General features: G+C 38.9%; 11 protein-coding genes across 19 annotated transcripts in view; 6 read left to right on the plus strand and 5 right to left on the minus strand.

The window, feature by feature from the left end:
* Positions 1-5038: 5038 nt before the first annotated feature.
* On the minus strand, positions 5039-11502 carry taf1a (TATA box binding protein (TBP)-associated factor, RNA polymerase I, A). 2 transcript variants are annotated; one of them, XM_042502973.2, is made up of 12 exons: positions 11341-11502; positions 10521-10607; positions 10223-10418; positions 9772-9935; positions 9387-9500; positions 8543-8741; positions 8218-8339; positions 7836-7994; positions 7581-7647; positions 7261-7384; positions 6431-6585; positions 5039-5978 (listed from the first exon to the last, which is right to left on the minus strand). In XM_042502973.2, the coding sequence occupies exons 3-12, from the start codon at positions 10347-10349 to the stop codon at positions 5938-5940; spliced, it is 1272 nt and encodes a 423-aa protein (XP_042358907.2). In that variant the 5' UTR covers positions 10350-10418; positions 10521-10607; positions 11341-11502; the 3' UTR covers positions 5039-5937. The 2 variants fall into 2 exon arrangements, with proteins under 2 accessions (XP_042358907.2, XP_042358906.2); XM_042502972.2 differs by lacking the exon at positions 10521-10607.
* A 1513-nt stretch (positions 11503-13015) lies between these two features.
* Positions 13016-34612, plus strand: mia3 (MIA SH3 domain ER export factor 3). 4 transcript variants are annotated; one of them, XM_042503935.2, is made up of 28 exons: positions 13016-13331; positions 15333-15466; positions 15569-15655; positions 15805-17881; positions 19138-19452; positions 20027-20157; positions 23640-23771; positions 24174-24195; positions 24292-24380; positions 24544-24621; positions 24799-24909; positions 24992-25063; positions 25156-25260; positions 25399-25521; positions 25617-25704; positions 26373-26437; positions 26553-26643; positions 26751-26889; positions 27045-27207; positions 27297-27332; positions 27459-27526; positions 28445-28530; positions 28799-28912; positions 30723-30785; positions 30869-30915; positions 31026-31094; positions 32129-32543; positions 33840-34612. In XM_042503935.2, the coding sequence occupies exons 1-28, from the start codon at positions 13211-13213 to the stop codon at positions 34085-34087; spliced, it is 5289 nt and encodes a 1762-aa protein (XP_042359869.2). In that variant the 5' UTR covers positions 13016-13210; the 3' UTR covers positions 34088-34612. The 4 variants fall into 4 exon arrangements, with proteins under 4 accessions (XP_042359869.2, XP_087946006.1, XP_087946007.1 ...); XM_088089880.1 differs by lacking the exon at positions 28799-28912 and having other exon boundaries at positions 13052-13331; XM_088089879.1 differs by lacking the exon at positions 31026-31094 and having other exon boundaries at positions 13057-13331.
* A 1057-nt stretch (positions 34613-35669) lies between these two features.
* aida (axin interactor, dorsalization associated) lies at positions 35670-43968 on the minus strand. 2 transcript variants are annotated; one of them, XM_042503851.2, is made up of 11 exons: positions 43664-43968; positions 42930-42996; positions 42784-42837; positions 41979-42033; positions 41835-41898; positions 41288-41391; positions 41110-41118; positions 40086-40208; positions 39820-39942; positions 39101-39218; positions 35670-39017 (listed from the first exon to the last, which is right to left on the minus strand). In XM_042503851.2, the coding sequence occupies exons 1-11, from the start codon at positions 43768-43770 to the stop codon at positions 38918-38920; spliced, it is 924 nt and encodes a 307-aa protein (XP_042359785.1). In that variant the 5' UTR covers positions 43771-43968; the 3' UTR covers positions 35670-38917. The 2 variants fall into 2 exon arrangements, with proteins under 2 accessions (XP_042359785.1, XP_042359786.1); XM_042503852.2 differs by lacking the exon at positions 41110-41118 and having other exon boundaries at positions 43664-43967.
* Positions 43969-45622: 1654 nt separating this feature from the next.
* Positions 45623-53065, plus strand: rnf8 (ring finger protein 8, E3 ubiquitin protein ligase). Of its 4 annotated transcripts, none has more exons than XM_042503426.2 (9): positions 45623-45870; positions 46092-46220; positions 46854-47302; positions 48091-48298; positions 49145-49207; positions 49371-49460; positions 49556-49663; positions 49884-50088; positions 52675-53065. In XM_042503426.2, exons 1-9 carry the CDS (start codon positions 45751-45753, stop codon positions 52872-52874), a joined length of 1572 nt encoding a protein of 523 aa, XP_042359360.1. In that variant the 5' UTR covers positions 45623-45750; the 3' UTR covers positions 52875-53065. The 4 variants fall into 4 exon arrangements, with proteins under 4 accessions (XP_042359360.1, XP_042359361.1, XP_042359362.1 ...); XM_042503427.2 differs by having other exon boundaries at positions 52678-53065; XM_042503428.2 differs by having other exon boundaries at positions 49884-50095; positions 52675-52816.
* A 136-nt stretch (positions 53066-53201) lies between these two features.
* Positions 53202-64360, plus strand: drc5 (dynein regulatory complex subunit 5). Its single transcript, XM_088089174.1, has 6 exons — positions 53202-54382; positions 56473-58798; positions 59830-60014; positions 60119-60687; positions 61657-62106; positions 63853-64360. Exons 3-6 carry the CDS (start codon positions 59858-59860, stop codon positions 64021-64023), a joined length of 1347 nt encoding a protein of 448 aa, XP_087945300.1. The 5' UTR covers positions 53202-54382; positions 56473-58798; positions 59830-59857; the 3' UTR covers positions 64024-64360.
* A 3633-nt stretch (positions 64361-67993) lies between these two features.
* tmem151ba (transmembrane protein 151Ba) lies at positions 67994-77559 on the minus strand. The gene is made up of 2 exons (XM_042503614.2): positions 77420-77559; positions 67994-71966 (listed from the first exon to the last, which is right to left on the minus strand). The coding sequence occupies exons 1-2, from the start codon at positions 77501-77503 to the stop codon at positions 70524-70526; spliced, it is 1527 nt and encodes a 508-aa protein (XP_042359548.1). The 5' UTR covers positions 77504-77559; the 3' UTR covers positions 67994-70523.
* A 4029-nt stretch (positions 77560-81588) lies between these two features.
* On the plus strand, positions 81589-93547 carry nfkbie (nuclear factor of kappa light polypeptide gene enhancer in B-cells inhibitor, epsilon). The gene is made up of 6 exons (XM_042503644.2): positions 81589-82308; positions 86127-86229; positions 88810-89020; positions 89760-89848; positions 91207-91455; positions 92616-93547. Exons 1-6 carry the CDS (start codon positions 81989-81991, stop codon positions 92682-92684), a joined length of 1041 nt encoding a protein of 346 aa, XP_042359578.1. The 5' UTR covers positions 81589-81988; the 3' UTR covers positions 92685-93547.
* Positions 93548-97134: 3587 nt separating this feature from the next.
* On the plus strand, positions 97135-105615 carry slc35b2 (solute carrier family 35 member B2). The gene is made up of 4 exons (XM_042503750.2): positions 97135-97456; positions 100683-100870; positions 101008-101168; positions 102105-105615. The coding sequence occupies exons 1-4, from the start codon at positions 97437-97439 to the stop codon at positions 103035-103037; spliced, it is 1302 nt and encodes a 433-aa protein (XP_042359684.1). The 5' UTR covers positions 97135-97436; the 3' UTR covers positions 103038-105615.
* Positions 105616-113213: 7598 nt separating this feature from the next.
* On the minus strand, positions 113214-120389 carry hsp90ab1 (heat shock protein 90, alpha (cytosolic), class B member 1). The gene is made up of 12 exons (XM_042502876.2): positions 120232-120389; positions 118990-119133; positions 118440-118646; positions 117914-118073; positions 117487-117620; positions 117093-117401; positions 116817-116982; positions 116511-116701; positions 115817-115964; positions 115076-115344; positions 114187-114520; positions 113214-113778 (listed from the first exon to the last, which is right to left on the minus strand). Exons 2-12 carry the CDS (start codon positions 119131-119133, stop codon positions 113660-113662), a joined length of 2181 nt encoding a protein of 726 aa, XP_042358810.1. The 5' UTR covers positions 120232-120389; the 3' UTR covers positions 113214-113659.
* Positions 120390-122684: 2295 nt separating this feature from the next.
* Positions 122685-135246, plus strand: rbm25b (RNA binding motif protein 25b). The gene is made up of 17 exons (XM_042502875.2): positions 122685-122841; positions 123385-123485; positions 123763-123974; positions 124540-124597; positions 124777-124937; positions 125121-125306; positions 125405-125488; positions 128075-128346; positions 128658-128775; positions 129105-129194; positions 129759-129832; positions 130230-130380; positions 130624-131035; positions 132614-132909; positions 133251-133349; positions 133444-133491; positions 134485-135246. The coding sequence occupies exons 2-17, from the start codon at positions 123407-123409 to the stop codon at positions 134575-134577; spliced, it is 2433 nt and encodes an 810-aa protein (XP_042358809.1). The 5' UTR covers positions 122685-122841; positions 123385-123406; the 3' UTR covers positions 134578-135246.
* A 3365-nt stretch (positions 135247-138611) lies between these two features.
* Positions 138612-142033, minus strand: part of eif2s1b (eukaryotic translation initiation factor 2, subunit 1 alpha b) — a 52195-nt gene continuing 48773 nt past the window's right edge. Inside the window, exon 8 of the mRNA XM_042502879.2 lies at positions 138612-139122. Coding sequence (XP_042358813.1) covers positions 138997-139122 — 126 coding nt within the window. The 3' untranslated portion in view covers positions 138612-138996. The remainder of the gene's footprint in view (positions 139123-142033) is intronic.

A 142033-nucleotide genomic window follows, 5' to 3' on the forward strand; every position in this document is an offset into this window, starting at 1 on the left:
ACGTTTCTCCTAATAAAAATGTTGTGAGCCATAGTAGCTAGTTTGCTCATGTCGACCACCGTACATCTGACCCATTCTTGAATTCAAGAGAAAAAAAAAGACTAACGCAGCTTTAATATTTAACAAACTGCAGAGTTTCTGCTGCCTGTTTGATAATCTGGGAGCCAGGACAGCAAAAAAAACTCACCACAAATCTTGAACTCAAGCTAGAATGCCACTTGCCTTTGTTAAAATATTCCCTTCTAGGTGCAATATTTCAGTCTGAGTCAAACCGCCCAATAAACTGTCAAGCAAACCAACAAAAACTGGTATCATCTGTAGATTGTGTCACTGCTGTCTTGCTTGTCTTAATAATTGATGCCTGCCTGGAATTCTGTTGTGTTTCTTTCTTCAGACTTCAGATCATTTAAGTTTTTTTTTCTTTTTTCTACTTGTGCTCCAGTTGGCTGGCCTCCATAGAGCTTGAAGGAAAGTCACAACATTCGGATTGCCACTTATCACACTCAGGCACGCAAGAAATTAAACCTCCATAGCCTCAGGTGAATGCTCTGTTGGTCAGGGCACTTTGCATTTCAGAGTCATTACATTGCTCTTCTGCACTGCTTGTCTTCAGCTCAGAGGGGACTGGGTGGGGGGCGGGGGGGTTGTGTTTGTCCGTGCAATTGTGTGCATGAGCAATATTTCAGGTCCTGAGTAATTATCAGTGATTGTAAAGTCCCCAGTGAGGATATGAGATCAGACGTAAATATACGTAGCAAGATAAGCTGTTTACTCTGAGGCCAAGATTTTATTCCTCCCTGGATAAGTAGAGCAATCTTAGAAGTCAAGAGGATCAGTTTGTGTTCAGCCGCCTGATCTATCCTCCTCACAGTCGGTGCACAGCGAGGAAGGCTCCTGGTCTTGGCACATACACAGAGCTGAGCGCCGTCTCCCCAGAAATCAGCTCACAGTCTTTATTCTTCTAATACATTATTGAAAGCTATTTTTGCAGCTGCACTCCAAGAACAAAGGTATTGCAGTTGTCACTTTCAACTTTACAGACAGAATGGGGAGGATATTTTGGGAATCTTTTTTTATGCCTTTTTCCTCTCCTTCAAGTTCCCCAAGACTTGACTCCCCTCAGGCAATTTTTGTCTTAGCATCTGTCAGTATGCTGTTCAAAAGGGCCATCATAGGTTTGGAATACACCCATCACACACTTGCCATTTTGCGCCAAAGCTAATGTAATTATGCTATAATTTAAAGCTGACGTCATTCATGAATCTGATTTCCCTTTAAGTTTTTAGTTTGATCTGCGGTTGTATTTTTGTGGCTCTGCGCCGGTGATGTTTTCGAGTTTTCTGTCTGTCCGTCCATCCCATTCTCATGAACACAATATCTCAAGAAGGCCCTGGCACAAATGTCCACTTTGAATCAATGATGAACTAATAGGAATTTGGCGGTCAAAGGTCACTTTCACAAGTCACTATGACCTTGCATCTGTTTCATCTCCTGAGTACAATATCTTTATTGTACCTTTAGGGAATTTCTTCATTTTGGCACAAACATCCACTTTGAATCAAGGATGAATTGATAAGGTTTTGGTGGTCATAGGTCACGGTCCTGTGACCTTGTGTCTGTCTCCTTCTCATGAATGTGATATTTTAAGAAGGCCCTGAGTAAATTTCTTCAATTTAGCACAAACATCTTGGACTTAACAATGAACTGACTCGAAATTGGTGGTCATAGGTCAAAGGTCAAGGTCAGTGTGACTTGATTGTAAACTGTCAATGCACCTTGGCTGGTCTGCAGAGACATACAACCACAAGGCGGTAATTCTACTTTTGAAGTTGACTCAGACTTCATGTTCTGCTGTTGTATCTCCTTCCTGCTTGTAGCATGCAGCACTGGCGAACACATCAGTATGTTAAGTCCAAATTGCATGGCTGAATTATCACGCTCTCTCCCTCTTTTCCCTCCACTCTCAAACCACACCAGACTTCAAATGTCTTGCAGAGTTACTGAGATGTTACACTGTCACTGTGCAAGTCTGGATTTTAGGTTACAAATCCTCAGAGCCCAGCGGACCAGCCAAGCGAGACCCTGAGTCACCAACTGTGGTGTGTTTGTGTGTGTGTGTGTGTGTGTGTGTGTGTGTGTGTGTGTGCCTGTGTGTGTATGCTGGGAGAGGAAGGAGCGAGACTGTAAGAGAACAGAAAACTCAATTAATGTCAGCCTCGCACAACAAAGCAACATCCAGGGCCTCTCTATGCCAGGCATAAAATTAAAACATCTCTCCCGACACGATTTGTGTGTTTTCGGCGGCGGCAAATAGATGCAGTCTGCAACCTGCGCAGATGATTAATTACACAACAATTATTATGCCTGTCAGTTCACAGTGGGGTGACGCCGAAGACGTCAGTAAATTTCTCCCCGAGCTAGAGGAGAGAATAAGGGGCCTGGTAGAGTCGTCAAATGAGCCCACAGAGAAAAGTTTTCTTTTTTTACCTGATAGATTTTACAGTACAGTATGTCCAAACAACCTTGGGGTGCATTCCCAGATGAACATAAATCATTACTGCCTTTTCCTCTCAGACTGACCAAGCTGGTAGAACCAGTGGAGCTGCTTAGTGGCCAGTAGCACCAGTGGATGTTCTCAGCGGCTTGTGAATAACACTCTCTCCACCTGCTATTATTCTCCCCCTCTGTTTACCCTAAAAACAGGTGTGTTCTAAGTGTTGAGGTAAAAATAAAGGTATCATCAAATATAAATGAAATAAAGCACCTTGACTTTGCAATATAAAATTACAGAGAGTGAGGATTTTCCATATCCCTCTTTACAACTAGTGTCTTAACCAAGTGCATATGGACATTGCAGACTTGTTAGTAGCCAGGACCGCCTGTCCCAGACTCCTGCTGCTGCCTCAAAATGAAACAATAAGCCAGTGGCTGCAACATCTTGATGATTCCTAATTCAGTGATTATGTCTACCTCTGGGGTTTAAGTGTTCCCCAGTTTCCTGGGAGAAATTAAAATCCTAAAAAAAAAAACAGGTCTATTTTGATAGATTTGGTGAGAAAAGACGGCAAGAATCAAATATTTCAAACTTAACCTTTAGTTGGTTAGAGGAGTGACACCCAACCAGTGGTACTTGCACCCGAGGCCATACTTCTGCAGTTATCAGAGGTTTGTGGAAATATTGTGGTGTAGCTCAACTACTTTGTAAAGAGTTAAATAAAAGTTTGGTTAGAATATAAAATATATAGAGAGAGTCAACTGTAGCTTGAACACATTGTGTTGCAATTGCGAGTGCAAGCCCAGTCGCAGGAAGAAAATGTTCACATTGTACATTTCTGCGAACCACAAATATGTTACATTTGCACATTTCAAATGTGCTATATGAACATTTCTAAAGTGACATAGTATATGAACTGACTGCTGTTTTTACAAATTCTTTTTGGGCATCAAATGTGGATGTTTTGTAGCGGCTAGTCACATAACCCCTTATAAACCAAAGCATTTTTGAAATGTAAAGTTTGAACGTATCCTCGGCATAATTATGTACAAATGTAACCTTTCTGTGATTTACAGAAATGTGCAATGTTGTTGGCGTGAAAAGTAGTTGGTAAGCAAGCGGAGAAGACAAAAATAGAAGATAAGATAGTTCAATGTAATGTGGTATGTAAATGCTCAAAAAATAGCCCCAAAATAATCAATGAATAGTTCAAATAGTTAGCTAACTAAAAGTAATGGATACATGGCTAAAATTTTAGCAGTAGACTAATTAATTTACTGTTGGGTTAGTTAGCTAACCAAAATTAGCTTAGATTTTAGCTTCTGCCACTGGTAATACAAATGCAAACTTAACCAAAAACTAAACGAAACGCCAACAGTTTAACTGTATCAAAAAATACCGTAAAAATATTACAGAATATTTTTAAAATGTATGAGTAATTTTAAATAATATCCAGTTAGAAAAAGCAAAAAATCTTATCACAAAAAAATCCAGTTAATTATAAATGTATTAAACATATTTGGAACCTGATCTGTGGTCTTATCGAGGTACTTGAGTTCATCTGATAGGGGTGTGGTGTCGAGGGCAACTACACCCATTTTTAAAATTACTACATTATTTTTAAGGTCGAAGACAGTCAACAGTACTAGTAAAGCGAAACAATTCCCAAATCCCAAAACTATTATAACTAAATTTGTGATGCCATCTAGTAAAAAGTCTGGAGCTGCTCCGTTGACAATGAATTGGAAAATATGTTCTAGATGACACAGAGCATTCAGGGGAACGTTTTTAAGAACTGAGAAAACTACAGTAGAATGAAGATCATTTGGATAAGTACAAAAGAAAGAAAACAAACATCCTGTAGGTCCCATTCATTGTCTATGGAGCAGCTCCAGACTTCATACTGGGCGACATCACAAGTTTGAGATTTCTGTCTTTAAGAGAGTCGATCATGTTCACACATACTGACTGAACTGTATCATGAAAATAATATATTAGTATTTTTATTTTAGGTGGGGCTCCCATTCAAAAAAAAAAATGGGAACCACTGGGTTCGGGTTCAATCAGGACAGTAAGGACGGTAGAGTCTCCATGTTGAATCTCAGGACAAAAAGAATTAGCTCTAAACTGTCAAAGTGCCCTTGAGGAAGAAACTAAACCCCCAACAGAGCCTTTCCAGGACAGAGAGAACAGCACAATGACTGCATCAACCGTGAGCATCTGTGCAGGTGATTAAAAAATTCAACCCCCCTAAAAAATGCTTTAAAAAGGTCACAACCAGGACACAATCCAAAGCAGTGACCAGCTCCTAACTCCATGCTCTTCACTGCTCCCCCAGTTTTGAATTTTCAAACGACATGTGCTATGTATTCCCAGATCCCTTCTGCAGCTGCTCCTGTGGTCGGGCAAGTGCTTTGGGCTTTGGTTTATGTAATGACTGCAAAGCAACACACACACACACACACACACACAGTACGGCTCACTGAGTTGCTGCTTGGCCAACATTGTGGCAAGCCGAAACAGAATCATTACAAACACTTTCACTTATTAAATTGGCCTGCTGCTGGATGCAAGACTTTATTTCATGGTGCGGTCTGAAGGAGAGCGAGCGCAGCGTTTGAAGGCCCAGATCCTGTCGTTAGAGACATACAAACAAGTTTACAGAAATAGATCTAAATATATAAGCCTCTTTGTGAAGCGCTTCATATACTGCGAGTGAAAAAATACCACATACACAAGCTGACCACAAGTCAATTATGATCATTTACTAAAAGCACCTTTTACATTCAAGCGATAAGGACTCATACTGATGCTTTTTAACTACCTACCAATTATCTAAATTACTTAAATTTATGCACATCATGCTCAGTGTCGATTATTCTGACACAATAGACTTGATGGCGAGACTATCCCTTGAGGTTGCGTGCGTTTTACACACACACACACTTGTGACCTAAAAGGCCCTCCATAAAGCGGCCAAAGGTCACTTGAGGTCAGAATGAGACTGCTTTCATTAACATGTTTACAGAAACCACAAACCAACATGAACACTGACATTCAGAGCTACACTCCGTTTCTGCCAAAATTAGGTGGCCATAGCCTCCAGACACTCGCTGCACAAAAACAGAACAAGAGCTCCACTTAGTGGACCAAATAGCTTGTGCTTTGATAAAAATAATAAAAACAAAAATGTCAAGGCACAAGTCAATTCAAGGAACAAGGTTTAAATAAGAAAATATGGAAGTATGTGTGTGTGTCAGGAAACCTTCAGTTATAAATATTTTATCACACAAAAGAGAAGAAATGTTGTCATAGTGAAGACTTGCTCTTCATCACGATGCCTTTGTTGGAGTCTTTCAGTTGGAGTCTCAGCTTTGTTCTTGATTGTGAACCACAAAGACGCAGTTTTATTTTCTCTTCGAGTTCTTCTCTGTAGTTCACTCTCAACTGGTTATCTGTCCGTCTGTGTACCTCAGCATTAAGTCTGAAAGAAGGAAGAGACATAAAAATCTCTTGTGTATGTACAAATGTAATTTAGATCTCAGCTGTTTCAGACTGGCTGTGTGCTCACAATGATGCCAGACCAAGAAAACCTTACATGTGGTGGTATTATCACCTGTGCACATCTTGCTTGTCCTTTTCCTCTTTAACAAGTCAACATTTTCACAACTATGGTGTTAATGTTTTCTCTTGAGGGAAGACTACAACACCGACTTCTTCAGACATAACCGAACGCTCTATAACTGTGATCACTCTTAACTCTGAAAAACAAATTTGTCATTCTTGGCCAATGTTGTGTCTGAAACGTTTTGCCTCTTTAATTACGGCTAGCATTCAGGATTGACATAACATTTACAGTAACGACAGTTGACGAAACCTTTAGAAGTGTTGATTTTTGAAATTTTTTTTGTTTTTTGGTCGAGTAGACCAACTTACCCGGGCAAAGGATTTTTGACAGCGATGCCTTCACTTGCATGAGCTCTGGGTTTTCCTCTGAGTCTCTGCTGGCGTGGAAGCTTGTGAAATGCAGCGCAGGCCACCAGTCTTTTCTGGAAGCCATTTTTCCAGAGACAACATCCTTCCAGTCTTCTCTGTGTGAACACATCGATATACAGAACAACAGGCTTCAGCAACAACTAGTGATGTATAAAAAAACATAGAATTACCGCCTTGTATTCATTTGCCTCCATGAAGCAGTCAAGCTGCAGCTTACATGTCCAGACTCATAAGTAGCCATAACTGTAGATGATGCTTCAAATATGGACGCTGCCACAAAGAAGCTACATATTCCAAAACACAGATGCTTCACACACATCTTTACCCGGCAGCACAGAATATCTACACAATCAGTTTCAAGGTGGACACCAAAGATTAGTGTCCCCACTTCGAAACCAAACATTATGACATCACAGTGATGCTCACCTTCTACCTTTTAGATATACAAAAACATCATCTTTTCATACATTTATTCTATTACACATTTTTGTGAAATTTTTTTATAATTATGATTTCTTGAGATCTAGTCCAAAACATGTTTTGTGAGGTCACAGTGACCTTTTACCATAAAATTCTTATCAGTTTATTGTTGATTTCAAGTGGCTGTTTTGAAGAAATTTGAAATTTGAAGGAAATTCCCAAAGGCGTCATTTTATCGAAAAATTGGATGAACCCAAAAACATAAAGCATCTGGCCATATCTGTTGCTGATGTGGAGACTTTCAAACTGCACTCTTTGAACAAAGAAACTTCCAAACATTTTATACGTACTGTAACTGCAGTTTTTGAATAATGTCCCTTAAACGCTCCCACACGTCCAGATTGCTCCTCCAGCAGGCAAAGTCCAGCATTTCCAAAATGACTCCTAAAGCTTTCTGGATGTCACTTTTTTTCTCTGGGAAAACAAGTCAATAATGAATTTTGAGAAACAGAGAAAATGATATCCACTTATAACAAAAGACAGGCATTTTATACATATGGTATATAAATATTGGTCAAAAAGAACTAAGATGACACTTCTCTCAAAATTTGATTCACTTGAATTTTGTGCATCATTAATTATCTGGTAAGACTTTGAAATCTGCTTTTACCTGACTGAAGCAGGAGAGAACTGTAGTCCAACATCAACTCATGGCTTGGGACTAATACATAAAGGATCTGTGACATGAGGAAGTTAAGTAATTACAATGCATTAGACAAAATGTGTTGTCATATCACTAACTGTCAATCTAACCAATACTAGTTTAGCAAAATAATAGTTATTTGTCCAGAATTTCTCTATTTCACAATTCTCTTTATATCAGTAAAATCAGTATAGATGGGGTGCTTTTAATATACAGTTATACCTTTAATACTTTCATCAGTTTCCTCTCTGGAATATCATGCCGCTTCATGTACTGGTACAGATAGACGTGTGCGTTGGGATTGGGTGGAAAGGTGCTGTCATATGCATAATCATTCAGGACTTTCAAAGCCTCATCATGATCCTCATAGACCTCCAGCATCTGCCAAAATAAAACCAGTTACACGAGAAGTGGGGACATCTCACTTTAATATGGCCTAAAATTGAAAAATTGCAAACCTGACGGGAATGAGACAAAAAGCTTATTTCTTTCATCAAAAGCATTAAACAGACCGATGATTGTTGCTGATTAATCTTGTTTAATGTTATATCAAATATATACATATTTCCTTAATTAATGAGGGCAGTTGGGAATGAGTTCTTACCTCAACGTAACTCAGTATGAAGGGATCCCAGACACCAGGATGTTTTAAAATCTCCTTTAGATTCACTGAGGCCTGTCTGAAGTAGCTGTGCATTTCCTGGTTGTCACCGATGTCAGCATACCCTGAAACAGACATCACAAAAAAGACATTTTTTAAACATTAAATCACAATATAGGGCATCTCTGTAGCTCCTTTTTCACAGAGTAGTTACTGAATCTGACCTGTAGGTGGCGGTGTAAAATCACACAAGAGCTTGAAGCCTGTATGCGTAACTGAGATGACTGAATAATAGATGCTTTCGATGTTAAGCTGTGTATCACCTTACCAGTGTTAGAGTGTGTAAACTTTTTGTCACACCAGATGATATAATCCAGTAGACTCCTGTAGGCTTGGATCAGTTTCGTCCTCTGAAACTGAGCTACTGACTCCTTCCCGTGCCTCCAACTTTCAGCAACAGACAGCTGACGCTTTGCATCGTCAATGTGACCGTGAAGCAGCAGGTGGAAGGCATGTTCCAGAGAGATCTGGAGACACAAAGAAACAGCTCTCAAATGAATGAATGAATGTTTGACAAACAAACAAAACAAAAGAACAGTGTCCGAAAAAGACTAGGTAGAAGTAAAACTTAAATATCCCCACCCGTTTCCCATTTATTCTTTTCATTCACATATTATTTCAACAGATTCGCAGATTAATGTACAACAAGTGTACAAACAACCATCCCCAATTTACTTACCACCGAGTTTAATAAATAAATAACTATTCCAGGTTTATTTACAACCCAAATATCCCCCAATATTACAAAATAAACAGAAACACCCCTAACACAACCTTTCCTCATCCACATACCTGCCAAAAATATAGTTTTTGTGTAGTTTTTAAAACTGATTTATGTTCGTGTTTTGATTCAACCCCTAACCGAACCAATTCCACAAATCCACCCCGTACACTGAAATACACAGACTTTTTTTAGTTGTACAAACACATTGTTTTTTAAAATTAAATTATAACCCCTTCCCTGTTACAAAACATTTTTTGAATGTTGCCGGAAGTGCATATGATTATAACATGATTATTGCAGTATTAAATCTGACCAGATCTATGAATTCTAATGTCTCCCAGTAATGTTTAAAAAAAAAAGCTTTGCACTGTGCAGTCAGCTAACATACCAGCAGGTAATTTCGAACTCCTAAGTGTTTCATCCGTTCATAGATGTTGTTGTAGTCTTCCAGCTTTGAGTTGGGGTGATGATGAAGGATCTCTGTGCTGATTCTCCAAAAAAGCTACAGTGAAAATTGTAAAAGAAAAGAACAAAAGAAATCGTGCATAGTGTTTTATTATATTGTTGAGTATATAATCTATTAAAATGTTTTCAAACTACACATTGGATGACTGCAATAAACTACATTTTTATAAACAGGGCTATTAAGGAAACTTGAGAGGAAGGTCAAAGTGTTGTCTGTTTATGATGTGCTAGTAGCCTAATTTATGTCCTCAGCTGGGCAGTGCGTGCGTGACACAAAAACATACAAATGCAGACATGCCCAAACCTACCTCCTTACACGAATATCTTCTGCCTTCAATTAGGTCTTGTATGGTTTGTGAGTAACATGCCATATACTCTGCTGCCTCCTGCCATCTGTGGTGCAGCACAGCTTCTCTCATCTGCTCCAGACAGACTCTGGTACCCCAATTGAAACCTGTTTCATAATTTGTCTCTAAAGATGAAAAAACAAAGTTACTATTTGATGACATTAATGCATTTGTAGTAAACGTCGGCTAGAACAGGTTCTATTACACTGTTTTTTTTTGTTGGTTTTTTTTTTAGGCTGATACCAATATTGATATGTGAGGGTGTAAAAATGTGATATTGATACCTTACATAATCAAAATTACAAAAAAACAATAAAAAAGATTCAATAAGGATTTGTTTACTAGATAATTGTTTTGGGCATTTCTGTAATGGAGTTTTTTGTTGTACTGTGTATGGTGGTGTAGAATTCACCTGCACTGATTAAATTAACCAGAGGGAGCTTAGGTTTTTTCCCTGATTTTGAGCAGTTGTCGTCTGAAGAATCGCTATGATCTTCTAAAACACCAAGAGGCACAAGCTCTCTTTCTGTTGCATCCATAATCAGCAACAGCACTTTGACTCAGCTGGTGTTTATCTCTTTCTCTGATGCTCAGCGATTGACTTCCACCTGCAGGGAGAAAAATATTTGGGTTCAGCAGCAGTATTCAACATTATTGACCACTGATTAATGTTATAATTATTTTCTCAATTCACCAAATAATTGTCTGACCTATAAAACAGCGAAAATTCCAAGTTGATGTGTTGAAATTGCTTTTTGGTCCAACCAACAATCTAAATCCCAAATATATTCGGTTTGCTAGAATGTAAGACAAGGGACATGCATTAGCATTTTTTGCATGATGACTTGAACAGTTACATGAGGTGGAAAGTGAGTCCTATTTTCTTTTATACTGTGCTGACTATGATGACTTAGGCAAAAGCCAGGAAAATAAGGCAAGATAGTTTAATTATGACTTATTTTGACATTCACTGCTACACTGTGAATGTCTGTCTGGGTGATCCATGAGCTCTGTGTTACACGATGATGATCTGATCATATTGGATGCTTTTGTCGCTTTGCTCTATTTTTCATTTTCTTTCTCAATTCCATCTGAAAATATGTACATTGGACTCTCTGGTCATGGCTTGTTTAAAGTTATGGTATGTTGTAAGCCCATGTGAACTGGGAATAACTGTTTGCATGACACATTAATAAAAAAAAACTAATTCATTCATATAGTTATTAAAAAAAATAGTAGTACGTTAATTTCCTGTCGATCAACTAATCAGTTAATCGACTTATCTCAGCTCTGGCGCTAACTGCTATGTAATGAAGGTGATACAGTAGACAGGTAGTAATTACATATGGACACACTAATACATCAGTTTTATGATCTTTAAATACTGAAGTTAACTTCACTACAAAGGTGTATGAGAATGTGTTACTGTAATTTGATGCTAACTGATTAGCTACTTAGTGAGCGGTAACATTACAAAAATGCTCCTTTAGATAAACAACGTGCCGAGGCTAAATTAGCAGCTGAGCTAACCTGCATCGGTGAGATAACGTTCAAACCCAGCGTGCGGTACTTCACGTCCTCAGGCTTTAAATCTCTGTTGTTGCTGAAATTTTGCACAATGCTGGTTATTATTGACGAGGATGACTTCCACATGTAAACTCCTCCACTGTGCTTTCCGTACAGGCTCTGAGGAAGTGGAGAGAAAAGCTGCGCGCTTATTGGCTGCTGTCGCCGGAAAAGGCGGGACCAAGAGCGTCTTCATTTCTGGTTATTTCCTCTGCCAGCCTAACCTGAAGTGAACTGATGCTTCAGCAAAAACCCTAAATTTGGGTTTTTGTCGACAATCATTTATGCTTTCGTGTTGTGTGATACCTGTTTTTGTTCAGTGTTTTGTTCCATACTGATATTTGAAACAGCCAAGATTTAATTTGGCGAATTATGTTTTTATATTTGTATTATTTATTTGTTGTCTTATTTATTTTAATTCTTTGATTTTTTTTCTGTTTATCTATCTATCTATCTATCTATCTGTCTGTCTGTCTGTCTGTCTGTCTGTCTGCCTGTCTATCTATCTATTGTCAACTTCTTTTTTGGGGGGGCACTTTAAGAAATTATAAATTATATAAATTAATTATATTTAAAAAAGTAAATTAAAAAAAAGTTAAAATACAAATCAAAACATCTAAAATAGAAATACATTATTATTTATTTATTTATTTATTTTATTTATTTATTTATTTATTAATTATAGGTACATATGTCTATTGTGTTGAAACAAAATGTTGGGCAAAAAGATATTGTTTCACTATCTTTTGGATTGCCAGCATGTATCGATTTTCTTTTCCATATTAAACCAATGTTTTCCTATGCTTTTCTGTTTTTACGACAAGCCCATCTACCACTTGTAGTAACAGCCTTTTCTTTCTTTTATTCTGTTTTCTGGCTATAGAGCTAAACTGTATTTGTTTTTTCTGCATGAATACTTTTACTTTTGTTACTTAAATAGCCTACATGTTTTACTGATTGCACTCACATGCTTTTACTTAAGTAATATTTTCAGTGCAGGACTTTTGCTAGCAACAGAGTATATTTTGCAGTGTGGTAGTAGTGCCCTGAACTCCACCACGGATTCACCCTTTGAAACCTGTGCAAAAGCTTGGTTTCTTTCAAAAACATGGGTAGAAGGCAATGAGCAATTTCAGAAGAAATGACCCCTAAATGAGCTAGAAATGACTAAAAAAAAAGAAAGAAAAGTAAGTAAAAAAAAAATTACCTGAAAATTAGCACAAAATGGGGAAAGTAGAAAACAAACACAAGGAAATTACTTGTTTAAAAAAAAGTGCCTAAAAATAAGAATAATTCTGCAACATACTCCAAAATATATAACTATAAAAAATGTTTGCTCTACGTTTTCCCCTGCTTCTTAAAATATAACAATCTTCTCTATACACTAATTTCTTGCAATTTGGAGAACATTTCTTGATAAGTTGGTTACTGTCTTTATTCCTCGTGGGTTTAGAAATTTAAACACATGTGAAAGGTGTCTGAACGCATCACAAAAAAGTGACGTTAAGCCAGGTTTCAAATGGTTAAATGGCATTTTAATGCACCATGTCCCATGTTTTTAATCTCTAAAATCCTTGTGTATTATTTAGGTGTCCTTGCTGGTGTGCTGGATGATTCCAAAAGATGAGGCCGATTTCCTGTGCAGTTTCTCTTCTCACCACTGCATCTGGAGCTTGTTTCCCACAGTCACATGAAGCAGCCAGCTCCAAACCTTATATCCTGTGTAAACCTATCCGTGCCTACACCCTGCCGGATCTGATCTGCTGACGTGTCGGCTCCTTCAGCTCCAGCAGCAGCAGCAGCAGAGTCGATCCAGTCAACAAAAACTGCCAGCATGGCAGCAAAACACTTCTACCGACAGGGCTTTTTATTACTTTTATTTAATTTTATTTCAACTGCAGCCTTGGAAAAAAGGTTCTCTGACTTTAAAAGATGCGCCGACGAAGAGTGCAGCAGTAAGTTGTTGTTAACTACTAGCTCATCAGGACTTCAAGGATGCAATCTTCCCTCATCCCGACACTGCAGCTAGCAGCCATAAACTGCGCCTTATCTCTAGACCTGTTGTCAGTCGATATTATTGACCTGGATAACCTCCTGTAGTAGTTCAGATGCTGTGTGACCGCATAGTGATCATTGAAATCAGGGCATGCTAATGTTAACGTGACTTATTATCTCGGGGATGTTATTCTTTCAGCCATAGCCCGTAGTGTTGGCTGGTTGCCTGGCAGCTCCGGCCTGCCTGCCTTAGCTGGTGGCTAATGTTAGCAGCTAATTAGCCACCGGCCGGCTTTGGGCAAAATCTTTCCTAATGTCGGTAACGTTAAACAAACAAGGAATAATATAAGCTAGCAAAGTACAGTAAGCTCTCTTATTGAACCAAACTGGTTGTTACTTCTCTTCTTGTAGCCAATATTACTTAACACAGATTAACGGTGGCAGTTACACTGCGCAGCATAGCAAGCAAACTGATATTAGCATTTACGTGAACAATACTGTTAGCCCGGATTGTTCTAACACTCAGTTTGTATTTCTAACTTGACTTAAAGCTTATACTGAATTTAAAGCATCATATGTCACGCCTGGGGTTATTGGTGCAGTTGTTGTTATTGTAAATGTTTCACTAAAAATAAAACCAAAGTGTTAACCACAACAATAAAGGTTTGTGTAGGTGATTAGAAACGATATAATTAGGGCTGAGAAACATCAGATGCCCCACGATACCACATGATCACGATACATAGGTGACTATATAATTTTATTGCAATCTTTACAATTCTAAACGTGCGATATACTGAGTATTGCGAAGATTATATATTGCGATTTATCACCTTTTTGCAGTTGCAAATCATGCCTGCAAAGTTTCATCGTCTGTTTTATTTAATAAGATAAAGTTTTCAGTCCATTCATTTCACTTCAGTCAATTTTATTGCAGCAACATGTGCCTAGTGGACTGAAAACAAAATCGATTGCATTGTTTGAGTAAGAGACCAACATTTGATTTGCATTTGCAAAATTAATTATTTATATAATAAAAAAATACTTATCCTTCCTGTAGATACAATATTGCCACACAAAATATCGCAATACTATGCTGTACCAATTCCACCCCCTACCCCTAAATTTATGGGTGACATGTTATCAATAGAAGCTAGTTATAATTCAGGAAACAGTAAAAATTGGACACATAAACATGTTTAAAAAAAACCCAGATAGTTTGCTTGTTTGTCATGGCCTTTATTTAGTCACACCAGTGTCAGTCTTGTTTTGTGTTGCATGTTTAACAAAAGGGTAATTATTGCAGGACTTGGTTGACAGAAAATAACCTGGCAATAACTTATAACTTCAGCTTTAGGTTACATTAGCATCTAAATAAACATTGCTGTTAGCCCAGATTGTCTTTACATTTCAGTTTAATATTTAACTAAATGAATGTGAAGCAACATATGTCTAGCCTGAGGGGACTGTTACAGCTGTTGTTATAAACAGTGTTCAACTGAAATAACACCAAAGTGTTAACCACAACAAAAAGCTTGGTGTAGTAGGTAACAAGAAACAATTAATTATCATGACAGAGGAGCTAGTTTTGAGCCACAAAACAGTAACGATTGGACACATTAACACCTGAAGCTTTAAATCATGATATTTTGTTTTTAACAGTGGTATGTCAGGGTAATAATACAGATAGTTTGCTTATTTCCTGTGTCCTTTAGTTTAATCCGTTTCAGTCTCATTTGTTGCATGTTTTACAGAAAGGACAATATTATAGAACTGGGTTGACAGAAAAAATCAGTTAGTTCAGTATTTATATTGATGTATATTTCTTTTCTGCCTGGGTTCATTTTGAAAAATAATGCTGCCACTTTTGCATTCTTGAAAGAAGCATAATGTGAAAAATCAGATGCTAATACATTTATCTTTTTGAAATAATTCTAATGCTTCACATTTTCTTTTCACAGTGCTTCTGGTTCGGGGAAAAGCTATGAAAGATTTCTCGGGACCAGACTGCCGTTTCCTGACAGTCAAGAAATCAGAAACTGTCTATGTATACTACAAGCTGTCAGGCAGAAGGAACGACATTTGGGCTGGAAGTGTACGTATACTCTGGTTAATATTTAATTAGCACTTGATAACATCTGGCTTATGCTGTGTAGCTGTAACCCTTAACATGTTCTCTTCTTGTATTTGTCAATAGGTTGGAAGTAGCTTTGGCTATTTCCCAAATGAGATTCTTGCAGTTAATCACCATTATACTGACAAAGAACTTGAAGTTGCAGCAGAGGTATGAAAACGTGTTGCTGAGTGACTGAAATAATTAAACAGCTCAAAATGCTGCCTAGAATACCATTGAGTTTTCATACTACCAACATAACACGACTCATGAATTCCCATGCACATTTTGTGTAATTTAAATTTTTTTCTTATTTTCAGGAAACGGATTTTGTCTGTTTTGACACTGGCTTTGATAAGTTTGACAATTATGACATAGACTCACTAATAGGCTCTTTCTTGGAGGGGACTGATGGTGAAACTAAGAAAACACCTGACCTAACCCAAGCAGCTGAGGATGCACAGAAAGAAACACAGCCATCAGCAGAGGCATCTGACAGCGAAAAACAAACTGAGCTTCATGATGTCTCTGAGGATCTTGATGACATCCCAGATGATGAAAATGCCTCTTTACCTGAATCTGATGTGGCAACTGAATCACCTTCTAAAGAAGTAGTAGAACCTGATACAACAGCTACACCTGATGATACCAAAAGAGCTGTAGAGGACACACAAGTTGAGCAAAAGTCTGTTCTTGAAAACATTGTGTCAGAAACCAAAGATACACCCACAGAACCTGAAGTGGAATCAGTGCCCAAAGATGATATTGTTCTAGAAAATGAACCAGTTTCAGTTTCTGAAGCCTTGCAAATCCCTGAGTTAAAAACCACTTTTGGAACAACTTTTGATGCTGTTACCACCGACGATGAAATCACAAAGAATGTTACCCCATATGAGGAGGAGGAGGAGGAAAGTGAATATGTGGAAAACCATCCCGAGGATGACATTGACGTGAAAGCAGAAACTCTATTGCTGTCTGTCTCTGAAGAACCCATAACCACTCCAGAGTCTGAAAGCTTCCTCAAAGAGCATGAAAGTCCTCCAACACATGATGACAAACCAGAGGCCGAAGAGGAGAAGACCGTGTGGACATCATTGGGAGATGCTGTTTTTTCAGTTGTCACCGGTGGAGAGAGGACAGCAGATGTTTTCAGTTCAGAAGAAGACGACGATGATGAGGTAGAAGAAGCTGCTTCAAAAACCCCTCAGAGTTTTGAGGAACAAAATGAAGACGTAGAAGAACCACTATCAGAAGAATCACCAAAAGAGCCAGAAAACATAGAGCCAGTGTCATTTGATCGTGAAAATGAAGATGAGGGTGATGGAGAAGTGATCGGACCTGAGGGCGCTTTGGAGGAAACTTTAAAACCAACAGATGAGCCGATACACCATCAAACAAAAGAAAGTACAATAACTGTGGATACAGTATCACACGATGGATCGGCCATTCCTGAGGCTCAAAACTCGGATATGAAAACAACAATAGAAGCCATTGAGCAGAAAGAGGAACAGAAGGAAGCGTCCAAAGATGCAGAGGTTAATAATGATACTGATCCCAATATTGCCATGGAGCATAGTGAGGATTTAGATAATGAACTGGAAGAAAATAAAACAGTGATGGATCAAGAATTAACCAGCACCAAAACTGAAATCCATCAGGACACGTCCACTGAGGTGATGCAATCAAAGGATTTGGATTCAAAAGACGATGAAAAGACAGTAGATGACCACCTACCTGAGCACATACATGACCATTCACTGACAGATTCAGAGAGTAATAACAGTCAACCAGAAGTATCTGTGGAGGAACCGGAGGTTCATGAGGAGTGGAAAGACGAAGAACAGAAAGACGAGGAAAAAGAAGAATTACTTGAAGATGAAAACGCACTTTCTTTCTCACAATCTGATCACGCAGACTCTAAAGAACCCTCTCCTGAAACCACTCCGCCCACTTTGTCGACTCCGGAGCCCAAATACAGCGACAGCGTGTTGAGACTGACTCTGCTTCGCGACCACTTCACTGAAGACAACATGATGAAGATCCAAAAGCTTTTGGGTCTCAAGAATCTCTTCAAAGTGGAGGCCATGTTCTCCGACCTGGACACAGAATTGCAGGCGACCCGTCTCTCGCACACAGGTAGCACACACGACATTGAAAGTGCTCTCGAGGGCATCCTGGAAGCCTCTGAGAACACCATCCTGGATGAGATTGAGAAGATGCTGGATGGCCGGGACACAAAAGACAGCTATGACCAACAACAGGACACAAGCAATGTGGATGAGGAGACTGAAATACTGGATGACTTCCAGGAGCTGGCATTCAGCCTGCGACAGAAGTATTCAACAGCCAGCGACAGCACGCCTTTGGCTTCTGACAGCGCACCAGATACTGACCAAGGTGCGTTTGTTTTTTATTTGAGTATCTAGCATAGATAAAGGTTGTGAGATTCACTCCCCTGTGATTGGGAGATTGGTTTTACCAGTGCTCAGTCTGTTTTTACCTCTGATACAGGCCTCTCACGCGCAGGTTCAGTGTATTGCATGAGCTTATGCTCTGCGGATGAACTGAATGCAGAATTTGATACTGTGCAGCTCTCAATGTCCTTTCAGGCATCATTCAGACGAGTATCTTGTTTCCAGATAAACCCAGATTGTGTCTTCATGAAGTTAAAAGAGATTACAGTTCACTCCTGATATCAGAATGTGTCTTAAATTACCATTTATGAGACAGTTTCAGTTCACACTGCACACAACTTGCCCTACTGCTAAAAAGAAAAGATGCATATTCATGCTTGGCCATGCAGCTAGAGAAGATAACCGATACCTCACCATATTTAACTTTGGAAACGTTTTCTACTTGTTTGGTAAAAACAGTTCCTCTGTACTGAGCCTGCATCCTTTTCCAGGCTATATTACAGCCTAACAGTACACTGAAAGATGTTTCTGAAAACATTTGAGATGAGAAATAGGCAATGAGTTACAGAATCTTGATTCATGTTTGATTAGCACTGCCCGCTTTGACAGTGTGACGGCAGGTTATGAGCTGTGACAGCTGCGTTGGACTCCTCTTTTCCAACAGCCGCGGTAGATTTTATAAATGCTTCTAGAAGCACTACAATTAGAAGGGGGGACATGATTTTTTTTCTAATATATATGTTATCATGGACATATTATCTGTCTCATATACTACTTTGTGTGTATATTGTGACATATTACAGGAAATATGACAAAAAGTTACTCTCATAAAAGTTACCAACGATGGCTTCAAGGTATTTTGATACATGACTGCTTTGTCTTTGTAATCGTCAAGATGAAAATGTTTCTTTTTTTTAACAGATCTCATGTAGTGTAGAGCCTAAATACAGATCTAAAATAGTCTCACTCCAGTTGTTAATTGTGTTGGCCGCAACTCTCCAAAACTACATTTCACTGTTTCTCTTCCATTGATAAGAGTCTCACTGACCTCCCACTAAATAAACACCTCGTTCTTAGCCATAGACCACAGCTGCTGTCATAAACTCAAATAGGTTTGAGTAGTTAGCAAGTGCAAACAAAGAACATTTCCTTTAAAGACTACAATCTTTTTCTCTTTATATAGACCTGAAAATGTCCCCGATTAATCCCTAATGACCCTTTTTATTGTTTTTGTTGTAGATGAACATGAATTAAATGCTGATGATGCAAAAGAAGACAAAGTTGACACCGTCCCTGAGGCTGAGAGTGATGACAACCTCACAGTAACAGATCAGGAGGAACCTCCTGCACAGACTAAAGAGGAGCAGATGGTTTTGGACGAGGTGCACGGAGGAGCGGACATCAGTGTGGAGGAGGATGGCGGACATTTTAATAAAAACAAAGACAATCAGCCGAGCTTCAGTGCATCAAACGAGATACAGAAGGTCCCTCAAACAACACTGGAAAATCCCCTAGACATGGGCCTCGGTGTCGAGGTCGAGCACTCTTCCTCAGGTTAGTAATTTGAACATGATCTCGTTTTTTTAAATTAAGTTACATTTTTTATTTCTTTAAAATTTTATTTCTCTACCATGCGAGTTTCCTAAACTTGGAAATAAAAGTTGCTCACTTGGCCTCCACTGTGCACATGGATTTGTTTAGACATTAACATATTTTTTTTTTTACCATTTTTGCCAAGCACTCACCTTAAATTTTACAGTTTTATTCAAAAAATATCTGCTCTAGTTGTGGCCTGAATCATAAAATAAAATTGTTTTTATCACTTAAACTGGTGAAACCATTTTTATAACTTTGTACCCAGGTCATCATGAAATATAGCATAATTAGTACAATTAATTAGGTAAAAAAAAAAAGTTTGTTCTTGGGGTGAGTAAATCAAACCACTGCACTGGAATTGTAGATAGATTATCATAGATTAGTTTTAGTTGGTTCTTGATTAACCTGGTTTTGGGAGAATTGTTGGCACATGATACTTTTAACTATTTGAATGCATATGATGACAGACTGTAGGGGGGATTTTTTATTCTTTGTTTCTAACCTGACTAATAGGTGAATTTTGTTTCACCAGGATCCTTTGACTCCATTGAGTCAGTGTCTGATATTCCTGATGAAGAAGTCGGATTATTGTCAACTGGGATTGTTTACATGGGCTGCATCCTATCAATGATGAAGAGTAAAATTGCTGGGTGGACTATTGAGGTAAGTCTAAGAATTATAAGATAATGTGTAAACTAGTTTTGAATTCATTTTTTTAAAAACTGACTCTCTCTTTACTCTGTCACTTCAACCATCTCCTAAACTACCACGACCCCTTACTAGATAACACCATTAATTTGGTGGAAAAAGAGGTTGAGGGTTTTCTTATAATGTTTGTGAATACGGCCAGCATAGTATCACAATACTATGATGTACCAATAACCCCCCCCTAGATTTATAGGCAACGTGTTATCAAGAGAAGCTAGTTATAATTCAGGAAACAGTAAAAATTGGACACATAAACATGTTAAAAAAGTACAGATAGTTTGCTTGTTTGTCATGGCCTTAATTTAGTCACACCAGTGTCAGTCTTATTTTGTGTTGCATGTTTAACAAAAAGGTAATTATTGCAGGACTTGGTTGACAGAAAATAACCTGGCAATAACTGATAACTTCAGCTTTAGGTTACATTAGCATCTAAATAAACATTGCTGTTAGCCCAGATTGTCTTTACATTTCAGTTTAATTTTTAACTAAATGAATGTGAAGCAACATATGTCTAGCCTGAGGGGACTGTTACAGCTGTTGTTGTTATAAACAATGTTCAACTGAAATAACACCAAAGTGTTAACCACAACAAAAAAGCTTGGTGTAGTAGGTAATAAGAAACAATTAATTATCATGACAGAGGAGCTAGTTTTGAGCCACAAAACAGTAATGATTGGACACATTAACACCTGAAGCTTTAAACCATGATATTTTGTTAAAAGTATCATGTGCCAACAATTCTCCCTGAAATACACCCAAAAAAATAATCTTGACATGACTCAATATACCCCTTAAAAGTTTGCACACACTCAAAATGACACAGACATGCCTCTGCAATACTGGATGTCACACATTACTGTCCTATCGCTGTTAAAGCAGCCTTTTTGCTTGCGTGATCATCCTGCACTCACACATTATTAGCACGCAGATCAATTTTAAGTGACAGCGCTTGCAGGGTGAACAGTGGGCCCTCTGTATCAGGGGAAGCCTCAAATGTCCGATTGTCCCTGAACGTCCCACGGCCCTCCTCTCTGTCTTGTTGACGTCGCGGTGCAGGCTGAAGTTCAACACAGCCGGTGCTGAGCTGGCTACTAGCACAACCACCGGGCCTGATTCCGGCATAAAAAGGCAGATTATCATCACAGAAGAGAGTGCTGAAATGGACTCTGTGCTGTCAAATTAATTCAGGCTCTTACTCGCTTTTTGTACTTTGATATTGATCCATATTTGAAGCTCCAGCTCAGCTAACGTCTCCTGCCTGTCGGGGGATTTTTGATGGTGAATGAGATACGACGACTCATCTTTTATTACCGTTAGCCAACTGTTGTTGCCAAGTCCAGCTCATTACCTGTTTTGACCGTCAAACTAACGCAGTCAGTGATTGTAACGACGTATTTTGTTATTTTTTAGACACGTTTACGGCTAACATTGGCCTAACTTTACGGGATAATTTGATTATAGCTAACGTGCTAGCAAGCTAATACCTGTCAAACTAGCATACTTGCGCTAGTTCCGTTTTTGTTTCAAAGGCCAGCATGGAGAGTGACACATTACCCAAACCTGTTATGGAACCGGATCATGTTAACATGTTTTTTCTGAAGGAGATGCAACATGTAAGTGAACATTTGAGTGAAGTCTGTCTCTTATGTCAAAGTGTTTATTATGCTATCATGGCCTGCTGACGTGTTTATGGGCATATGGCTGATGTACATCGCTTTAAATGTTATATACTCCTGAATTTACTCACCAAACTTGATGCAATTGCCTCTTCAATATTGAAAGAAGATCTTTAAGTTACACACTGGCCTTTCATATCTTCTTTTCTGCCTCGATTAGAGTTGATATGCCCTGAAACGTTTGGTTGCAGCACTGCCTTTGTGCATAATAAAAAAGTAGGCTTCAAAATCCAGTGGCTAAACAGAGCATGTTAATCTGTCCATACAATACCATATGTTAATTTGTAAGCCCAGCATTTCATTACAGCCATAGAGTGTGTACTTGTTTCTGTCTGAGGGGCCACATGCTCAGTTCAAAGGTTTCTTTGTTACTTTGTTAGAGTAATATGCAGCGTTCCTCTTGGTATGACTTGACAGGAATGAAAACTAAAACCATGGTCCACTTTGGTAACTGTAACAGCTCATAAATACGCCAGCTTTTTGGCTGCACCTAACCTTGAGGATGATTTATTTAGTCGTAAAACAAACCACACCTGGTTTGTAGTATATTGTCTTTGAGTGAATTTTTGGATTTTTGGAGTAGCTGTTGACTTAATTAATTTCCTGCCCTGATGAAAACACTGTAACTGCAACCTTTTCTAATACTCTGAATTAGGGATGCACAATAATATTGGCATGTCAGTCTGAAATAAACATGCGGGAAGATATGACAGGCAGCAAGATGACTATTTAATTATGTGACTTTAATTAGTTGATATAGGTCAAATTTGCTGTGTTTTTTGCTATTTTCAGGATTATCTCAGGGCGATCAAAGACTGCTAAAGTGGGATAAATTTTACAGCTTTGCTAAAAATGTGTCACTTAATAAATATTGCATGTTTTATTTGTAAAGAAGGTTAGTGTAGTTTTATTATTTTTGCATAGTTAATGTGTAAATGTTGAAATGCATTGCATTTTAGGTCTGCATCTGCCACCCGTCATGATAAGAGTAGGCATATGTTAATTCCACTACAGGAGACATTTGATGCTCTCTGCAGTTTGGTGAAAAACACGTGCATAAATCAGTATCAGCAACAGCAGTGAGAAAAATTGTTAGAAAATATCAGCATATTGCATATCATGCATCCCTTCTTTTAATATTAATAGTGCAATATGTGAGCACACCTCGTTGGGTCAAAATGCACTTTCCACACATGATTATAGCTGTGTGCTATGCTGATAGTGTTACTTGCAGGAAACTTGTGAAAGAGCTGATCAGTTTTGCAACCTTTTGCCTGTTTTCCTCTTGTGCTGTGTGCTGATAAACAGAGGTCAACAATCTAGGTTGTGGCATTCGGACACCGCTTGGTTTTAATATTATTGTATGGAAATACGCTGATATCTTGATAAGATTTTCAGTGGTGTGAAGAGAGTAACGATCACTCCTGCGCTGTGGTGCCCATCAAAGTTTGGTTAATGAATTAACAGTATCTCAGTCTAGGAGTGTGTGTAAATACTGCTCTGAGATTTAACTACTGTAGGCTTGTCGGAGTGTCATGCTGTGCTTTGAGAAATATTTACTCGCCTTCCATCTATTTTTAGTCTTGTCATAATAATATTCACCCTTAAAACACAGCAAGAAGGGTAACACAAGTTTATTCCCCCCCTCATTAATTGAGACATAGGCCTCCTGTCTTCAAGAATTATGTTGAACCAGCTTTATTTCATTATTCCTGATCATGTCCCAGATCATTCCTCAATGTTGTGCTTGTGTGCCATCAGGTGATTTCATTACTGCCAGAAGAGTGGAAGCCAGGGGAAACCTTGTATGGCTGTCCCTGGCAAGCTGTTGTCATTACTGCTTTGGTTGGAGTAGTGACCTTCACCCTCTTCTTCTGGAGGACTGTATTGGCAGTAAGTGTTGTAATATTGCTTCTTTCATCTCTGCTCAAATTATGTGTTATGTTTTGCCAACAACGAGAAAAATGTTGTAATTGCAAGCTTAGATTTAATTAGGTTATGACTCTGAAAATGCACACTGCATCCAAATGTCTTGAAATGTCATTTTGAAAATATACTAAGCGGGATTGTGGGTAACTGTTTGTAAATAAGGAAATCATTTTGTCTAAAAAGAATTTGTTGGAAAATCCTGCAATTTTGGTCAACAAATTTTCCTTGTATGGATCAGTATTTAAACACTATTCCTGACATGATAAAGCATTACTACATGTAATGTTGATCGTGCTGTGACATTTATTTAGAACTGCCATCAGACATTAAACTGATCTTTACTTACTGCTTTTCTAAAATTTTTAGGTAAAGAAGAGAGAATATCTTGGTAAGTGTTTACTTTTTTTTTTTAATGTCCCGTTACATTACAATATGCAGAAGTGTAAAATCAAACTAATTGTTTACTTTTTGCTTCTGGACACAGTGGATGAAAAAAAGCTAACAGGGCAAATTCTGGCGCTGAAAAAAGAGAAAAATGATGCTCTTGCCAAAATGTCTGAACTCCAGAAACAGGTGAGGCACAAATCAAATGTGATCAAATATCTCTGAACTACTTTTATTACATATGTATATATATATATGTGTGTGTGTGTGTGTGTCTGTGTCTGTGTCTGTGTGTCTGTGTGTGTTTTTCTTCTTGGAACTTTCTCAATTATTTTTTCTTCTTTTTCTGAAGACTGAACAGCTGAAAGAACATCAAAAACAGTCAAAGGAAACAGTTAGTTGTACAATGAAAAAGATGCAAGCCCTGGAGGTAAGCATCAAGAGATCAAGGATACTTTCTGTTTTGTTGATTTGCTCATACTAGTCAAGTGTTGGGGAATGCGAACCTGTTGAACCTGTAAATGGCTCGTGGAAGTTGTATGTCATTAAATAGGCTTCTTATTTTGTAAGGATTGTCAGTGAATTTTATTTCATCACCATTTTGCAGAGTAAAGTTTTGGAGGCAGAAACACGGAATGAACACATGGCAGAGGAAAAGAACAAATATGCAAAACTTCTAGAAGAAGAGAGGGCTAACTCTCTGCAAAATGGCACAAGGGTAACTGTTTAATATTTTTTCCTTCCTGTAATGTCTTTAACTGTCATCTTAGATTCATGATGCTTAACGGTTTCTTTACCAGATTGAAAAATTGGAGAAGTCCAAAGAGAAGCTACAGCTCAGCAGGAAAAAGATTCAGGAAGCTCTTGCTAAGGTACAAGTCCTCACGTAATCTTCTGCATATTGCAAGATCAAATGAAACTTGTGGTCACAGCTTCTCTCATCAATTGCGTGTATTTGTAACAGACTTCTGTTCTCCTGGACGAGGCCAAGATTCGTGAAGATGCCCGAAATGTTCAGCACAAATGTCTTGAGAAAGATCATGCGGCACTAAAAGAAGAAAATAAAACGGTAAGACAATATGTAGACTTTTTGTATATATATACACACATATATTTAATCTGATTTTGTATCGGAGTTAATTGAAATTGGATCATTTTAGATACCTTTTTATCTGAGGTACATTCCTGACCTTGTCAATTTTTACAGCTTAAAGCTACCATTAAGAACTGGGAGGACAAACATAAAGAGCTGAATGAGCAGATTAAAGTCTATCAAAAGTCTCAGAAAGAGCTGGAGGACTCGGTGGTGCTTAAAGACCACAACGTGGAGGTCAGGATCTTTCTTTTTTCGTTCTTGGATATCAGCTGTAAATAATTGTCCTTAACTTGCATCACCTTACACATTACAAAAATGTCTTTGGACAGGTGCTGTCTGAACTTTTGGCAGACCTCGACGCCTGTGATTTACAAAAAGGTGACACCAAAGTTTTGGCCAATGGTGAAGTAGCACCTGGTAAGTCCAGCTCTGTTACTAATGTAATAAAATCAACAATGCACTTGAGTCAGTAGTTTTTAAAATGACAGTTCAACCCAAAATCAGAAACTCTTATTTTTTCCTCTTACCTCTGGGGCTGTTTATAAATCTAGATTGCTTTGGTGTGAGTTGCCAACTGTTGGAGATATCGGCTGTAGAGGTTTCTGCCTTCTTTCCAATATTATGGAACTAGATGGCACCGAACTACACGTGCCAATCGAATCATCGCACAGGAAGAAACATCTACAGGTGGATTAGAGGCTCGTGCTTGTGGCGGCATCAGATATAAATATTAAAGGCATCCTCATCAGCTGAGCTCTAACGTTAGCTCACTCAGTGGTGCAACATGAGCTAGCAGTAGATGCACGCTTCCTTGTGCACGCTGATACAGTTGGTGGGTGTTGTTTGGCAGAAAGAAAATAGTTCTTACATGAAATGTGGTTATATTAGAGAGGGCAGACATCTCATCAACATTCGACAGCACACACTAAAACAATCTAGACTGATAAATGGCACTGCAGGTAAGAGGAAAAAAATATTTTTTAACTTTAGGGGAAACTGTCTCTTTAAAGTGCCACCATATATTTGTTGTCAGTCAACTTATATATTACGTTGAGCATCATACTAAGTGGTTTCTGGCCTTTCAGTATCTTTTTCAGATAAGAAAACAGCCATAAAGAACAGGATCAGACAGATGATGGATGTCTCTCGGGTAAGATGATGAGATAAAAAGCATAGTTACACTTGGAAGAAATTCGTTAATACTAAAAAATTACAGGTGTTAATCTTCATCTACACTAATTTGTTTCTACATGATCTGTTTTCAGGTCCAAACCACTCTCACTGTGGTGGAAGAAGAGCGCGACCGCTTCATGAGCAAATTACTGAATGAAGAAAAGACTAGAAAATCACTGGAAGGCATGTTGGTCATGTATTTTGGGAAAATTGCATAAACATGCCTCTTTAAATGTATAATTTCTTCCATGCTAAATGCTCACTAAACATGTTATTGTGCGTTGCAACAGAACAACACCGGGAGCTCGAGCACGCAATTGCAACCCTAAAAAGCGAGAAGAGCCATGTGGAAAACCAGTTCAAGATCCTCCAGCAGAAAAATGAAATCATGGTTGAAATGTATCAGCAGAAGGAAAACGCTTTGCAGCAGTAAGTGAAGCTGCAACAGTCAGTCATCACTTTATTAGTTATGCTGTTTAGCATAATCCTGTCAAACATTTCATGAATAAAAGTGCTACTTTGAAATGTAAAGGAAGTGTAGGAACCCTGTGTTGCCGTTATTTGAAGTTTCTGTGGCCTCACAGGAGATTAACGAAGGAAGAGTTGGAGCGACGCAGCAAAGAGAGTCAGCTGTCTGAGGTGGGAGGAAAAGCTGTGGAGGCTGAGGAGCAGGTTAAAGTCTTACGGCAACGCATTAATGAAATGGAGGAGCAGATGAAGAAGACTGAGGAAGTCTACAAAGAGCAGGTAGTGATTAACTTTTAAATGAGCAAGTGCAGAGAGAAACATCAACTGAAACCTGAACCTTGACTGAATGTGTTTGTTCTTTTTTTCAGATAAAAGAACAGGAAAACAAAACTCACTCTAACTGGGTATGTTGCATGAATTATTCACATATGCAAATATGCTATAAAAGGACATTTAAGCCTGTTCAAGAGTGATAATAAGCTGAGGCATTAGATCCTAGTTGCACGCTTAATTCACCGTTATGTTTTCAGGTAAATGCTCGTAATGCAGAGCGAGCTCTGAATCAAGAGAAGCTTGAATCATCAAAGCTCCGTGAAAAGTGAGTAATTTCATTATTGTTGTTGTTTCACAATTCACCTGAATTATAGTTTTAATTTCCTGTGGTCGGAGCAGAAATCATTGGTTGATTTATCAACAGAAAATGACAAAATTCACTGGTCTAAGCTCTTCAAATGTGAGGATTTTCTCAGTGTTTCTCTGTTTAATGTCTTTGTAAATTTAATATAATTTGGTTCTGGACAAAAGAAGCAACACTGAACATTGGGCTCTGGAAAGTTTTTCAAACGAGGTAGAAACTCCAGCAGGGTTTTTCACATATTCATTTATTGGTGGTGGCTACCTCGATTAAATCTGCCATAAATAGATTTTCTATGTCTTGGAGCCAAACCGTTCATTTACAGTGTCAAAGAGTACTCTGGGCACAGATGGAGCAGTAAACCTTAAGGTGCATTGAAAGTGAAACTTAACCATTCATTCTGCCTGGTCTTAAAGTTTGCATTCACTCGCAGCAGCTGCTCCTTTCATCTATCAATCTAATCTGATCAGCTCTGAACAGATCGACAGATCAGTTATCGACCAGCAGGTCACATACTGCTGCTGAAGGGAAAAAAAAAGTCATGAGAGCTCCACCAGCGCTGCATTCATGGACCCGCAAAAACGGCCAGATATAGAGAGGGGACACAGAGTGATACAAAAGGACACTCTAATTTAAAAGCCAAAATAAGAAAGTTTGCTGTTGTTGTCTTAGTGTAAAATAAATTGTTCTGAATACTAGAAGTGCTGTGTTGACCTCTTGATTTTTTTTCTCGTCTGTGCACCTTTGAAGTCAGAAACCCTCACCCTGCTTCTGAAATTTTTTCACAGTTTTTATTATGAATCAATAATAAAAACAATATTTAATCTACCTGTTTTTTATTTTCCTCTAACCAATGGCTTTCGTTTGTGTTTTACTCAACAGACTGGCTGTACTCACCTCCCAGCTCAATGAGCGCCGTGCTCCTCTCTTCAGACCGAATTCTGGACAGCCTGCAGGCCCTCGCCAAGGTAAACAGGCCACACAGCCTCTCCTGCTGTTTTCTTTTCATTTGGAAACTTTTGATCCTGCAGAGCTTTGAGAGGAGGATGCTGTTTTCTAATTAAATCTTGCATGTCTTTTTTTCTTGTACTTTGTGCTAAATGAGAAACAGGTTGTTGTGTATTTGTACTCGACTTTCTCAGAGAGCCTGGAATGAGGACCTCGTCTTTGTCTGTGTTGTTGTGTTTTGTCAGCTGTTTCTCTTCCTTTGGTAAATGGATGGTTTGATCATAACAGGTGACTCATACGGGCCCTCTCCTGTGAGTGGGGGTGCACCGTCCCCTCCAATAATGATAGAGGGTCCCAGGCGCCCTCCGTCTGCCCCAGTTGGGCGAAGAATTGACCCGTATGGTGAGTCCCAGTGGATTACTTCTCCCTCTTTAATCCTCGCCACAGTTGGACCTCATCCCTCTGCTACAACCTTTTGTCCTTAAATCTTTCTCCTTTTACACCTGACTTCATTTTTCTTTTCAGATCTTTCACCTTCTTTAGTTCCTCTGTATTACATCCTGCAAATTTCCTGGTATCTCTGTCTTCACCTCCTTTTTTTCTGTTTCTTTTAGTTGAATCATTAAGAAATTTCTGTTCATGGAGTATTTTATGTGTTGCTGTTGAAATGTGCTTCATCTTTGGTTCTTTAAAGGCCCTGAAAACATATTTTCTCAGTCAGCTTCTTAGTATAAACAACAGCGTCCTAAACCTAAACAGACCTGATGAAGCAGATTAACCGTAACTGTAATAAACTCTTAATGTATAGGGTTGAGTTCCAAACTTGGTACTTTTAAGGCTACCGACTAAATTACGTCAGCACTATACAGTACAGATTCTGGTTAAATCCATCGATGCCAAATTTTAGTACCTGAGAGCTCACCTGGGCGAGAATGCCGGGTTTAGACAAGAGGCAGAAGTGCTTTGAAGCTTCCCAAATCCGAGAAGCCAGCCAGATATCTGCATGGCCGACAGCAAAGCTCCTCGGAGTTGCCAGGCTCAACTTCAGACGGGGCAGAAGCGCCCTGAAGCCAGGAAGCTGCGGCCACAGAGCTCCACTGTGGCTGGGTCGGCTTCCCAGCGAGCCAAAATTATCAGTGCAGCACCAGTCAGCTGAAATAGTTTCACTATTGGTATTTTCTTTAACATTTCAGTAATAATCGAGTTTCACTGCTAGACTCGCAGATATATAGACACACACACACACGCATACACACACACACACAAGTTAACAGACAGACAGAGACACAAGATTGATTTCTTTATTTGGAACATGTAAAAAAACAACAAAAACAGCAGTTAAAAACATGAATAACATTAAAAAAAAACAACACAATAAATGCGATCCGCAATTGCCTCAATTCATTTGTGCAAAAAGTAGTAGGAAAAACTATAAACTAATTTCTCTTCTACCTCTTTAATTTATAGTTAAATTATTATCAAAAACTACACCTTATATTTAAATATTTACAATTCTGATCATAATATATACTACTTTATTCACACCTGTATACAGAGGTCCTCATGTATACACATAATGTAACCCTATAGTATATACATACACACACATACACATACATAAACATGACTTCATTCACCAGTTCACTGCAAATATTAACCAACTATTTTATCTCCTTTTAGTACATCTGCTATACAATAAACTATTCATATATAAAACACAAGATAAGCTCAGTGTGGTTTGGAGATGAAGCAGAACTGGTTTTTCGTTCTACTACATCACCCCTGCAGCTTGTTCAGAAACTACATTTTTATTGTTTTAACAGAAAATGAAGTACATAAAAAAAATGCCTATACTGTATTCAAGGTAACTGAACCGGTAGCGGTTCAAATGTGAATGATACCTAACCCTATTTATTAATAATACAAGATGTTTTTTGTTTTTTTGGTATTTCAAAAATTTTACTTTTGATTGTTACTGATAATTCTACTTGAAACCAAGTTTTTCAGGGGCTTTAAAGTCATCCAGAAGGCTTCTGACCTCTGACTGTTTGTCCTCAGGGAGTAGAGACGACCAATCTTTGCCCTCATAATAATTTGTTTCCTCCTCGTGTGTTTCTTACATCTGTCTCCCTGTGTCTTACGTGTATCTTCCCTGGAAAAACAGTCAGTCACAAGGGATTTTATTCTTCATCATCTCCTCTTCTCCCCTCAGGTCCGCGGCCTCCATCAGACCCACATGGTCGTTACGCTGACAACAAACACATCTCTGGGATGGGTACGTCCTCTGCAGTCTCTTTCAAGGAGTTCACTTTTAGCTTTTAACCGTCTTCCAACACTTTGATGTTTTTTCCCTTTCAGACATGATGGGCCCCCGCAGCTCTTCACCTGCCAACATGGATGGATCCGTAAGTCTTTTTCAAGTCGAATCTTTTTACACCTTTCCTTCCCTCCTTCCATGTGAAGGCCCAGAGCGCCTACCTACATGTCTGTTGTGTCTGTTCTTGCTCTAAAACAGACACAAGCAGTAGATCCACAAATAAAAGCAGAGACTCAGGCCGAGGCCTCCACAGACAGTCCAGAGCCTGTGAGTATGGAGGCAGTCCAGCACAGGTGTGGAGGCGTATGTAAGCACGCTGACCCCTCTGCCCTAAAGCTGGATTTGGGAAGAGATTTGAGGCATTTTCCTTCACTGGGGCTGACTTAACGTTTTGGGCTGATTGTGTGGTTTCACCTGTTCTCACGGCACTGAGAGGAGCAGAGATTCTCTGCATCGAGTTGAAAATGTGTCTCGGAAAATATTTGGGTTTGTGCAAGTTGTCGTGAATGTGTGTCTGAGGTTGAGTATAAGTGACAGTGGTTTGATTTTTTTCATCCAAATAATCACGGTGTGTGGTTACTGGTCATGGTTTGAGCTGCGGCTAAAAGCACTTTTTGTAAATTGTGTGGTTTGTGGATCTTCTCACTGCATGACTAAAAAGGCTGGATTGCACCAACAAGGATTAACTTTAAGCTCTGAATAATCATGGTTGAGTTTAAATTCTGTTGCACCAAAATCAAGACGGATAGAATTCAAACCTCTTTTTAAATCTCAGTTTAGTTTTTACTGTAAACCTAGTTTAAACTTAACTCTGTTGCGCCAAAACTTTGATCTCCAATTTAAACTGATCAAGGGTTAACTTTAAACCAACAGTTGATGAGGTTTACATTTATTGTGACAGATAAGCAACCATTTAACACTTCGTAGGTGCTGACAGCTTGCTGGTTATTTATGTATTAATTTAAGTTTTTCTGTATGATTTTAATTTCAATATGACGCCTCTCCCTGTTGATTAAGCTCAGTTTAAATTCAGTTCAGATTACTTTGGCTTTGCTTAACTCAAATAAATGTTTAATGGTGCAGCAGAGCTCTGCTTTTTAAACCTGGATTCTCTCATTTTAAACCCAGTTTTACTGAACTCTGATTAGAGATGATCTTAGATTAAATTAATGCTTGTTGGTGCAGCCCGGTCTAAAATTTTAATTTTTTTCGATACTCGGTTACAGGAAAAAATAAAAATCTAGGTACTGCATTTCAACGCAGCACGCTACTTTTTTCCATTAATAATCTGTCTTTTTCAGGGACCCGGATCCTTCCTAGCATCTCCAATCAGGGACTCTCCAGGTCCCATGGTCCAAGGACCTCCCCCAGGCCCAGGACCCCATGACCAGCTCCCCCCTCCAGGACTCCACGGCCGCCTGCCACCTCCTGGGCCTTATAGACCTCCTCGACCCGGCCTCTACCACCTCCCACCAGGTCCTCACGGTCCTCCTCCTCCAAATGTACCACCTCATCATGGACCTCCCCTACCAGCCAACGGACACCCAGGTATGCCCCTGCCTGGACCAGCGGGAGGAGAGTTCGGATCTCGACCTGCCAACGGACATGCATTCCTCCCCAGGCCAGGCCCTGGACCTGTCGATCCTCGGGGCCCGCCACCGCCACACTTCCGTCCCCCACCGCCTCATCACTTCGGTCCGATGCCTCTGCCGCCTGGTACGTTTGGCTCTTATGTTCAACACATCATCAGTTTGTGTTGTCAAGTGTTGTCGGTGTAAACCAGGTCTAGACCCCTAAATGTATTGAACCTTTAGGTTATGAGGGTTCAGCAGTATACCGTACAAGTTTTCAGTGGGAGTAAAGATTTTAATGCCTCATCCTTCCGTAATATTAGTTTCGTGCTACATTAAGCAGATATCTTAGAAATCAGGGAGTGTTTTACTTTACTTGCTGTGTGAATTCTACCTGCGTAGAAGCTCTTGCGAGTGCAAGGCTGTGGCTACTTCCTGAAAGCAAGAAGCAATACGGTACTTCTTTTTCTTCTGTTTGAGGTCTGGCACCTGGTCGCTACCTTTTTATGAAGCCCTGACCTCACCTGAGTGCTGCCAGGGAGCACGCCTGTTAACGTCCCCAAAAAAATAAGAAAAACCAGGCAGAGGGCAGTCTCTCTGCAGAAAAGTGCACCGCCACACGCTTCTAGTGGGTCACAATTGATGAGTGAGCGAGATTACTTCTGTATGAGTCTACATCATACATACATCATCTTTTAGGAATATGCTGCAATTTCTATTTAAAAATGCTAAACAAAGAATGCCTACAAGCATGAAAGAGCAGCGGCACCTGGAAGACGGCAACAAGGGCAGCTGCCGCGACAGCTCCGCCTCGACTTGTCTGAAAGGAAAGCATTTTTTTATCCAAGGCCAGTGTTTTGGTAATTCTTTGCAGTGGGAGTGTAGCAAACTCACACTACACTACAAACACCAGCAGCATGACGAGGCACTGACCAATCTGTTCTGCGGTGAGTGTTGCACATGTAGCATGGGTTTTTTGGCTGCCAAGAGTTGAAAAATGTGCAACTTTTGGTAAAACGCTGCGATCGTCACTGTCTGTTTACACAGCCGTCCCATCACACACATAGCCGACCACAAAGAACAACCGTTAACGTATTACATGTATAAGTGCTGATCAGTAACAGTTATAGAGGAGAAATACGTTAAAATAGACCGCTACTTTGCATTCCAGGTGGAGAATCAGGGATTTATAGTACAATTTTAAGTTAATGTAATGTTTTTAATAAATCAGTGTGTTTTTTAAGTAGATGGCAGGTTTTGTTTTGTTTTTATTGCTGTGTTATCGAGTTCGAGGTTTTGGTACGGACTACTAAATTTCAGGTCTTGTGATGTGTCTGCTGCAGATGCTGAAAATAAATTTGAGAGAGTACTTCGGGATGTTTTTACGTCAGTCTCACCCTCTGTTATCATTACTATGTTCCCTCTCAATTGTTCCGTTTAGGTGTCCGTGGACCCATGGGACCACGTCCACCCGTCCCTCCTGACATGCGATACCCAGGACCGCGTGACCACCCCAGCCCACCAATGAACCTGCCTCCAGGCGTCCCTCCCCATCCTGCACATGGTGATGCGTATGGTCACGCTCCACCCGATGCCCTCCACAACTCACACAGCGGCCCCCGACAGGACCTGCACGTGAAGCAGGAGGCCCCTCAGGACTCAGCGAGGCCAGCGATGGTCAAGCCTTAAAGACGCCACCAGCTGTGGCAGAGGACTTGAATTTAACCCCGAACCCATCACATTAACAACCCCAATCCTGTCTAAACGTAGGTCATGTTTTTTTTCATAATTCAGTTTTAAAATAAAACAATGTTTATTTAAAAAGAAAAACATGGTCCTTAAATTAAAGCATCAATAATTATGTGTCTGAAATCAATATGAGTTGAGAGTTGCCACTTTTCTAAACCGCTTATTGTGCAATAATGATTCATTATACACCAGAGGATTTTCATTTTTGTTGCTTTTTAAAAAAAAAAAATCATATATATATATATAGCAGTGATTTTAAGGGGCAATTTTTTTAAATGTCATTTCCTGTGGAAATTATTTTAAAAAAGAAGAAAAAGGAGGGAGTTTAGCATTTCAGGAATACCATAATTTCCCAAAGCTGTTGCTTTAGAGCCGACTGTAAAGCAAATGTGTAATTTGATGGCCAGATGTATAACTTATTTTACTATGTTGGTAGAACTTTTATTAATAAAGAATGTAAAAGCTGTCGGTCTAATGTTACGGTTTACTCACAGTGGACACATTCCCCACATATTTTCATAGATAAAATTCAAAACTTTTCCATGACGCTTCAAGGACCCATGTTAAATAAAAATGTTACTGCCTAGTTGCCCCGCATTTTTCAAACATATCAGAACCAAACTCTATTCAGCATTATTTCCACTAGCTGGCATACCTGAAAGAAGAAACATAACGCAGGGAGAAAATTAATGATCGTATATGATGGGAAACAAAACTTTGTCAAACTACGTCGCATTGTAGAGCTACATTACGCCGATGGCTTCAGAAAACAAATTTGTCAGAGTTCCCACAGATCGTTAAAAAGTTTTAAAAGGCATTCAATTCATTCATCTATAAATATCACCTGAAAACACTTTTTTCAGGTTGTCCATGATACTGGGATCCCTGTAATCTTGTCTGCATGTGTCTTAGGGTGTTTGCATTTATTCTGACAAAATAAGGCATACATCTGTGCTGCTGCAGCTCACACAGAAACATTTAGTTCTGTTCATGTTCATTAACAGTCAGCTGACTCGTTAACTCATTCAAATCTGCATGTACTATGTTTAGCTTAGTGTTTGGAGTGACACTGGTAGATCCTATTGATGATTCAAGATGTTTGTCCATCTATTTTACTTTTTAACCCTTATAAACCTGAGCAAATTGGCTCTATCTTTCAAAACCATGGGGAGAAAGAATGAGCAAGAAAGACAAAATGACCCCAAAATTAGCAATAAATTAAATAGTAAACAAAAAAAATTAAAATTAAAAGGACAATAAAATGACTAATTACCTGAAAATTACCTGCTCATTCGTGGAACATTTCTAACCAGGCCGCTCATTGCCTTTCTTTCCAAGTTTTTGAAAGAAATTACATCAATTTGCTTCAGTTTTAAAGGTCTAAATGCTTGTGAATCATCTGAAATGAGCACAAAAAAGTGATGTTCCAGGTTTCAAAGAGTCAACTAACTTGCAGAGCATGAAAAACAGAAGTCATAGACCGTTCTCTATCATATGCTTTGGATGAAATGATCCACCAAAGTGCTCCATTTGTAGTTTATTAGAAATGAAAAGCATTGTAAATGTTTGATACAATCCCCCTTCAGTCTGTCAACAAAACTAAAACACTCCAGAGTCCTACCACATCATAGCGCTTCATACATACACACAGTTAACTGTATATTCAGCAGTTAGTGTATCTTACAGTTAATTTACAGTCCTGAATATTGTGACGTTACAAAAATAAAATCTGAAATCAAACATTAAAATGTCAATGTTTTAGTGAAGACGAACATCTGCAAAGTCAGAATGGAAACACAAAAGTTACATACAACTTTATTAAAAAAAAAAAAATTATTAACGGGTGATGTGAAATTTCAAAATAAAAGTAGTGGGTTTAAGAGAAAGGCGATTCTTAAAAAGTCAGTGACAGAGCACATTTCCTGTCCTCATAACTGTTTACATAACATCAAAGTGCAAAGTAACACCAAATTAAAAAAAAAAACTAAACACTTCCTTACAGGTGATAAAACTAACACTGCATTTCTGCTCGCTTTTTAAAAATCTGGGCTTCAACACTGAATACAGAGTCATGCAAACCGTGCTGCATCCAAGTTACTCTTAAACCTTTTCTGAAACCTTATTTAAACTTGCTAAATCCAAAACATACTGAGGCAGGAACAATAAACTGAAACTGGGACTCTAAATTGCTACTGAGTCAAAATCTCATTAATTCTGGGCTGAAGTATAGAAATTATGCCTGTGATATATTCAGTCAAAGCCAACACAACTTTTAAAAAATATCTCTTAAAATGGTCAAAGCATTTCAGTGCATCAAAAATTGACAAAATGTATGTTTCACCTATAATTACTTTTCACTATGAATGCCACTGCTGAATTCAATACTGCCTGCAATTAAATGTAAAACCAACATAGAGTCCGAGTGTGCCATCAGGACCATTTTGGACCTTTTTAGTGTTCAATATTAAATTTTAAAATTTTATGTGAAAATTACTCGTTAATTTAAAGATTTGTGCGCAGTGTGCCAGGTTAGAGCTGAAAGACGACCAACCCACAGAGCGGCAGAGAGAGCTCTGATTGGATAAACACGTAATGACACAATCAGAGGGCTTGCTGCTTTCAATTAAGGCTGCACTAATCAATACTTTTATACTGACGGTAAGTCAAATGTGTGAAGGTCAGTCAATGTTAAAGAAACATTAAATTAAAACTGTAATATCTGTGCTCCCACATTCATGGAAAACCTGGAATGGTCATGGAATTTTTCATAAACTTTGGAAAAGTCATGGAATTTTATTGTGTAATTGTTACAGTACTTTTCCTTGGGGAGTAACAAAATGTAACAAACATAACCAACTATTAAGAGACTGGAAAAGGTTGTGGTTTAGATTTCATTCAAATAATTAACATTTGTAGCAACGTCTACCATACAGTTCTGTTCATGTTACATGTTGTGGTTTTAATATTTTATCATGGTTCCTTGAAAAGTCATGGAGAAGTTTTGAAATTTTTACCATGGAAATGTTTGGGAGCCTCAGTTAATGTTAAAGCAGACAACAAATTGTGAGATGGATCTCTATATGATGTGTATAAATCTACTATAAATTTTGTGATCCAAATTTGCAATTAAATAATAATTTAAAGTTTTTTCAGACATTTCCCTGCTGGAGAGATTTTTAATTAAACTGGGCTGTCTCCGCAGTAAAAAGACACAAATACTTTTGAAATTATTGCTATTGGATCACAGAAAACAGAATGAAAGGGCTGTGATATTCCTGTTTGCTCAAGAGGTAGAAAAACTTCAACTACCAGAATGCTTAGCGCTGCACCTTCCTGGAGGGTGACGTAAAGCAGCTTGGCCGTCTGTTTTGACGCAGGGAAACAACATGGCGGTCGGCTCGGTTACGATCTCAGCTAAAAAGGTAAGCTAAAAGATGTTTCTGAAAACATAAGCGAGAATTATGTAACGCAGTAACAGAAACTTGGTTTGTGTTTGATCAGCGCTGCTTAATTTGACTGTTTTTTCGGGTTGAGTTCACCACAGAGATGTTGGCAAGAGTTAGCAAGTGCTAGCAGTTTAACCAGGCGTGTGTTTATTAATGTTCGTACGAGGTAACTCGAAGTGCTTGGAGTACTTATATTTGGCACTTGTACTGGAATATCTTCAAAATCCAAATTTATATCTTATATTGATTTTTTTTAAAAAACTTCTTCCTTGAAAAATGGTATTTGAACAAATTGAGAAAACTTAGATATATATTTCTTGAAATGATTGTTAATTTTTTTTAAATTAGAAAAACAAAATACTAGTTAACTCATTATAAGTCAAATTTTAGGCTCTGGCAGCATGTTTTTGCTCCCTTTCATGAATTTACACAATTCTCTTGCAACAGATAGTTGTGGAGAAAACAATAGTATGAATGCGCCTGTCTGTATGATCCTCGTGGAAGACTAATGTGTCACTATATAGGGCTACCAATGTTAAACTATTTAAGTAATGTCTTGTAAATACTGTCAAATAGTACAACAAAGCTTAAGAAAAGTTCTTGAAAATTCAGTGGTAAAGCTGTGAGGCCTCCGTTTACACTACCAACATTATTATGATTAAAAGCTGGTTGAAAAGTGGCCATTTACAACAAATAACATTAATTTGGGAATTTAAGCTTCTTTTTTTTTAATAATCCAATTTTAATCAACCAGTTTGTAATATTTTTCAAAGTCATCTATTTTAACCGCTAGGAATTAAACACTGTAAAAGTCTGTAAAAATGGCACACGCAAACCGTTCTGGACTATGACAGAATTTAGGAACTTTTATTGGCTGCAGACACCGTTACTGTTTCCACGTTGTGTTAATTTATTCAAGGAAAGACTTTGCAAACTCTTCCATGACTTCAGTCGTCATAAAACTAAAATGAAGCACCTTCAATAACTCATGGTGTGTCCTCGTTTACCAGAAAGGAAGCTGAGGAAGACTGGAGATGAGGAGGAGTAACTGAAAGCCTTGTGTCTGCAGCCAGTCAAATACAAACAACTTCCTTTTAGGGTTTTTGGAGAGGAGATATGCAGTTGATAACAAAATCAAAGAGTACAAAAGTGAGTGAATATGACTCCCTTTACTTTCTTCATATACTCGTGGTTAAAAAATGGGACAACCTTGATTTAGTATTGCTGGATGTGATGAGGTGGAAACGCCGCGCTCTGCTGGATGTGGGTGTTGAGAGATTTAAAAAAAAAAAAAGGTGGTTCAAAGTTCGAGGCGTGCTGCGACTTAGCTGTCCTTGTGTAATGTCTGATGAAGATGGAGATAGAGTTGTTTTTTTGTTAGGAGCTGGAGTTTCTTCCTCTTGAAGTCTGTGGGCTTCTTGTACCTGCAATTGAAAAAATGTACTGTGTATACTCTGTGTTTCAAAGAGGAATCCGTTTGATCATTTAAATGTCGCAGTTGACTCACAGTTCAATCACGATGGGGCCGGGTTTGATCTCGTCCATTTCCATGAAAGCAAAACATTTAGTGCTGGTAAACCTCTTTTTAGGTTTGTAGTGCTTGAATTCAAAGAAGATAGCTGCTCCTGGAAAAACATACAGTTGAAAAAAATGTGTCAAAAGGTTAACTCACTAATTATTTACCTCGAATGATCCCAGAGGCATTAAAGATTGTATTAATAATAATGATAATAAGCTTGATTTGTATTGCTCCTTTCATATAAGAATTGCAGCCCAACGTGCTTTACAACAAAGAAATTACATGCACCAAGTGCTTCACATGGAAAGACAAGAAGACATTATAAAACCTGCTTGTTAAAGTAAGATAAGATCAGAAAAGAATACATAAAAAGCATCTTCACATGGATAAAACCCACTTGATAATACTAGTAAAAGTAAGATAAAAATAAGGATGAAAATGTAATGCACAGAATGCATAACATTAGATGGAAAATAAAACCCATTGAGATAATATAAATGAAAATACAGCTAAAAATAGAGTATAAAATGCATTAAATTAAGAAAAATACAACATTTGTGCAGCAGTGCGTAAGTGCGAAGCAAAATGCAAAGCCGTGAAGTCAGAGCTGGTTAAAGGCTCAAGTGAAGAGATACGTTTTTAGTTTTCTTTTACAAATAACTAAAGATTTAAAGTATGTCACTTAGATAAGCAATCGGGTTATTTACCTTTTGGTAATTTCTCCACATGTCTCTGGATCTCCACGTCCACACTGAAGTGAATGTAGGTGTCCTCCTTCCTGGAGGCCACAGGTGTGTCCTGCACTGGGTTCACATCAACACCGTTCAAATCTGCAGGCAGAGAAACATACAACAGGCTCCTGATTTTGGCGAAACAGATATTTATTTGACTTATTCTCAGGTTTTGGAGACTGAAAAGCGGAGACACTTCAGCATCGTTCTCACAGAAACATGAATGAAAGTGTGACCGTTACCTTTGACGCTGATGGTCATGTACGGATCGATGCACTGCCCGGCGTCCTTCAACCCAATTTTCTCAATCTTTAGTGTGAGCAGTGTCATCCCAGGCTCTGAGGGTAACCGTGGCAACAGGGTACCTGTAGAGGACAAAGTTTACAGACAGCTGCCATAACAACAGAAAGAGGTGTCATTTAAGAACCGCTGGATTAGCCACAAGCAGACAACATTTTCAGTCTCGTGCTTTTTACCATCATCGTATCACTTCAAGCTTTAGACAAATGTGAGTGACAAAAACAGTCATTTTACCTCGCTGAACTCGAGAGCTGCCGGTCCGCCGCTGCCTCAATCATTTCGTTTGTTATCGTGAGACTTTGGTGTTTTGAAAGGGTTAGTTCGAATGCAGCAAATCACACAATAACATGACAAAATAACTGATCGATGCAGCGGCGGACCAGCAGCTCTCGTGTTCAGCGAGGTCTGTCTGGGGTTTCTTGTGGTTTTGAGCATTGATGAGTTTCACTTTCCGATCAGTTTTCCGTCCGAAAAGAGCTATCTGTTTGGGAAGTACTGAGTATACGACTTGATAAATAAGACTGGATTAAACTGCATAGGAATGTATGTGAGTATTTGACCTGCTGATATAGTTTGTTTTTTTTTGCAAGTACTCGAGTGCTCTGTAATAATTTAATGTGAGTACTCAAATATGGTAGTTGACTAAGATACCTATACTACACAAATGTGTGTGTGTTTGTAAACTTATGTTTTGATATAGTTTTGCTGTTGTTTGACTTCTGTTTTTGGATTCTTTGTTCACAGGGCATGCAAGAAAAAAAAATCTTCACAAAGAAGTTTTCTTCACAAATTCAACATAACACGGGTGAGTAACTGATATACAAATGATCATTTTTGTGTGATTTTCCTTCAATCGCATTTTTGTAGATCCATCAACAAGCCATGTATTTCCACTTAAAGGCTGTGATCAAAACTCTGTCATGCAGTAGAAAACACGTTCAGATGTTCGTTGATAAAAAGCCGTACCTTGCGAAGCTGCAAATGAAGCGGGCAGGAATGAGCGATGAAGCCATGCACAGCACCGACAGAGGGAAACAAAAAGACACACAGTCAAACAGCCCTCCAAAACAACGGGACAACATGACAACGAATCAAACGTCCCTCTACAACGTCTGATTAACTGTTACAGGCGGGTGCACGTTACCGGGTGCTCTCGGGGGAAACGCCTCTATGGATCCTGCTCCTGCCGCAGCATCCTCCTCCTCCTCCAGCTCCAGGTTCTCCTCTTCACCCGGAGCCAGGATTTTCCTGATGGAGAGAAACGGCAAGTTTGACCATTTTTATCTACAGCTTAGATCACGTCAGTGCTCATGCAGGACGTTCTGTAAAATAAAATCTCAAAACTGCAGCGACATGAGATATTAATCCTTTGAAACCTGAGAAATTGGAAATTAATCCAGTTCTTTCTAAACCTGTGAAGAAGGCACTGAGTAACTTAAGAAGCAATACCCAAAAATTGGCAAGAAAGTTGTAAAAAAAATACAAGAAAACTACTCGAGAGTTAGCACAAAAAAAGAAAAGAAAAAATCAAACAGAGGGAAAGGAGAGTTTTAAAAAATTATAATTTTGTGACATAATTCTGAATATATTTTTTCCCCTCGCTCTTTTAATTTATCCATAGACAGACTGAAGGCTACTCAAGAAAAGTGATGTCGCTCCAGGTTTTAAAGGGTTAAGAGATAGATATTTACCTTAACGGCACCGGCTGCACGTCGAAGGGAAATTCTTTGTTGTAGGTCAGAATATTCTGAATTACTGTTGACAAAAGGAGGAAGATGAGAATACTCAGTCAGCGCAGCGGGATTAACAGCTTATCTCCCAGTCGCTACACTTACTGGTTTCCAGTTTCTTCAGCTCTTCTAACTTGAAGTCCTCCTTTGACTGCGTGCACTACAGAAGAGAGGACACATTTAACACTCGACGTCTCTGGAAAAGTGAATTTAGAGGAAAATGTGCCACTTCTATTATGACTCCGTCAAAGCAACAAAACTTCCCACAAATCTAAAATAAACAGTGAAATTAATCAGAATTTCGCTTCAGGGAATTTTTGTGACTTAAATGACGACGAAAGACAAAAATGTTCCACACCAGTGTTTCCTCTAAGGACCCTTTTCTATCACTGAGTAAGCTGACGACCCAACTTAGCGACATATTTTATGGATTTTTCTTCTTTTATTAAATGTATCACAATAACTGTACAGAACAACTAATGAAATGTACAATTACCCCAAAAAGTGAACTTAATAACTGCAGGGAGTTTGCGTAAAACGAGCAGTTTGGATGACTTTTGAACAGCGTATTTGTGGGTTTTTTCTGACATATTGAGGGAATTTTTTACAATTGTGTACGTTTTGGGTTTTAATTTTATTCTTATAACAATTAAATAGTTATTTAGCTTCTTTCTTTGATATTTTTTTCTTCTGCTTGATGCTTGGCATTTTGCTCTGCTAACTTTTTTACCTGTTTTAACTGCGTACATATAATTTAGTTCCTTCACAGAATGAAATGCTGAGATATTGGCCTTGAATATTTTGCTCTTCTTGTCATTTCTTACGGGGGAAGCAAATTCCAGATATTCCACAAACTCAATTTTATATGAATTTATAAAAAAAAATACAAAAATAAAACAGTGACACAAACCTGCAAACTGGCACTCCTCATCTCCAGGCATGTTGCAATCTTTCCTAAAGTTTTCTTTAAAAAAAAAAAAAAAAAGAAAAACGTGTTAGTTTATACAGAGTACCTAACTTTTCTGTGCAGAGGTTAAAGGGAGATGTAATGATTACCTTCTGCTCCTCTGTGAAATCTGATGAGTTTGTTGACTGGACTTCTTTTTGCAGCTGTCTCGCCAAACTAAAGAGCACAGAAGTGAGTTAATCATTTGCAGTAAAACTTGTAGTGTAAGGTGGCTAAATTATGTATATCTGCACCCCCTTCTGGCCAAAATAAAAAGATGTCAGGATTTATATTTTAAATAATTAGTGCAATTTCACATGAAACATTGATTAGTTGAGAAAGCAGATCACGTCTCTGAAACTGTGCACAGACTAGATATTGTGTGAAAGCAGGAAACATTCCTCACTAAACAGATGAAAACCCACCCATAACAATGAGAGGGTGTGGCTGACTATTTCTCAATACTCTGAGGGAATATTGGCCCCATTTTTGCACTGCATGACACAAAACGAAACACGCAGCTCTGGATGATTTTTCCATGACATGCTTTGTGAAAAAGACTCTCCCTGGTGTCAAACTGAATGAATCCGGGCTGCAGCATCCACACACAAATGACTGTGCTGCCTCTGCAACAACTGCCACATCACGTCATGGATGGGTAGGGTTTGTTTACTGCTGTGAGGAGCTGACTGACAGCTCTCAGGCCACAACTTCTTGTGAAGCACCATGCACCCTCCGTCTCCCCCATGCTGCACATTTCAGGATAAAAAGGGAAAAGAAGCATGCCGCGCAAGATAAACCAGCTGTGCGCAGAGGCGGGATACACATGTTGAATGCAACTTACATTTGGTACTCATCTATAGCCTCCACTAATTGTCCCCACGAGTCAAAGTCTGTGCCTTTCTTAAAACTGGCGTGCCATTTCTGAATAGTCTTGTTGACATCAGACATGTTGGCGGGGCGGATACTCGCGGCGCTCTCAGGGCAGCATAGCCGGGGAGGAGGCTCATCTACGAGGCTTCAGCAGCAGCGGCAGCGTCGTCAGCCCGGTTATCTGCTGTCCAGAGCCGCACAAATACACTAGTGACACCCCGACCAAGCCCTTTCTGCCTGCTCACCCTGATATCGCATCCGCAAGAGAAAGGAAGTCCCGCCCGGAGCTCGGGGTGCGCGCGATTTAGGACGCGGGGTCGCTGGAGTGGACGGCAACAGGATGTGGACGTGTTGGTGGTAATGAAACACTGCTGCAGGGGAGGCAAAAAAAAGATGGGCATTTAATTTAAAGGCGCAATCAGCATTTTTTTTTTATCATCGTGTAAATCAGCTGCAGTATATTACGTGAGAGAGGAGCAATGAGATGAAGGTGTAAAAAAACTTCATTATCAATATAATCCCCGCATTCAAAATGTTTTAAAGACCACAAATGAGCATGTGGTAGACTTAAATTGTTTATTATCATCATTATTATCAAGTATTGACATATTTACATTTTACTGGAGTGTAATTAGTTATTCCTATGAACGTTTTTATTTAAGAAAATACATATTTATAATGCATGTATTTATTCATTGCTAGCTGTATTAAATTACACTATAATACGTGTTTATTTAGATTAGATTTTTATTCAAATATCAGTTCATCTATGGAATATATATATTACACCCTGCTGAGTTTTTGGTTAGATGCAGTGCAATATTTACTACTGAAAAAAAACATTAAAACGGGTTTATTTTAGAAAATATACATTTAAATATATCTATTTATTATTATTATTGTGGTTGTTTTTGTGGTATTGCTAGATGTATTAACTTACATAACAATACATTTATTTCTTTTTCCTTTTTTTATTCATATGTCACTTTAAAGAATAAATGATTTATCTGTGAAATATGCATTTTACACCTTGCCATTTTTTTGACTATATGCAGTACAGTATTTACCTCTGAACAAAAAAATAATATTATTTAAATTGTTTTATTTATACATTTAAAAATATCCATTTATTAATTGCGAAATGCATTAGAATTACACAATAACAAAACATATCTATATAATGATGTACTATGACACTTATTTGGGGACATTTCTCTTTTTTTGCTTGCAGGTGTTAAGATGTACTTTATTTATTATCATTAAACATTTTTTTTATCAATATGCCAGTTAACACAGTAAATGTGTTATATTTATTTTACAGTTGTATTGTGTTTTGACCAGTTTTTCACCAGATTCATTTTAATGTAAGCAACATTTTTCAATGCAGTAAACAGCACCATATTTACCCTCTAAATGTAACGAGTAGAAGTATAAGGTATAATGGAATTATATAGAAGTACTCAAGTGAACCTAAATGTACTTATGTGCATTCTACCACTGTGTAGTTAATGGCTGTGACACATTTTAGTTTTTACTTCAGAAAATGAGAGTTTCAAATAGTCTGAATGCATAAAATTGCACAGTAACAAAACGTCTCTCAACAATTAAGTATTGTTAAATAATTTGGGGGCATTTTTGAATTTTTTTCGTACTATTAAAAAATCTTTTCTTTATAATTAAATGCCTTTTTATACATTGTCTTTGCACATGTTAAAAATCTATTTTTACATTAACATGTAGATATAAAAATGTGAAATGTGTAAGATGTTTATCTTACAACTTGGCCAATTTATGGACTTATTAATCACCATGGTGATTTCGTGACAAGAAAATGTATTTTAAAAAATAAAGCGCGTCGTGTCGTTTAAGCAGCAGGGTTTTGGGACAGATGACGGCAGAACGATTTTATTTTGAAACAAGTGTAAAGGTTTCCGGTGTCGTCCTGTCATTCTCCATCTTGACACCAGAGTGCACCGTTAGCTCAGAGCAGCTATGGAGAAACAACACAGTTAGTGCCGTGTTTAAGGCGACATTAGCCGCTGACAGAATGAGATAAAGATGGATACTTTAACGACGGACTCGTCTGCGGCTGAGGAGGAGGATGAATGTTCAGAGGTTTTATGTTTGATGAGAGTCGGAAGAAATTCAGACTGGCTCCGCCTGTTCGACAACACTGAGGTGCACTTTGCTAACGCTAGCTAGCTAGCCAAATTTGCCACATATGAATCCCAGAACTTGCTCAAGTTCACTTTAGACTCAGATGTTACTCTTAAAATATATTCCTCTTTTACTTAAACATTTGTAGTGTTATTTTACTAGTTGTTATCGATGTTTCAGTGAGCTCAAAGCTGCTCGGAGGAAAGCTAACTGGCTGTTGGACATGTTTGTTTTGACTGCAGATCACTGTGGGACGTGGTGTGGATGTAACTCACCAGCTGTTGTCTCCAACTTGTCCTCTGATGATCTCGAGACTGCACTGTACTTTCAAGCAAAGGGAAGATGGCCAGTGGACAGTGACAGACAAGAAGGTAATGTTATATTCTCTATTATGGCTCATGTTTTATTGGCTTTTCTAGATAAACAAAGGCATTTTCTGGTAAGAAAATCATAAGAGATTTAAATTTAAAAGCAAAATAATGTAAAAATTAGGAAAACTATTAGACATTATCTTTATTTATGATGTTTTATATTGTCCTAGACTCGTAGTTCTTAGATTTTTCTGTCATGCTTCCCTTCAGGGGCCAAAAGAAGTTTAAATCCCCCGGACACACAGACACACACACGCAATTTTAGTTTTTCTCAATCATTAACAATAATTTGGGAGGCTCAGACCACACCCATTATATAAACCTAGCCTTCATTGTGGTCTCAACTACACACCAGTCAAATTTTTTAACTGCGTTTTGCAATGTTGAGACATAATCACGTTGACAAAAATCTTTTCACAGAAACATATAAACATCTGCCGAAGAGCTCGAAATGTTCTCTATGGTAGAAGTGTTGCAGCTTGCAATCATTATTCTCTAACAGTATGAATCAAAAATTAACATTAATGAGCTGTCGTGTTTGATTGCATTAGATTTTGCAGGTGCACCTAATAAAGTGATCACTGAGTGTTGTAACTGCAACTTACAAAGACAGTGTTGCTTTTTTCCCCTCAGAGTCTCAACGGCGTCTGGGTGAATGGAAACCGCATTCCCGCTGAAGAAGTCCATCAGCTGAGGCTTGGAGACTCCATCCAGCTCGGGGTTCCCGTAAGTGGAACCAAAGTGGAGTTTGACTACATCCTCGTCCAGCGGCCCCTCAAAGACATTAAACTCTACCTGTCAAAGGGACACAGAGAGGGCGCCAAAGCAGCGCATGCCGCTAAGAAGCCCAAGAGGAAGTTGACTGTGGAAGAAGTTGAGCCGTCCACCTCAAAGCCCAAACTCTACCGCTGCTCCTCTGCCGACAAGTCATTTGCAAAGCCCTGCCCTCTGACACCCGTGAAACGCCAGCAGAGGCTCAGTCACACACAGCCAGAAGAAACTGGACCAAGCAGACAAGTCGAGGAAGTAGACTCGCCCTCAGATGGCTCCAGTACTTCATGTGATCTGGACAACTTACAGATGTAAGCCCCGCTCTGTGCCTCACATGTATTGTCGAGTCACAGTTTTGTCTTACCAACAATCCAAAACACAAATATGTTTAAGGTACAGCGATATGAAACAGCAAATCCTCACAGTTTTAAAGCTGTAACCACTTAAACGTTTGAAATTTTCAATATAAATGACCTAAATAATGAATTTCTTCATTAGATAGTCATGGATTCATTTTATATGTTGGTGAGCTGTTTGTTTAATTGATTGTCTCAATAGCCTTTTAACCGATTTACCAAAGTATGATTTTTTTTAAAATCCAATCCAAGATGAACACAGCAGATAACTTATCTCTTTGTTTTCATCGTACACCACAACACAAATGGAAACATATACAGGAAAAAATATATAATACTGGAATACAAGTTCATTAACTGCAAAGGTAAATGTGCTTTGAGAATGTTTTTATTTGTTTTGTTGGTGTACGATTAATTTTATTTTTTTGTCAGGAATATATAGTGTTAATAATGAGGGGCTATGAAACACAGTTGTGTTCTTTTGTGTTAAAGTGAGCTAAAAATACTCACTTCTGATAAGGACGCCCGTTAGGTAGAGCGGGAGCTCCATGTACAGAGGCTGTGTCATCACTGCAGCGCCTGCAGGTTCAATCCAACCTGCAGCCTTTTGCTGCCTCTCGTCTCCTCTCTCCCCCTTACACGCTTAATCTGTCTACATAGTAAAGGCAAAAGCTAAAAAAATAATAATCTTTGAAAAAAGAAAGTTTGATCTCCCCTAAGTCCCATTTTATCTTTGTTTTTAGGTACAGTCAGAACATCCTGATGCTGAGGGAGCAGGTCGACGACACCCAGAGGCAGGTAGCCTCGCTGGGGGGACAACCCCGGCAGGCTGACCCGCTCAGAGAGGAGCATGTCAGGGAGCTGCAGGGTCAGCTGGAGATGCTCAGAGCCAAGATGCAGCGGATGGAGACGTTAGAGAAGTCCTTCAGTGAAACTAAGAGGCAGTTAGAGGTGAGAGGTTTCTCAGCAACTTCCTTCATACATGAAATACGCATCACCAACAACTGCGACTTCAGTGTGCAGAACTGAAATAATTCTTCTTTGTTACAAGATCAATGTCGTTGTTAACTGTTAAAGTGTTTACGATGTATGCATCATGCTTGTCTATTAAGAGGGTAGTTAAAGTAATAGTAGCTTTTTGGGTGGGGCTGTATGAGGTACTTATCTATAGTCAGTGTATTATATAGGGTGGATGCGTTCGCCATGCCTCCAGTCTGGAGAAACAGGCTGGAGTCTGACATGGAAACGTCCACCTAAAAAAAAAAAAAAATCATCAGTTTGTGTACATCAATTTAGAGAGCAGTTTTCTCAGGTTAATTGAAGCTGTTTACCCACCTGTGCTGTCATCAAAGCCAACAAACTCCACTGACAATTATTTTGTAACTTTGGGTAATCCAAAGTAACCCTTTAAAAAAAACAAAGTTACACGATAACACAAACAAACTGACTACTGATGAAGTGGTAGACCAGCAGCTCCCATGTTCAGTGAGGTAAAATGACTGTTTTTGTCAATAGAGTCTGTTGGCTTTAAGTTTAAGTCGTCTTTCACAGCAGGACATTGCTTAGCTCACATGCTAGTACTTAATATCTGTTTCTCCAGGCTATGGGCATAGTAATACATACAGGGAATACACTGACTATAGATTAGTACTAAATACAATCCCACCTCAAAATAGATATCCTTTGAATTTTATATAAGCTGTGTATTACACACCACTTACAGTAGCACTGTCATCTATTTCACAATTTAGAGACAAAATATTCACTTTGATAAAAGAGTAACTTTTATGTATTTAGGCAGAGAAAACACAGCAACAAGAGGAGCTTTTGAAAAAACAGTTGGATGAGGCTTTGCAAGAGGTACGTAGCATAAAAGTGGAGCTTTTATTTGTTGTTACCTAATACAGTCAACCAGACACACAGTTTGTCATGTCAAAATTGTATATGTAGACATACTAAAATTAATCTATAGAGTTCTCATTTTTTTTAAATTGCTTTTAATTTCTCAAACTTGTCTTTTTAGCAAAAGAAAGTGATAGGTGAACTTGCCCTTTCTCGGCAAGGCTTCGAAGAGATTCTCTCAGCCAAAAACAAAGAGCTGGAAGTGACAAAGGTACAACAACATTCATGGAAATTTAAGCGTGCATTCTGCATAGTTTTTGCAAATCATGAGCAAAGCTTTATTCATTTGTTCATTTTCTTTTGCAGGAGGAGAAAGAAAAGGCGAGGGCCCAAAAAGAGGAAGTAGTTACACAGGTGACTGAAGTTCTGGAGAATGAGCTTCAGTGCATCATCTGCTCCGAGCTCTTCATTGAGGTAAGATAAAGAGTCAGTTTAGCACGGGGATGTAAATGAGTACAACAGGTACAAAAACTGAACACAGCAGTTATGACACAGTGATAAAACTATTTGCAGCTTTCAGAAAAAAAGACAGGTAATTCATGACTTTTGTTTTCTCTTTGAGGTGCAAAGAACAAATACATGAACTCTGATTTACTTAAATACATTTTAAAATCAGTATTGATGTTGACTACAGGCAGTCATCCTGAACTGCGCTCACAGCTTCTGCAGTCACTGCATCCAGCAGTGGCGCAAAAAGAAAGATGAGTGTCCCATCTGCCGACAGCCCATCCTGTCCCAGACCCGCTGTCTGGCCCTGGACAACTGCATTAACAGCATGGTGGAAAACCTGAGCCTGGACATGAAGTCAAGGAGGCAGACGCTCATCACTGAGAGGAAAGGTGAGAGGTGCGTCACTGTCCACAATATCATTCATATCTTACAGTTAGTACAGGTGAAGAAGCTTCATGTGTTATATGATCAGGACATATAAATAAAGGGAAAAAATACTAGGTTCAGTTTTAACTGTATAAAATATTTGCAACACGAACTGCTTTAAATTAAGCTTTCTGTGTTTCAGAAAAGCAAGCGTGTGATCATTATGTCATCGGCTCAGGTCGGCGGGCAGCCTTGAAATGTGTCGCACAGTGAAAACAGGAATCATTGAACAGGGTGAAGTTCAGTAATGTATCATCCTGTGAGGATGGTGTGTTTTGAGGCACAAAATATGAATCTTATCTTTGCAGAGAAAACTAGAAATAATCCTGCTTAGATGTTTTCTCTTAGGTGTCTTTCCCAGGTTCTTTCAGGTCATATATTGATTTTGACATTAGTTTACTGATATTACCTCTTCATATAATTATATTTTTAAAAATTCTCATTTCAAAATACTCCTACCTTGGTTAACATTCTTCCTGTCTCATAATAAATTGAAGTCCATTTTAACATCACTCTGGCACTACTTATTAAAGTTGGGTGATGTGAAAACACAAATGGCGTGAGCTAGAGCCGATGTTTGGTTTGTTCACTCTGGGCTACTGTAGAAACTTGGAGATGCAAATTGGCGATCTCCACAAACGAAGCCGTCCTTCCTATGTAGATATAAAACAGCTCATTCAGATGTAACAAAATCACATTTCTTATTTTCAGGTGACTAAATAAAGGACCTAAAGAAAACATACTTATTATATTATATTCTATTTTTGCCAATATATCCTCCTAAATCCTACACCAGGACCTTAAACACATAAAGTGAAGAACGATCGAGATCTAAAAAGTTTATGGTAAAAATGAGCCTGAAAACAGAATAGAAAGTCAGTTTATTACATGTATTTGACGCACAACAATAAACCTGATTAATGTGCACATGATGCCACTGACAGGCGATGAACAAATGACGCAGACTATGTCCAAGATCAGATTTACAGATTTCTTTTGAGTTTTTTGTTGGAAACACTTGGGATAATCAAAGTACAAAAACCATCAAAATATGTAACAGTTGTCTTGTCGTTTTTACACAATACAGTGTGTAAAAGTTACACATATCTTTAAATACTCAGCACAACGTATGCTTTTATTGTTTTATTAAAACACTGGGAATTTGACAAACACCGTTTCACTGTCTTTCGATTTAGCGATTGAAATACTCTCATCAATTTGCCTTCCCCCCACACTTGTAGCAGGTATGCGGACATTATGTTTCTGAGGGTTTTTGTTTCACTGCGATGAACTTCACGGTCCTCTCCCTCAGATTACAGAGCACACATCAGTCTACAGTATGTGACAGTGACGTAGTGCACACTCATGCACAAGCTGCCACATGGATCATCCATATAGCATTAATATCTGACTGGCAGTGCACTCACTAGCAACGGTGTGCAGAGCCACATTCATCAGATCAAATGGCTGGAGAGCCCTGACACGTCCGGCTGAGCTCGGTGACTAACGTTCCTCTCGCCCTCAGCAGAACCACGGTGGTGTCCTTGAGCTAAGCGCTCGACCCTCAGCTGCTGTGTGAAAGGAATGTGGGTTTTCAAGGTGTTTAAAGAGTATTTAGACTCAATTCTTGCTGTCTCGGTTTAATAGATGGTTTTAAAATGTGTTGGTTGGTGGAGTGAGGGGAGGGTGGTGCAGAGTGTGGAGCACAGTGAAAACTTCCAAACACAAGATGGCAGCACAATGAGGCAGATTCATATCTTCTCTGTCTTTTGCAAGATATTATTTTACAAATGTTGAAATGACAAAATAAGATTAAATTCAACATAAAAAGCCAAACAGCAGTATTTAACATTAAAATACTGCCACTATGAATAGTAGGTGTGACGGTGCTGAATTTAGCTTGTGTTCCCTCCATAAACACATTACATGCATGCATACACAGATATATTCAAAGATACTTCAGAAGACATAGTATTGGTTGAATTGTAAGTAATAAGGTAAGTAAACTTTAATTTTATATTTTTTTTCATAGCCATGGTTACAGCAGGCTTCACAAACAAACAGTTTGAATTTTGTTGATGATAAACAATAAAAAAAAATAAAAATTTGGAATAATTTTCCTTTAAAGTCATGTAAACTAATATTTCTCAACCAGGGGTCCCGGGACCCACAGGAGTCCTTGACGGAGTTCCAGGGGATCCACAGAAAATGAGGAAGAGTTCATTGTCACTATTTAAGTCGCTATAGATATTTGAGTAGGAGTCATAAGATTGACTGTTGTGAGCAAAGCTTTCACAGTTATCTCTTCAGCTGTAGATAACAACTTCAGAATTTTGATCTTAAACATAACAACCAAAATCTTATCTAAAGGGTGTCCATGACCTAATGTGTATCAGTTCAGGGGTTTTTAAGATGAACGACATTGAGAGAGACACCACATCAAAAAGAGGAGTCGTCTCAGGCAGAAGATGTTCGTCTTTCAGTAGTCTACAGAGAGAAACTCTCACTGTTTTTTTGTTGTTGTTTGTTTTTTTTTCTGTGTTTTCCAGCAGCTAACTCCGCTCAGGTGATGGTGATCCATGATGACGACAGCAGCAGGAGCAGCGACAGCGACGGCAGTATGGTGTCCATAGATAGCAGCCTCAGCTCTGTGGTCTCTGTGGACACAGACAGCAGCATCCACTTGGACTCCAGTCCACCCTACAGTGGTTACTCTGATGAAAGTCTCGATGAGTTTGAGGATTATTAGCCTTTTTTCTCCTGTGGGCTGTGATGTATATTGGACATTTTAGGTGTTGGTGTTTGAATTTCTTTGGTTTGCTCCAGGATTGAATGCAAAGTTTGGTCTTATTGAGCCCAGTAGATTCAGCTAGGGTTTATGTTTTTATTTTGTAAAATTATCTTTGTTTTCAAAAAAGGAATAAAGTCTCTTTCGCTGCATTTTCAGTCACATGTCGACTTTGTCCAAGCAGGGATTCACTGTTAATGTTTCGAGGAAACTAGTGAATCACAAGTCTCATCTACCACTGATAATAGTAAAAGTGTTCTTTAATGATGGCTGACTTCATACGCCCTGGTGGTTGAAAGCATGACCTTTTATTAAAAAAGACAGAAGAGCAGACACAAAACAAACCTCTGCTCAGAGTGAAAGGATCGCAGTGGTTTTATTAAGTCCAAATTTTTATTGCAATCCGATGTTAGCTGTGTGACTTTATGAAAAAAATGACCATTTGTTGCTCAGCACGCCACTTTGTGTAAGACTGAAACATCTTAAAAGTCATTATTTGGATTAAGACAAACTTTTTTTATCATGCCGAAGTAGAAAGTACATTTTGCTGGAAGGGACGCTAAATTTTAGAGACAGTGCAGGTTTCAGAAAGCCAACATCGGCATGTATTCTGGGAGTGTCCAGTGATTAGACCTTTTTGGGCAGAATTTCATAAAGCACAAAAAAATGTTCACAAATTTTCTAACATTAGTCGATTTGTAAAACTATTTTTAGACACATTAGATTCAGCGACTAAATCTGTTTGTTTTCTTTTGAAATGTCCTAACAGGCCTAACAGCGATGTGGCACAATGTTTTAAGCTGAATTTTTGTCAGATGGCCTGTTCCTATTTTCCAGTAAGTGTTTGGTGTCGTTTTATATCAATAAAAATTTATTTGTAGACTTGAAACTTGCTCAAGATAAATAATCCATCACAGCAAACATCACATCAATAGATTTTCCTAAACAATAGCTATTATTAGAAGTGTTAATTGTCCGTAATAAAAATACATGCTTAACAAAAATATGCAGAAATATTAATGCAGTGTTATTTTTTGTGGACTTCTGTGCAGTGTAATTCTGGAGACAGTTGTTGGTTCACAGGTCGTCTAATACCAACGCTTTTAGGTTGGTGGTTTGTTGTGACTATATTTCTCCAGAATTGCATTCAGCACATTTAGTTGGAGCAACAGTAAGACTAAATGTGTAAGAAATAAATAATCATAATGTGACAATTTTATAATTCCTGAAACATGGACAAACTCAATTAATCACTAAAGAGGTTGACTTTTTGATTGTTGTTATTTTATGGTCTATTAAGTAATGTTTTCCTTTCTGTTCATCCACATGCCCTTCTGGGAGTTTCCTCGCCTGGCACACAAGCTGCGCTTTGTTGAAAGCCTCCTGGGCCGAGCATAAATCACTCCCACTGGCAACACTCCAGAGTTTCCCTTTCCCTCATATCTCACTGCTCCTGGCTCACAAAACAGGTAACTGAATGCTTTCAACTCATAAGGTAATGTGAGAAATGTTCAGTAAGATACATTTAAGTAAATGTAAATTAAGTAAATTACGCTTTCAAAAAGGTTATTCGTGCCACTGATTTGATGTTGTCCTGAACAGTTATCTGCAATGGCTTCAGTTATCATCAACATTTAGATCTGTTTGTCAGTGGCGGAGTGGGTGTCACATTTAAAAGTAGGTTTTACATCTTGGAAAGAAACATATTTATAAAAGCATTTTTGTAAAATCTTCCCATCTTTTAGTAACTACACACACGCTACGTTGCCTAGCAACTAATGCAACAGCTCCTTGGGCTCCGAAAGCGGCCTCGACAGTGAGGTGAAGCACTTAGTCTTCATACTGTAGAGCGATGATAGTGTTGGTGCTGCATTTGTGAGTAAACTTTCTGTTTGTGCTCCTGCATCAGAGGACCACAGGCTTCAACTGTGCTGTAAATAATCACTGCAAGTATTCAATAGTCTAATATTCATATATAATAACCTGCGTTCTCTGAGCTTTATGAGCCAACATCCTGCTGCACTGTCAGGGCATTTAATGGCATTCTGTAAAGGAGTACTCTGACTTCACAGATTTGAGCATTCAACCATTTTTATTTCCTAATAATATCCTAGAAGACTGATGTAATTTGGTACTATGGGAAAAACATTCAAGGCTCAGTCAGGGTTTAGTAAGTTAGTTAGCAGTTGTTTCTTTCTGATGGAAGATGTTACACTGACAGTAGGAAAAGTACAGGTGTGAAAAATGAAATAAATTATGTCTAAATTTCATTTATCTGCTTTAGTTAAAAGATCCTGATATAGAGTGGTGCAGGAATGAGTCCTAAAACCCTGAAATGAGTTAGCATTTCAGCACACTTGGACCTGGTTGCCTCGTCTCACAAAAAATATTTTTGGTTAGAAGCCTGAAATAAGGTCACAAGCCTAAGAGACTTAAATATTTTGTTCTACCACATAAAATACATCAGTAAACACTCCAATCAGGAGTTTTGAAGCTTTTTCATAAAAGGCGGTTGCTAACTAATGAGGCTACAGAACACGACTTTGCAGCCTTAAAGTGGTGACGACATGAAGTCATGCAACCACAGTGTAGTTTGTTAATTGCTAGCCTACTGTTAGCGCTTTATTAGTGGCGATTGCATTCATGCTTCAAAAATCCTAAAAGTGGTGTTCATTTGTGAAGATCATCTCTCTGTCATTAACATTGTTTACCACAGATCTTATTTTCTGCAATAATCAAAAATCGAATGGAAAAATCCCATAGGCTTTTTGATGAAGGAACCCGAGCAAAGCTAACTTCTGCATCAACATCAGAACCATTAATTACTGCCCACACAAGCCTAAAAAGGCCTAATAATGATAATAATAACTTTTTTTTTATATTGCACCTTTAAAAATGACCAGAGGACAAATAATGCAAGATGTAGGATGCATAATGTCACTATAAAATTATACAAAGAAATAGACCAAAAACAACAGGAACAATAAAAGCAATCAAACCACAAATACAAGGACATAAAAAGATAAAACATAAATTACAAAGATAAAAGACATAAAAAGTCTTGTCCTCAGTTTTTTTCTGAGAATCCAGAGATTATACACTATAATTATAAAACTGGCACATGGTTGGTATGCTTTTAGGCTGATTGCACTATTTTTAAGCTCATACTGAAATAAATTAAGTCTTTCACCCAAGGCAGTTAAAATAACATTAACTGAAAATATATCGAAAAAACAGAAAAATACAAAGTCATTTTTTGTCATGCAAAATTCTGGAGAGGGGGCCACTTGGACTCTTGTCCTCAGTATTAATATAATTCTGGCTTTGGCCCTGTGTATAATTAGTACAAAATTGCATGCGTCTTCTCCCGGGAAATTCCCATTCTTTTCTGCTTTTACATACAAGCATCTGCAACTTTTTAAAGGAAACCTCAGGACATATTCCATGTTTCTTTTCATAAATCCTAAACAAAGTTTGACAGCTGAATCATGCCGCATCTTGCCAAGACAATGAGTTGCCGAGCTTGTCAGTGAACTTGCACACTTCTTGTTTGGTGCAGATTCAGGGACACCCAACAACCGTGATTCATCCCACACTGACTCTAACCCAGAGTGCGCTGCCAAGAACAGCAGCTCACAGAGGGAGTTTGCCTCCTGTGCTGTGGATGGCTGATGTCACGCCAGTCCATTAAAGCCAGAGTACGAGGGAAGCGTGTGTCTGTCAGGCCGTATTACATGAGGACGACAGTGATGGACTGCCTCTGGGCTACAGTTGGAACCTCTCTTTCCAATCCTCCATCCGACTCTTGGAGCAACCTTATGAAATCAGTAACAGCCTTCTCTCTCTCTCTGCCCTCCACATGGGAACACAGTCAGTTTTTGCTGCATCATATACCTGCCTTCATCCTTGTGAAAAATGTTAAAATTACATAATTAATTAAAATAGCTCAAGCCGTACAAGGATTGACAGAAAAATATCCTGCAATACAGTTATGTTTTTAAGCAAAGATTGAAAAAACACTGCTCCTGGCTTCTCAAATGTGCAGATTTTATGTTTTTCTAACTATATTTGGCTTATGGACTTTTGGTCAGACAAAACAAACAATTTGAATACTTCATATTTGGGCTCTACTTCATATTTGGGCTCTATGTCTTGATGTTGTAAAGCCCATAAATCTACAATAATTGACAGATGAACTGATAATAAAAAAAGCTTTAGTTAAATATAGTATATCATTAAAGTCTTAACATGATCATCTATGTGCATAAGGGTGCAAATATATGCTATAAAATACTATACACACATACACATGTGTAATATACACACACATCCTACTGACCCCTCTTGACTAGTGTGTTCCATGTAATTTTGTCTGTTATCCTAAAAGGAAGCAGGATTTTAATTAACGTTAGTATTGATATACAGCAGATTTAGTTAGGGGATGTGGATGAACATATTTATGTTAACCCCGACTTCTCACTTCTTTCCTGTGTTATTTAACAAGTCAGAATTCTCTTAAGGTGGTATTTACTGATTTGTCATCTCCCATTGTAGCCGTGTACCTGCTTTGTGTTGTTGTTTGTAAGAAAGATGGATTCACTCCAGTATGCTCTTATCCAAAAGGCCCATGGTCCATATCCGTGCTCCATCTGCCAGCTTTGCTGAATCCAAATGTTCCTCACAGCGTGATCAGGCTGAACGCTGCAGCAGCTCCAGCACACAGCCTCCTGAAACACTGATGTCACACAGACCCTAAAAACTCAGTCAGTGCGGATATCAATCTTCTCATTTTTGTCCAACTGTTAGTATTACTATAATTAAATACTAATTAGGCAATTTAATCTTAATAATGCAGTCTTCCCCAGGCAGCTCTCTTTTATACACGTGTTAAATAATTAATAGATAACAATGCATAAGGTAATTTGTGATGACCTAATAGAATCGATTATTATTTGGAAAATATTGCAAGTTTTTCTTGAGTTGAGCAGTGTATAAGTAAAACAGCTTATGGTTTCCTAATCTGACTATGCTAGACTACTCACATACATGTTCTACAACAACATATAATTATTTTTTATAATAATCATTATAATTATTTATTATATATATGTTAAACTACCATTTACCATTTATAGACATACAGCCGAAACAGTGAAAGTTAAACTTTTAGCAGACTGACATACCATTAATTGGTAACTGTTTTAATAAACATGTCATTTTCCATTTTTTTCTAATAATTTTAAGTTTTGTGGGTGATTTTTTAAAAAAGATTTATTTGGTACTTTTACTTTTCATAATTTAAGTAGGCCTACATTTTTCCTACATTGTACCTACTCACATTTTTAGTGCCGGACTTTTACTTTTAATAGAGCAGTTTCACAGTATGGTATGAGTACTTTTACTGTAGTAAAGGAACTGAATACTTTCTCCACCGATGGCTGTACATAACATAACGTTACACTGTTGTATGTTGTGTACCGCATACTTAGCAAATAATTGTGAAGCCTTTGCACACTTGTGTTGCATTCCATTCACCTCCGAAATTACACCTTCTACAAGATATATACATTATTGATTTACAATTTCCACAAGGAAACTCACGATTTCTCAGCTTCCATGTTCCATTTGATGTCTTGTACACATAGCGGCCAACTGTAAATGTTTTTTTGTTTTTGTTTTTTTTTTCAAAGTTTGTAATAGCATGTTTATCGTGTAAACAGCTCTTGCCGTAGGGTAACGTCCGGGGCTGAGTACTTAAATTTCCTGATTTAGTGAAGTAAGCGCGGAGCGTTCTGTTACCATGGAGACAGTATAAGCGCCGACTGAAGCACCGTAGGTAGACGATAACGTTTGAATGTCGTAATGCTACATTGAGCTGTGTTTATGTAAGTAAATTATAAAAAAACGAAGTAAGTTTACCACTGTCCACAAGTTTTTAATGTTTTATTCGATAATAGATAGTCGTAGTTAGTCACAGCTTGACTAACATCAACATGGGAGATCTGTTAATTTTTATGTAATTTCAGGGACAGTTTTGACTAAAGTTAGCAGCAGAGTGTGTAACGTTATGGTAGCATGTTGATGTTAGTTATCGATAATTATGGTTACATTTAAAACCTAATTACGATTTTTAGGCGTGAAATGGCATTAGGTAAACTATCAAAACATACAGTAATGGAAGAATTGTTCAGTTCCTTTACTCTAACGTAGAAGAACAAATGCCACTGGGAAAATACTCTGTTACAAGTAAAAGTACTGCATTGAAAATGTTGCTTAAGTAAAAGTATGTCTAATAATGAAAAAGTCCCCAAAACTGGAAAAAGGAATCCCTTAAAAGTTAAAAAATAAATAAATAAATAAAAAAAATTAAAAATTAAATTAAAAAAAACCCTCACAATTTAAAAAATAAAAATAAAACACCCCAAAAAACTCTAAATCACTTTCTTGAAGGAAAAAAAAACACCTCCTCAGAATTATTTTTTAAAGAAAGAAAAAAAAAGAAGAAAATTGCCTAAATGTTCATCAAAATAGTTGTCAATTCATTTTCTGGCAGTCAGCTAATTGATTAATCAATGATTTATTTCAGCTGGACATGTTTACACTGTTTTCTAATTTAATTTATAGCAAAAAATCATATTTTGTGATCTCTTGTAAAGAAACTAAATCTGTCAGATAAATGTAGTGGAGTAAAAAGTACAATATTTCCCTCTGAGACATAGTGGAGTAAAAGTACAAAATGGCATGTAAAAGTAAAGTGCAAATACCTCAAATGTTTACTGAAGAACAGTACTTGTGTAACTATACTTACATTCTACCACCGAAGACATAAAAACCACCAGAAAATAAGAAAATCTCTCTACAGTTGCTGGGGTGCGCAACTTAAATGTGTGCTTTAATGTTTCTTCTTTTTAAGCAGAGGATAGTCAAGACAAAACCCTGCAACAATGGCCAGATCCCCTTATCCTCTTGGAGCCAACCTAAACCCAGCTGAAGCCTTCAGAAAGATGAGGAGGATCATTGCTGAAGATCCAGACTGGCACCTGAACCTAGTGCCTAGTTTGTCAAACCTGTGTCTGCAAAGCATTGTGAGCAATTTTGAGGGTATGCACCTGTTTTGTTTTTTTTGAGGGGGGGGGGGGTTGTAGCATTATTATACACATTTTTACACATGCATCATATAAATTGAGTTGTATGCAAATTTACAGAAAAGCCCATATTTGAAGTCCTCACACCCATCCAGAAAGACTTTGTGCTGGAGAGACTGTCTACTTCCCTGCCTCTGCATGTGACAGCCAACTTGATCAGCGATAGTGTCTATTGGAAGCGGTGCTGCGAGCAGCGGTGGGACATTTGTGATGTCTCTCATTACGGCCACAGCTGGAAACGAATGTTCTTTGAGAGGCACCTGGAGGACATTATTGAACTTTTTATCCCAGATGTAACAGAGACAAAGACGGTTCTACAAATAGTACCTCTTTGTAAGAACTACGTCAAGAGGCTGGACATCTCTCAACTCCTGCCACCCATCAAGGAACCGCAGAAGGAGGAGGATGAATATGGCTCAGAGTTGGCAAGTGTCAATGAGTATGACGGACCATCTATGGACCACTTTGACTTTAACATCCTGCTTAACAAGCTGACAAACCTAGAAGAGCTCCATTTGGTGTACAGGGTCAAACAATGTGGTATGAACTTTGAAGGGAAGATGTTTGAGATGACAGACAGAGACTGTGAATCCCTCGCCAAGGCCCTGAAGTCCTGTAAGACTCTGAAGGTGAGTATTGATTCTTCCTCACTGGTTTGTGGCTCTCTGCCTTTTGTAGCTCCTTACTAAGTATGGAGCTGGATTGTTATAATTCAACATTACTGACTTTCGTGCCAGTTACAAAGCATCATTTAAAGACATTTTACAGTACCCGATGTCGTGACCACAAAACCATTAAATTCATGCTCTATTTACATCAAAGAAAAGACAGCAGAGCCTCTGGCTGCAGCCTAAATAAGTCACCACTTGATACAAAAGTTTTATCATGTTTTTTTATATGACTGCATGAGAACATGTCATATATCTGCCTCTGATTTCTTTGCACGATATGGGAACTGTGTTCAAGGGATTGTTGGAGTTGTTATGGGGCTGCAACAAATGGCTGATTAATCAAGTGATTATTTATTTTATCATTTTATTTTATTTTTTTATAAATCATTTAGTCCATAATATATTAGACAATAACAAAAAATGCCAACAACAGTCTCTCAAGTGAAGATTCCAACTGCTTGTTTTTTTATTAAACCCAAAAATGTTGTATTTATAACAATATTAAACAAAGACAAGAAACAAAAACACAAATCTGAGAAGCTATAAACTGTAGGTTTGGCATTTTTGTACGATAAATTACAACTTTTGCAACTAATTAAAAGTCTAGTAGGATTTAGTAGCACATGTGACTGATCTCAGTCATTTTGCACATATTGGTCATTCCTGACTCTCAAACCAGCAGGGAATTTTATTTAGTGTTATTTAGGATGTAGTGGTGTATCACTGTGACTTGATATTTCTTTGATTTTCTTACTCTATTTTACATTATGTAAAAATCCATTTGTATTGCTGGCATGTGGCAATATCATACTGCTATTTTTCACTCTTGAGTCTGATGATATCTTATCTGTGCTCTCAGTGATTCCCTTGTGATTGTGCTGCTCATTAGATAATCTTGATTATCTTGATAATATCTTGTTTCAACAGCTTCTAAGGCTCCGTCTGAGCCACATTGAGGATAAAAAGTGCCGTCTGCTTGTGAAATACCTTTTGGACCACCTGTCCCTGAGGGAGCTCGACTTCTCTCATAACATGATCGGAGACAGAGGAGCCAGAGCCATTGGCAAGCTGCTCACCAGGAGTAAACTGGAGATCCTGAACGTGTGTGACAACGACATCAGAGGTCCGGGAGCCAGAGCTATAGCTCATGCCTTGTCCAAGAACTCCACCCTTTTGTCAATCAACCTGCGTCTCAACCGTTTGAGAGATGAGGGCGGGCAGGCTATTGGCAAGGCCTTGCTGAACAACAACACCCTGCTTCACCTGCACCTGGGAGCCAATGAGGTAACTGGGCCCACTGCCATCGTGCTGTCTGAAGTCCTGGTTCAGAGTCACACCCTGAGGAGCATCAATCTGTCCTGCAACAACCTGGGTGTGGTAAGTATTGCTATTCTTAGGTCTGTACTATGAGTGAGGGCGATAAATTCAAAGTTGTACTTGAGGGTGGTGCCAGAGAAAAGGCCGTTTTGTCACAAATGTAAAAAGGTTCAACCTCTGTACAGTGGCAGTTTTAGGTACAGAAACCCCAGCAACAACTTGTTGTTGTTGTTTCATTAAAGTGTTTCTTGAAATATACACATTTTCTTTTTTATTTAAGTGTGGGGTTTTTTTTTAGACAAAGAGTTTTTGAAATTTAGGTGTTTTTTTATTGAAATTTGAGTGTTTTTGACAGTGTATCAAGCCACATGGGTACATTTTGGGCTTGAGCCTCTTCTGTGCAGGCTTAGTGCCACCCTTTAATGTGTGATTCTCCGGTTTATGAAACATAATGGCGTCACCCAGGTCCCTCATTAGACGTTTCCCTTGCCTCCTTGCCAGTCTGGGACAATGATTGGCTTAGAGGCACATGATGTATTATGTTTGAGACAGGCGTCTGTATGGGATGGGCTTTTATTTCCTTTCACACAAAACTGTTGCTCAGCTAAGATTGGAAATACAACCAAACTGTTTATTTAAACCTCTACTTCTGTGCCTCTCTTGTTTCAGTATAACTGTCCTCATTGGTGCTTATGGTTTCAGTAAAATGAACTGAATGACTGAACTGTAGAGAATCTTACCAAACTAACGATGTGTGCAGCATATCTATACTGACAGAAGTTTAAACATGTATATCTGTATGAGTGATCTAAGTAGCTAACTAAAGTCTTCTGCAGCAGTTAGCCAACAACCAGGATTTATACATCCAAAGAACTTCTGTGAAAATGAACTGCATGACTGGGCCTTTATTTGACAAAAGGTGTAGCCACACCTGGCTAGTAAAGGGATTGGGCGTTTATTGGAACTAAGCTTTTATTTGAAGTTTTCTGGAATGCAAAAATGACCAATACTACTAAAACTGCGACTCATATTACAACTGCAGTTTTGTTTTTTTCATATAGTGCAGCCCTAACACCTATTGCCATGACAATGATTGGACCTTTAAAGTTAGAAGCATTCGGGACAGCCTTAATCACTAATGATAATAGTATTCTTTAAAGAAAATACTTTGTAGTATACCTTAAAATATTTTTCTTTTACCACAAGAATGTGCACAGTAAGTAGTTCTCTTGAATCCAGGGAAGTACTCTGAGTTATTTTGAAACACTCGATTTCCGTCCAACAGCATGCTCTCGCTTGTATAGACATCATACAGTGAATGTAACAGACAGAATAGCTTGAAAGTACAAGGCTTTTCAATTATTCATAGATATGTGTGGAAAACATGCAATAATGGAAAGCTAAGTGTTGTTTCCCTGTGATAGCTAGATCAGATTTTCCCCTTCTCGTCTTCAAGATTTCACTGTGCTGTATACGTCTAGAATACACTGCGGAGGATCAAAATTCACCCACATCGCAGAAATGCAACGTGCAGTACCATCAATATCTGTGACCTTGGTCTACTGTTCACAAAAATAGAAATGCCTGTTTCAGACACAACAATAAAACACAGATGACACACACAGTAAGCAGTTTAGAGAGTGTAAGCTATTTCAGACAGTAAGAGTTGCCCTGGGGTGATTTTTCAAGGTTATCCAGGGTGTCTTCAGACCATTTCAGGACATCTTCCTGTGATGTGTTCAACAAGAGCATGCATCAGTGCCAAATGTGTTTGTTTTCTCTCTTTCTCCCTACCTCTGTGTGCAGGATGGAGGTAAAGCCCTGGAGAAGGCCATGTCCCACAACACCAGCGTAACAGAATGTGACATACGTCTGACGGAGGTTGACGAGCAAAGCATTTCCTTCATCAACCAGGTGGTGCGGACCAACCAGAGATTAGAAGAGGAGAGACGTGCTCAAGAGCTTAAAATCAAGTAAACATCCAGTGTTCCTGTTTGTCGTAAAAACCCATGTTTGTTAGTCATGAATTCCTGCTTCTCCTGTATTCATTTAGCCACAGAGTATGACCACTGTATGCCAAGTCAAACTGAACAAAATTTATAGGTTTTCATAGTAGGCGTTCCCCAGAGGGGAAACAAAAAAATCAATTCTTACCAGCTTTACATTTTTGTTGCCATTTTGATATTTGATGCTGCACATTTCTGATTAATTGGCAAAATGGAAATTATGTGATTTCACATCAGGATGTGTCTACTATCTTGTCCTTTGCTTCTGCTTAAACATTTTTTGATTTGACCATAAACCCATAATGTAACAGTTGATGTAACCGAATCAGAATTATGTCAGTCAAATCGAATTTGGCTGTTCAACACGAATATTCGACAATTTGTTTACAAAGAAAGTGTGGTCTGAACAGGCTCTGCGGGACGTTCAGTGTGACAGCCGCATTCACGTCACAGTAATCAAACTAACAACAACATTCACCACTTCTTCACCTTAGAGTGCAGCCTCTCTCTCCCTCTATGCCACTGCAGCATGTCAGCAGCTGCAGAGTCACATGAAAGTCAAGGGCAATCACTCCACAGCAAAATCTGGGGACCGAAACATTCCAGGAAGTACACTGCACCGAAAAAAACACTGCTCAACTTAAAGCAATCTAAGTCAATAGAGGGTCTGACTGATGATTCAAGTCTCTGACTTAAAAGTGGCAGCCCATAATATGACCATAACTTTAAACAAACCAACTTTAAAACCTACAAGCACAGTGACTGTCCCAGCTGACACTGGACGTCAACATCACGTCAGAAAGATGTTGAACTCTTATGTTGGACAGGCATTAAATTTTGGTTGCTATTTCAAATGTCGAACAACGTTTGAATTTTTACATAGTGTGGCTGTTTACATTATGACATTTTGCAGACGTTGGGTTTGTTCTCCAAACCTCACGACTAAATGACATTGTTCTATGTCAAGATGATTTAGGCATGAGATGTTTGGATGATGCTGGATTTTGGTTAATCAACAACACATCTTAAAGCCAACAAATTATCAGTGTTGTGTGTCGTCAGTATTCTGCATCACCTGAAGTTAGCATTAGAAGTCCTGACACTGACTTTCAACATCACATCCTAAATTCAACCAAATCCTAACCAAACCAAATCAACATCTAATATTGGGGGAAGTTGGTGGCCAGCTGGGATGCGTCTCATCAGCACATATTAAGTCACTGACCATATATCCAGTTTACACTGCCCTTCACATACTGACATTTTCTGTGATATGGCAACAATTGTCATATAGTAATTTTTGACACGTATTTCAGTGAGCATTTCAGTTTATTGAGGAGCTTTTTTTCCATTTTGATACACCGATTTGGTTTTCAGTCCTTATGTAATATCAAGGCAACGTTGTGGTGGTGTTGGAATACATACAGACTTGTGTTTTTTTATATCTACTGACTAATTATATAGTAGTAACACTTTCACTAGGCAGCGACAAAAACATGTTTGTAATTAATCTTGCAAAATTACTAATTATTTTCTAGAATCATATGTAGAGAGCAAAGCTGCTCTGTAAGTTGATGGTGGACCAGCACATTTACATACGAAGAATACTGATATTCTTTAAATCAGTAATCTGTATGAATAATCACCCAACCATTTTCCATTAAAAAAGATGCATGTGCATTTATGTGAGTGTGCACCTGATCTTAAATCAGTCAGATTTTTCAGACATTTTTAGTTAAATAAAAGTGTATCAAATGTAATTTAAAAAATGGATTTAAAGGGAAAAAAACATCATTCAAAATAGTAAATGAGGAGCAGCGCAAAGATGCTGCTGTCTGTGTTGCCTGAAGCCTTTTACAACTGATTGTATTGCCATTTTTCAACATAACAAACTCACCATTTAACATCTGCACATCAAAAACGTCCCCTCTTCAGTTTCCTCTAAGTGTGCGCGACACATTCAGCTAAGTACAAGATCTACATCGACAGTCATTCTAACCTCTCCTCTCTATTTTATTTACAGTACAAATCCTTTCTGCCCTACAGTCTTGAAAATCCGCAAAAATCATTGAAATATAAAAACATGAACCCCCCGAGCATTGTTGAGTGAAAGAGTACATATAACAAACCTAATCTACTTAATACACATGATAAAGGGTTCAGTGCTTTGCATGACAGAAGCTTATATGCTAACAGTCGTCTATGGAGGAAAAATGTCTATGAATCTTCCAGTCCGATTTATAACCGTTTTTTTGTCACTGTATTATGTAAACATTGCACCGGTAAACACATTTATCTATTCTGACACATGACTACTGTATGTATGGATCACAGTGAAGCCATCTGAGAGGCTTTTTGGCTAATCATGGACCAGTAAGTGTGATGACTTCAGTATAAAACAGTGATTAAAATTATACACAAGATAGACTTTATATTTTAAATCCCTTGTAGAGTTTGCATGCTCTTGGTTGTGGTTTTCCTAACAGTTCTACACTTAAGCTCAACAGTACACGGACAGTGCATGATTCCCAAGGCATGCTGGGATATGATCCAGCCCTTCATGAGAAACTGAATGAAATAATGCGATTCATTTGGTTTCCTGCTAAAATCCTATTCACGTTGCCCAAAAGGTTGTGTGATACACCATCCATTGACCATTAAAGGGATAGCTGGACATTTTTGGGAAACTGGCTTATTTGTTTTTCGCTGAGAGTTAGATGAGTAGATCAATACCACTCTCATGTTTGTACTGTCAATATAAGGCTAACTAATAGAGCTAACAGTATGCTAACTTCTTTTAGCTTAGACTGAAAGCTTCCCTGTTGGCACCAGACGTCGATATAACGTCAGGAAGACGTTGGACTCTTCTGTAGGACAGAAAAATAAATTTAGGTTTGAATGAAAAGCCGATTGGCAATGTTTATTATGTCAAACAATGTTAGGTTTTCATTTTGTTTGGACATTTACATCATGTTTTGCAGACACTGGGTCTTGCTCTTCATACCTTACTACTAAATGTTGTTATTCTACGTCAAGATGACATAGGCATAAGATGCTTGGAAGACATTGGAGTTTGGTTACTGAACAACACAACTTAAAACCAACAAAATATCAACATCATCTGTTCAGTATTTTCAGTCAGTATTTTACGTCCACTTGATGTTGGCATTGGTCGTTGTCTTGACATTAAGAGGTGTTTCCCCCTGTTTCCAGTCTTGCTAAGATAAGCTAATCCGCTGCTCGTGAGAGCTTCATATTTACTGTACAGACGTCAAAGTATTTATGTCGTCATCTAACTCACTGCAAGAAGGCAAATAAGCATGATTCCCAAAATGTCTATAAACTCTTTTTGAAATATTGTTAAAGAGATCTAAACATATAAATAGCATTAGTTGGTGGCCTCAGCTGTTCGTAAGTTCAGACTTATCCCATTAATAATGCAAGTGTTTACTGAGTGGAGATTTATACATCACTCATCAAAATGGGTTGCACCACACAAGCTAGTCCTTAAGTAACACAGGCAGTATGGAACATTGCCAACTTACATTACCTAAAACTTTATTTAAATGCTGTTTAATAAGGATGTATATTATGTAACCATAATTCACAAAAATTAGTCAAATTAATTTTTTAATCTTGATTAATCGCAGAATCTCCATAGTTAATCGCGATTAATCACATTTTTTAATCACGTTTTTAGTTCCACTATTTTGCATTTCAAAGCAGTTTTGGAGTCCATATTAACAAGTTAAAGCAACCAGATTGTCTTGACTAGGAATCAAAAATGAGCGTGCCAGGCATTACGTGGGCATGTCGTAAAGGGGAGACTCGTTGGTACGCATAGAACCCAATTTTATCTGCTATTTTGAGGTCAGAGGTCAAGGGCCTCCTGTTAAATGGCCATGCCTTTTTAACCTCACCAAACTTTAGCCTAACTTTGGAGCGTTATTCTGCCCCCTCCCTTTAAAACTTAACCCGGAACAGCCTCTTAAAGGCAGGAATTTAGGCTGGCGATTAACAACATTTTTTTTGATTGCACCATGTCAAAGGAACAGTTAACACCTAAATCGCATCGCTGTCAGCTCTAATTTACACATTACAAAAGTCTTTACTCTGTAAGACATTTCTTTAAGTTCTAATGGTGCAAATCCAATTTAGTAAATTATTCATTTGAAACTAATCATTTTACAAATAGCTGGTGCAACCAAAATCCTGGAGATATCTAACATGTCTCTCAGTTTTATCTGACCTTTTTCTGTACCTTTGTTATATGGAATGAGAACATTAGCAATGTTATGTCAGGTTCAACATCCTGTGTTTGCAAAGCCCTCATTTAAAAACAATGTGGTCATTATTTTGTTTAAAAAAACATAATAAAATGTATGCATTAGCCTAAAGTTTAGAGACAGGAGTGATGACCATGTTTTGGGATGTTGTTGCAAAGCAAAATCTTTGCCCTGAATACTATCCTGAGTTCTAGGGGCTTGCATAGATGCCCTGTGAGTTATGAAAACACCTGTCTAACCTGACCTGTCTATTGAAATGAAACACAAGGGCTGATGGATTCTGTTTTTACCATGTCTCACCCCGTTTGAGTATTTTCGTTGTACTCTCTAGTATTGCTATAAAGATAATCCCCAACTCCAAACTTAACATGGAATGTAATGAGTATGGCTAATTGGTCACGATATACAGTACAGGCTCATTATTGTGAAGACAAGTCCATTTCTGCCAATATATCCCCCTACATTTTACACACTGTTCCTTTAATGGTGGAGCATGATCTGCCAGTTTATCTTTCACTGCAGGGCTTGTGAGATGGAGGCTGGTTTGTACATAAATATCTCTTAAAAACAGCAAAATTGTTACTAATTCCTATATAAAATTTGTTTTAAAGGTTCTGGCATGCCTGATTTTTATCACTTTCTCCATTAGACATTTACTGTTGCGCATGGCTTGGCTGTAAAATGAAATTCACCATGAATAAGACACTGCATGCGCTCATTTGAGAGGAAGGTTGTTTTTTTTTTTGGTTCTTTAAAGTGATCCTGTCGTATTATTAAATCTGACACTATCAGTAGTGAATCCAGGCCTCTGCCTATTTCTAGCATCTTTGATGGCCAGCTCTCTCGCTGTCTCTCTGATACGCATCAGCAGCAGCAACAGTACACGAGAGCTGTGTTACATTATGAGGGAAATCATCTTAAAACGTTTATGGTCTGATTCTTAGAACTTAATGTATTTTTAACAATAATGAGATCATGTTTCTTTTATGTATTGTACACCATGTGCTATTATAAGTGGAAATTCAACGTGTTTTAATGGGAAGATGAGAGTTATGATAGCTTATGCTTGTCAGAAACAGTTCGCTAGGCACTTAAATAAGGAGGTAGGCTGAATAAAAATATTGCCAAATATGAAATTAAATGCATCTTTGAGATTTTAACTTAACTGAGCTGACACTAATCTATTAATATCATGGGGAGTTTTTTTTCTACTGAGTAGTTGCCCATTATAGAAAACATACAGTTTAAAGTAATTAACAGCTTGAAACTTGTTGTTGATTCAGTTTTAAGTTCTCGTGTCCTTTAGCCCCCCTGTGCTAAATTATTCATCCACTGTGCTGCTATATATAGCAAGCCAGGACGTATAATGTCATCGCAGCCAAGCCGATTTCAGCTAACTTGACATTTCAGCTTCTGCATCAGACATTTATTTTTTTACTATGGAAATGTATTCCTTTGTAAATGGATTTCCGTGAGCATTTACTTTGAAAGAACACATTAAAATCAGCCAGTATCAAAAAAGTTTTTCATGCAGATGTTTAGATTGTAGATTTGGGCCTAAGTTAACTTCACTTTATAGGAGCCATGAGACAATATTTTGTTGTCCCAGTGACTCACATGAAATCATTGCTCACGTGATGTGTAAGTCAGTGACTTTCTCAATATATAATTCCTCATTCAGACCTCCATTAATTGTCATATCTCTTTTCATTTCTTGGCAATTTCTTAGGCTACCGCTAAGTCAAAACCCGTGTCAGGCTTCAAATACTAGAAAGTGTTACTCATGTCTTTGTAAATTGCCTGTGACTAAGATCTACAAATATGGCATTTACAGTAGGATGTGACTCCCCTTGGTATTCCTTGGTTATCTGTGTCTTGTCCTTATAGACGCTTCAGGAGGAGAACGTGACACTTTGGCAATTTTTGTCCTCAAAAGCCGCATTAAAAAACAGTATCATCGACAGAATCAAGTTTCTTTTTCCCTGACTTACTGACTGTACTGTGAAGACTTTCCCACGTATGCTGTCTCCTGTTTGTTTGAGGCTACAGTACCATTAGCAACTTGAACAAATCCTTGTTTGTGAGTGAGTTATGTCTGTTGTATAAGGGAGAAGCAAAAGTCAATGTTAGCCTGACGTGGTGTAAAGAATGTATCCTTATATTCCTTGCTCTGATAAGTTGTGTGTCATAGAGAAGTCTCCACACAGGATCCATTTCTGTGCAGGGAGCGGTGGTCGTGGTTGAGGCAGCCTTCGTTGCGATGTACAATGAGCACCGGGAAGTACAGAGCATCCTGATAGGCTGGAGGGTTCTCCTCACTGGTCTGCTGGCCTGACAGACAGCGCGTGCTCTCTGTGGGGCATGACCGCTCATTCAAGCTCCCGCTGCTCCTCCACAAGCAGCTCCGCCTGGAACCGTACAGCCGACCCAGTGAGAAGCGGCTGGCACTGAAGGGGATACGTGGGCTTCCTGTGTTGCAGATGCTGAGGGCACTGCGAGAAAAGATGGAGGAGCTGCTGATGGCACGGTGACAGCGTTCACAGTTCTGCCTGTAGCTACCGTAGCCTCCACATATGGAGTAATTGTTACAGCTCCCCGAGAGCTGGGCCAGGTCCATTAGAACGGCCTCGGAGTAGCTGGGCACCAGCTGCTGGTTGGAGCGGATGTGCCACTCCAGCTCCGTGCTGTCGATGGTGTTGACTCGTGGGATGTGTCTGCAATGTGGTCGCTCCTCAGACGGTGTCACTGGCACATAGTCAAAGCCAAACAGCTTCTCAACATGGTAGTGTACACAGGCTGTGCGGTACTCAGTCAGCACCCGCAGAGGCCAGGACAGGGTGAAAGCAGCCGCCACCCAGAAAGTGGAGTTGGCTGCATACCAGGGAAGGTGATTCGGGTCAGAAAAAGCAATCATATACTCCTTAAAGTCTACATTCTTCAGGTGCATCCCCTCACGGGCCTCCATGTAGTCATCCAGGCCCTCGTTCTCTGTGAAGAACCGGGCCCGCTGCGTCAGGTAAGAGTTCTCTGACTCCACGTTGGCGAAGCTAAAGCACTTAGTGAACCTCAGCCTGGTGATGGGGAAATCCTCCAGACCCAGCAGGTGCTTTGAGATGTCCTTAACCCCACAGTTCCCATAGTCAAACTCCGCTTCAGCTACATGGGTGTTGACTCTCTCGTGGTAGACTTGCGTGGTGGTGTAGGCATCACCATTACGATAGCGTGTCACCTGCCGTGTCCTCCTGATATAATGGTAGCTAATGGCCTTCCACCAGATGCAGGGCGTAGCCTGCTGCATCCGCTGGATGCGCTCTGCCACACTGTCCACATCCACCTTGTACTGCAGATCGTTCCTGGTGTAGCAGTGCCAACACTCCACCAGGTAGACCACATAGAGCATGACCAGGAAGGCCAGAGGGATGTAGATGTAGCCATTGGCGCAGGGGCTGTCATGATACATCATAGACTTTCCCTTGTAAGCGCTGTCGAAGGAGAGGCGTGTGACCTTGGTCACCTGACACCAGGCCATCACCCCGACGCAGCCATACATCAACAGTGACAGCAGCAGGCATTTCCAGTGGGTTTCCTGACACAAAGATTTAGTGAGGGACTGTTTCTGAGGCCGCTGCTACAAAGAAGAGGAGAGAAATAGCATAAGTCAAAGGAACAGTGCTGCAAATATATTTTTATTCAACATAGTATTTGAATATAATAAGTTACTGTTTAGTGAGGTGGTAGTTATGATATATATTGGAGGGGGCACCAATCCTGTCAAAATGCTCTAAAATGATCTATTTAACCATTTAGTTTTCAAATATTTCTCTCAGACCCCCTTCAAGGGTTAAGTTGTAGATTGAAGAACCCCCACCCACCCCATGTTAAATATGTGATTACAGCCCAGCTGTTTAGATTCTTTACTTGGTATTCATAATATACATCAAAGCAATAAGAAATATAAAGGCTTATATTACCTGTAATTACACACTTCAATATAAGATTGTGTTGACTTGATGAACATGACCTAAATATCTGTTAGGTACAAAGTTAGAAGCAGTTAAAAAGTAGTGGTTCATGCATATAAAATATTTACAGAAATATTCTGCATCGTAAGTGCTTCTGCATAGTTTATGCATGAGCTGCAAGGCGACTGCTCATGCCTCAGCCTTAGCTTGTTATAATCAAGAGACTCACCCACTCTTATAATCAAAATCAAGAAAAACATCTGATTAATGCAAAAAAATGTGATGTTGAGTATATACCTTGATGTCAGTAAGGAGCACTGTGAACTTCTGTTTGACTGCTGTGTGGGTGTTTACATGGCCGTGCTGTGCGTGCCGTTTATATAAATATATTTGAGGAAAAAAAAAAGAAGTAAAAGAGCTGAATATTCTGAGGGGCAGATTACACATTTAATGTCAAGCCAGCCAGAAAAAAGCAGTCGTTTGACTCTGGCAGCACAAAGCTGGTGCCATCCTTTATCACCGCGGGGCACAGCAAGCCCCAGTGCATGCATCAAGAGCGAGTCACGCCTTTTGGGAACACTGCCACACAAACCTGGCAGAGATTCAAAAGCCACAGGAAGGAAGAATTATAACAAAATCCATGCAAATAATTAGCAAAACAGTTATTGCTCTTGATCTTTCTGTATATAGACATATGTACTGTAGCAAACAAAGAAAACAGAGGTTATCCTCTCCATCTCTTACATGATTCAGCCGCTACATACGTGTGACCACCACAACCAGCATCACTGCATCAATGTATTGAATTCAATATGTCAGCTCTGTGCACATCAAGTGACAGACGAGCATAAATAATAGATGTTTTTCCTCCATAATTATCTTCCCCACCTTGGCCACATGGTCCCCACGTCCCTTACCAACCCAGGGCTACGCCCCAGGAGGTAAAAGGGATTAGCATCGAAATTACCCGTTGAGAATCTGTGGAAGGAGTATTTACTCACTAGCATCCTGTACACGCTCAGCAACTAAAATCAATATAACATGACATACTTTGTGGCTCATGTTACACTTTACAGCCTCGGCAGCAGGAATGATGACGAACAGCTGAAACATTTTTGTGGAAAGTGGATGTATCTGGCTGTATTTGATTTAAAACATGCCGTATAATAAAGGGAGCAGATATAATCTTGAAATTTGCAGATGTGTAAATGAAGGTGGAGCTCACAAAATTAAATAACACGCCAGTATGACTTAAAGGATTATACCAAAGATGAGTCGAGACTTTAAAAACAGTCATTGTGAGGTTAGTTGGATGACTTAAAAATGACATTTCAATTAAAAACTCCCTGTTTAAGATCATCACAGAGTTGTGTGGACAGCAGAAAAGAAAGGAAGTGACTCACATTATTGCAGTGGTGTTGACATTAATACGTTAGACAAAGACATTCCTGTGGCCTGATTCAAAAGCAGGAACAATCTCTTATTAAGCTTACAAGAAGAAAAATACGTCAAACAGTCATTGTGCAGGGACACCCAAAGTAGATGAGAGAGGAAAAACCATCCGTGTTTTTCTCTCCCTAACATGAATTTTATGATGCAGAGACAGGAAGTAGCAAAGGAAATTGAGCTCATTAACTTGTACTGGTACTATTTGTATTTGACACAATTATGATGTAAAATGGTGTAAAAAAAAAAAAAACCCTCCAAGGTTCAGTCAGCGAAACCTCTACTATTATTCTGCATATATGTTACTGTCCATAAGAATGTAAAGAAATGTAAAACTAAACATAAAGAACAGGAAACAACTATTATACAGCCTGCATGTTTATAGTTTTATCTTTGTGGCTTATAGTAACATCCATAAACTTTTATATATTGGCTTTGACTGATACACATAATATAGACTCTTTGACAGTACATTTCTAATGTAAAAGAGTCTCAGAACAAAATGTACAACACGGTCTCACAAAAATACATGAAATGGACATGGCCTCTTAACAAGGCATTACATGGTGATGGGCGCAAAATGTGTTAAAATTAGGCACTGGCAAAACAAAAACAACACCAATGCAAAATATATCATGAACTGCCACTTATTCGTTGTGAAATGAATAGATAGTTTTGTAAGATTTGGGGAAAGAGAAACACCTGGTTAAGTTTAGGGAAAGTTTGTGGTTTTTGACAAAACAGGATTTCACAATTAGAGTATGTGTGGCGGTAGCTGATGACAGGTGGGAGTCGGGGATGGGGGGATGTGACGACAGCAAAGTTTCTTTTTTTTTTCTTCTTCCTTTTAAATGTGTGTGTCCCATGGATGTATTATCAGGAAGCCTGGATACAGCCATGGGGGCGGGGCCCCGTTCATTCCTGTGAGAGCTGCTCCTCGGTGCATAAAGCAGAGAAGGCTCTTTTTCCAGGTGTAGAATTGTGTAAAACACCTGGATCTGCTGGCACACAGAGCATGCGTACTAGAGACTCAAGAAAGTGGCCAAGTGCGACCGAGTGTAACAAGTAACTTTTACAGCAGAGCGACCAACTTTCAGATTAGTGACTCATTAGCTTGAATTGAGCAGTCTTAAAAATGTAATCTTGCCGCCCTTCTGGAGTGTCCAAATGTTATTGAACTGGATGGTTTAATTTAGATAGTAATAGGAGTCATTTCAAGGGGGGTTTGACACACGAAAAATTATTAACTGATTTACAAACATCTCTTTCCCGATGTAAGTCAATGGGGAAAAGTCTTTCTGGGCCAGTGGACATCACGTGACCGACTTGGACACAGTAATTGCACTTTTGGTCACTATGTAAAATTTGCATCAGAGCCTAGAGCACTTCCTGGAAGTCGCCTTTGTATCATCCTGTAGCCCCTCTTTAAATTCTGAGATCTCTGCGGGTCGATGAAAGCAGCGCGAGCGGAGCTCTCAATGAGTTTTTTTTCCTTAGCATCAGTTTGTTACTGGCAGGGTGGGTAAATAAGCTGTGGATCCGTTCAGAGTTAAACAGATCAGATCGATGGATGAGAGGAGCAGCTTCTGCAAGTGAAAGCAAACTTTTAGAACCAGCAGAATGAACAGTTAATATTCATTTTTCACTGCGCCTGACGCGCTGCTGCTCCATCTGTGCCAAGAGTATGAATGTACAGTATATATATTTTAAAAACACTCCTAATTAATAGTCCAGCTCCAAAAATAGAAAATATATTCGTGGCAGCAGATGTTTTTATAATAGCAGGCTGCCACAACTACATGAATGTGGGGGAAACCCTGTAAAATAATTGCGTATGGACATAAGTTACATCATCTTACGTGCTTTGCATTATGTTAAGTACCTACGTAAAGTACTTTGTATCACAAAGTCATTTAACAACATTAGCTTATGGTTTCAGATGGGACACAAAAGGCGGTCTCACATATCTTCTAGGAGACCGAGCTGTTGTGAAAGTTATTGTTTCTGCGGGACTGATGAACACCAAAAACAGCCAGTTATAAAATGTAATCAATATTTTAGAAAAACAAAAGTTTCAGTCAGAACCTTCAGGACTGGAGACGTTTTACTCTGTATGACACTGCAGTGGTGCCTTTAACTAAGTGCCTCTCACACTCATGGACACTTTCTCTTGACATAATAAGACCAGCGGGGGTTATATAAAAACCCTCTTGTGTAATGGATATGTAACTTGTCCAACATGTGTGTTTGAAGGGGAAGTGTACTCAGCTACAGTTAAGATAGATGGATTTAGACAAAATATTCCTAATTAAGTTCATTTATATTTCACCATGCAGGATTTGTGCTGTCTGTTTAAATGCTGTCAATACAAATTAGGGATGTTAACAGCTACAGAATATGGTCTTTTTTTTATAACATTACTTACCTGTCTTTAGAAAGTTTACCTCACTGTCTAGAGCAAAATATTCTTTTCTTTGAATAGGAAGTGCAGGCATGCATTTGCCACGACATTTCAGCAAAATTAAAGATATGTACATCATTAATTGATGCAGAAAATGCACAAATTGAGGCGACCTCTAGCTCACCAGGTAGAGTGTGTACCCCATGTAAGCCGAGGCCTTTGCAGCGGCCTGGGTTTAATTCCAACCTGCGGTCCTTTACTGCTTGTCATTCCCCCCTCTCTCCCTCATTTCCTATCATTCTACAGCTATCCTGACAAAGAACATGCCCAAATAATAATGTTTTAAAAAAAGAAATTGGTGTATACAAAATCACCAGAATGCCAGAAAGAGTTTGACGTTCAATATTTTCTGGCAGAGGACCCCTTAATCTGTTGTGAAGAAAATTAAAATAATCTATGTATAATTCTTTCCAGTGACATAATTTAAAATAAATAAATTAAAATAAATAATTATGATCATTATTAATATCATTTTCTGGACATTTTCCCCTGGTTTTTGATGGTTTTCTAATAATTCTACCTTTTTTTAAAATTAATTTTAGGTCATTTTCTTTATTCACCTTTTACTAATTCCTGTTTTTGTGGGGCATTTCTTGCCAAGTTTGCCTTTGTCCATATGTTTTTGAAAGAAATCAAACCAATTTGCTCAGGATTCAAAGAGTTGAGTAGCTTGTGAGAGGCATCTAAACTGATGTCGAACTAGGTTGTAAAGGGTTAAAGTAACAAACCCATATAGATTTTGTCCCAGTGAAGAGTTTTCTTTATGGGAAAATAACTGTATGGAACATTAAATTAATTATTCTCTCATTGTAACAGTGACAGTGATATTAGACTGTTTAATTTTCCCAAGGACCCGTTTGGACCCTTTCCAGGACCCACGAGAGGTCCCCAAACCCTACTTTGTAAACTTGTCTGGAAGGGAGACAAAAAGGAGTTCATACATGCACGTTCACACTCTCGGGTGCGCGCTTGTAGGAACAGGTTCATATATTAGCCATTACAACATTAATACAGCTGCAGTAATGCAACTAATTAACAAGCGTCCCGTGTATACTGGCCCCAGTTAACCCTTAATCCCCAGAATCTGATTATTTTAGTGAGATTATTGTGATTCCACTGTGATATCAATGAAATATGTCTCGCTAATTAATGATATAGTGCGCTTGAATAGAAAAACTGGCCTCCTCGTTGCCATCAATGTGTCCTCCTCACCTCCTCTCTCGGGCTGTCCTGCTCCTCCTCGGGGACGGTGGTGGTGCTGCTTTCACTGGCCGTTGCAGCCGATGCTGGGGACATGATGACAACGGTGCAGAAACCGGGTCATGGATCTCCTGATGGGATGGGGGTTTTCCAGATCAGGGTGAAACATAAAGAAAACACCTCTGCGCATCATCCATAAGAAATCTGTCCGGTGGAGACGCTGAAAACACACACCATCCCAGCATCCTCCAGGTGGGCAGCCGTCGCTGGGTATCGCCTACGGGAATCCGGTCATTGTGCCTCGGTGAAAAGACTGATATTTCCCCCGCGATGCACCGACTAGCTGCTGGTGAAGACTGCTGCGAGGGATGCGAGGAAATGGCAAAGGCGGCAGTCAGCTCCTCTCCCTGTAGGCAGTGCCCATGGCAGCCAGAGGAGCTGTGAAGCAGGACAAAGACGACAGGCAGCGGCACGTGTGAGCAGCAACCCCAACACCACAGTGTAAATAACACACACACAGACACACATCCCCGGTCAAGTAATTCACAACACAGAGGCGGTGCTGCGGAGAGGAGCCCACCCCCTGCATCTTATTAGCTGCATGACCTTCTCTGCACTGATCAATTATGATAATAATAACCTCTTTGAAAATATTAGGCTACTGTATTAAATAATAATGATAAAAAAAGATTTGATTACTTCCAGTGGTGGGGAGTCTAGTACTAATTGCATGTAATTAAATAACAAAATAAATGTAATTGTGATCACTTGCAATTACTGAGAAAAATATAATAAAATTACAGTTACTAATCAAAATGTTGGTGATTACAAAGGGTATTTATTGCCGCCAGCTCGGATTGGTTCCGATCAGCTTTTTTTTTTGTCATTTAAAGTTTTTTTTCTTTTGATTAATCAAACATCATATAAAGAAAAAAAATCCAGAAACTTAAATATAAACAATACAACCATCTTAAGAAAACACAAAAAACCCACACAATAAACAACAACCACATAAGAGCAACAACATACATATCTTAGCACATAAAACAAAAAGCATATCATCATTTCTTACACTTTAGATATAGTGTCCCTTTAAGTGACATTAATTTCAATACAGTACAGAAAATACAACATGCTAATTTTAGCCCCAACACTGATATAATGTAGTGACAGGCTGCTAGAAAATACCGTTTGTCTCTACCCAAACAGGGCTCTGAAATCGATCCAAATTAGTTAGGACCGAGTCTGAAAGAGACTGAACAACCAACGCTGAGAGATATAAAATAGAAGCAACTACCTTGATTCTTAGTGGCCTCCTCTCTACTTTTTGCTATCCTGCTTTCCAGGCTGTCTGTGACATCAAATGTAACACACTAGTAAAAAGGAAACACACATAGAAAGGCATGTTTGTCTGCTGCAAAGCCGTGCACACAGCTCTTGTCAACTGGCAAACGAAAAGTGTTTTGGGTACGAGTGTATTGGGTAGTTTTTGTGGGTTTTCCCATGGTTAAAAAAATGCCGTACACACCCAAATTTTGGTGGGAAATGGTATAAGAGAATACAGTATGTGCAAATTTTGTTGCAAATATTATTCTCTTATTGTTTTCGTTCTGTGCCCCAGATGTATTCATTTTTTCTTAATCTTATTCTCTCCACATACACTTCACCTTACGATCAATTTTGACACCCCCTTCTTTTGGTGGCACCCTGAGGTGGCTGCCCATGTCAGCTACAGGAAGATCTGCCACTGCTTATAATTATATATTAATAGTTTATAGTGAGATGGTAAAAATACAGAGAAAATGTTGGAGCCCTTTCAAACTGTAGAGTCAGAAACAAACTGTAGTCCAAATACTGAAGATTTATAGTATGAGTGGTTCAGTGGTTTATGTTTTTCTTCTATAAATATCTTTTGTGCTTTAGGGAACAAAGACAAAATTCTTTATGCTGCATTAACAGACTTAATACATCTATAAGATTACAGACATAAATAAAAAAAATAAAGAGCGTTGTATAAAATCATTTTTTACATTCCTGCCATCTCTGTTTCTCCTTTGTAAACACACTATTTACACACAGGAACCCGTTATCTTACAGCCCTGGCACACAAGTCCATGTTTATCATAGCCCACAGTATGGACATTGGACTGGACTGCTGGCACAAAATGGATTAAGCAAACATAACAGTAGATGACATGAAAACAGATGGCGGCTCTTGGCAGCAGTGAAGGTTTCTCTCTGACAGTCAGTATTGTTTTATAGACTATATTTATGATGAATCTGGCCCTCGGCAGCAGCTATGTGAGTGAGCCCTCTAACGGCCAAACCACAACAAGCATTTACGTGACAGAAAAGGAAACAAGAAATGATAGCTTGGTTATTCCTGAACTTTTGGGATGTCAAAAAAAAAAAGCAACTTTAAATTTTTCTTACGTCCATCATCTTTTCTTGTGCACAGACATTTGCCAACCACAGGAAATACATGAAAAATAGTGGCATTTTGTCCCTTCTTGATGGAGATAAATTAAGTTATTGCCTGAATATATTAATGGAAAGATACTGGATTATGCAAAACAACCATGCATGTTATGAAGTCATGTAGTACTGTATGTCAAAGTGCAGATTTACATTGTAGTTGAGCTTACAGCACATATGCAGCACTTATAATTGTTCCCTGTCACTGTCAAATTAAATAGAACAAGGTCTATGTAAACCTGCTTGTTCAGGTTTAGCAACTTCTAAGGAAAAAGCTTAAAATCCCTGGAATAATAAAGAGTGGTTTCATGCTGTAATAGGTGACAAGCCTGCTACTGTAAAGATCAGAACTTCCGGTTATGACTCTAAAAAATAAAACTTGTGTGCTGTCAAGAACTACAGTTTACTGATGGGAAGTTCAGGGAAGTAACTGTTGAGTTATTTTGGAGTTACAGATTGTACTATACAGACTGATCATTTAATTATTAGGCATATGCATTTAAAAAAAAAAAGTTGTCTAAACTTTTTTTAAAAAAAGAAAAAAAAAAACACGAAACAGAAAATCTTTATTGCCATATCAAGTTAACGATCGAAATTCAGTGACCAAACTAGTTATATGTTGCTTCATGCATATCTGTTTGCAACTCACCAAGAATGATCACTGAATGTGTATCACTGTGTATGATCACCTTACAGTTAACCTGTTTTTGATTTGGGCTGTATATATTTTGGATTTGCACTTTATTGATGTTTTATATTTTCTATATATAAATTTGTCCTCTTTCCCATTTTTTACTGCAGCTGCTGTATACAGTTTCATGACTGAGTTTCAGAAATGGGGGATTTTATTTCATATGCATCTCTACCCCACAGCTTTGCCAACTGTGGGCGAGTTGATTTGTGTACAATGTATCCATGACAATGCACAGCACTCACCATAAACAAACCAGAGGCCATGTGTTGCAAACTGCTGTAAAAACCCCAGTTGAAACACATTTTCCAAATTAGCTGTATACATGCCCAAGTAATAGTCCTAAACCTGAATAATACCGGCATATCCCACATGTCCTGATAGTGATCACTGATAAAATTATTGATTTAAAAAGTTCAATGAAAGTGTCAGCATGGGAGGAACTTTTACTTTGTAAAACCTCAGAGAGATATTTTTATTTATTCATATTTATCAAAATTTTTAACTTGACTGGGAGCTTTCTATATTTGAACATTTCAGTTTTAGGTAAACATTTGCTAAAGGCATTTGAACAGAGTTTTGTTTTGGAGTTTGTTATATTCCAAATTTTACATATAGACAGAAAGATTTTCACTTTTATCGTAAATGCATATCAGTTCCAAATATCGGTTATGGACCTCATAACTAGGCCATTAATAATCAGTATTGGTATGGGCCCTGAAAATCCAATATTGGCCAACCCCTAATATAAATAGCTAAAAAACACAACAATTCTTATTTTCACTGAAAAACTCATATTTAATATATTACATTACATTTCTGATCCTGCACAGTGGATCTTTAATTAAGAGATTATTTTTAATAGTTTTATTTTGGAAAAAAGCCCCGTTTCCGCTTCCCTCTGCCTGTTGGACGTTGACGCTCCTCCATCTGAAGTTTGTGTAAGCGCGCGCGCGTGTGTATGTATATGGGTGTGTGCGTTCGCTCACGCGCATTGGGGATTCCCCCGCGTGACAAAAACAGCTTCGCCTTTCACATGTCAGCTTATCGCCTTTCATTGCTCATATGCTCTCCGCCTGGAGCTCATGCTGTTACCGGATATCTAGACGACGGGCGGCCGTTTCGCCTCTTTTCGCTGGGTTTTAACCAATTTTCACGAAGTTCGGAATGATCGCACAGTAGTTTAAACTTTTAAAGTAATACATAATCGATTAAAAGTGAAGTGAGGTTATGTATTATTAGTTAGTGGCATGAAACGAAGCGACTCATTCCTCTGGTTTCACAAAGGAGCGGTGGTTTCCTCAGGTGTCAGCAGGCTATCCTCGGAGTCTCATCACCGAGCACCGAGCGGCGACAACCGCGAGTAGCCGTCAAATCCTCGGGGAAGGAGGGAAAGGGGAAACCCAGCAACCACCATGGCGAGCGACGACTGTAGGAAAGATGACTTGCAGGAGGATAACCGCATAGACTCAGGCATTGACTCGTACCGCTCCATGCTGAAGTCGGAGGAGCCCCGGGAGCCGAGCATCGACTTCAGCGGGCCGAGGGACAAGCTCTCCGCCGTAGAGGAGCGCCTGGACTCAGCGTACGGCTCCTCGTCCATCACGGTGGAGAGTCTGTCGGAGATAGTGGACGGCTGCACCCTCTCCAGCACCAAGGAGGAGCAGGCACCGAGCTCTGAACTCTCTGAACAGGAGGAGAACTTGCTCACTACTATCACTGAAGATGGAGACACGTATGTTTATTTATTATTATTCATTATCCGTTTATTATTTAAAAGCAGATGTCTTCTGAGCTTTCCTGAGTTTCTGTTGAAAGGCCCAACTGTTGCATAGTGCTGGGTTTAAACATGGTGCCTTGCATCTTGTGTTTCTCTAATTTGAGTTTTAACCAACTTTTTCCAACAGTAATGTTTATTGGGTCTCTGGAAAAATGTTGCTTTCTTCCATCTTCAGTAGCTCTGGTGATCAGAGCAGCAGCAAATATTCATGTTAACCATCAATTAATCTGTTTATTGTAGTGCCCCTGAGGGTCATAAAATTACAACATTTCAGGAAACATTTCAACATTTCAGAAAACACTACAACATTTCAGAAAACACCACACATGAAAGTAGTGTAGTGTTTTCTGAAGTGTTAAAGTGTTTTCTAAAATGTTGTGATGTTTTGACTCTCAGAGCCATAGTAGTTTTATCTCTAAAAAAGGTCGGCTTTGACCTACCAAAAGTCCAAACTTTTTCAATAATATACATAGGTGTAGATTTCAGGGAGTTGCAGGAGACAAATCCCCCTCAACATTTAGCAAATGTGCATTTGCCCATCCTCTCAACAAAAACATGATAGCACAGGACTTTTATTTTGACAAAATTTAACACATTTACACCATACATTGATGCAAAAAAGGCAAATTATGGTGCATGAAAAATCTCTTGAATGCAGGAAATTAAGTGTTTGGTGCTTACATTTTTCTGGCAGTGGACTCCCAAAGTCCCCATTTCATGAGTCCTCCCAACATTGAAATGAGAGCTACAGCAAATCATCACATTTAAGAAGCTATAGATAAATATTTGGCATTTCTTTTGCTTGAGAAATGACCCTAAATGATTCTCAAATGAATCGCTCGTTTATTTTCTGCAGTTGGTGGTTCAGGCAGTCAGTGAAGATGATGAACTTTAACACCCCTAGATGAAGCTAATGAAAATGACACTGAATGTGAGGCACGGTTCTTGTGATACTGGTTTTGAAGGGGATTTCATAGCAGTGTGGTGCTGCAGCCCCTTTTTTAAAAAAGAAAGAACTTTGTCCTTGTCATGAATGTGGACAGACTCCTGTGAGGCGTCTCTCAGTGAGAAAACAGAAGTGAAACAGATAGGCCTGGACTTCCCCGTGCAGCACAGACAAAGCACATGCTGTGAGGCATCAGCAGTGTGGAGGACTTTTGATCCAAGAAACTTGTTGATCAGGACGGGACAGTGTGTGCAAGTTTTTATTGGTGGATCCCACAGTTCAACAGCTGCTGTCTTTCTTTCTTTTTCTTTTCTGCTGCCACATTAGACATCTATATGTCTATATGACGGCCTCCACGCGCAGCCTTATCAGCGTGTGTGTCTTTTGTGACCCACTCATCTTTTGTTGCTGTGTCATCAGTCTGTTTTACCGTGAAAGCGGGCCCTCTAATGACTCCTGCAGCCTCTCGTGTGTAATCCAGCCATTTATGTAGTTCCAGTATTGTAGAAGTGTTATTGTGTCTCTGACCTCTTTTCATTTCCGCTTGCTGGTCTTTAGGGCCACATGGTTTCATTCTCACACCCTAACTATAGATACCTGGGAGGGGAAAAAAAACACCTGAAACACGCCATAGACTGTGCTGCTTAGACTGAGAGAGAATCATGCAAACATTATTTTTTTCCCCCCCGTGGGATTTTTCAGTTCTTATTCATTCACGGCTTACTCAAACCAGGAAGTCCCTTTCACAGTAAGAGGTTTGCTCACAAGGTTGACTCGCTGGTTGGGCAGAGCTGTTAGTCTGCAGACATTTAAATCAGTCCGTGATGACATTATCGTGACACTTTCTCATGTGACACATCATCAGTGCACTTAAAACCAATATTGGGGTAATTTATTGTTGGATCAATTTCCAATTATCAGAGACATGTTATTTCTTGGGTTCCCACGGTCATGGTTAACCTGGAAAAGTCATGAAATTTTACAATCTCATTTTCCAGGCCTGGAAAAGTCCTATAATTAGTAAAAATCATTGAAAGTTTTGGAAAAGTCATGGAATTTTGTTGTTTGTAGTGAAATTATTTGTTACAGTAATGTTCTGAAAACAAACTTCCACTGAATGTTGCATACCGGTAAATTTATTTTTTGTAAGGTCGGTGCTTACATAAGGTAGCTTTAATTAATAAACGTCGACTTTGGGCTGCGCAGTATGTGGTTTTAGCATCAACATTGCAATGTGAAATAGTCGCACCAAGAGGCATGCAATGTCATGTAAGGAAAGCTTTAATGGTTCTCGTTTTCTATGACGAACACCGACCACGCTTTCCCCGTTAAGACGAGGTTACGCACATATGTGACGTAGTGTGACGGCATTTGTTATAGGAAGTGAGACTGTCTGTGTGTAGAAAAGTACTGTAACTGGGCCAGCAAGTGCCTCAGACACAGTGAAGCATGTTTTTATGCAATGCTTTTATTCAGTTCAGCTCTTTTCAGTTTATGGGTGTATTGCTGGTTAAAATCAACTAATAAAAAATAATTTGTTCAGCCCCTGTTATATTTAGAAGCACAATTCAGATATATTGAATGCAAATGACCAGTTCCTCCTTTTTAGAACATATTTTGTTATGTCAGAGTGATGTTTCCCAATCAGTTACAAATTACAAGTTACAGTTACTCGCAAATTTTGCATTTAAAAAAAAAAAAATAGGATCACCTTTATCTTGAAAGATCACTTTGATTTTAAAAGATAAAACAACCAAAGAAATGGTTCTAGATGTGAAGAATTAAAACAGAATTATGCAAGGTAATTTTAGTAAAGTTTGTTGACCTACCAGCAAGTAATATGTCATCCATTGTACTGTATTTACAACTATATACAGACAATACATTATTATTATTCCTTAATCATTCTTTTGGCGACGATCAAGTGAACTATATGTTAGCACTTTTAGGCTTTTCTAGACTGCAGCCCTAAATAATAACAAAAATCACAACACAACAGTGATTTAAGTATTTTTAATGCACTGATAAAACGAATGTGTGTAATATTAAACTTGAGAAATCTTGGTTTGTCTGGATGAAATGTCAGTGCTGTGAGAAACTGTGCGGCGTTTGATCCCACACTGTCTGTCTTGAAGTTTAGTGACATTTAAAGTCTTTGCTGATCTTTAAGGACGTAACTGCAGTAACATGCGTTCACAGTCCACTGATAAAATAACATCCTCTAACTGTTATGTGATTAGAAATCAATTTCAGCTCTCAATACATAAGCTCTGGCATCTGAGAACCTTGAAGCAACCTGAAGCTAAACTTTGATTTTAATCCGCTGAAATCTTACAGACGAGGCTCTTTGTGTTGTTCTACTTGAATCTAAATTAAGCACTAATGCTCAGTGCCATTTCCTGCTCTTTGCACACATTTGTTTGCTACAGCTTCCCACGCAGGTTTTGAGGTTAGTGTGTTTTTGTTTTCTTACTAAAACCTATGAGGATGCACCTACTAATAGGCAGGTTTAACATGCCACTTTACTTTAACATCTCGCTATACAACATGCTCTAAAAGTTTCTCAAATTGCTCAATACCCTGACTACTAAATCTTGCCACTCAGCCCACTAGGTGTTACATTTCGAGGTAGCCTCTTGAGATGAATACCGAGGAAAATTGTGAGGCAATTCTTTCTGTCTCTTGTTGAAATGCTTTTTCTTTTTTTTTCACCGCTACTGTACGACTGCTTTTGTGGGTGGATTGCTCAATGTGAGATAAAGTAAGTTTGCAAGTTTTTGCAAGCATGATGGATAAAGATGTTTATTTTTCTTTGCCACTCCTGCAGAATCCTGCATTTAGCAATAATCCATGAAGAGGAGTTAATCGCCCAACAGTTGATACAGCTTTTCCCAAAAGAAGTCCTGGACATCCAAAATAATCTATACCAGGTAAGAACAACATGACTCTTTCTACTACATCAGCGATATTCAACATATGGCCAGTGGGCCAGATCTGGCCACTCCACTGAGTGGAGGATCCCCCACACCCCACACAGAGGTCCTATCTAAGCCCCTGATGTCCTAAAAGCCTACAAACTCCTTAAATCCTTGAAATATCCTTAAATCTGAGAAATGTCCAAAATCCTAGAAATGTCCTACAATCTGCTAAATGTCGGAAAATCCTACAAACGTCCTAAAAGCTGAAAAAAGTCCTAAAATCCTAGAAATCCACTAAAATCAGAGAAAAGCCCTAAAATCTTAGAGACATGTATGGGGCTGCTAGGATTGGCCCCTGGCCTCCTGTCATTTTGCAAAAGTGGCCCCCAAACAAAGCACGTTGAATATTCCTGTACGACACAAGCACACTGCAGCCTCTGCTGGAATTTTTTAATTCTAAGTGACTTCCTCAAAGTCAGTATCTTGATTGTGGAAACAGTGGCATTATTTATATCTCAGCACTTCCAGGGAGCTGTTGTTCCTCTTTATTGGCAGTCCGTCCTCTCTGAGGGACGTCACTGTGGGTGGTTCCTGTGTTCACTCATGAGGGACTTTGAATGGAAACTCCCCTCCTCTACCTCCTGCAGAAATCGAGCCACAGGGAGCTGTGGAGTGTATCCTTGTGTGGATGTGGGTGGAGGAATTGTTCCAGTCGTTCGAGATGTCAGACCAGCTAGTGCTGAAACCAAAGTGAAGACAAACTGACTGAACTGTCAAAAGGAAACATTTGAAGTTACGACTCAGCACTTCATGCAGTGACTCAGTTGGCGTTTTGGTTGCCTAATTTCCTCTCAGTAGTCATTGTAAGACCTCACATTTGGAGGCATTACCAGCAAGAATTCTTCTTTACCCCTTGATGCATTTTAAAGAAAATCCCCCCTCAGACATTTGCATTCTGCTTGAAAAAAAAACAGGCAATGATGATGCAATTTTGCTTTGTTATTTTGTGTTGCAAGGTGCAATTCAGTCTTACTGCTAATTTTTTAAAGCCATCATAGATTTGCAACTCTCAATTTCTCAGCTGCAATATTTCTCTGTTGGTCTCTTTTTTAATACATACAGTATAACCAACAGCTGAATGCAATAGCTCTGTTCTTGCAGGGTTTTTAGAGAGGCATTCTTGGAAATGTAGTGACTGGAGCAAAGTTGTAGGGTTGAAGGACAAAGGCTACAAAAGAAAAAAAAAACGTATTAATTAGGGCTGTAGGGTTCCTGTGAATTCTTGAAAAGTATGAAAAGGGTCAGAATTCATTAATCTAAATTAAAGCCTAAATAAAATAAAATTAAAGTCTAAATTAACTGTTGTAAATCAATCTTTTAAAAGCCTTTAAATACTAAGACATGGGACACTGCACTTTAAAATCTTAAATTAATCTGTAACGTCTTTTTTATTAAAATCATTTACTGAATGCCTCGCACAATGACATTGACACGCAGATCATGATAACAGAACAAACGCTCAAAATTTGTTTTTGGCTTGGATGTTCAGAGCAGAAAATCCGCTGTCTGCTGCTGAGCTGTAACTGTACCCTGGACGACATTGGGAAGTGCATATTCAATGAAAATTGGTAATTTAACCACGAGGCGATGCATACAAGGCTCTGTGTAGTTTATGCAAAAAGTTTTTCAAACTCAGCATGATGGGAATCAAAGCAGTGGAATCCCACATGTGAGAAACACAAAATCACCAAGAAAACTCGCCAACAAGCTCCAAATGTTTCCCAGTGCTGTTTTACCCTCGTCTCTGCCATGAGACAAAAAAAGTCATATTTTATGTTATAATTATGTTTGGGCAACAATTGTCCATAACCCTAACAAAATGACTTCAGTTTTTTTTCTTCACTTGTGTTTATTGTTAAGTGATCCTAAATTTCATGCCCAATGGCATTAAAAGTTGTTTTTTTTTAAGTTTTAAATCCAACTTGCTTCAGGCTATAGCATCACTGAACTAACTGTTGTTGTCATTAAAGAAGAATGAACTGATGTTTTTCAATTGAGCTCCCTGTGGATAAAATGTCAGAAAATAATGAAAAATATTGTGAAATTGTTTTTGTCCAACTGAGCTGTCTAGAATCCAAAAATATTAGATTTACAATCTTATAAATCAGAGGAAAATAGCGAATCCTCACATATAAGGAGCTAAAATCAGAATCCGGTTTATTGTCAAAAAGGTTTTCTTGTTCAAGTATTTGCTTTCAAGTATTAATGGTACATTAAACATAACATAAACATCTTCAGAGAAAATGAAATTATCAATAATAGCAAATATTGCAAAAATCATGATATAAATACAGAATAGAAGAAAATTATATTTACAGATATGAAAAAAATACTACAAAAGTATGCCCAGATAAGAGAATAAAAATGAAGGAGCTGTGCATTTATTACAAGAAATCTGCAAAGTATTGTGCGAAAAAGTGCAAAAGTTCACTGTTAAAAGTATATGAAGAATGTGTGCAATGTACAGAGATAATGGCAAATATTTTGTATTTTTGCTCGATAAATGACTTATGATGCTTTGGTGATCCTCAGAGCCCTTTGCACCTGGCCACTTACCTGAACCTGACAAATGTGGTGAAGGGCCTGGTGGAGAAAGGGGCCAGTCTGGAGCTGCAGGACCAGGAGGGGAACACAGCGCTGCATGTGGCCTGTCAGCACGGACAGACGGAGTGCGCCACCGAGATGACCAGAGAGGTTTCCCCCAGCAAGCTGGCGCCGGTCCTCGAGACGCAGAACTGGAGAGGTGAGGAACTGCTGCAGGGCCTCATAAGTCAACAGTTTACTGCTGTTATTTAAGGTCATTTTTTATGTTTCTGCATCATCTGTGTGATTATTTGTCTGTGGGCAGCTGTATTTGAACTTCCAGGATTGTGCAACTGAGATTGTTTAGTGTGTCCAAATGTAACATGGCCTGTTGGTGCATTTAAGACTAATGGTGTCCGCTTTTTGAAGGAAATGATTAACTCGGTTGCTGTTGCTCAACCAACATAGCATTGAAGAAAACATCCTTTGATGTATGTGAAGAGTTTAACTTCAACAGTTTTGGAAAAAATGAAATGAGGATGTGAGGTTGTATCTCCTGGTCTCACAGTTTTGTTCAGAAATAGCAATTGTTGCAAGGGTTGCATGGATTTGCAGGGTTTGCAGTTTGTAGTTGAGCCACAGTATGTCTTCATGGTCTCATAATTGAGTGAAAAAAAATCCAATATTTTCCTGACAAAATGATATATAACTTAAACAAAATTCACAACTGCACAGACATGAAGACAAATAAAAATAAATAAATCAGTAAATAAATAGACACATGCTTTAACCTGAACTATTGGATTAAAATATAGTCAGTATTCAATGAGGGATTAATGGTGCAATGTTTTTTCTGATGCTTATTTTAAAAAGTCTTTGTTTTTTTTATTATTATTTTAAATCTCTAACCTCATAATGAGCCCCATTTTCCACATTTCATACAAGGTGTGTACTTGCAGGTCTCGCCTGTCTTCACTTGGCTGCACTGAACAGGCAACATCAGATAATGAAGCTCCTTGTGAAAAAGGGAGCAGACCTGAATATCCAGGTTAGTCTGAGATTGACTCCTTACTTTACTGCTCCATATTATTTATTATAGTTTTTATGCTGCGTTCACATGGAATCAGGCGAATGGTTAACCGTCAACACTTTCTGAACAGCACAGAAAAAAAACATAAACACAGCAACATTATGGCAGGATGGTAAAATGAAACATGCATGACAATATGTTGCGATAGTGATGCCATATTGTTTACAAAGAATGGAATAAAATATTTAAAAATGAAATTATTTTGTGTTCATTGTCTTATGCAATTTCCTATCCAGATCACCTGAGTTTTTGTCTTGTGTGAAGGAGTTACACATCATCCAGTTGTAAATTCTGTCGCAAAGGGCAGCAAAAAGTTTAAATATTTTAGCAGCATTGCAGTCTACAGTCTGCAGTTACAGTAACCGGCGTTTTGCGCCGGCCACACCTACTTTTGCAGTCTGCTCTCGTCCACTAAAATGATATCGGATGTGCAGTCTACCTGATTCCATGTGAACACAGAATTAATAACAAGGCTTTACTTCAAGGGCGAATCCACTCTGAACCTGTCACTCCACTGCAAAGAGAGGAAAATATTACTGTTTCTATGTAATTCAATGTGAAATTACCCTTTGAATAACCCTCAAAATGCCCCAAATTTCAAACAAGTAACCCTCCACCTGCAGCCAGCTGACCCCAGCTCCGACCTGCTACTCATCAGATTTAAGCTACACATCAACCACCGTCTCTCAACATATGTTTTGAAGATAAAAAGTGAAGTAGAGGATGAAAACATTAGTTTGTTTAATTAGTGTCTGGGTCAGGTTTCCCTGCGGTATCCCTCATATGATCCAGCAATGTGCCAGTATTTATACTCACACTTATCCCTTTCAGACTGTGTTTACCGTGGCTGGCCTTATGTTGTGTTCTTGTCTATAAATCTGTTGCACCTGTGCAGCGCTGATAGTGATATGAGCTGAGCTCAGGGCTTCCTGCAGGATTCCTGGAGACGTAATTAGATTTGAGATATGATTAGGCCGAGCTGGCCAGCCACTCTTAACTTTCTATTGATGGAAGGGAACATGACAGTCAGTCCCAAAACTACCCCAGACATTCCTCTGAGTTTAAATCACCAGCCAAACTTACCACCGTGCCACACATCAAGTTTACTATATTAATTATTATCATTATTATTAAAAAATTAGTGTGACGGTTTCTTTCAAGCTTGCAGATGCAGATTTAAAAGAAATATCTGCATACTTAAAAACAGAAAAATCTCCTACTAACTGAATTATTCAAATTAAAATGACCTACTCTTTGTCCCATTTTGTGCTTATCTGGAATTACTCATTACTATTTTCCATCTACGCCCCTCGCAGGAAGGAACCAGCGGCAAAACAGCTCTCCATCTCGCCGCTGAGCTGCATGACATCCAGGCGGTGAAGCTGCTGCTCAGCAGGGGAGCCAACGTGGATGCAGCCATGTTTAATGGTTGCACGCCACTGCATCTTGCAGTGGGGAGACAGGACGCTGCTATCGCCACCCTCCTCTGCCAGTCTGGCGCAGACACAATGCTGCGAAACATGGAGGACGAAACGGCGCTGGATCTGGCTGATGGCAACGATGATGTAAGTGACAAATTAACAGCTATAGGTACATCAGTGGAAACTGCAGGGATAGACCACCATATGCATAATTTATAGTTCATTCTTCTGTGCTACAGGATTGGTAACAATTGGTAAAATTTGCTAAAAAAAAAAAAACAAACTTCAGTGTTCAGCTGTGAAACTACTGAGCCTTATTAGAAAATGTAACTGATCATGATTTTTAAAGATTTATGGATTTATTAAGATGAAGTGGATTCAGGGCTGGGTGCGCTAGAAAATCTAAAGAAATTTGTTGGACTAAATCATGGTTTTGGTCTTTTTCTGTGATAACAAAAACAGCTTTCCCAGATCCTTGAAAAGTCTTTGAATTCATTAATCTAAAAATAAGGTCTTCGATGGTATTAAAATGTCTAAAATCAATCTTTCAAAAGTTTTAGAATGGAAACAACTTAGTAAGTATGATTTTATGAGTTGTTTTTTTTTTTTTGCATTTTAACATCTTAATATAATTGGTAGTATGAATTTTTTTTTAATTTAAAATTTGCCAGGTGGCTCTCGCATTATTGTCACTCATAGCAGGACAGCAGAAGAAAAGACGCTCGGATTTTATTTCTGGCTCAGATGCTCAAAGCAGAAGAGTCGATGTGTACTAGTCATCTGTAACTGTTGACAAGACAACTTGGGGACGTTCAAATTCAATAAAAAATGGCCATTTAACCTTAATTTATCATTTAGATTTTGTTACATGGCTTCAAAAGAGGCTCAGTGTGTATTTTGTGCAAAAGATTTTCCAAATTCACCAAAATGGAAATCCAGGCAACGGAATACCACATACTTCAATTTTGGTAATTGTAAAATTGGTCTTAAATTTTACTTCACGTGGCATTAAACAGTCTAAAAAGTCTTAAGTCCAACTTCCCTTAAGCTGTAGAAGAAATACAGAATCACCGGCCTTATCCTTCAAGTTTCGGCTCTTTATAATGTCAAAGTATTGTGAGATAACAGTTAAACTACATTTACTTTTAAGTCACCTGTATTTCAATGACTTTCACTGAAATACTTGCATGAATGCTGGGTGTCAGATTATTGCTTTTTCTTTCATCTAGTGAGGACAGCATTGGACAATCAGAGACGGCATCACTAGAATTCAACTTTCTGTATTGTTTTTGCTTTTTTTTCAGATTCTGGCTCTATTTCCTTTCGATGACATCCAGATCTCCGGGAGGTCGGTAGTCAGTGTGAAGTTTTGAATCGTAGGCTTAACAACAATATTGAAGTTGTCTGGAGCTTCATTGCGGCTGGAACATTTAAACAAAACAAAAAACAAAAAAAAAGCTGTATGTGAGCTGAAGTTTTCTTTAAATAGTGCCTTAATTTGTAGTACATTCTGATTGAAACTGTATTTATCCATTATCTAGACAAATATGCACACCGTATAGACATTACCTCCCTCTGACAAAGGGAGTGACTCTGCAACTGATAATGAAAAATCGATGTTTTGGAGTCATTGGTTCGATTATTCTGCTTCTTTCCGCATGTCTCTGGAGGGGTCGCATCTAAAGCCACCTCAATGACAGTGCCAAATTCTTTTATCAACATGTCCAGAAATTATTCTACCTCTTTATCACATTAATCTAGTAAAACAAGTAGAAACTCAACATTCAAAGTGCTTTTTTCCACAGTTTCTCAAACTTCATCAACACTGTCATTGCATTTGTATTGTAACATGTTTGTATTTCCAAAAATGTGGCCTTTCATTGCAGCCACAGAAAGACTTTAAAGAATGCAATCAAAGAAAGAATAAATTCAATTTACTGAATGTAAAACTTATAATGTTTCCCAAAGAGACCTGCAATCATATAAATACAAGTTAATTCAATCTCTTCTATTTGTTAGAAAACTGATAGCCCATAAAAAATGTAATATATAAGACAAAATGCATAATCTTTTGGATTTCTGAGTTTTGCTGCTTCATGTTGTGAAGCTGTTTTATCTATTTATCTCTTATCCTTAATCTGCAGGACACTGTTCCACTTTGGTGTGTAATTACACTGCTCTGTTTAGTTAACATAAGCAGTTTGTCTATTTTGTAATAAAATGGGAAAAAAATCAATGCATATTGTTCTCTTTTGTGGGACTTTTGGAGATGTGTTTAATCTGTTTCTTTCAAAAACATGGGAAGGCATGCAACCTAACAAAAAATGACCCAAACATTTGCAGAAAATTAGTAAAAAGTAACAAGAAAATCCTGTGAAAAAAGCACAAAAAAAAGAAAGAAAGTAAAACAACCAAAAAAGACAAATAAAATGACCTTAAGAAAGTTTTAAAAAATAATCTTTTTTAAGTATAATATTAAAACAATCATAATTATAGTTTGATTTGGACATTTTTCCTTCATTGTTTTAATCATATTTGATACCCCCCCCAGCTAATTTTTAGATCATTTCCTTGTCACGTTTTACTATTTTATTTCTACTATTTTTTTTTTCAGTTTACAGAGCATTTTTTGGCTAGTTGCTCATCATTTTTTCCCATGTTTTTTAAAAAAATTGAAAACAATTTTCATAGATTTCCAAAGTTTAAATGCTAGTGGAAGGCATCTGAATGCACTTTTTACCTTTATTGTAAAAATCACTTTTCTTGTTGTTCTTTTTAAATATTTTATTGTATTTTATTTTAACCAAATCGCTGTTTCTATCATAAATTTAGACAGCAAACTAATGAAAGCGTTTCGTGACAAAGCTCTTTCATGAAAACACCTGAGTTCTTTTGTTTCCTGTCAGCGTCCTCAGTCAGGTGTATCTTTTGTTTTCCTCAAAGTGGGTTCTTCCTCATGACTCCTTTAACACAATGGCTGCTGAGCGGCTGGAAATTCCACTCAGCTGCATCTCTTTTATAAGCACATACCAGCTGCAGAGCACGCTGAATAGTAAGCTGGCAAAATGTCATAACAGGATATCAGCCACAATAATTCTCGACAGTAATTACACTTAACTTAATCTAAGACGATAATTGACGTCTCCTCTGTTCAGGTAAAGTGTTCTGTGGGGTTTTCACAGTGTCAGATTCATGTGCGCAAACATCTTATTATGGTGACAGCCTCTGCACAGACGGCCCTCTGTGGTAAACAGCCAGAACACAGAGTTGTGAAACTATACCTACTTCCCCATTGAGCCTATGGCCCGAAGCTATTTGTGCTGTACGCTATAGCTTACAGTAGTTCTTGTGGCCCTGGGCTGTGTTAAAAATAGGAAGATGTTGTGAAAAAGAAAGTTAAATAAGCCTATTTCACTTATTTAGTTTTCTATCCCATTTTTAAAATTGTATATATGAGACAGGTGTTTTTTAACCAATAAATTTAGTAACAAAAAACTATATTTATAGTTATCTTATTATACATATTTACTTGTTTTTTGTTCTGTTTTTGTTTTTATTGTTGGTGTTTTTTGTTTTGTTTTGTTTTTTAATTTTTGTTTTCTGAAATTGTGTAATTTTTGCATCATTTCCTGATAAGTTGGTATTTGCCTTCTTCCCATGTTTTGAAAGAAATCAAGACAATTTTCTCAGTTTTCAAAGGGTTAAATAGCTATTGTCCAACGCTGGTGGCATTATTTTTGTTGTATTTTAGTATTTTCTTAGTATTAAAATTTATTTCCATTTGCAAAATAGAAAACCTCCAAACATTTAATTATTTTCTCATTTTACATCTGCCAATGCAGATTAAATGCTGTTTTTGTAATGCTGGAAAAAAAAACATAACATAACTGGACTACCAAGTCAGAATTTTAACATCAAGATCGGGACAGTCAAACTGGAATTAACAATTACTGGCATAATTAATAAATACACACAAAGTGCTATTTTATTCTTTCCTAGCTCATGCATGTTTGAACAACTTTTGTGAGGTAATTCTGATCAAAAATGATTGAGGGCGAGCCAAATTATGGACTATTTCTTACATAAAAGCTTTTGTGTGAGAGGATCCTTTATTTGAGGAAATAAAGCAGAAATACTAAAATGTAAAATTCACTCCCATACAAGTCCATGGCCTTTTCCACTGCAGACGTTTTGACATTTCATAGCAGAAAAAACGACAGGTGTAATTAATAATAATAATGCATTCCATTTCGATTAGTCAGCTGTTGTTCATGTTCACGCACTGGATTTGCTTATTTTATTGGAACGGAGTCATTATTAACAGAATTGGCTCCGGCTGTGCGTTCCCTGCTATATCTACGGTGAGGAAAAGCGTGTTCAAAATTGTTCTTATGTACATATTATTGTCAGATAATCATCAAAATGTAAAATAGTCATATATCTGCATTTTAATGAAGCTTGTTGAGTTGGAACTAATTTGATCCTCTTCCACGGTGCATGGAGAGGAACTTTTGGCCATTAAGACAAAAAGACAAAATGCAGTTGTCTCACAGTAAAGTTGTTCTTTACAACCTGCTAGTGTTCCTGGAGTTTTGACCTTTAATTTGCTGCTTTACTGTAAACTGTTTTCTCTTTCTGTTACTGTTTTAAAGCTCAGGACTCTCAGCTTCTGAGGGGCGAAGAGAAAAAGCAGCGCCAGGTTAAAAACTTTTGTTTAACTGAACCAAAAGCCATGACAGGATTATGAGACAATGGGCCCCTGGGCACAAACATGCAAAAGTCCCCACCACCTCTCCTACATAGGAGCAAGACACACAGACTTTGTGGTGGTTTTTATCTCTTTCTTTTTTAGTGTTTTTCCTCTCTTTATAGTTATTATGGATCCTTTCGTTTCTCTTTTTCTTCATCTCTTTGTAGTCATTTTGTATCTCTTTATAGTTACTTTGTTTTTTTATTTTTTATTTTGTGTTTCTGTGGGGAAATTTTGTAATTTGTTTTTTATTTTTTATTTTTTATTGTTCTGTGTCTTTTGTAGTTGTTTGACCCCTACTTGTAGTTATTTTGTGTCTCTTTGAGTAACTTCACGTCCTGTTTGGTTGTTTTGTGCCTGTGTTCATTTTGTATCTCTGAGGTTGTTTCGTGTCTCTTTTACGTCTCTTTTTGTAGTCGATTTGTGTTCCATTGTGGTTATTTTGGCCGTTTTTGTCGTAATTTTGTCACTTTGAGGTAATTTTGTGTCCTTTGTTTAGAATAATTTAATATCTATTTGCAGCTCCTTAGCATCACTTTGTGGTCTTTTCTTTGTCTCTTTATGTCAGTTTATTTATAATATTTAAAGTACGTATAGGATGCTGAGTATGCAAATGTGTAAAAATATAAACTAGCACTAGTATGTGAAGCACTAGTATTTGAATTATAATATGGATAATATGCTGAGTGTGTAAAGTATTTAAAATATAAAATTGCCTTATGCTGCAATGCAATGTATAAACCTAGTATGTAAGTTAAAAATATAAATGTGCTCAAAGCTACAACAATGAACAATAAGATATGCATAAGCAAGAACAACCATAAGAATATATACAGTATATGCAATGTGTAACATGTTAAATATAGGCTACTTTTAAGAGTTGAATATTGCACATTTGAGTAATTACACAGAGGCTTAGTGTATTTTTTAAATTCAGTTTGATTTATTTGAATCTCTTTACGTGGTTTTATGTTGTATTTTTTTTTTATTATTATTTATTTATTCATCACGTGCAACACTTTGAACTGCTCTTAAGTATGAAATCTGCTCTGTAACGCGCCCGCTTCCAGCTGCAGTTCCTCCTCCACACCGGCAGGGGGCAGGGCCGCCTGGAGGGCGCTGTTCTCCTCCCATGCGTCCTCCGGTGTAGATCAAAGAGGAGGGGGCTTTTCCTGCTCAACTGAACACATCGGCCATTGAGGAGAAGTTGAACACAGCGGAGCTAAAGGCGGCTAGTCCGAAACAAGACAATCTCCAAATATTAAAACACCACCACCCGCCGGATCAGCGCGACTTCATGCCCTGTCACAGCGGGGACGTTTGAGTGTGTCGGCGGGTGTGCTGCGCCAGGTGTCGGGCCACAGACTGTGGGAAAATGCCATCTTTTTCATGGAGGTAACGTTAGAGACCAGAGTAACGTTAGCTAACTGGAGGAGATGTTGTGCTAAAGACGAGTTTTAGGGCTGAATAAGGTCGGCTGACCGATGACTAATGTACATGTCAGCGTGGCAGTGAGGTCGGTTAATCGTTAATAACCTTTAATTACCGTTATACATCCATTAAAGTGACTGTCAGTGTGTTTTTATCGTCCAGCCTGCTGCTAAACTGAGTCCGTTTGTGTACATGAACCGGTGATACTCAAAACTGTGAGCCGAATAAGAATTTCACCCCAAATAAGCTTTATATTTCCACTGCAAATGCTCTTTTTTTTTATTGTACTTAATCATCAGTGACGTAATGTAACAAAGTAATAGTACTTTTATACAGTACTTAAGTATTTCATGAGAGTATCTGTACTTTAATTGAGTTTTTACATTTCTGTCAACTTTTACTTTCACTCCACTACGTGTCCTAAATACAATGCGTACTTTTACTCCACTACATAGCCCAAAAATAATATGTACTTTTACTCCACTACATAGCCCAAAAATAATATGTACTTTTACTCCACTACATAGCCCAACTATACTGTGTACTGTTACTCTACTAGATTCCCCCTAAGCATTTAAGTTACTTTCTAGTGAAATGCAAGCTCCATTGTTAAGGTGGTGAACATAAAGTCTGACCACTTGCTATTTAATCAGGGTCTGCACAGATCCATAAAAAGTCATTAAAGACATTAAACTCATTGATCTAAGAAAAAGGCCTTAATTGGTATTACAATGTTTTAAATAAGTGTTTCACAAATATTAAAAGTGCTCAGACATGAGAAATAGGATTTTGTTCATCTTTTTTTTTCTCAGGCATGAATGTCACCAAAAAGTACAATTTTATATTATTCATTCATATTTGGTTTATTTGCTCGTGTCAGTGTATGATCTTCAAAATAATAACAAAATCTCATTATGTTTTTTTTCTCATAACACTTATATTACATGAACAAACAGGAGGAAGAAGACAATCTTATAATACCTGCCCCTTTCCGACTAATAACAAGAGCTGCAGTGAAAACTATTATTAAAAATACTTTTTGTGATAATACATCAAATGTCACGTTATTATCGATATTCCTTAATATTGTCATTGCATATATTGTGAGTTTGACACAATAGTTTTTACACAATTCCTTTTTTGGATTGATAATCATCAGTAATGTGAATATAAGTAGGCAAGTAATAGAACAGCTAGAGCAGTCTGGTAAGTCCAAAAAAACAACATCACTTTTATTGTAATCCAGCCTTTAAAACCAGGAGAAAACTACAGGTACTGTATTACAATATCCCAAATCTTGGATGATATAGGTTCCCATGGTTATGGAAAACTTGGGGGAAAAAATGTTTAATTTTTTTTTTTTTAATTTAAAGTGTTTCGATTTGTGAACTTTTGTTGCTCCATTTTTTCCGTTCCATCTCTTTCATGTATGACAGCAACCTAAAATAATGTCTGAATTCAGTATGAATCTGTTGTGTTTGATGAACGTCAGGCAAGTGGAACAAGAAGAAAAAGTTGTTATTGAAGACCCTTGAAAAGTCATGGAAAAGTAATTAAAATGTGTGTAAAACCCTGATGGTTTCTAGTCTCATATCATACCATAATATATCACATAATACAGATATGTAAGTCAGCGCTATGGTAAAGTATGGTTAAAACATTGCAGTGGCAGTATTAATGCCCTGTACATGTCATTGAATCTGATGGGTCTCAGAATTTGGTGCAACACCGCCAACCGTCTGGGTATTTCCATCCACACTGATGTGTTGTACAGAGAATATATTTATTTATCCAGACCGCACCCTCCTGCAGTTACAGAAAGTAACATTTGCATAGTCATTATCAGGGATGGGCCGCTTTATTCTCTTTTTCAAACAAGGTGTGCAATATCGTGTAATTGCACCCCATTTTATCTGCTGTCATGTATTGGTACACAAGGATTCATTCTCCCCCCAGGTACATCATGGGAGCTCTCGCTGTCTCTCTCTGGTGTAGTAGCCTGTGGGTTAACCGCCCAGCCAGTGCAGTGCATTCCTCCATGTAATAAGTTTCTTGTTCAGAGCCCAGGTCGCTCCACAGCGGCCTACGGGCTGGCCAGGCCACAGCAGAGTCCCACACAAAGAGGCTCTGTGTGAGTCAGGCTCACAGCCCCCCTGGGAGGAGGCCTAGCCTCCCTCTGAATGAGATACACACTCAGTGCCACGACAGCAAGGAGCACACCTTTTTCATAGGAAGCCAGAGTATCATTACAGGTGTGCTAAAGATATTTAAGCTGCTTGTGGGGGTGGGTTATGAAGCTCATCTCAATTTCTCACAGCGAGTTTAGCAGGTTATGGTTGTTTAACGTGCTTCCATACCTTTCATACTGTAGCCTATTTTGTGAATGACCGGTTAGTGCGGTTAGTATTCAGGGATGTGTAAATAGAACTGGACATTCCTATGAAAGTTGCGTAGTGGTGTATTAAGCCGAAAAGTTCAGTGTGTAAAACTACCAGGGCTGTACCCAACTTGGAGTAATGTTGGTCAAACCAGATGTGTGCGTTAAATTTGAATATTCAGCGATTTAAAAAAAAAAAATTCATTTAAAGTTCGAACGTTTCACGTTTTCTTTTTTTCCCCTAAACATTTTTCTCTAACTTTAAAAAAATAATTTTTTTATCTACCAATTTTCTTACAATTTCTAGAACATTTCTTACCAAGTTGTTATTTCCTTTTTCTATCACTTCCTCTTTTTCTGGAAACAACAATGTAAATATGTTTACAGTTTATATAATTTAAGAAAGTTCCATTTATTTTTAAATGGAAGCGAGTCAATAATTTTTCAGTGACTATTGGAGAAGGAGTGGGATTTAATACGTTTGCACTTCTTTTCGAACATGTCTTTATGTTAACGTTCATTCGTCCCTTTTCTTTTTTTACCTGTTCAAAAAAAAATTCAGTTAAAGTTGCTCTTAGAATTCTTTCAACTTTTCGAAAGAAAACGCAGCAATGTGCTCAGGGTTCAGAGGGTTAAGAAAGTAGGAAATAGACATAAAAGTAGTGTTTTTATATGGTTACCCAGTCGATATTTATCATCAGCATTGTTATGATGAGCAATGCAGTGTTTTGATTTATTGCTTATATTAGTCGTATATGACAGAGATAATATAACTATCGTGTGGTCTGATGTATTATGCTGTATTCCCTTTAGGGTTTGGCCTGTACTTGTGTTGCTCCTCTTGCCTTCCAACGTGGCTGCCGAGGAGTCATCACTACTGGAAGGCTGGCACGATGTCTGGCTCTTCCGCTTCCTCGTCAACATGCTGGGTTACTCCACCATCATCATCCCTGGCTACTTCCTCATTAGCTACTTCAAGCGTACTAATTACTTAGAAACAGGTTTGGGCTTGTGAGACTTGTCATTTTGGAAATGCACACCACCCACAGAACACAGATTTGTTTATAGAGTTCCTTCCTGATCCACTTTGATGTCAAGTGTCTTCATTATTTTTCCTGTATGTTTGACTTTCTTTCAGGCAGTGGGATTTGCTTCCCCGTCATAAAGACGTGCGTGTTTGGCAGCGAGGCCAAAGCAGGTCTGTTGGATGACGTATCGGTAGCACCCAGGAACGAGGCTGATTCAGGCTCATCTGTCAAGCAGGTTGTCAAATTAATCTTTTGTGCTGCGGGACTTCAGGTGAGGATCCTCCTAGAAATTACAAACATTGCGCCACGTGTTGTCTAATCCTTATAATGACATGTAATGGGTCTTTCTGTTTGTGCAGCTGTGGAGACGGTTGTTTAGTCTTTGTTTTACAGTTTGCTCTTCTCTCATCTCTCTCGCTATTTAAAAGATGCTTATCTTAAGTTTGTATAAAGGGAGGTGCCGGTTAAGAGACTCTGGTGCAGACCTCATCATCTATGACATTTAGCTCTATATAAAACTATAGGCCTATCTTCATCGAGGTACTGAGTTATGTTGCCTTTAAGCTGTCAATGGAGGTAGTAACAGCACCAAAGCTCGAGGTCTATATAAAAGGGACAGCCGGCAGTAGAGATTCTCCATTACCATTTTTCCTCCCTAAAAGTGATTAACCCTAATTCCACAACTGAAACTCCTCCAACTGCTGCTGAGCGAAAAAAGAACTCAAGTTCCCCTTGAGCTGCATATGCATACCAGCAAACATCTGAATTTAGAGACGGGACATGATTTATAGGAAACAAATGAACAGGGTTTTTTTAAAAAACACAGGAAGTTTGTAGATTTTACAGATCTGTGGTGATGGGATACATCCTGGTAGTTACATGTCGGTTTGTTGTCAGACAACCACACCTGTGATAAACTAACATGCGCCTACCAGGATGAAGAGTCCGTCTTGATAACGGTTAACGAAACAGCCAGCATGAAGCAGAGTAATGCACATGGCGACCATTGTGTTTGAACAGACTTCAAATCCAAACTTACTGGAAGCTTAAACTACGTAGTGACATAGTAATAAATGTAAGAAAGCTGAGCCATCCAATGCCAACAATCAACTCCAGTGCTCAAACTTTGAATGAAAATTGCTCCTGCTGAAAACAATATAACACTAAGTCTACCCTGGAAAAGCTAAAGTCATTTTTTTATTGTCAGGCATCGTACCTGACATGGGGAGTCCTCCAGGAGAGGGTGATGACACGTTCTTACGGAGCCACGACTCCAGAAGATGAGGGTGAGAAATTCAAGGACTCTCAGTTCTTGGTCTTCATGAACCGTATCCTGGCTCTGACCGTGTCGGGCCTTTGGTGCATCCTGTTCAAGCAGCCTCGCCACGGAGCACCCATGTACAAGTACTCCTTCGCCTCGCTCTCCAACATCATGAGCAGCTGGTGCCAGTACGAGGCCCTCAAGTACATCAGCTTCCCCACTCAAGTCCTGGCCAAGGCCTCGAAGGTCATCCCCGTCATGCTTATGGGTAAGATCGTCTCCCACAAGAGCTACGAATACTGGGAGTACTTTACCGCCGTGCTTATCTCAGTGGGTGTGAGCATGTTCCTGCTCTCCAGCACGCCCAGTAAGCACCCGTCCACCGTCACCACCTTCAGCGGGATCGTCATCCTCATCGGCTACATCGTCTTCGACAGTTTCACCTCCAACTGGCAGGACAACCTGTTTAAGTACAAGATGTCATCAGTGCAGATGATGTTCGGGGTCAACCTGTTCTCCTGCCTCTTCACTGTCGGCTCTCTACTCGAGCAGGGCGCCTTCTTCGACTCTCTGGCCTTCATGACGCGCCACTCCGAGTTTGCCTTCCATGCCGTGTTGCTGTCCGTGTGCTCAGCTTGCGGCCAGCTCTTTATCTTCTACACCATCAACCAGTTTGGTGCTGCGGTTTTCACCATCATTATGACCCTGCGACAGGCCATAGCCATTCTCCTCTCTTGTTTCCTTTACGGTCATGCCGTCACCATAGTAGGTGGATTTGGCGTTGCGGTAGTTTTCTTGGCACTTTTCTTACGGGTGTATGCACGTAGTCGCATGAAGGCAGGCCGGCGGTCAGCGCAGCCGCTCGCACAGAAGGTGTAGCACTCTGAAGTTGCGCCAAACTGGGAACTGAGACCACGTTTTCTGTGGTGCTTTTCTGTCTATTTGTGTGTATCTTTTATTCTTTTCTTTTTCTTTTTTTTTTTACTGTTCTTTACCTTTGGTTCTTATTTTTCTTAGTAATGGTACAGAAAGGGATTCTGCAGTTTTGACTCTTACACTAAGATGCCCCCAAGGGGTCCACGTGATTTGTCATGTCAGCAGTCACAGAAGTTTTGAGTGCCTGTAAGATTGTCTTAGACACGAGTCCCAAACCTTGAACTCCTCAAACTGCCTCTTCACCTCTTTCCAAGTTAAAGGGATAGTTCAGATTTTTTGAGGTGGGGTCATATGTGGCACTTATCTATAGACAATATATTGCAAACGGTAGATGTCGGTGCACACACCCTCAGTTTGGAGAAGCAGGCTGGAGACCGACACGAAAGCTAAGCAATGTTCTGGTGCAGATGGAGTCAGCGTCAGAGTGTATTTTTGTCCTTGCTGCAGCGGCTGCAGGTACGATTCCACCTTCTGCCTTTTGCTGCATGTCATCCCTCCCTCTCTCCCTTTCACACTTCAGCGGTCCTGTCTAATTAAGCCCAAAGTAGTCTTTAGAAAATTCTTATCAGTGTAAGTGTTTGCTATATTTAGAATATTTTCACTGCTTTATCTTAATGTCAGACAGTGATTTCCAACTGGAAAATGAAGCTCTTATATTGCTGTCCTCACAGCCAGACTGCACGGAGAAAAACAGTGATGTAACATAAAAACAGGAGCTGCTGGTCTACCACTGCCTCCAGTAGCTAGTTAGTGTTGTTGTGTGACTTTGGCATGTAAAAAGGTACAGGCCTTTGTACACTGACGCTCGTTTGTTATGTCTGAAGTTGTCACCTGTCTAGAAACGCGACCTCACTCTGTGTCAGTCACATACGGGCACCGATTCCAAAACTTGTCTGGCATTGAAGTTTTCTGATCAGGTTCATTTATTGCATCTGTCAAAGGCCTTCATAGAGTTCTTTGACCAAGGATCAGTCAAGAAAATGTAGTGGCGGGACATATCCGTGACAAGACAGAGGAATGAGTTGCAAGAAATCATTTCATAAGTCGGATGGCTCACTTTTAACATGTCAGATGGTAATTTTCAGGTGGATGATGATGACGATGAAGATGAGGATGTGCACCGCACACAGACAGAGAGACTGTGCAGCCAGAGAGGGAGAACAGCTCGGCCCATTTATGCAGCTGCAGTGCCAGATGTAAATCACAGGTAGAGAGTTGTGACAGCCAGAAAGATAACTCCAGTGGATAAAAGCAAGAGAGGAAATGTTACTTTTTCACTTAATCTGTGTAGTTTTCTTTCAGATGACAATTTTTTTTAAAGCATCTGAAAAAAAACAAACTGTAGGACTTTAGTAAATTTAAACTTAAGGCCTTTGCAAACAAATACTGTTTTTCTTAGCGGAGCCCGGTGACTTTGATAAGAGAACTGATAGGAAAATGAAGCTTCCCCGTCTGAAGGGCTGTCAGACGTTAAGCTAATGCCGTGGAAATACTCTCGATATAGCATACACTTAAACTGATATTGAATTTTTTAGGTTGGACCTTTTGATGTGATTGAAATATGTTAAATATGTTATCCATATGAATATGGATAAGCACCTCATAAAACCCCACTTTGAAAAATCCACACTATCCCTTTAAACAGTAAAATGTTTTTCTTACACCACCGTACTGTGACCCTGAAAAATGTATGAGCTGTATGGTTGAGCATTAATTTTCAAGCGGTAATGACATTGCCCCTTACCTAACTTTATCCGAAATATTTAAACAAGACGGTCACCTTCTGTAACGACACTTTATATCCGTTGAGTTATCTTTCAGTCACAATAGCTAAATGCTTATCTCACAGTCCTCCATGTTGGAGAGCAGGGGCCTTTATGTGTCTTAATGTGGGATTTTATCTCGTAAAGCTGTAGACATAGCCTGAAAACACGGCGCACACATTTCTCTTTAATTTAAGGTACAGCATATTAATGCGTTTCAGAGGCTACCATCTGTAATAGAGGGTGGTAAAAAAAAAATAGTTTGCGTAACTAAGAGCGCACTCCTTAACAATTGTATCATTTTACCCCAACATCAGAGAACTCGTCGCTGCTGCGGGAACTTTTTGCACGGCATTATTTTAAGATACTTTTTTTTGTTGTTGTCTCAACACAGATTTTACTTAATGTTTTAACTTCAGGCTAAAAAGTCTTGTAAATATATCTTAGTCATTGTTTATTTCCAACTTGTCTGTTGTGTACTTTTGTAAAAAAGGACTGCTTCATGTGTTTTCACCATTACATGTGAATGTTTGGAAGAATCATGAATGGATGATGATGATGACGATGATGATGATGATGATGATGATGATCATTGCCGTCATAAGGATGTGAAGATACTGTCGGCCCAGGGGAGAGTTGCAGAACAGAATACATACAAGGGAAATGCAATTTTACTGGTACCTTGTTTTTATCATTCTACTATTTCCTCTGGTAACTGGATTAATAATAAAAACATTAAATTAACTTAACACTATAAAGTGAAGAGGTTTGATTTTACTTTTTTTTAACATTGCTTGTGCTACAGGACTTGCCTCATTGTCAGTGCTGTTTGCTTTGCAGATAATACAATATAAAGCACATTTTATATATAAAATGCAACTCTAAGTGCTTCATATTATGTGTAGACACAGAAATACCAATTTGTTTTTAATTCTAAAGAATCCATCCATATCTTTTGATTATTGCTCCAATTGTCTGATTTTGATTGGCTTGGCTGCTGATCGTTGAGCCAGCCACACCTGTTGTAGTTTGGGGTGCAGTGTAACAAACAAAGGGAAGTTGCAGGAAAACATGCAGAAAAAAAGGAGTCCTGGGTGCCTGAGTCTACAACAAAGGTGTGTTAAAACTCTTTCTCTATTGCTGAGGCACTGGCTGTAATTGTGAAGGGGATTGGCTGCTATATTTTTATTTTTTCTTAACAAAATAAATCAGTTTTAAGCGCAGTTTAATTAAAAAAAACTCTAGTAAGATAATAAAATAATAACCAACATAATACTTTAAACCTTAATTCAGAGATTTTGCAGAAGTCAAGAAGAGTCTTGATCCATGCTGGCAGCTCTGATTGTCAGACAACAAGTGTTAGACTCTGTTAACAAAACTAAACTGTTAGATAAACCAAAGTATTGGACAAATTGAAAATTTGACACTACGTGAAGTCAGGGGATCAGCAAAGTCATTAGGATTCATTTTATGGGAATTAGGGCTGGATACCAGTGCTCGATACCTTTATGGTATCAGCCGAAATAACTCGGTACCGAGTAGTATCGAAACTTCTCCATCCAAACAATGTCTGCGTTTGATCATATTTATACGTGGATCTAGAAAAATATCACTATTTGTACAGTTCTTCTTGCAGCCAATCACGGCAAGCATTCTTTGATGAAAATGTGACGTGATTGACCCACTGCAGCAGCTACAGCCCATACAGTCTGTGGTGTGGTGAAAACATGCAGTGCATTTGACAAGACTTGGTAGTTTGTGTGCCAAGGTCCCCCGCCTGCGGTGTCTGGTGGCATTTTATGTTTAATTTATTCATCCATTCATACGTAGGGTGTCTAATAAAGTACTCTGTGGTATAAGTACTGATATTGGTTATGGTATTGTAATTTTTTTATACAATACCCAGCCCTACTGGGGGCCATTTAAGTATGTACAAAATGCTGTTAAATTCCATCCAGCAGATGTTGAGATATTTCAGTCTGAAAAACTAATGTGGTTAAAAATGACAGCAGTGCAGTAATGATTTTTTAGCTGTAATTGATTTGCTGACTTTTTATTGAGACCTGTAAACAGTGCATTTCTGAGCCCTATATGCACACTTTCTCTCTGCTCTTTTGGACCAATAACTAAAGTCTCAGTTTGAGGAAATTATGGCTTATCTGTAAACTGATGCAGCTTTCAGGGGAGAAATGGAGAACGAGATAAATGGCTATATAGTTTGGTGTCATTTGCAAAAAAACGTAATTAGTTGTAGGTGTTCTTCTCTGCCATCTCTCCATATTTCTTACACTCTCTCCACTCTTATCAAGAAAAGACAGCGTGTGGTACAATATTTTCGAAACAAACAAGTCAGAGCTGCTCTTTGCATTCTGCACTGATTATTAAAACCAGACCACTATTATGATTCACTGAACAGCAAACTGAAGGCCGCGTTTGACTGTTAAGTGTGAGAAAACAGTTCCCCCTGGTTTATCAGTCTCACAGCTGCTTGATGGGGGAATTTCCCCGCACCTCTCATTTCACAACGGCCTACACCTGTAGGTACTGCATCACAACGTCAGCGTCTTAAGTCCTCTTTTCAACAATACAAATGAAGAACGAGAGGTGGTGGGGGTGAGAGAGGCAGCAGGCAGGCAGACCTCTGGTTTCAGACCCCAACAACCAGTCATTCTGGGCTCTCGCTCTGACCACAGGAATAAGTGTTTTACTGTCACTTTTATTAGCCAGCACAAGGATGTGACTGTTTTGGAAATGCCCGGCATGACTCCGGAGCGTCCTGAAAAAAATCTTTATATTCTGTTCCTCACAGTGCAGCTTAACTGTGGGAGAATTGGAGTATTTGTCAAAAACAGGAAATTAGACATTTTGGTCAATACACAGTTTTCTTACTGAGAGATGAGAAAAAGATTAAACCGCAGAAAATCACTTCACCGATTTTCAACCAGCTCTGTATCAAAACAACGTGGGTAGTATGTGCAGATAAAATGTGGTAAACTTCCCTCATTTTACCCAGTGCCGAGATACCCCCCCACCCACAGTGAAACTCTATCTAATGGCGTATTTTACGTCTTCTGGTGAAATTTAGCTTGCTTTTGGGCTGTTGCCCGAACTAGAGGCTGCACTTGTGCATTTTTGTATTGCCTCCTCTTTGTGTCCACCACTGTGGACACAAAGAGTATACAGCTGATCAAGAGCATTACCCGTCCCTCTCTCTCTCAAACTCGTACCAAAATCCAACCAAACAATAAAACGAGGCAGTGCTGATCGAATATCAATCTAGATTATGTTTTTGCACGGCTCTTGCCCGGTTTAGCTGTAATACTGAGTGTTTGTGAACAGGAAGTGGGCGCCATACAATTTGCTGCACATTGAAAACAAAGGCAGAATAAACCGAAAACAGTAAAACTAAGTCGCATTGATCAAATACAAACCAAAATTCTGTTACTGAGTTGTGTATTTCTCACCTAAAAGGTTTCAGAAACATGTTTTAGCTTCACATTCAACTGTAATTCATCGTTTGTTAACCAAGTGGCTGCCACTAAAAAAAAAAAAAAAAAAAAAAAAATTGCTTTCCACCGGCTGCATTATGCCACCATCGACAGGAGCATTTATTGGTAACTACTAAGCTCAATTTATTATTTATGCCAGGTGTCATTATTGCAATGTATTCCACACAGACTGTTTACCTGCTATTCAAATGTGACTGGTCAATACTTCTTGGACTACAGACAAAATACAAAAACAAACCAGAATTATATCAATACTAAAATCTTGTGCAATCACATACAGATTCTGCATGCATAAACCGATAACTATTTACAGAGATTAGCCAGCTGCTGGCAGTAGCTTCATATTTATTGTATAAAGATGAGTTATCAAACTTTATAGAGATAGAGATATCAAACTTTTCATCTGATCATGAACAGGGAAAATGACATAATCCAGTTTCCCCATGGTCAAACTTCTTTAGATTATTTTTTAGTGTCTAAACAAGCAGCACAGGGACCACAAAGCACCCTCTCTAACATTTAGGCCACCACCACCCACTCCCTTATTGTACATGTGGAACGCGAACAGTGTAACGGACTACGCGCAACTCTCTTACACCGAGTCATAAAGGTCATCACTTTTGTGGGTTGCTGTATTTTATACCTTTATGATAGAGGATTTTTATTTCTCTTCATCTTGCTTCCTTCCTTCTCAGTGTGGGTGTTAATGTTGTTCCTGTCTGTAGTATTTACCAGGTGCTGTAAAATGTGAGCAGTAACACTATGCCTGTAACAAAGTTATTTCAGATTTTGAGTAGTAATTATGTTTCTGGCATTGTAACCGTCATGGAAACTTAATTACGCCACTTTTGCACACAGGCCTGCAGGATGCTGTGGTTGCAGCACCGTAATGCCACATTTTTTTAATTTATCATGCTCATGCTATCTGCAGATTTTCAGTTATGCAAAAGCCACACATCTCGGTGGCAGTCTGTTTCTAACAAACAGAGACTGTGATTAAACTCTTTAAGTGGGATATGACGTATTCCAGCCAACACTTTTTATGCTGATTTCTGCGAATGAAACACAATACAGAGAGATGAGACGATACAAAGGTCACAAGAACTGCGCAAGCAAAAGTTACACAACACCAGCCCACTGAAAACACAAGGAACCCCTTCCTCCTCCAATTAATATACTCAGCATGTGTAGGTTGAGAACAGATTTACACACAAGTCAAATGTTTCCACAGGAAGTCTTTTGTTGAAACAGGGGCAAGTCAGACCAGATTCACCTTTAAACTTCACGAGGGAAACCTGCGCTGACTCTTGATGAACTTAAGAAGTTTCCACCAGCTGAACTAGACAGAGACGTTACTACTCATGGAGGCAGATATTTTCAGTCCCTAATCAGGATGTTTACATATTTTTATTAGCAGTTTGCATTTTTTTTAGCATAAGATAACAGTCAGTTACTCCTAAATTATTCTGATTTTAGAGGGATCGTCAGTATCCAGACACTTGGACTGTGTGACCTTTTGGTTCCAGGCTTCAGCATCCTGTATCTATGTGCATTATTTTTTAAGGGGACAATCTTGGAAGTGGTTCGGTTCAATATGTGGTGCTGTTTTAAGTTCAGTAAAAAAAAAAAAAAAAAGGTTAACCCTTTGAAAGCTGGATTGACATCAGTTTTCTTGTGCTACGTTCAGAGGCCTTTCACAAGCTGTTTGCACCCTTTGAAACCTGAGAAAAGGCAAGGAACAACTTGGAGAAAGAAAGTCCCACAAATTGCAAGAAATTAGTAAAATGTGACAAGAAAATTATCCAAAAAATTATTATCTTTTTAAATGGGAACAGTGTTCAGAAAACTATATTTAAAATTATAATTATTTTATGTTTATAATTATGTTAGAGAAAAAATATAATAAACCTTATAGAATAAATATTTTCAGTGTCATTTTGTAAAACTTTGTATGTTTTGTTTATTTATTTAGCTTATTTTCAGGTAATTCTCTTGTATCTTTTTTTTTTTTTTTACTAGTTTCTTGTTTATTTTTGGGCCTTTCTAATTCATGTGCCAAATAATTGTTATGTTTTTGTTGCCTTAAAATAAATCATTTATATCTACATAGGGAGTGGGTCCTCCATGCCAACAGTGAATACAACGTGACCGGTGCTCGTAGGCATACAAGTGCATGGCGGTATATCTACTTGAAATTAAGGTTAAAACTATTTTTGGACACACTCCTTATATCGTGAGGTAACTATACTTAAAAACTCAGAAGTAAAACCAAGATGTTAACTTATCAGACTACATGGCCGAAAGTATACAGGCATCTCTGACCAAAATAAATACTTTAGTTGCTGTTCAGAAACGTTATCACTTCAGAATACTTAGTGCCATCTAGTGGTGAGGAGTGCAGATTGCAATCAGCTGAAATTTCTCCTGGTTAAAATTACTTCATTGTTTGTTGTTCAGGATTGGTACGAAAATGTAGATGTTAAAAGTTTTGTCTTTTCTTGACCACTTTGAGGACTCGTCCATGCTGGACAAAATCTTTCACAGTAGATTCTTGTCAACTTTTGTTAAGGTCAAGAATGAACCATGTAGTGTAAAATGTCAAGATTAAAGAAACAACATATTTTTACATTTATTTTCATAATGTAATGAATACGTGTTCATGGGTATGGATTTGCAAAAGAAGCAAATTAAGACGGTGGTCGGGGAGATTACAGAGGCATTAGAGGTGCCACACCATTCAAGATGTCAGCATGTTTCTGAATGACACAGCTGAAGTTCCCCACTATCACTTTGACTGAGGAGAGTATGAATGTGTGTTCAGGAGGGACAGACGCCCACACTTTGCAGTTTTTACTGATGAGAGCAGAAAAGCTCCTGCCAACCCCCTCAAAGCTGCACGAAGCACATGACTTCCAGGAAAAGTATGCACTACACGTTTCCCCCAAAGAGTTCAGCTGATGATGCATCACACTTTCAAGAAACGTATTCAGCATATGGCTTTATTTTACACTACTGCCCACATGCCTCTGTCATGCCAGGCTCACTGACAAATTATTATAGTTTACTGCTATTATTTTTGGTAACACTTGTATTTGTTCAGCATTTTGTGGGAGTTAAAAACTCTGATTAACACTTTTGTGAAATGAAGTGATAAGATGTGTTACATTTGTATGACAGGATTTGCATGATGCTGTTTTTCTGATGTCCAACATTATGCAATTTAATCTAATTTCAGGTTAAAGTTCCTGACAAGCTTGTGGGGACACGAGGTGCAGGTGAGAATCTGCTTTTTGTCTGAGTAAGAGAAAGTTGTTGTTTTTTTTACCAACAGTGTCTTTACTGATTTACTTTACTGAAACAATAAACAAGGACATACACATGAACAGACTAACAAAGAAATACAAAAAACTCGACATCTGAACAAAATCTCTATATGATAACTGAAGATTTAATACACATGTAATCCACCCCTACCCCAAAATAGTGTGAAAAAAAACAAAACCAAAAAAAGAATGAAATTAAACCAATAGCAGTACTAGAGCTGCGGCTAATGATTAGTTTCACTATCAATTAAATTCTCCAGGAAGGGACTGTAGTCTATTTATCAGGGGAGGGGTGGCTGGAGTGTGACTTTTTATTTTTCATTTTTTAAATGTTGATCACCCTGAAGCTACAAATATTGTTTCTTGATCCTCCCTGAGTGACTAGGAGTTAATGCATCACCCTCCTTTATTATAAATAGCCTTCTTAATTTTTTTCATCTCCACACCAAATGTTGGTCATATTGGAGCTAATGCGGCAAACAAGCATTACTGGAGTCATCGCCAAAAAAAATAAATAAAAGCTAACTTCTTAAGCAAAATAAATGATGTATTAAAAAATGTCAGAAATGTATATAATAATCTCAGTTTTTACAATTTCTGCCTGTGTGTTTTTGCCTCTTCTGCATGTTCCTACCCTAAGCCCCCCCACCCCCCCCCGCCCAAAAAAACAAAATCATAAATACCTCCCCCCAGTGCTTAAAAAAGTATATGACATGCCTCCCACTATTAAAAAAAAAAAACTGTTATTACTTTTTATCATAAGTACATTGCCACATTTCAAGTTGGGTCCGATGAATCAGTCACATGAATCAGTCCTGATAAAAAGACCTACTTTTTATTTATTTTAATGGTATTATTTTACACAAGTACTTCAATTTGAGTACATTTTCTTTAAACTAGCTACTCTTGATTACAGTATTTTAGCACCCCCCCCCCCAAAAAAAATAGCTTAAAAAACTGAGTATTTTTATTTAAAATTAAGAAACTATGTATATTATTACTGACATTAATTTAATTGTCAGCACTTTTCAGGTCTTTTGTTAAAAAAAAAAAGTTTGTTATCTTTCTTGCAACCCTTTTTTTTAAAAAACAAATTTCTTCCTAATTTTTGGGTAATTTATTATCAAATTGCCTTCTTCCGTGTTTTTGAAAGAGATCAAGCCACTCTACACTTGTGTCCAAATTCTGTAGTATTACTACAGGGCATGTGCTACTTGTATATATCAGTAGTCTGTAGTTGTACAAGAGACATTTCTGTGAAGACCTTCCCCAAAACTGATTTGTTCGTAACTTATGGAGCATGTCTCCACCTAGTGGTCACCTGGAAGAACAGTCTGAAACCCTTAAATTTCAAGTCAAACAAAATCCCAAACATCGATTTTAATCCCTTCTAAAATAAATCTGCTCCCCTTTTCAAAATCTAACAAATTTGTATGTAGATGATGCAGAGTTAAAAATGGTGTAAGTGAATACACTCTGTTTATCCTTGTCATGTAAGGCATAAATACAACCAAGACAAAAACCTAAGGTATTACATCTTTAATTTTTTGCAAAACAAGACTTGGAATACAGACAAGCCTGGACTCAGGCAAAGGAATCATACAGTCCTCTCTCCATGCAGCGTGCAGTGTTGCACATGAGCAGAACCTCCCCACACCCTCCACCAGACCTGATCTGATAATGGAATGTACCATTCCCATGTTCACACATTTTCCACTCCAACATTTAAAACTCAGTGCAACAGGGTACTCGTTTAAAACATAAGTGTTGTCACCATGAACTTGAACAGCGAAAACCAAAACGGCTTTTCTTAAAAAGGTCTTGCAGAGTAATGCTCTGGGCGCAAGAGCAACACTGGTCCACCACACAACATGAATGACTATTTGTTTTGCAGTTACTGCAGTTTTAAAGGATGAACAATTGAAAAGTGAGGCTAAAGTGTTAGAAATCTGAGGGCGGGAGGGTCGGGTTTAATCGACTTCTTCCATGCGTGAAGCGTCGTCTTCACCATCGCCTTCTAGGGGAGGAATCTCATCTGGGACGGATGTATTGGTGGTCTCCTCTGTGGAGACATCGTCGTCATCGATGCCTGCAGATACAAGATGTTTGTTAAATATCAATAATATGCAGGTTAATACTAAATCGGAAATACTTAATGATCACGGGGGCAATTGTGCTTTGTTACAATCACTCTGATTAAAGTATATAAAATAATAAAATACAGTTTAAATAAAAAAATCAGCACTAGTATGTAAATATTTAAAATTATATGTACAACATGCTGTGGAAAAATATTAAAAAAAAAACTTAGTGCCTTTTGCTACAATTCAATGTACAAAATTAGTATGTAAAGTTAGAAATATAAAATATGTGATGCTACAATGTACAACAGGCCTATATATTCTCAATGTTGTTAATATACACACACACATACACTAATATTAATTGTACATATTTTCACTGTTGTTACTACAATATATCCGTTGTGTGTCCTTACCCAGTCCGAGTTTGATCATTCTGTAGATGCGGTTGGAGTGGGTCTGTGGGTCGTCCAGGGAGAAGCCTGAGGACAGCAGGGCGGTTTCGAACAGCAGGATGACGAGGTCCTTCACAGCCTTGTCGTTTTTGTCGGCATCTGCCTTCTGCCTGAGAGTCTCCACGATGGGGTGGTCGGTGTTGATCTCCAGGTGCTTCTTGGCCATCATGTAGCCCATGGTGGTGTTGTCCCTGAGTGCCTGGGCCTTCATGATCCTCTCCATGTTGGCCGTCCAGCCGTACGTGCTAGTCACAATACAGCAGGGTGAAGACACCAGTCTGTTGGACACCGTCACCTGGTAGGAGCAGCCAGACAGAGACATTAAGACTCACAAAGCACAACATGCAGAGCGTCTGAACAGCAGGCTGATCTATTACAAAACTCAAGTTAATAAAAACATGCAGAACAGTCATGTTAGAAATAAATGCTCAACACACCAGCATGTCCAAGGCTACCATCTGTTTGCCAGTTCCACACTTAATACATCCATGTAGATGCCTTTTTGTCAAAATTTTAGTTCTTACATTCTGTTAACCATGAAAAACTGAAACAGGCATTTGTTAGATCACACGCTGAAGCTACATTTCCAAAAAATGTTTGACTTTACAACTCCATAATCATTTAAAACCCATCGCTAGTCAAAAACTCATTCAGGGCGCGCACACACACACACACACACCTCGAGGGACCTCCTTGCAATACTATGAACTCACCAGAATACAATTTAGGACCAGTTTAGGGCACCTGTTGCCAAACAAACAACTGCTGTGAATTCATAAGATCCTAAATCCTACAGTGTGAGGACAAAGTTAGGAAAATCAGATTGAGTAAGTTCATCGGGTTCACTGACCTTCTCCACTTTCTTGTCCAGAATCTCTTTCATGAGCTTGCAGAGGTTCTCGAACTTCACTTTATCCTCCTCCATCTTTTTCTTCTCCTCCTCGTCCTCTGGCAGCTCCAGACCCTCCTTGGTGACGGACACCAGGCTCTTGCCATCAAACTCCTTCAGCTGCTGGACGCAGTACTCGTCAATGGGCTCTGTCATGTAAAGAACCTCGAAGCCACGCTTGCGGACGCGCTCGACGAAGGCGGAGTTGGCCACCTGATCCTTACTCTCACCTGAAGAAGTAAGTTAATAATGATTAATGTTACAGACAGATTGAATACCATTGGCTTACAAGTAAACCGCTAAAACTTCTACATACGTTTCTGTGTATAGGGCAATTTCCCCCCCAAACGTTTGTACAGCTTATTAACAAGTTGTTGTTTTTTTTTTTATTTGCATTTTAAGAAATGATGACTTGTACCAGAGCTTACAAATCATAATGGAACAGGAATTAACATACAGAGATATCAAAGTTGGAAAAAGAAAAAAAAAAAACAGCATAAGATAAAAATAGCTGGTTACATAAACATTGACTCATAGGAAATAATTGAACTGGTTACATAAATTTCATTCAGTAAGATTTATTTTTCTGAGAAATTTAAAGGTCAGGATACAAATTACCAACATAGAAAAGATACTTTAACAATTAAATGTTTTGTGGAAATTAAACTGAGAAAAATCAGCTCATCTAGGCGTCAAACTCACCAGTGATGTAGTAGATGGACTTCTGGTTCTCCTTCATGCGGGTCAGGTACTCTGTGAGGGAGGTAGTCTCGTCTCCAGACTGGGAGCTGTGGTAACGAAGCAGTTCAGACAGCTTCTTGCGGTTTTGAGAGTCCTCGTGGATGCCCAGCTACAGACGGAGAGTAACATAATTATGATAACATGCTAATACAGGACAATGCCATACATCAGTAGCCAAAATCACAATTAATGAGTTGCATCCAAAATGTATTTGGCTAATCTATTAACTACTCTTCATGTTGCATGTGATGGTTTTTGAAAAAAAGTATTTATCATTTGCCATACTAAAGTAACTGCATCTACAGTACTAAGTGACTAGTCTACTGCACATAAGCACAGTACCAAGTGTAGTACCCGCAGTAATGAACGCTTGTATCCTTCAACAAGCAATGCACAACTGCGTGAGATTGTATTGGAGAATATACAAATACTACAACTATGTCAGCTGCCTTTTAAAAATGTCTGGCAAATACAGCTATGACTAGACTGCCTTAAAAACCAAAGGGTACAGCAACATTTAAGAAAAAAGGTAAACCTTTTGAATCCACTGAGAAGCACTGAGGACGTAAGAAGTGCATTATTAAGGAACATTAAAACATCATAACATAAATGTTCGATAGTTCAAAGCTGCGCTTCACAGGTTTATTTTGCATACCTTGATGTTCTTGGAGAACGCTTCGTAGAACTTCTTGTAGTTCTCTTTGTCCTCAGCCAGCTCGGCAAAGAGCTCCAGACACTTCTTGACGATGTTCTTGCGGATGACCTTGAGGATTTTGCTCTGCTGCAGCATTTCTCTGGAGATGTTGAGAGGCAGGTCCTCAGAGTCGACCACACCGCGAACAAAGTCTGGAGATTAACGTAAAGCACGGCTTATTGGAACCCATTTGTGCATTTCATCCGTCTATCAAAACTGCTTTTTGTAGATGTGCTGCAGAGCAAAACGCTATTTTGATTGACTTACTGAGGTACTCTGGGATGAGCTCTTCACAGTTGTCCATGATGAAGACTCTCCTCACGTACAATTTGATGTTATTCTTTTTCTTCTTGTTCTCAAAGAGGTCAAAAGGTGCACGGCGGGGAACAAAGAGCAGGGCCCTGAACTCGAGCTGGCCCTCCACTGAGAAGTGCTGCAAATAGGAAAAAGATTCACCTTAGTTTGACTTTATTTGAAGCTGCAGACTGTGCACGCTGGCACATATGAACCATGCAAAAGCTGCTTGTGTGTTGCACTGTTTACCTTGACAGCCAGGTGATCCTCCCAATCGTTGGTCAGACTCTTGTAGAACTCGCCGTACTCCTCGTTTGTGATGTCGTCGGGGTTCCTGGTCCAGATGGGCTTGGTCTTGTTCAGCTCCTCCTGGTCAATGTACTTCTCTGTGATCTTCTTTTTCTTCTTCTTCTTGTCCTTGTCTTTGGAGTCCTCCTCATCATCTGAACCCACGTCTTCGATGTTTGGCTTGTCATCATTCTCCTCTTTCTCCTCCTTCTCTGCCTTCTCCTCCTCTCCCTCATCATCGCTGATCTCCTTGTCGCGCTCCTTCTCCACCTGCGAATCAAAAACACGGGTTAATCTTCACTGATAAATGGCTTAAACTTGCCAAAACTAAAGTGGGGTCACATTCAGTACTTACAAACAGGGTGATGGGGTAGCCAATGAACTGAGAGTGCTTCTTGACAATTTCTTTGACCCTCTTCTCCTCAATGTACTCTGTCTGATCCTCCTTCAGGTGCAGGATGATCTTTGTTCCACGACCAATGGGCTCACCTGTGAACAGAAATGTACAGACATGAGCACTCAGAAAATCAAGAGAAAGCCTAAAATCTTTAATACGTGTCAAGTCACTCTAATGGTTTAATTATTGTCCAGTCATATTGCAAATAACCCTTTTCTGCAATTATTGCTGAATGCCAGAAGTTGACATAAGCCCTGTGTGATTACAGCACTATATATCACAATCCTGCGTAAACAGCATAATCAATAGTTACTGCCAACAGCAGATAAGGTCATATGTTGCCATCTCAGCTGCTTTATTTCTGTATCTGTGCCAGGACACGTACCGCTGTCGATCTTGACTGTGAAGGAACCTCCAGCAGAGGACTCCCAGGCATACTGCTCATCATCATTGTGTTTGGTGATGACGACCACCTTCTCGGCAGTCAGGTAGGCAGAGTAGAAACCCACACCGAACTGACCAATCATAGAAATATCAGCTCCCGCCTAAAGAGGAACAAAATGTATAACATCAGGATGTACCAATGAATAATAATCTCTTGAAATAATAATTTTGAACAATGAGTTTCAGTATTTGAATAAAATAGCTTATAAAAAGTCAAGCATGCCAAATAAAGAAGGCTACAGCTGTTATTTCCATGTGCCAGATGCATGTTTAATCAACATTTGGACAAATATGCATATTAAATCTGACTTGTATTTGAGCCAAAAAGGACATCACAACTACTCTCCCAGCTCTGTGTTACAATTTAAGACCAACTAAGTATAGGGTTATTTGGAAATATTCTTGTTGTGCGCCATTTGCCCTTATTTTCCAAAAGCTTTAATTTAGATCATGTTCCACTGTAGTACCTGCAGGGCCTCCATGAAAGCCTTGGTGCCAGACTTGGCAATGGTTCCCAGGTTGTTAATCAGGTCGGCTTTGGTCATGCCAATTCCAGTGTCGATGATGGTCAAGGTGCGGTCCTCTTTGTTGGGGATGATGTCAATTTTCAGATCCTTGCCGCTGTCCAGCTTGCAGGGGTCAGTCAAGCTTTCATAGCGGATTTTGTCCAAAGCCTAAAAAGAACATATGAAAGGCACTGAATACAATGATGGTTGCCTTGTCATAAAATAGCTGTATTGTGTCCGTTGTTTGTAAATGCTAGTCATTTAAACATACATTCAAAATACACCATTCTTCTGATAGCTAACATGTAACAGGAGACTACATGGTGCTCATATTTCACAATCCGATCTTTATTTGATTAATTGCAGACAGCTGTGGCTCAGAGATAGAGCCGGTCCACTGCAGCACCATTGCATTACATCATCAATTGACCTGTCATAATAAACATGCAAAATTAAACAGTCAAATTGTTGTTTAGCATCAGAAAACAATACCAGGCTGCTGCAAACTTACATCAGAGGCGTTGGAGATCAGCTCCCTGAGGAAGATCTCTTTGTTGGAATAAAAGGTGTTGATGATCAGGGACATCAGCTGAGCGATCTCAGCCTGGAAGGCAAAGGTCTCGGCCTCCTCCTCTTGGTGCATTTCTTCAGGCATCTACACAGAGAAACATAATGTTTTAGAGCTGCATTTTGGTTTAAATTGTAAAAAAGGCAAGTGAACACTCTAACGACAGTGAAGCAACAGAGGAAAACAGGCAAAATATACATTTATTTATTTGGGATTAAATCCACTTCAAAGCTCTTGGTCTTTGGGTTTCGTTAGACATGAAACGGGATCATGCTCACAAGCCGGTTACGCAAAATTGGCCAGCTGCCAAAGTGCTGGTGGAAGTAGCCCTTAACCAACATGGCGTCGACTGACAGACAATGGATTCCGCAAACACGTGCTGAGCATCGGCTTCAGATGAAAATAAGGATAACATGAGGAAATGTGGCGCTAAAAGTATGTTATTACGGTTGTATAACGTTAAAGGCCACTTGGTGATAAAGAACAACAGGACGTTATAATAACGAACCACAAAAAAGCCCAAACCAATGTCATTTAGAGTATCACACAGCAAAGACCAGAGGCCGTATACATGTCACCATCAACAAAATCAGTTTTTTTTTTTTATTGGTTTACGTAACATTCAAATCGGCATTAAAATTAACTAACTAACCGATATCACAGGCGAGTAGCGGTTAGCGTAATAAACGCACTTGGTTAAATGTTTTGATGTCAATAGATTAGGCTTAAAAATGTGTATTATTATTATTAATATTTGTGTGTGATCTTGTCAGGTCTGATCGTGTTTTTTTTTTTTATCACGGCTCCGATACATAAACCAAATCAGCGTTATCATCTTCACCACACCTGCCTACCGTGCAACCCAATCCCGGCCTAACAGTGCGGCACAGTGCCGCATTTACACACACCACACAACATCGCAAAATGTCCAACGGTACACGACAATACCGCCGTGCGAGGATTAAACATTATGTAACGTAATGCGAACAGACAGGGGACACAAAAATGAGTATGTCAGCGGTAACGTTGGTCCACGGGACAGTTATGAAGCTAAGGTTATCGTCGTGACTCATGATCTCGCATCGTGGTTACATCCAGAGATCGTTTATTGATGGGTTGGCAAAACAAACATATTAAAAGGAAAATAATGTGCTATACGTATAGACGAAATACTTGTGTACATACCTTGATTATTCCGTTGACTTTTCTTGAATAAAATGCTACCAATATAGTCCCTTCTGCTCTCTGAGGCAGGAAAATGGAAAGGGACTTCCTTTTAATAGACCGGAATCTTTATACACAGTCGCCTCTGTGTGCGGCCGTATCCATCCGCGGTGCACCATTCACCGCTAGCACTAGTCAGTGGGTGAGACAGACAGAAATATGGCAAATTTATTTTTAAAGGGCTGTTATAATACACTGACTTAAGGGAGTATTAAAATGGACGTGTGGAGAAGCGATGAATACGATTTTTTTTTATACAATTAATGAATACCTATGTATTTTATTAAATATCAAGCTCCGTAGCAATCGACTAGTACAACAGATGCTACAATTTCTGCACCAGCATAATAATACTGTCAATTAAAATCCCAGGTAGTTTTTATTGTTTATTTTATAGAAAAGAGTCGGGATCTTTTTAATCTGATGGAGGAATATGGGACACCGGGAGGGTGTGCTTCGTTTCTTCTAGCACTTTCCAGAAAAAAACCCGCCTAAAGTGACGTCACGGCTTGACAGCGTGCTTGTCAGATGCAGCCCTCGCGAACCAACTAGAACCTACAACAAAAACACCATGGCAACCAACCACCTGAAAATTTTACAGCCTAATGATAGATACTGAGGGGGAATAGGGTAAAACTTTCTACTAATACATTTAGCTGTAAAACTTCCCAATTTGATTACTAAAATGATTACAATTATTTCGTTTTTAAAGTTTTCTGAAATTGTATGTTTAAATATTTGAAGCCACTTTCAAAATTCATTTTTTCATTATGTTGACATATTAGGGACTGCACTTTATTAATCAGAGTAGGGGGATAGCTGGGGTGTGATTTTTTTCTTAAATATCAAGACCTTCCCAGGTGCTACATTTTTTAGCCTCCCTGAGTGGGTAAAATGCATCACCTTCCCTCCACCAGTAATAACCATATTTCAGTTTCTGGCCATGATAAATGGTATGATTTTAGAGATTTTAAACAAGGTGTACCTATCAAACCCGCTTGGGGTCTGAGGGTTCTTGGAGTATTTAAAATAAATACAAAATATGACCATATTAAGTTGAATGTTGTTCCTCTATGCCAAATCCAAAAAACACTATTCCCTCCACTAGTGCTTGAAAAGCTATTTGAAGTCCCTCTTACCTTTTTCACCTGCCCCAGCCCTCTCATTTCCTAAATAACAAACAGCAGCTCAAGGTTTTACAGAGGGGATTTTGGATATTTCCTTTTTAATACTCTGCGAATCAGAAAATAGTCAACATAAAAAAAAGTTTTAGCCAAGTTTTAATGGGTAAAAGGAAAGCATATATAAATCAAGTTTTGAATGATATATGAACAAATCCTTCTGTAAGTATTCTCAATATACTGTAGATATAAGTACAACTGGAAAGTCTGGTGCATGTTTACTGAAGTGGAGAAATCTGTCTTCAAAAAAAAGAAAAGGCATTTAAAGTAATCAACGAGCGCCAGTTGATTACTTGCATATAGAAAATGATTTTTTGTATTACAAATGTCTATGTTTAAATATGCAATGTGCACATTTAAAACACTAAAATGTGTATTTTGGACATTTTTTCCCCACTATCTGAAAAAAGACTTGTTATGGTGGTGGCCAAATACCCCAAAATTTAAAAATTGACCTGTGCATGACAAAATGATTCCATAAAAATGTAGCTGAAAATGCAGAAATAAGCAATAAAACAAATTGCCTGAAGGATCTAAAAATCTGGCAGAACTGGAAGCTTAACTGTATTACCTACAGAAGATAAGGGGTGAAACCTTGATAGAAAAGCTGGAAACTAAACATAAATACTGTCAAAGGTCAAATGTTGAAAGAAGAATTAAAAACCAGTTGAATACAAGATTCAAGATTCAAAGTGTTTATTGTCATATGCACAGTATGGAAACATGTTTCCCTGTACAATGAAATTCTTACTTTGCTGTCCACAGAATGCCTAACGTGTAGCAAATATAAAAGAAATATGAAATAGTAATTTAAAAATTTACAATAGAAGAAATTTAGAAATTTACAATAGAAGTAGAAAGAACAGTGCAAATAAAGGCATAAATGTAATTAAAGAGCAACAACAGTTTGACATTTGAATGGCTTTTCTGTCTGAAACTATGCACGAGTAGCCTAAGTGATCCAAAGTATATTTGAAGAATAATCACTTTGAGACCTGTAAATTTTTCAAATCACTGTAAGTGTACATTTGATAAAGCTTTTTTACCATCCACAAACTTTTTTTGTAACCTTAAAGGTTATAATAATAACAATAATAGTAACAATAACAATACTAAAGTAATTAATAATACTATTATTATTAATATCATTATTATTACCACTTCTAATGGTAATACTGCTGTTTTATGACTCCGCCCAGCGTCCACGTCCCGATGTGCAAAACAAACACGCTTGTAGTTTGGTACGTAGTGCGCATGCGTTCAGATTTTTGTAGGCCTGTGATAACTAGCCGTCGTGCTAATCCAACACTCGAGAAGTTACAAAGATCTTCATCATCAGTTGCCTTTTTAGAGCTGTTTTTTAATCCCTTTGTACGCCACCTAACTCTGGGTATGCTTATATGAACATTTTACGTTCACTCTTGATTAATATTGAGCCCACAATAGTGAGTTTCGCTTGTTAGGGAAAAGCAGTGTAGTTAATGTTAGCTTAGCCTGGTGTAGTTGTGCCGGGTCGCGACTCTCGGTAGCGTGCTTGATGCTAGCTTTAGCTAACTAGCTACACTGCTGTGTTTTGTAATGTTAACTTAAATTAGGGTTTCTTTATTTAGTTGCAACACAGTGTGTCGCAATCAGACAAAGTATCAGTACATTTGTATGCGGCTTAATGATATCAAGTCAATGGACAGATATGTTACTCCACTGAGCTAAGCTAACTCCAGTTAGCGTTACAGTTGGACAGCAAAAGTCGTAGATCGATCTTAAATTTATTTCTAACTTAAGTTACTGACACAACATGGCAGTGCTCTCCTCTGTCCTCTTAGCGTAAATCAGCCTACGCTTTCACGTTTAAAATGTCGTTGAGTCTAACACATGTAACAGTTAGATATATGTTGTTAACACTGATACACTAAGAGGTATTTTCCTTCCTCAGGTTGGTCTAATTCACACCCAGGATGTCATTCCCCCCACATTTAAACCGGCCGCTGTTGCCCCCGCCTGGGATGCCCCCTCAGTTTGCTGGCTTTTCCTCAGGTAAGCAACCATCTGTCCCAACATAAATATATATGGCAGCGTCTTTGACTTAAACTACTATACAGTGTTACACATACTATTTCAGAGGGGACACCAGCAGCTTTCAGGCTAAAAAGTGTTACCAGAAGGTTTCATATTTGCTGTTTTGCTGATTATAGGGCAAAGCACAGCGCTCAAATTTGCAATAAAATACAGACATTAAGCAGTTACTTTTGAGAAAAGCATTTAATATCACTCAGCTTTGTTAGTTAATGTATAATTCCTTTGGCTGTTGCAGGAGCTCCAATGATCCCAGTTCATGTCGGCATAATGACCCCCACATCTGCAGTTATGGTGCCTTCTGTGCAAGTGATCAGTAAACCTGCAATCCATAAGAAGGAAATACTGCGAGTCAAAGACAATGACGAGAGCAGCGGCCCCACCACAACAGTGTTTGTGGGAAACATATCAGAGAAAGCTTCAGACATGCTGATCAGACAGCTGCTCGCGGTAAGGAATGGGAAGGGGTTCACAAGCATTGCATGTATTTAGGTCTCAAAGTTATGAAATATTTATGTATTGGGCATGGGAGTTGCATCCAAAATTTTCACTGAAATCACACAGATTGTTTCTTTTAAACTTTATACAAGGATTACATCTACCACCATCCTGATAAGTTCTTATAGATGTACTTAAAATAAAGATCACAATACGCTTTTTTGCGTACACCGATGTAATGTCTTTCATTTTAATATCATGGATTGCGTAGGCATCCTGTTGAAAATGAATTCTTTGCTGTCGTAGTTATTTATTTGATAAAGTTTACTTCTGCCTAAGTTGTGAAGCCTCCTTTTCCCAATTTTTCTTATGTGTTGTTTTTCTGTTTTTCTTGTGTTTTGTTTTAAATTGTTTTCTGTCTTGTCTTTATATATATTTTTTTGTGCTGTGTTTTTTTTCTGTGTGTGAATTTTGTGTTTTTAAGTATAAAAGCACTTTGCAATGTTCTTTTCTATTAGTGCTATATAGATAAACTTTATTGTTATTATTTATTCTTCCCTTTGTGCTCTCATTATAGAAATGTGGAATTGTTTTGAGCTGGAAAAGAGTCCAAGGAGCCTCTGGCAAGCTTCAAGGTAATTCATAATACTGTCATCCATGGCTGACTTGGGTTATCAGCTCTAACTCCAAATGATGATTTTATGTAAAACCCACCAGAAATCACTCTGTTCATCTGTGTTTATTATCCCATCAAATCATACACATCCATATATGAAACTGTAATCATGTCGTCTCACTTCTATATTTGTTGCAGCCTTTGGGTTTTGTGAGTACAAGGAACCAGAGTCCACATTGCGAGCACTGCGGCTGCTTCACGACCTGCAAATTGGAGACAAAAATCTGTTGGTAAAGGTGGATGCCAAGACTAAAGCTCAGCTGGACGAGTGGAAGGCCAAGAAAAAGACTGCAAATGGGGTATTATTCTGTTTTAGGGAATTACTGGAGATGAATATGATCAGTGTGCCTAAGTTTATTGCCTCAGAAATCAGTCTAGCCTCGTTCCAGATCTCTTAATTGCCGCCCACATCTGAGATTTGTGAACTGATTTAAATATTTATAGCAGTGAAACTGAACTAGGATGTTTTTCTGTCCTGGCAGAATAAGAAGGCTGAAGATGGAGGAGATGACGAGGAAGAGGTTCTAGACGAGGAGACAAAGAAGAGGGATCAGATTATCAAAGGTGCTATTGATGGATTGATGCGGGAATATGCTGCTGACCTCAACGCGCCTTCACAGGATGAAGAGTCCCAGCGACGCAAGAGGAAAAAGGAGAAAAAAGAAGAGGTACAAACTTCCGTTTACCCCTCTCTGGCTTGTGCTATTCTTTTATTATGACCTAGAATGTGAAAGTGTTATTTGACCTTTTCATTCTCTTTCTTCAGGACGACATTAACACTATCGATATGGAGGAGGACAAGAGAGACCTGATTTCCAGAGAAATTAGTAAATTTCGAGACACTCACAAGGTAAAGTGTCTCCTTTGATCTTGTAGTTGACATTACAGGTTGTGGACAGCAGCTGCTCACATAGTTCACTCCTAGAGCTTGCACATTTAGCCGACACGTTTACAAAACTTTTCTTGATCTCACTAACATGCATACTTTGCTACAAATTGGCAATCCTTGAAATTTAAATCATCAAACATCTTAATTTGCCCCATATTATATGAAATGTTTCATGTTCAGTGTTCAAACACCACAAGTAGGCAGACAGCTAGTTTTTGTCACCTTGTCAGGCCTGATTTGACACCTGTGACCAACGTAGTGAAACTATAGGTGTGATTATTATAGATCCATTCTTCATTCATCACACAAAAATGCATGGAGACGATGTAAAGTTACTTAAAAGCTAATCTATTCATTAAACCCCACCATTATGATAGTGGTCATATGGTGACTAAAGCAAGATGAATCTCAGAGCTTTGGAAAAAGTTACGAGGATAGGATGTAAGTATCAGCCTTTATTTACTATATACATATACTGGGCGTCCCCCTCTTGAGGACTTGCATAGGGGCAACTGTGTTGCACTTTTGTGTTTGTTGGTCAGGGCTCATGATGCTTTTTATTCAGCCAAACATTTGACAAAACAAAAGTTCCCCCCAAACTTTTCACCTTCATTTTGTGACATTATTGGTGTTGCCCTGAAAGCCCGAGCCGGTGAACCTGTGCGAGTCCTCTGTAAATGATGGTCTGTCTTAATGGTGTTAATGTTGAAGCACAAGGACTCTTGTCAATAACCACTGCAGTGACTTTGGCTGTAGCTTTTATTATGCTAGTGTGGGGGGCGCCCACTCCACAGCAGCACGCTGATCTGAAGACTGACAAGGTACGTGCTCTCTGTATGTGTCATCGTGTGACATCTCCCCTCCATCTCTTGCTCTCCATCACTGTCTTACTCTCTTTGCCTTGTTTTTCTGTTTATGTATCTGCTATAAAACTGTACAGGAAGACAGTAAAGTACACAGTCTATTTTTTCGACCTTATTTAGGAAGCTAAGCTAGCCAAGCTAAAATTTTGCCAAGTCCTGCAACCACGTCAAAAGATTAAACCAAAAACCAGAGAGAAAAGAACTGCACAATTAGAGGATTTGACAGTGTTGTCAAAGAACAAATAAAAAAACCAGTAATGCTTCTATTCCCTTCTCCAATTTGTTTCTCTGGCTTTTAAGAATTAAGACTATAAAGTAAATTCGGCTAAAACAAACCAAAAAACAACAACAACAACAAAAAAAGCAGTACTACAGACACCAATTAATAAAATATGTACCGTTTGATTTGATGGTAAATAAAAATAGCAAAATTATGTAAAAACAATTTTTGATCAAGTATTTATTTAGCAAGACACGACAGAGGTAAGTAAAAAGAGACACAACAGAAGCAAAATTGAGCAACTTACATGAGTAAGTTAGTAATAGTACTTAATCTGATCTAATCAAGTTAAGATATAATGCTTAAGTAAATGTCTCCATCATCTTTCTTGTGTCTTAAATTTCCTTCTCTTGAGTTGCACTACACCCGAGGCTTTTAGATTAGTCTGTTTCTTGCTGAAGACCAGCTGACTGTGGTTGCATATGACTGATATAATTAACTTGACTGCTGCACTGACTGTACATTTCTCTGTATAACAGTGTAAGTGCCCTAAAAGTAATGGAAGTACTAATAATTTGTTTTATTTGGTACTCAGTGTGTCAAATTCTGTTTTAACTCTAAGCACATTTTACTCAAAGCCTTGTGTGTAATGCCCGGATTGAATTGGGATGAGTGTGTGTTTGTAACAAGTCAAGAAGAGCTGCTGAAGACTTCTGCAGGGGTAAGACCGCTTCTACAATTTCAATTATCTGTGCAGAAATGTTACTGATGTGCATTATGTTCATTTCTTGATTACCCAATGACATGTTACCCATTGAAGTAAAGGCTGTTGTTTCTGATGATGATGATAATGATGATGCTTAAGCAAGACAGAATCCCATAACGTTTTTCCCTTGTATACCGTGTGACCTGCTTTCCTCCCAGGCCTAACTTTAAAGGCTTGTAGGGGCAGCGAAGGGCTGAATCCATAGTTCAACACCTGTAAGTCACAAACAACTAGTTCAACAAAAGACTGACGCCTGTTTTCTGTTTTTGTTTTTCTTGTTCTGAGAGGAGGACTCTTAAGGAGAGAAAAAGCATTGTCTTTTGCAGCACCTTTTACTTGTTATGAATGCCTCAAGTTGAACATGTCCCACAGATCTTTTTGACCATTTAAGTGGTTTCCAGTTACATTCATGCTAAACTGTAGTTTATTCTGAAGCAGCAAAGTTCACTGTATTGCTTTAGATGAATGATGAAGCTGTCTCTCTGTGAGGGAGAGCTTATTTGATCCCTCCAGGTTTTCCCAGTTATGATTCCATCTTCTCTTACGAGACTTTTACTGATTATGATAGGGCATGTTCCTGTATGAAACCTTTCAAAATCTGGAAACCACTTGATCTGTGCACAGTAGCAAATTGACTGCAGAAGACTCACTGGACCACGTGTGGCACTGGCTGACCCTGCCTGTGTTTTGCTCTGCAGAAACTAGAAGAAGAGAAGGACAAGAGGGAGAAGGAGCGGCTGGAGTTTGAGCGGGAACGCAGGGAGCGGGAAAAAGAGCGAGAGCGGGAGAGAGAGCGCCGGGACCGCGAGAGGGAGAAGGAACGAGAGAGGGAACGGGAGAGGGAAAGAGAGCGAGAACGGGAGAGAGACAGAGACAAAGACCGCGACCGCAGGACCAGAGAAAGAGAGCGAGAGAGAGACTGGGACAGGGACAGGAGCCGTGACAGGAGCCCAGAGCGCAGCCGATCCAGGTGATTAAAAAAAAAAAAACCTCATGATGTGTATTTTAGTCAAACACATCAGATCTGGGAGATAAACTGATTAATAAAAAATCTATAGCCACCGATAGCTGGCTCAGTTTGATTGTGATGGATTAACTATCAGGAGCTTGTTGTAAGTGGTTTACATTGATAATGACTGAAACTAATGGCAGGATTGAAAACCGGTGAAAATATATATAGACAATGTTTGATTGACATATCGCTAACTCTGACTCTTCTCCAACTGATTATGTTGTTTCCAGTTCATACTGAAGGATAATGTATTCTTATTGTTTTTGCAGGGAGGTGAGTCGAGACCGAGACAGGGAAAAAAAACGAGACCAGGATGATGAAGAGGAGGCCTATGAACGCAGGAAGTTGGAGCGGAAACTCAGAGACAAGGAGGCAGCCTATCAGGAGGTAAGGATGCTTGGAGGTTACCTGGACTGTATCCATGTAAAAAAAATAAAAAAATTACTTTAGGCTAACAATCTGCCATTGTCACATTATATAGATGTGAAAATGGCAGTTGGGCAACCACACACCTGTCAGAGATGATGGTTCATTATATAAGTCTAAGTATCTAAATGTGGATGTTTAAAAATATCGGGAATCCCCAGAGTAAAAGGTAAAATAAGAGATTAAGCATCACAGCAGCACTTGTAGCAAAATAACATGTGTGTTACCCTTTTCGCTTGATGTTATGATTGTGTTTGATTGTGACTTACTTGATACTATTGTGACGACAGCGACTAAAAAACTGGGAGCTCAGGGAGAGGAAGAAGGCCCGGGACTACGCCAAAGAGACCGAGAGGGAAGATGAGCGTAGAAGAGAAATGGTGAGAGCGCATTAAATGACCACTGATGTTCGTAAGAGGTGTCCAACTTTGCCAACCCCTAACCCTTGAACACTAAATGTGCACCCTTACCTCTTTTTTATTTAAAAAAAAATATTTATTGCTTTTTTTATATTAACACAGAAAAGCTCAGACATGGCAAAAAGATGATAAAAGATGAGCATAAAAAGTCAAAGTAAAGTAAAACAGAACAAAAACATGAAGATAGTAGGCATTGTGTTCATCCTTCCTTGTCCTCTTCAAACTAGAATATTACTGAGTTTGACCTTAAAGCGAACAATTTTTGAAGTAGATTTTTAAAACCTGATCACTGTTAATTCTAGGACAGAATGTATTAAAGCTTACAGTCAGAACTTATCAGTTGTCAGTGTTAATGCCTGCTCTTTAGCATCAGTAAATGTGCACGTTAACGTCAGTTGCCAAGATGGAGACTTTTGTGTGATTCATTTTGTGTTCATATGTCATTTGATAAGTCACACAATAAAATGTTTGAGCAAACATGACTCTATTATCCTGAAGAAAAGGCATGGTCCTGTGTTTCTTTAGGTGAAAGAGGGCAAACGGTTGAAAGAGTTTCTCGAAGACTATGACGATGACAGAGATGACCCTAAGTATTACAGGTGAGCAACACAGCAGTGCTGCGGGGCTGTCTTTAATTAGGCCAAGTTAAATAGATTGTCAATCAAAAATAAAAGTGCACATTTGTCTCTGTTAATAGGATTTTTCATCCGATGTGCAGAATTTGTCGATGTGTGATGTTCATGACATCTAATCGAATCCGACATTGTCAGAAATGTTTTTTTAATTTTGGCTAAACATAGGAAGACATAAACCTTTAGGTATCCATGTTATTGTTTGACAAATTTGGGCCATGTGGTACCTAAGCATGTAAAAAAATAAAAACAGTAAAAAGTGGCAGCAGATGCTGTGTGACCCAGATCTGACTTGTATTAGCAGATGCAATGCTGCAGCTATGGCTTTTGTTCTGAAGGCTGTTATTTTTGGTATGACCCCTAGGGGCAGTGCGCTGCAGAAGCGTCTCAGAGACCGAGAGAAGGAGATGGAGGCGGACGAGCGTGACAGGAAGAGAGAGAAGGAGGAGCTGGAGGAGATCAGACAGAGGCTGCTAGACGAGGGACATCCAAACCCAGACGCAGAGCTACGCAGGGTATGCTTCTCCTTAATAATGTGTGTGTCTGTGTGTGTCTGTTTTTATCTGTTTGTGTTTGTCTGTATATCTGTAGTGAGTGGGCATGCTGTGTGTTGTCTTTGTGAAGGTCACTTTATTATCCACGTCTCTCTGCATCTCTGCACATCTGTGGTGTCCAGCTTTCATTGTCTGTTGACCTTCTTTTCTGTAAAACACTGATTGGGTGTTAATCTTCGGCATATCTGCCTCTTATTGGTCCAGATGGAGGAGGAAGAGGAGGAGCGTCTGAGACAACCTCCTATCATCCAAGAGCCAGAGCCCGAGGAGAAACGGGAACGCCACAGGGGTTCACGAGACTACCGGGACCACCGACAGGAACAGGAAAGAGCAGAACCCCGCGCACGGCCCGCCCACTCAGACGACGAGGTGGAGGAGGGTGAGGATGATTATTATGAAGACGATGAAGACAACCCTGATGTAAAACCATGCTTGAAGCCCACGATGCGGCCAATCACAGCAGCACCCTCTGTGTCGTCGGCAAGCGGCAACGCGTCCCCCAATACACCTGGGGACGAGTCGCCCTGCGGTATCATCATTCCTCATGAGAACTCGCCCCCAGAGGCGCTGCCGCAGGAGGAACACCGGCCAAAGATCGGCCTCAGCCTCAAACTGGGTGAGTCCAAAAGAAATGTGTCCTCACTGTAACATGGACAGGTGTGGAGCGCTCACAGAGAGAGTTAAAAATATTTAATTATTATGTCATGCCGGCAGAGATTTAATCAGCAACTACAGTATATTGATTTTCAGTGAATTCACTTTTCTGACCACCTAAGTCACTGCCAAATTGTCATTCATTCTAGCTTCATGGATGTGAGATGTTTTATTTCAGTTTTATATCCCTGTAGATGGTTGAAGTAAACACATTTGTCACTATTTTCGGACATAATTTAGACAAACTGGTTAATTGGTTAATCGATACAATAGCTGTCAGATTATGTGATAATGAAGCCGGCTGTTGCAGCTCTACTCACCAGACATTTATTGAGAATTCATGTCAGTTGTTACTTTGTATACAGCTGAGAGCTGGACTCCATTATGAAGCAGCAGTCTACAATAAAAGAGGCAAAAAAGGACTGGATTGCAATGCGCAAGTTAAAGGAGCTGCTGGCGGTGCATTTTACTGAAGTTGTACTTTGTATGATTTCATGTGACAAATAAGTCAGTGATTAGTGTGATGTTAAATAACCATTATATTGCCAGATTTTTCTCTAAAACACACATGGTGGTTCTGTATTAGATATATTGGTGTAGGTCTAAGAAAAAGAGCTTCTCTCTAGATTTTGTTAAAATATTCAACCAAAAAGGGAGAAATCCTCAAGATTCAGAGAAACGGGCACATTTCTGCACTGAAAGTAGACTTCATGGACCAGAATGCACCGCTTGCATATTTGTTGTCAGCAGTTTTTTGTGATAAAACATCCTCATCCATCATTTTTACTACCACCCACCTCACACCACAGTTCTGTTCTCTCTTACATGTATTTTCATTCGACTGGAAAAACTTGCAGGGAATTCTTTCTCATATGTACGGAGCACAAAGTGCAACATTAAAATTTGTCTGGATAATGTAGAAATCACAGGTAGCAAGGCATATTTAGAAAAAGGTGCTGCATATGAAAAGTATATTTCCTCAAGCACAAAAAGATTCATGACACATACCAATGATTCATGAGCTTTAACTATAACATTATACTGAAAACATGAACAAACAGCAGCAAAGCGTGGTTGCGTGAAGCTGTCATGCAATGTCTATAGAAGTTGAGGTGGATGCTCCAAGTTCAGGCAGTCAAATTTTGTGGTGATGTGCACCTTTTTGCAGCCTTAACAGCCAGTCAGTAAATATCCTGTGACTCCTCTGACATGTTGACCCATGTTCCGAAAAATTTTAACAACGTGAACACGCCTCCTGGCTGCAGAAAAATGTAATTATTGCGGTGAGCTGCACTTTGCTGCTGCTTGGTGTGTTTTCAGCGTTAGGGTGAATTATGAATTTGAGTGTTCTGCTTTCATTTCACTCATAGTTTTTTTTCCTTTTATTGAAACAGATACTGACGAACATTAAAGGAAACATAATAGTTTTGATTTAGTCACTGCAGAACAGACAAGTAACTCCAGCGATGCAAATTCAAGTGAACCTAATCATTTGTAAATGAAAACCGTAAAGCTTCATAAAGCTCCTTGTCCTCTCCAGGTGCTACAGGAAGCCCAAGTCAACCCAATGCAGGAAAGAGAAAGAAGCTGCCTGTGGACAGCGTCTTCAACAAGTTCGATGACGAAGAGGCCGACGAACAGCCACGCAAGAGGAAGTTGGTTCCCCTGGATTATGACGATGACAAGAGCCTCGGGGTGGACGGGGCAGGACTCTCCAGCATAAAGGGGGCCAACACGGAGGAGAAACGTAAACACATCAAGAGCCTGATAGAAAAGATTCCCACAGCGAAGCCTGAGCTATTTTCCTACCCGCTGGACTGGTCTATGGTTGACACGGTGAGTAGAGCAGGAGAATGAGTTGTATGTCACTCACAATGTCTTTTTAGCCACTTCTTGTTACCGTAGAAGATAATCTTCTATAAAATTGGCCTTCAAGAGTAGTAGCATTATGAGATGGTTTCATAAAGTCCACAGTTAGTGTATTCACAAATTTTGGACTATGACCTCTGGGTGGTTACACTTTTTATAAAATCTGTAACAGAAGAGAGGTCACTGGATGGTTTTATTCACCTCTGCTTCTTTAGTGTCTCATTTATATACTGTAAGTCATTCACAACAGAAGCAGATGTTAATGCCACTTTTTATAACCTGTGCCTTCATATCTTGTCCTTTTTCAGACATTAATGGAACGACGTGTTCGGCCCTGGATCAATAAAAAGATTATTGAGTACATTGGAGAGGAAGAGGCGACATTAGTGGACTTTGTCTGCTCGAAGGTTCTGATCTTGTGATGTTTGTACATTTTAGTTCATTCAGACTAGAAGGGAAAGTGAAACATGGAATGATCCTGATGGGTTTTGTCTTTCCCAGGTGATGGCTCACAGTATGCCACAGAGCATCTTGGATGATGTTGCTATGGTGAGTAATGTAATGGATGAGTAAGCCCTCACTGTTTGCTGCCTTCATTTTATGTTCATGTCGACTGTTAACGTCATGGTAGCAGTGAGATAGTTTTAATGGTGAAATGCTCTCTATTATTTTGTCATATTTGAATGTTGAAAAGGTAAAGTCTGTGGGTGTTAAAAATCTAACTCCTTGTCAAAATACACCATTTTTCATGTCGAGTATGTGAGAAAAAATTGGCTGAATCCAAAAGTTATTGTTCTCTGATGAAGAGAAAAATATTAAGCAATTGTTTTTGACAGTTCTTGCTTCAAGAAAATATTGAAAATTTTGCGAACCAAAATTCCAAAATTAACTCTCTTGAATGAGAGCAATTGCGTCTTTTGCGTCATTTGATATTAAACTTAATATTTAAGGTTTTTTTTTTTTGTTTGTTTTTTTTTTACAGTTTGTCAAAAAAATGGATTTGCAACATTGGATTCTGTGAAATTATATTGGACAAATTTCAGTATTCTGTTGACCTTTCAAGAAATCAATCAATAGACAAATCAATTATGAAAATAAGGCCAGGTGCTGTGTATTATGGCATATTTTTGCGTATTTGTTTTAGGCATACTGTACGTTGACAATATTTAGGCATAATAAACTGACTTTTTCAGGCATACTATACTATGATATTTTTTAGGAACACTATGCAATGACGTTTGATGAGGCATGCTGTATAGTTAGTCATCCAGTTTCATGGAAATCATGAAAAAAGTCATACTAAAGTATGTCTACCAATATCATACAATAGTATGTCATCCAAAATCATGAAAATCTGTCAAAGTATCACTTTCAAAATAGTGACAAAATGCCATAGTATAGTATGTCATCCAAAATTTTGTCGTCCAAAACGATGAAAAAACTTCATAGTATAGTATGTCGTCCAAACTCGTAAAAAAAAATTCACAGTATGGCATGTCATTAAAAATCATGAAAAAACTGTTCTCATTTCTCCTACTTTAGGTTCTTGATGAAGAAGCTGAAGTCTTCATAGTGAAGATGTGGAGGTTACTCATTTATGAAACCGAAGCTAAGAAGATTGGACTGGTTAAATAAGCAAAAATAACCACTGAATGAAGATCAACCATTTTCTTTCCATACATTGTGTATAATAGTGTAGCGCAATTATGTCAACCAAAAGAAAGCGACGTGTCCATACTGGTACCGAGTGTAACGGCAGATTCTGCTCATTTTCACCACTTGTTCAGGTCATGGCGAGGGTTTTTCTCTCCTCCCATCTGTCTTTGCAGGTGCTGACTGTGTCGGTGTGCTTTCTTGTACATACAGTAAGTCATTATTTGACAATGAGACAAGTCTGAGAGGAAACCGATGACAGGACCATTGTTCAATTACCAGATAAGTTCTCTTGGGTCTATATGCGCAACTACAAGGATGTGATATTTTTTACAGGGTTATTTATTCAGGGTTTAGACACAACTATACATAATTTCTGTCAAGTCAAGAGATTTTCCCTAAATTTTTCCTTATCTCATTCCCAATCGTGGTATGTTCTCATCCTCAGACCATCTAAAAAAAGCACCTAGCTGTCGTTTTTGAATGTGTCTGCTGACAAGACCCATTGGCTATCTTGTATGATGACAACTCTGTCACTGTGAAAGCACACACGTCATAACCACTATAGAAATAATAAGTTGTGAGGATGGTCTCTATTTGTTTTTTGTATCGGTAAACATTTGAATAAATTGATTTTTTTTTTTTTAATAACCGTATCTGAACCAGCAGTCTATTTTCTTGCCAAATAGCAAAAATAACAAAGTATACATTCTATGTTAACCAGTATTATTCAACAAGTAGTTCCGACAAAGCAATCTGATTGGCCAACAAGACTTTTAGAACGTGCTCAAATATGCATTACAGCACATCTGTCTCAGCACTAAGAAGATTACTCTGCCGTTTCTGAGTCATACCTCCAGGACCCATGATATTATTACTGCAGTAATGTAAGTACTATATCACTGCCACTATATTTAAAGCAGTGTTTGAACCCCCCCCCCCCTTCATGCTCAAGCTGTCCTGTCCATTAAAGGCAATAAAAGTCAGAAAAAATCTTACAAATAAAAACAAAACAATACAGCATAAAACCACCATGTTTTACACAGATATGTATTAACACTGACAAAAAGTGACATTTTTGTGTGTGTGACCAGAAAACAGCAAACTTATTTGCAAACCGAACAAGACTTAGTCCAGATCTAGGCATGATGGGAAATATAGACAAAGTGAGGCCGCAGTGAAAGGTGAAAGGCTAAATGACATCAACATAGCAAAAATTGGAGTGATGAAATTTCAGGAAATGATGATGCAGAGATGCAATTACGCTCCACCCACAGACACTTTTGCATTTCACTTCCACAGCTGGAGACTACGAGACAAATCGAAGCGCTTTTGTTCCTGGAAGCAGCTCTACAGGGGAAGTGCAAACTTAATGTTCATACTGCAAGTTATAGAATCAATGTACAACTGTTTCAGTGACACATCTAGGGATCATCAGCTTTACAGAGCATTGTTTTTTGCCATGACTGAACCGCAAGTTTGTCCACTTTGTTAACTGATGCTTGCTTGCAGTCTATGATAGCTAGCTATCTTCAGATACCAACTGTGCCCACCTTAACTGATTTGACAATTTCCCTGTAAGCTCATATCAATGGAAGGAAAAGCTTTTTTTGTTTTAAAATAATGTTTAAGATTTGATGCTGGAGGTAGTTGGCTAGGTGTTTTTTTTTTTTTTATCAACCTTTACTGTGATTGAATGTTAAAGATTATTTTTTGGGGGCACTTTCCTTTTATTTATAGGACAGTTTGAGAGAATCAGGAAAGCTGGGACAGAGAAGGAAGAACAACAAGCAGCAAAGGGCCACAAGCTGGACTCGAACACTTCTACGACGCTGCAAGCAGCACAGGATAAATTTCTTGGCATCTGACAACAGTCCAAAGGATGATCAGCATCCCCATCTTGCACTGGCTGGTAAGATGTTTGAGTTATCACTTATTTGAGTTAGTTTTCTGACTGCATATTGCTCGCTGCTTGAGGTTCCTTATCTCAACTCTTGTTATACTGCAGTTTGGAGGAGCGTCTCCACAACCAGCAGGGTGGGCAGCCATACCTCCTCACTGTTGGGTGTCACGAGCAAAACTGACCACTGACAACAAAGTATTTCATCCAACAGCCATCTATTATCTGTATAAATGAATTTAAGTTTGAAAAGTAAAAATAAATGCTATTTTGGAAAATTGTTTTGTTTGATGGAATTAATTCATCTGTAATATGTTTATTAATTCTAAGCCTTTTTTTTAGTGACAGAAATTTTAGATATTAAACATTAGGCAAAAAAATAAATATAATTTGGCCGTAGATTCATACAGTTTAGGTTTCTGGTTCAACTGTTAGCTGGTGACATTTGACTTTCATGGCATAAATAAAATAAAATATCAGCTGATATAGCTGTCTGCTCTGCTGATATAAGTCATCGATGACGTACCTTGCAACAAACACTTAAAACAGAGGAATGACTTGAGGTTTGTCTTCGTGGTTAAATCAGAGGCTAGTGTGTCTGAGGTTGGTGGTTTGAGTTTTACCTGGGACAGGTGAATTTTGAAGTTCAGCTGAGAAGACAGCAAGGGCAGTCAAGAGACAGGAGACTGGAGGAAAGACGAGAAGTTAGGTCAAGAGACAGGAAAGTCAGTCACGTTACAGGCAGTTGGGTTGTGAGACAGGAAGCTGAGGTGAGAAACATGAGTCAAGTTGTAACAAGTTGCGATGATATTTGCCCTGAAAAGAATTTCAATCGGCGATTATTGGCGTGAGCCACATATCATGCAAATTTTTGGCAGAAATCACTGCTGTTATGGATATAAATAAAATATCGCCGCCCCTGAAATCATGACTGGTTGTTTGGCTTGGTTGACTATGCTGCTGGTTAAAATGCAGTAGTGTGTGGGTTCGAATCTTGTTTGTAACTTTTTTTTTTTTTTTAATTTATCTATAAAATATAATTTGGCTGTAGATTCATATAGTTTAGACACTGATTGTGATATAGCCAGACAAATTAGGCACGTAAAGTTGAGTTTTATGTCATTTTGGCCCATAAATGAGGTGAAGTGGTCCAGAAACAGGTTAAAAGCAGTATCAGCAGGTGCGTCTGTCGAAATCAAGGAATATTGGCGGGACTCATATCAGTCGACTTTCAACAGACATCACTGCCGATACTGAATTTTGCTGTTCCAAAAACTTAGTTGATTATTGGCCTGAGCCACATATTGGTTGAGTTTTTGACAGATGTCACAACTGTTACTGAGCTAAAGAAAAGATGATTTCTCTTCTATTTACCTGCTGCTGTTTAGCTCAGCTGATTCAGCAGGTGGTTTTAATGCCAAAATACAACAGTTCAAATCTTATTTTGCAGGTTTTTTAAATTTATGTATCAAATATCATTTAGCTGTAGATTGATACCGTTGAGACACTGACTGTGATATTGCCAGACAAATTAGGCACGTAAAGTTGAGTAAAATATCATTTTGGCCTAAAAATGAGGTGAAGTGGTCCAGAAACAGGTAAAAAGCAGTATCAGCAGGTGCGTCTGTGGAAATCAAGGAATATTGGCTGGACTCATATATCAGACGAGTTTCGACAGACGTCACTGACGACTTAGATGATTATCGGCGTGAACTACATATCAAACAAGTTTTTGACAGATATCACAACTATTACTGAGATAAAGGAAACATTGACCATCTCATCAGATGTGTGTGACTGTTTAGCTCATTTGTTAAGCACATGGTTAAAGTGCTGGAGATCAGCAGTTCAAGTCTCATTCTTATTTAGCTCTTATGTTTTTTTTAATTAATTTATAACATATCATTTAGCTGTAGATTCATACAGTTTAGACAGTGATTGTGAAATTGCAGAACAAATTGTAAATTTATCTAAGCAAATAAAACCGGTATCGGCAGGTGCGTTTGTTGAAAGCAAGGAATATCTGTCATGCTAAAATGATGTTTGAGAACACCCTCTCTTGTAATATTGCTTAAAATGCAACCACTTGTATAACACAATAATTGATAAAGACACATTGAGATAAAAAATTCCACAACTTTATTGATGTGGTGTGAGCTACACAAGAGTAGGTCTGGCAAGTAAAAACCTTTAAACTGGAAGAAAACAGCACACAGTCACCTCTGACTGATTTTGAGACAGATGAGCCCATGCACTCCCCGTGAAATCAATCACATCCAGAGATGAAGCGCCACTGAAGACACTGGGCTCTGAAGTAAGAGCTTAGTGAATGCCAGAAGGTGGTAACTTTCAGTGTTACCACCTTGTGAAACAAACCTTGCTAAAGAACAAACAGGGGCATTTACCAATTAACTTTTAACAGCAGTTAATGTTCGCAATGTGAAGTTAACCCTTTTCTCCTCTGATGTTTTTTCCTTGCAGCTTTTCCGCAAGAACAAACTCTAATCCTCTGCTTTGGCCTCCATCTCTTCTGCGTCATCATCTCCATCAACCTCGGCATTTTCCCTCTCTAGCCTCTCCAGCTGCCGGGCGAGCTCTGTCTCATCCGTGTCCGTCACAACCCTGGGCTGATAAGGTAAACGCAAGAACAGGACAAAACAGAAATTTTTGTAAGACGATATACAATATATTTGGACAACATGCTATAGTATGACATTGTTGCATGTTTTTGGATGACATACTAATTACTAAGGTGTCTCAACATACTATATTATGAAGTTTTCTGACATCTTTTTTTAATGCTATATTATTATTAAATATTATCAAACATTATATTATTATTAAATTAAAATATGATTACTTTGTATGCTACGACGCGACTCCACAAACTATGATATGTTGTTTTTAGCCATTTTTTGGGCTTGTCAAAATTATTTCGCCATTCAACACCATGCAGTATTTGGCAATTTTTTTCGTAATGCTAAATTGTACATCTTTTAGCCTTTTTTGGCCTTAATTTCCCACTTTGTTTACTATGACGCATCTCTTCAAGCTATTTTATGTTGTTTTCAGCCATTTTAAGGAGCAGTCAAAATTTGACTTTTTTCGCCATACTATACTATTGCCTTTTGGCCATTTTTTTGATATGCTAAATTATGAGGGTTTTGGCCTTTTTTGGCCTTTATTTGCACATTGTATGACATAACACATGTCTGCTAGCTAATATATGTGGTTGTAAGCCATTTTTAGGAGCAGAAAAAATTGGACTTTTTTCAACGTACTATATGTCAAAATTTGGCAAGACTATAATGAGGCAAAAATATCAAAAACTTGGCATGTCCCAAAAACTGTGTAAAAAAGCTGGAAAAAGCTTAGAATAGCCTGCCAAGACACACCATAGCAAAGAAAGTTGCAAAAAAAGCAAAAAAAATCATAATGTGGCATGTCGACAAAATGACCAAAAATCCAAGACTATAGTAAGGCAAAAATGTCAAAATTTAGCATGTCCCAAAAACTGTTGAAAACAGCTTAAAACAAGTTAGAATTGCCTCCCAAGACACGCTATAGCAAAAAAAAGTTGCAAAAAAGGTGAAAAACAGCATAATTTAGCATGTCAAAAATACGACCAAAAATCCAAGACTATAGCAAGGCAAAAATGTCAAAATTTGGCATGTCCCAAAAACTGTTGAAAACAGCGTAAAACAAGTTAGAATAACCTCCCAAGACACGCCATAGCAAAGAAAGGTGCAAAATGAACTAAAAACAGCATAATTTGGCATGTCGAAATGACCAAAAATCCAAGACGCTTGCCGTCAAGCTAAGGGGGCTCACCACCCGTAGGAGGGGCCGTAGGGGTCAGGTGCAGTGTGAGCTGGGCGGCAGCCGAAGGCGGGGACCTTGGCGGTCCGATCCTCGGCTGCAGAAGCTAGCTCTGGGGACGTGGAATGTCACCTCTCTGGTGGGGAAGGAGCCTGAGCTGGTGCGCGAGGTTGAGAAGTTCCGACTAGATATAGTCGGCCTCACCTCGACGCATGGCTTGGGCTCCGGAACCAGTCTTCTTGAGAGGGGATGGACTCTCTTCCACTCTGGAGTTGCCACTGGTGAGAGGCACCGGGCAGGGGTGGCAATACTTATTGCCCCCCGGCTCGGTGCCTGTAATGCTGGAGTTTACGCCGGTGAATGAGAGGGTAGCCTCCCTCCGCCTTCGGGTTGGGGGACGGATCCTGACTGTTGTTTGTGCCTATGGTCCAAACAGCAGTTCAGAGTATCCACCCTTTTTGGAGTCCTTAGAGGGGGTGCTGGAGAGTGCTCCTTCTGGGGACTCCCTCGTTCTGCTGGGGGACTTCAACGCTCACGCTGGCAACGACAGTGAGACCTGGAGGGGCGTGATCGGGAGGAATGGCCCCCCCGATCTGAACCCGAGTGGTGTTTTGTTATTGGACTTCTGTGCTTGCCACAGATTGTCCATAACGAACACCATGTTCAAGCATAAGGGTGTCCATATGCGCACTTGGCATCAGGACACCCTAGGCTGCAGTTCAATGATCGACTTTGTAGTCGTATCGTTGGACTTGCGGCCGTATGTCTTGGATACTCGGGTGAAGAGAGGCGCGGAGCTGTCAACCGATCACCACCTGGTGGTGAGTTGGCTCCGATGGTGGGGGAGGACGCCGGTCAGACCTGGCAGACCCAAACGCATTGTGAGGGTCTGCTGGGAACGTCTGGCAGAGTCTCCCGTCAGAAGGAGCTTCAACTCCCACCTCCAGAAGAGCTTTGACCATGTCCCGGGGGAGGCTGGGGACATTGAGTCCAAGTGGGCCGTGTTCCGTGCCTCCATTGCTGAGGCGGCCGACTGGTGCTGTGGCCGTAAGGTGGTTGGTGCCTGTCGGGGCGGCAACACCCGAACCCGCTGGTGGACACCGGCGGTAAGGGGTGCCGTCAAGCTGAAGAAGGAGTCCTATTGGGCCTTCTTGGCCTGTGGGACCCCAGAGGCAGCAGACAGGTATCGACAGGCCAAGCGGAGTGCGGCGGCGGCGGTCGCCGAGGCGAAAACCCGGGCATGGGAGGAGTTTGGCGAGGCCATGGAAAACGACTTCTGGACGGCTTCGAAGAGGTTCTGGACCACCATCCGGCGTCTCAGGAGGGGGAAACAGTACTCCGTCAACACTGTGTATGGTGGCGACGGGGCGCTGCTGACCTCGACTCGGGACGTTGTGGATCGGTGGAAGGAATACTTCGAAGACCTCCTCAATCCCACCGACACGCCTTCTGTTGGGGAAGCAGGGCCTGGGGACCCGGGGGTGGGCTCCTCTATCTCTGGGGCTGAGGTTACCGAGGTGGTCAAAAAGCTCCTCGGTGGCAGGGCCCCGGGGGTGGACGAGGTCCGCCCGGAGTTCCTCAAGGCCCTGGATGTTGTGGGGCTGTCGTGGCTGACACGACTCTGCAACATTGCGTGGACATCGGGGGCAGTGCCCTTGGACTGGCAGACTGGGGTGGTGGTCCCTCTTTTCAAGAAGGGGGACCGGAGGGTGTGTTCCA

The sequence above is a fragment of the Plectropomus leopardus genome, chromosome 16 (genome assembly GCF_026936395.1).
Source record: "Plectropomus leopardus strain MGB_pleo_1.0 chromosome 16, ASM2693639v1, whole genome shotgun sequence".
In the NCBI taxonomy this organism is placed as follows: Eukaryota; Metazoa; Chordata; class Actinopteri; order Perciformes; family Serranidae; genus Plectropomus; species Plectropomus leopardus.

Bases quoted from the DNA above. Each gene is read 5' to 3' on its own strand.
- hsp90ab1 (XM_042502876.2), bottom strand. From the start codon at position 119,133: ATGCCTGAAGAAATGCACCAAGAGGAGGAGGCCGAGACCTTTGCCTTC. The intron at 116,983-117,092 runs GTAAACAGTGCA...TCCTATTTGCAG, and splicing joins AGGATCACCTGGCTGTCAAG to CACTTCTCAGTGGAGGGCCA. The intron at 115,965-116,510 runs GTATGCAAAATA...CTCCGTCTGTAG, and splicing joins CGTTCTCCAAGAACATCAAG to CTGGGCATCCACGAGGACTC.
- nfkbie (XM_042503644.2), top strand. From the start codon at position 81,989: ATGGCGAGCGACGACTGTAGGAAAGATGACTTGCAGGAGGATAACCGC. The intron at 89,021-89,759 runs GTGAGGAACTGC...GTGTACTTGCAG, and splicing joins CGAGACGCAGAACTGGAGAG to GTCTCGCCTGTCTTCACTTG. The intron at 91,456-92,615 runs GTAAGTGACAAA...CTTTTTTTTCAG, and splicing joins TGGCTGATGGCAACGATGAT to ATTCTGGCTCTATTTCCTTT.
- taf1a (XM_042502972.2), bottom strand. From the start codon at position 10,349: ATGGATGCAACAGAAAGAGAGCTTGTGCCTCTTGGTGTTTTAGAAGAT. The intron at 9,936-10,222 runs GTGAATTCTACA...TTTCATCTTTAG, and splicing joins GGTTAATTTAATCAGTGCAG to AGACAAATTATGAAACAGGT. The intron at 5,979-6,430 runs GTAAGTTGGTCT...TCCTTCTTTCAG, and splicing joins GTCAAAAATCCTTTGCCCGG to ACTTAATGCTGAGGTACACA.
- aida (XM_042503851.2), bottom strand. From the start codon at position 43,770: ATGTCTGATGTCAACAAGACTATTCAGAAATGGCACGCCAGTTTTAAG. The intron at 39,943-40,085 runs GTAACGGTCACA...CTCTGCCTGCAG, and splicing joins CATGACCATCAGCGTCAAAG to ATTTGAACGGTGTTGATGTG. The intron at 39,219-39,819 runs GTAAATAACCCG...ATGTTTTTCCAG, and splicing joins TGTGGAGAAATTACCAAAAG to GAGCAGCTATCTTCTTTGAA.
- mia3 (XM_042503935.2), top strand. From the start codon at position 13,211: ATGGCAGCAAAACACTTCTACCGACAGGGCTTTTTATTACTTTTATTT. The intron at 28,531-28,798 runs GTAAACAGGCCA...TGATCATAACAG, and splicing joins GCCTGCAGGCCCTCGCCAAG to GTGACTCATACGGGCCCTCT. The intron at 30,786-30,868 runs GTACGTCCTCTG...TTTCCCTTTCAG, and splicing joins CAAACACATCTCTGGGATGG to ACATGATGGGCCCCCGCAGC.
- slc35b2 (XM_042503750.2), top strand. From the start codon at position 97,437: ATGCCATCTTTTTCATGGAG. The intron at 100,871-101,007 runs GTTTGGGCTTGT...ACTTTCTTTCAG, and splicing joins TACTAATTACTTAGAAACAG to GCAGTGGGATTTGCTTCCCC. The intron at 101,169-102,104 runs GTGAGGATCCTC...TTTTATTGTCAG, and splicing joins TTTGTGCTGCGGGACTTCAG to GCATCGTACCTGACATGGGG.
- rnf8 (XM_042503426.2), top strand. From the start codon at position 45,751: ATGGATACTTTAACGACGGACTCGTCTGCGGCTGAGGAGGAGGATGAA. The intron at 47,303-48,090 runs GTAAGCCCCGCT...CTTTGTTTTTAG, and splicing joins GATCTGGACAACTTACAGAT to GTACAGTCAGAACATCCTGA. The intron at 48,299-49,144 runs GTGAGAGGTTTC...TTATGTATTTAG, and splicing joins AAACTAAGAGGCAGTTAGAG to GCAGAGAAAACACAGCAACA.
- drc5 (XM_088089174.1), top strand. From the start codon at position 59,858: ATGGCCAGATCCCCTTATCCTCTTGGAGCCAACCTAAACCCAGCTGAA. The intron at 60,688-61,656 runs GTGAGTATTGAT...TTGTTTCAACAG, and splicing joins AGTCCTGTAAGACTCTGAAG to CTTCTAAGGCTCCGTCTGAG. The intron at 62,107-63,852 runs GTAAGTATTGCT...CTCTGTGTGCAG, and splicing joins CCTGCAACAACCTGGGTGTG to GATGGAGGTAAAGCCCTGGA.
- rbm25b (XM_042502875.2), top strand. From the start codon at position 123,407: ATGTCATTCCCCCCACATTTAAACCGGCCGCTGTTGCCCCCGCCTGGG. The intron at 124,598-124,776 runs GTAATTCATAAT...TATTTGTTGCAG, and splicing joins AGCCTCTGGCAAGCTTCAAG to CCTTTGGGTTTTGTGAGTAC. The intron at 124,938-125,120 runs GTATTATTCTGT...CTGTCCTGGCAG, and splicing joins AGAAAAAGACTGCAAATGGG to AATAAGAAGGCTGAAGATGG.
- tmem151ba (XM_042503614.2), bottom strand. From the start codon at position 77,503: ATGTCCCCAGCATCGGCTGCAACGGCCAGTGAAAGCAGCACCACCACC. The intron at 71,967-77,419 runs GTGAGGAGGACA...TCTTCTTTGTAG, and splicing joins AGGACAGCCCGAGAGAGGAG to CAGCGGCCTCAGAAACAGTC.